Below are 139,865 nucleotides of genomic sequence, written 5' to 3' on the forward strand. Positions count from 1 at the left end.
TTGTTTATACTATAGTAGAAAAATATTTTGACAATGGATGTTTTAGGATTCTAGCCAATCATCCTCCACCAAGGGGTGGCTGATCCCTTGTCCAATTAGACTATGAAGAAAAAAGTCTATAAAAGGGTTTGTAAAATAATTAAAGAAATCAATCTTGCTGCACAATTCCTGCCTGCTGGATTTTCTCTCCTCCTCCCTACGGCTGCGGGACACGGTAATATTTTACGGCATTAATAGACCTGCACCGATGTGAGGCCTCTGTTAGCTGGGTTACTGGGGATGCTCCTGAAGGAGCTGTTTTGTCTCCAAAATAACAAGCTGAAACCATGTACCAGATGATCAGTACAGAAGCCGTTCTTGTACTTTTGAGAGAGATTTCTTTGATTGAAAGTGCGTAGAGGAAGGATGAGGACAGGAGGTGGCTATTAGAGAGATGTCACTGTATAAAGCAGTTTGCTTTTCTTCCTGGTCTCATTTCTCCTCTCCTGGAGCAGATGAGAAGATGAGTTGTGTTCACTGCAAGGATCTCCAGGGGAGACAGAAAAAACTCTGCAGCCATGAACTGCCCAGCACCTGCTGGGCCACACTTTGCCCTCAATTTCTTGCTGTAAAGCTGGACTAGTTCTGTTCAAGTCAGCAGACTTCCTCTGCGTTTATGTCATTGCAGTCAGATAAAAAATTGGCCCCTTAATTTGAATACAGTGGTGCACAGAGGTTTACTCTAATGTTTCAATTTAGCTGACCTATGCCCTGATAGAAGGGTGTGTTTAACAAATCCGGTATTGCCAGAAGGCTTGTGTTACTCCCAGAGACTGTGCTCTACACATGGACCAGCAGAAGAATTAAGGCAAAATCCTCCCCTTCCTTGCCATGAAACAAGAACTGGAGGACACCACACACGGGCAATGAGCTTTTGTAAGGAAGAATTTACTGCTCTTCTCTTCCACCAGGTGACCCTGTGTTCCAACACCGTGATGGAATACTACCGGTGTATCCTGGTGGTCATGGAGGGTGTTGGTGAGGGAGTGTCGGCACTGAACGTCATGGGCAGGTATCAGCATTTCCCTGGCCTCCCCCAGTGCCTTGGGGTGACCTTATGATGTGTATCCCATATCGCTGCCTATGCCCAGAAATGAATTCCTGTGCCTTTCTATGCCTCTAAACTGAGCCTGAGAGGGGGAAGGAAAAAAACTGAGCAAAACTTTTTCAAAGCAGTTTGCAGCTTGTTCAAGGTCACACACAGATAGCAATTTGTTTCCCAGCTGCAGCAGGGAAGGGAGGAAGCACCCGGCTTGCTGCGCCCAGGACAGCTTTTGTTTTGGCCAGTTGTTCAGCTGCTTTGTTCTCCGGAGAGAGACTGAGAGTTGAATTTTTCCTTCCCTGGAATTTCGGATTTTCTCCCTTTTCTACTGGACTGCTTGATTGCTTTAACATCAGAGCACATTGGGAGGACTTTACACCGGGCACAGAGGGCCTGGCCCTGGGCCAAGCCCCAGCTCTGAGGAGACCAACAGGAGGACTCTAACACTTCCCCAGGTTTTTTCTCCATAGCGAAAGATTTTATTATTTAGCATTATTTTCCTTTCCCGTGTGTTTGTTAAATAAATAGTTTTATCTCCTTCACTTTCCTTCGAGGAAAATTTATTTTTTCCCGACCCTGGTGGGGGAGGGGTGATTGTGCCTTCTCTCAGAGGATATATTTCTAAATTTGGCCAAACCGGAACACCCAGCACACTGCCATGCACAGGCTTTGCTGGCTGCAGCTCCCAAGGAGAAGTGTTGCTTAATGACCTTGTGTTCTGCCCAGCTGGACATGAGAACAGCAGTACTTGGAAAGCAGCTTGTGGTGAAAAGCACCCCTGCTTCCACCCCAGCATGACCCTGGGCCTTTTTCTAAAAGGAACAGGAATGGTATAATTTATTGGCCTGGTTTTTGGTGCTTGAGGTGGAACAAATTTCCCGAGGGCCTCTTCTCCTTTTTCCCGCAAGAGGTGGAGTTGTGCTGGGTTGTGAGCACCCTGCAGCATTGGTTTGGGACACAGGGAGCAGCTTGCCGAGAGTCAGGGTCTGGTTCTGTTAATGAGGGCACTTGCCAGTGGGGAAGTGGCTCACAGCGAGGGTGGTGAGGGCACGATCTTATGAAGGGAAAACAGCCCTTAATGGGGCAGGTCAGCTCTAGTTTTTCTCCTTCCCTCTGCTTCCCATTTTGAGCTTTAACGTTCTCAGGCTTAACCCAGAAGTTGTTCTTGCTGCAGCCAAATTCCATCCTGCTATGCTGCTGTGGACATCAGTTTAATGACAAGAGGGATGCAGCTCCCTCTCCCAGGCAGAGCCGTCTGGTCAGTGCCTGGGCAGCAGTTTTGTCAAGCAAATGCAAATGGGGACAGTCAGTGTAGAGAGCCGTGGGGTGAAGGACCAAGGGAGCTGTAGGAGGTGGGAGAGGGTGATCACCCACTCTGTAGGGCAGGTGGTGGCTTGTGACCTCCAAGGCTGGGGCAAGCCAGCTGACTTCTCAGGCCAGGGCAACAGCGCCATGAGAGAGAAGGGAGTTCTTTTTACTGAGACACTGTAGTCTTGTGTTCTTTGAGCCTTGGTGAGCACTGGTCCTTGTTGGCAAGGCTCCCCCAGAGCTCATGGATCACTGGGACTGTTACAGGAGTCCTTTCAAGCCTTCTTGGGTAAAGGAGGGGCTGAGGCAGCTGTGGGACAAGTGCTCTGCCTGGGGCACTTGGCAACCTCTGGGTGCTGCCTTTCAGGGTTTGCCCCTCCTTGACAAGACATGTTTGAGTGGGAAGACTTTGAAGGCAATTTATCACTGTAGGGCTGTTAAATGTCGATTTGACAGTGACAGATGTGTTACGCTCCATTTCACAACCTTCAGGGGTAAACGTTCTCCATTCTCAGTATCTCTGATTCCCTTGGGGTCATCTCTTTCCCCAGATGCATCGTTCCTAAGCTGAAAGTGTACCCCTACATCCTGTGCTATGATGAGTGCCATCTGAAGGAGCCGTACGAGAGGAAGTTCCTCATTGTGAATAACAGCCACATTCCTGGCTGCTACGGGCTTATTGCCCAGGTTTGGCATCGCATCCACCTCCTCCTCTCCAATATTATTGAGGAGATTATTGGGGGAAAAAAAGGGTTTGGTTTGCTGGTTTCTATTCAGTCTTAAAGATCTGCTGAGAACAAGATCCTACCTGAATGTAAACTTTAGGGTGCAGTTTAACCTCCTGAGGAAGCAGTTCATGTTCTAGTCTTCGGGATGTGGGAGATCTTAGAGGGTTGTGAAAAGCTGCTGCATCCACAGACACCAACGCCTGTGCTGGCAGCCTCCTTGCAGGACCCCCTGAGAATGCTAAACCTACAATTCTTGCATCTTGTTTGTGCCTTTCACCTTTTTCCTGGGGATTTTTAGAAGTGTGTGTGAGTTGCCATTGTGGTGGATGTTAAGGACTTTAAAGTTTCTTCAGAGGTCCCTCTGAAGTTGCATTTGATTCTGTCCCTTCTAGAAACGCAAGGAAGATACTCCTGTGTTCTACTCCAGCTCCGAGCCCTGTGGGATTGTCCAGCCTTTCAGCATAGCAGAGATTCCAGTTACAATCGAAGCCCAAAAATTGGGCGAGTATGACACCAGTGTCCTTATTGGCGTGTTCGGGGATGAAGGAAACTTGCTGGTGAGTGCAAGGGGAGACGTGTGCCTTTGTGCAACTCATCCTGGCAGGGTGCAAAGCGTACAGGGATTCTTCCAGAGAAAACAGGCACAGGCTGGTGTGGAGAAGGACAGAAGGGATTGGTGGCATACACAGCTCATGCCTTATAGGTGGTAATCTCAGTGTCTGACACAGCATATAGTTCATCTAAGCTGGAATCAAGGATAATTTTAGTTAATTAATCTTTAAAATGCCATTAACTTTGGAAACATCTGTTTAAAAATGTCATGTCATCTCTCTGAGCACAAAAGAGAATGTCAGAAGATTTCTGGAAACCTTGAGCTTTCTGTAAAAGAAAGGAAAGCTGGCATTTGGAAAGTAGTTGCAAGGATCCAAACATATTAAGACATATGGAAATGATGATGCCAAATCCCCTGGATGGCACCATCACACTGGGCCAGTGTGGCACTGCATGTAAGTCAGTCAACAGGAGGGCCAGGCAGTGCAGGCTGTGGCAGGGAGCCTGAAGTTTGACAAAACAGTTGCTTTTAACTATCACGCTCCTTACCTTAAAGAGGAGGGTTTCTCCCCACTAGAATAACCAGTTGTTTAACTGTCAGCCTGGTCTTAATTACAGATTTCTTGAAAAGCTTTTACCTTTGGGCCAATAATTTGTAGTTTGAAGCTTTCTCTTACCTTAATCCTTTTTAATTTGGAGGTGAATGTATAGGGATTCCTTGTGGAACAGGGGCATATGATAGCCCAGGAGAGTTTGGGCAACCCAGGACTGCTGCAGAAGCACCCCTGAAGGGGCCTCAGGCTGCAGATAGGCCAGAAAGACACCTGGCAGCAGGCAGCCTTGAACAGCCTTGGGAAAAGTTACATGCTGGTCGGCTCCCCTGCTGCTTAGAGGCTGTCCTGTGGAAATAGTGCGTGAAGCTTTGTAGATATAAGTGAGTGTAAGTAAACAATAAAGGAAGCACGATGCTCAAATAGTATTGGTGTTCGTATCGTGACTTTGGCCGGCTCCCCTGCACTCGGAACCACCCCCCCCCCCCCCCGCTAAAGGTGAATGTGTCTTTTTTTTTTCCCCCAAAAGCCCAGTATTTCAGCTGGAGAGTGGTAGTTGTCCCTAAAGAAATAACTTGAGCAGGATTGAGCTGTTTAAGCTTTTTAGCTTTCCCTGTTGTGGTTTGGTTTGGTTTTTTTTCAAATCTTTCTTGCCTGCTTTCTGGAACAGAGACAGGTGTTACGGAGCACTGGAACGCAGGCGGATATCTACCCAAGTCCAAGACTGATAGAATTTGTCATGATCCCAGCGCTACGTTGTAGTACACAAACCTTTCACCTCGTCAATGAGGGTTTTGTTGCTGCAGACTTCAGGATGGCGGTCGTACCCCCCCTACAGGGTCCCCAAGTGCAGGATCTCAAAGATTGAGTAATAGTTTTGGGCGCAGATTAATGCAAAATACAGTAACAGGATGAATCACCCCAGAACAAACATTTTGGAGGAAAACACCAGGTCCTGTCAGCATCTCCTGGAAAATGCTACATTGCCGTTATAAACATATTTTTCTTTGCAATGATGACATCAGAAGGGCAGATTATCAGACACTGTTTCTGGTCCACATTAAGACCTGGAAATGAAGACAGTCTCCAAGCTACTAACACCTCAAATTGTTCATTGAGAGCAATCTGATGACCAGGGAAATATAGCTACTCCCATACTGTTTTCCATCTTGTCTTCTCTTCTAGCCTCATTCCCTGCTTTTGTTGGTTCAAATTCACAAACGGGGGCTACCATTTCCATTGGCTCTACTGGACCATGGAATGTTACAGACCACCTGAGGAGGAGGGCCAGAGCCTCACATCTGTCAGTAGCTCCAAGGACGAAGAGGATTCCCAGAGCCCCTGTTTCAGCTGCAGCCACGGTCAATGGAGCTGCAGCCAGACGAGTCAGCTCACATGGTGGTGCAAGGCTTCTCCAGCGTTCGGCAGGTGAGGTCCCCACCAAGGGCTGAGCCTGGGGAACCATCAGATCCCCTCCCCTGGGCTTGTTCCACAGTCCCTTGACATTTGCCTGGGGGAATGAGCAGGGGCCTTCAAGAAACTGGCTTAAGGCCACACGTTTCCATGGCAGCACCAGTTGCTTTCCTTGCTGGCCACCATCAGGCCAGCTAAGGCTTTATCGTGATTTCACATCTACCAAAACCCAGTGCTGATCCCAAAATAGGGGTGGAAGGAAATACTGCTCTTTTGGGCAAACAGTGTTGCATGCTGAGTCAGCAAGGAAAGACAGAGAAATAAGTTACACTTAGACTAGGAGCCCAAGAAGAAAGTGAATTAAACAAGTGCCAAGTGGTTTATCTGGGGTATGCACAGAGTAAGACAAAAGTTGTGTGAGAAGGGAGGGAGGGTCTCCCAAGTGCCTTTTGTGGCTGTTGGGGTGCAGTGTTAGAGACAATTGAGAAGAATAAATAAGCTGGAAGAAAAGGGGGCAGTGACCATAACTCTGGGGCAGGAATAGGGCCCGTGGTGGGTGGTGAGCCAATTTGCTGGATGCCAGCAGCCGCTGGTGACAAGTGTCTCTTGCAGGCAGGCGGTGCAGGATTACGTGCTGTGTGAAGCCACCATTGGGGAAAGCACAACCGCAGAGCCAGTAACAGAAACAGTCCTTACTTGTGAGTTTATTGGTCCCTCTATAGAAGTATCAGCCAAAGAATTCCCTTTCCGAGTGGAGAAGGTAAGTCTCTGGATTGCAACCTGGCATTTAACAGCACAGCTGAGGAGGGTGTGTGCTTGTGTTAAAGCCCCTCTTTTTACCCTTCCTGAGGCACTTTGTAAAGTGAGTGAGGATGCTTTTAGAGATGAGACTGGTGTTTAACTTCCCCAAAGTAAAATTGCAGTAACAGCTGCACTGCCAAGGGGGATCGTGGCCACTTACAGAGAAATACCAGTTTCTCTGCTCACTATAAAGGGAGATTTTTGAAGATCCTCTAAGGCAGGGTGATGTCTAAACACTGATACTGTAGGGAAGCTGGGGAAAATGGGGATTCCTGTGAATTCCTCAGGCTTACAAGGAAAAACCCATCATCTCCTGTGTCTCTTTGCCTTCTCTGCTGTTGGCATGAATGCTTTATGGTATAGCTACATGGTATAGCTCTGTGCCCCCAAGCCTCACCTGCCTCAAAGGACCCCCAGACATCCTGCAGCTGCAGTGATGATAACACTGGGGCAGAGCAGGTGCCCTTTAGTCTCTGGATCCCAACTCCTGCATCATCTTTCCCTCTCCTGCAAGTTGTCTGAAAAAGAGATGTTTCATTATTTGGTTTCTGCAGTTTCAGGCCTCTCCTCTGGTACCCAGGCTTCCACAGATGTAATTAGAAGCTTTTCAGCTCTCCCTGATTCTGCCTGGCTTCTGCTCCATGCCACACACATTGATTTATCACATACTATAGCACAGCACCAGTTTGGTATCAGTACATCCAGAACTAGTTTCCCAAACTCTCTGGTTTCTTTAAACCATGCAGGAAGCCCAGCACAATGCATAGACAGGAAAGAAGAGCCTAGGCTGATCAGAGCTTTGAAGCCACAGACACCTTGTCCCTGTAGCAAGGGCAGCAGGACACATGTTGCAGATGAACTGCTTTTATGAGGCTGCTAGAGCCAATAAGGTTGTAAGAAATGACTGTACGTGAGTGAAGATCATCTAGTGCTGTTCTGCTCAATAGAGAGACAAAACTAGAGACAAATGCTCTGGATTCCCTTTCTGCTTTAGATCTTGTTCAAGCAGCTGCCTCCTCTCAGGGCCCTATTCCCTCATCTGTATGTGGGAGTGTTTCCCTGTCCCCCAGAGGATGCTGTGGTTTCTAAACATGAAAAGCATCTGCTATAAAGAAAAATCTCCTGGAAGGGTAGAAGCAAATAGAAAGGGTAATAGAGATGGATGCACTTCTGGGGCTGAAAAATGTGAAATGCAGCAGAAGCAGGAGGAGGTCTGTGGCCACTTGAGGTTGTTTTTCCTTGTCTCCCTCCCTTGCTGGACAGGAGGTGCTATGAGCATTCAGGGATTCTTTGTTGGCATAGCAAAGTCTCCAGAAGGCAGCTGGGGAGAAATACCACTCCTTCCACCCAGTGTTCTAAAGCTCTGGGCTACATGGTACAACAAAGTTATCAAGAGTTGCTCTGTTACATAACACAACTCCCGAATGTGAGATGGGGTTAGAGGCTGGTAACACCAGGGGGGTTCCCTTGGAGTCCCTAGGGATCACTTTCTCTGCCGCTCCTTCCTCGGCAGCGGGGGTCTCCTCATGCTCTTTCCCTGCCCCAGCGTGGGAGGCTGAGCCTGCTGGAGCGTGTCTATCTGCCCTAGAGTCTCTTTCAGCATCTGTGCATCCCTGCACAGCTCCTTTAGGTGCTGCTATCCCCTGAATCCGGGCAGACCGGGCTGCATTTGCCTGCTGCCAGTGTGAGGGGAAGAAAGAGCAAGAGTTCATTAGGGCTTGACCTGAAATGATGTTTTGGCATTTCTGCTTCTTCTCACAGCTTTGGCAGGTGAGCAGCATCTCTGTCCCTGCCGCCTGCTGGCCCTTGGAATGCACACATGAGCCCAGGTATCACTTCTGGTGAACCCAAGTGGCCGCGTCAGTTTGAAAGGGCAGCTGTTGTTTCACTGTTAGCTTTCTAGGCTGGTTACAGCTCCTCCTGCCTGTACTACAGCCTGTGCTTGAAGACACAGACCAGCCATGATGCCTGGAGGAAAGGCATCAAAAGCTTGACAAAGGCTGAAGGGAACACTCTGATTACCCCTTTTCCCAAGAGGGTTCTTTAGCTGAAGTTGCTAAACAGGACCAGACTTGACACCCCGGCATGGGTTTGTGATTGTTTTATTTCTCGAGCCCTCAGTCCTGCGTGGGACTCAGTAACCAGGTGCTGCAGAGGCTCCGGCAAGGCATCAAAGACGCCTGCCCCGCACCCAAGGGTGGCGCAAGATCTCCTCCAGCGCTGGCCTGTCCGCAGGGTGCTTGGACAAACACCAGCGGATCAGATGTTGGCACTCTGGGGAGAGAAGCCAGAAAGCGCCGGTCACTTGCAGAAGGCTCCTGCCCAGCTGCTCCCGGCACCCACAGGGCCCGGGCCGTGCTGCGTGTGCTCAGAGCTGTGCCAGCCTCCTGGCTGACTCTGCCCTTTGCGGGACAGTGGCACGGCAGGACACGCGCCACCTCCTTCAGCCAAGCAGGCCACACCGACCACGTCGTCACGGGCTGCCTCCTGCGGCCAGCTCTTGAGGGCAGATGGGCCTCCCGCGCAGCTGCGTGAGGGCCACGCTGGGCTGCGCGGTGCCATCTGCCAAAGCCTGCCTTCTTGAGGCCAGACACCAACCTGGAGAGACCTGCTGCCAGAAGAAGAGCTGCCCCGACACGATGTCACGGTCCTCCTGGAAGGGCATGTTCCCGCAGACCATGACATACAGCAGCACGCCCAGGGACCAGATGGTTGCCGAATGGCCGTGGTAGCAGCCAAGGCAGATCCACTCGGGTGGGCTGTACATGTGTGTTCCTAGGGGAGACAGGTGGCGCTGTCCAGGGCTTCCAGAGCCTGGTGCCAGCCTCCTGGCGGAAGCAGGGGCTGCACCGGTGGCCACAACTTCCCCCCGAGGCCACCAGGCGTTCCCCAGCCAATTGGCCAAAGCCAAGAAACCATTTTGCAAGGCAAACAAGGCCAGCGGAGCAGCCCAAGCCCTTGGGGGCCTGCCAAGCCGAACGGCTGGGGCCTGGCTTTGGCAGCCCCCCTCTGTGGGCAGGGCTGGCAGCTGGCTCCTGGGGCACAGCATCTGCCCCGTGCCAAAGGGCAGCCGGCAGCCGGCTGAATGCCGCACCCCACAGCCCAGGAGGTAATGGGGCCGTGCAGTGCCTGGCACTGGGAGCAGGGCCCGGCCTGTGGGCTCACCGGCAAATCGCGTAAAGGCCTGCTCCTGGAGGAAGGTGCCACAACCGAAGTCGATGAGCTTCAGGTCGCCGCTCTCCGGGTCCACGAGGAGATTCTCTGGCTTGATGTCCCGGTGCAGGACGCCGCAGGCGGTGCAGTGCCGCACGGCCTCCAGCACCTGGCAGAAAAGCCAGCGCGCCATCTCCTCGCACAGGAACCCCTGCTCTAGCAGGAAGGCCAGGAGATCCTGCGATGGCTCCGGACGCTCCATCACCAGCAGGAAGCTGTCAGGCAGCTCAAACCAGTCAAGGAGCTGGATGATGTTGTGGCAGCCAGAGCCCACCTTCTCCATGAGCACGATCTCCATGGGAACACGGGTGCCGTCGGGCTGTGAGGAGGAGACAGTGCCTCCAGCAGGCCTGATACTGCCCTGTGGCTCCGCTGCCTCGTGCCTGGGATGCCCCAGTGCCCCCTTGGGCAGCCTCCCTGGTGCTTGGGCTTCCTCCCGCCCAGGGGATGCTTGGGGGGGTGCCCCCCTGCCCGGCCCCATCACCAGTGTTTGGCATCCCCGGGCCCGCGATGCTCCGGCTCGCACGCTGAGCCCACGCCCGCTCCCCCCGCCCTGCGCCGCCTCCCGCCCTGGGGCCCCGGCCTTATCCCTGCCCGCCACGCCCCGCTCTGTCGCGGTGGCCCCGCTCACTCACCAGCTCGTACCACTGCAGGACGCTCTCCCGGGCCACGCGTTTGATGGCCACCTGCAAGCCCACGAGAGACGGGGCTGAGCTCAAGCCCTGCCCCGCCCCGCCCCTGGCCCTCCTCCCCCGCCCCGCCGTCCCGGCCACTTACCGGACTCCCGTCTGAGAGGCGGATGCCCGAGAAAACAGTGCCGAAGCTACCGCTGCCCAGCTGAGGGCCCAGCTGGTACAGCTCCTGCAGCTTCTTCTTTTGCCCTGCGACCGAGACCGAGCCATCAGCCTTGCGCCCAGGGCCCCCCCGGCCAAGTGCCCGCGAGTGAAGCGAGCCGAGCCACCGCCGGCCACGTTGCTCTGACCTGCTTCCTGCTGCGCGCCGGGCAGCGGCCACCGCCTTGCAGCCGTCGGGCAGGGGAGCGGCAGAGCTGGGGCAGGGGAGCGCGCAGAGGCGGCTGCAGGAGCCGGAGGGCAGCGGGGCAGGGCGGCACCGTCGCTGTCCCCGGCGTCGTGGGCTGGACTCTGCTGTTGAGGACTGCCGGGGCTACAGCCCGAGGACTCGCACAGGGGGGTGTCAGGAGCAGCTGCAAACCAGGGAGGGGTTTTTTGAAGCCGTGGCATCAGAAGCACTGGAAACAGCCAGAGACTCTGCTGCTCTCAAGGGCCCTGGCCTGGCCTGTGGATGCCCCTCAAGAGCCCCGAGGGAGCCTCAGACAGCTCCTCAGAAGATCTCACCTGCTACCAGAAAGGCCTTCCTGGTAGTCGGTGGCCGTCTTGGAGCAGCTTCCTGGAGATGGAGGAACCTCCTGGGTCTCTTGAGGGTCGTCTCTGCCACCAGGCACGGGCTGTTGCCAGCTGGCACAGCCAGCACAGCGTCCTGGGAGCTGTGGGCCGGCAACTGCTGGCTCCAGCTGACTTGCTGCTCCGCCACCTGCCACCTGCTCCTGAGAAGGCTCTCCTGGATCGGGCTGGGCTCCCACTTGGACTTCTGGGCTTTCCCTGGCCACATCAGTTGTCAGGGTTGCGCCCGTATTGTTGAAGTCCGTGAGTCCAAGGGAGCTGGGAGACCTGTCCACAGGCTCTGCACCTTCTGCAGGCTGAGAGACCCCTTTAGACAACCCTCTAAGACCATAAAAGGACTTCCAGTAAGGGGCAGAGGTGGGTAAATTAGTTCTAGGAAAGTAATGTTTATGTATTAGCCCGGAAGCACCTTGTAATGAATGTGTATGATCCTGACGGAATAAACACCCGGTGTAAAGTTTCATGACACACATCTGCTTAGAGGAGACATCCTCTGCATGTAAATATTAGTCGTTAATCAACAGTAATACCGGCTCCAGGGAGGATCAGTGAGTGGTGTCACCACAGCCTGGCCACTTCCTGCACCTGATCCAGCAGTACTGAGCCTGCTGGCTCGGGCAGTTTTCCATTCACTTGGCCGCTCACTCGGTCCGTACCTCACCAGTCCGGCTGTAAGGAGACTGTGTGGCTGTTGAATGGTTTGCAGTGTCAGCAAAACCCTCCCTGGTCCCCCATTATTCACAGAGTCCATCAGGTCGACCAGCCATGATTTCCCCCGTGGTAAATCTGTGCTGGCTCTTCCCAGTGCCCTTCCCTCGCAGTTGCTTGAAAGGGTGTCCAGGACCATTTGCTCCATCACCTTCCCAGGGATTCCAAAGGAGCTGATTAGCCTGTAGTTCTTCAGATCCTCTTCTGTGCCCATCTTTAAGACTGGTGTAACACTCTTTGCTGTTCTCAGGAACCTCCTTCAATGGCCAGGCTTTTTTGAAGATGACAGACAGCTCCTGTAGCTTCCTCTGGTCCTCAGACCTGGTGGATGCCTGGCTCAAGAGCTCCCTGACTATTCTCCCCCTCCCCTACTGCTTCCACAGCAATGTCTGTTCACTCCTTCTGGATAACTTGATTCTTCTTCCACAATTTTTTCTTCCACATTCCTCCTTTCTGAGATGAGGTTGATCACAAGTTCCCCGCTCAGTTGATCTCCTGTCAGCCAGGGCTGTGATTCTGCTTTTCACCTTGCTAAGTTACCTTATTCTAAACTAGGACCTCAACCCCTGACCTTCTCATCCTCAGCCAGTTCTTGAGTGTTTCCAGGATCAAGAATTCCTCCCACTGGGAGGGTGGCCGAGCACTGGTGCAGGTGCCCAGGGAGGTGGTGGAGTCTCCATCCCTGGAGAGATTCAAAAGCCGCCTGGACACCTCCTGGGCAGCCAGCTCTGGGTGGCCCTGATGGAGCAGGGGGCTGGGCAAGGTGACCTCCAGAGGTGCCTCCAGCCTCCCCCAGCCTGAGATTCTGTGACTCGGAGAAAAAACAGGTTGCAGTTTCCTAAGGACAAATGCAAAAGCTCCACATGTGGCAGGATTCTCCTGCCCTCACCAAAGTGGTTCATGTCACGTGTCTCCCATCTGCAGATTCCTCCCTGGAGTGAGGATGCCCCTCAAGGTCACTCCTTGAGGCTGACAGAAATATTTGCCCACGGTCATTGGTTTGGGTGAGAAGCATCAATCTTTAATTATTAATTGGTTTTGCTGGCTTGAATATAACTGCTTCCATGTTGCTTCAAATATAATGCACTCTACCGGAAGTTATAGTTCTCTGTACTGGGTAGTCAATAACTCTGATAAAGGTCTTTTTGTGTAGTCGTAATAAACACTTTATTTTTCTATAAATATATCCTTCATCCTATGGAACACAGTTGTATAAAGGTTCAATTACACCTATTATCCTACAATCCTACAATTACACCTGCAATCCTTTAAACATAAACTATGGACAAAATCCGAGGCTACGACTGCATGCAGCTGCACCCTGTCTCCTCTCTGACAAGCCTAGGAAGTAAGGAGGTCCTTGTGACTCAACGAGAGCATCTCCTGCCTGCTCCCTGCACAGCTCTCCAGGGGTTCCTGCCGGTCTCGGGCCAGCTGTGACTGCAGCAAGGACACCTGAAAGAGGCAGAAAGCCCAGCTCAGACAAGCCCACGTGGGCAGGAGCATCCGCAGCCCCACGGTACCGGCTGTGGGGGCAGACACAGCCTCCAACTCCAGCCCTCACCAACACTCTGCCCTTGGGGAAGGGGAAAGGAACAGGCTCCCACACTGCCCCTGAACGGAGCTCAGATGATCAACAAGTCCAGTTCATGGCTGGCAAACCCTTCCCTCATACAACCCTCAGCCACCACAGGTCTGGGAGAGAGAGTTCCGACAGGATTTAGGAACCCAGCTCTGATTCCCAAAGCACGCATTCTGGCCACTGACCCCTTTCTCCACAGGCTGTGCCTCAGCACGGGGGCTGCAGCTCCCCTGAGCTACTGGAGGACTCTTGTCTTTCAGAGGTTGATGCATTTTTCTGGTCAGACTGGGAGACAGGCAATGTAAAGTAGTCTGGGGGGAACACTCTCCAAAAAGTTCTGATTCTCCTCCCTTCATGTTCATCCTGCAGGTTGGATGGGAGAAAGGGTCACAGAAACCTGTCAGCAAACATGGGGCAAAAGGACCTCTGGACATCAAGGCAAGGAGATCTCTGCTCACAGACCCTCAATTGCACCAGACAGCACTGGGGGCAAAGAGCTCTCGCTGGGGGCTGTGCAGGAGAGGCCAGTGTGTGTCCGGGGACACGGGGCCAGGGAGGGAGGCAGCGGAGTGAAGGTGCCTTTGTGAAAGCCATGGGCTGCCACAACAGAGAGAACAAACAAAGGGGTGTGCCCACAGCAGGGACAGGGAGAGGCAAGGAAACAAGCAGAGGACTCCAAAGCACTGCCTGGGCACACGAGTCATGATCCAGAGGAGCCTGAGGCTCTGCAGAGGCAGTGAAAGCCCACTTTACCTCAAAAGTTCTCCTGAGCTCACGCTTCTCTGGCTTGTCTGCTGCTGCTGCTGCAACCTGGTCCCGCACACATTCCACACCCCTCCTGGAGTGCTCAGACAGCCGCTTGCCCTCTGCTCCAACAGCCTGCTGGGTATTCAGAGAGGAGATGATTCCCTTATTTCAAACACCACAAGAGCTGTCCCTCAGAAATCTCCATCTCGGGAAGCATCCTCGAAGCTCCAGCAGTGCAGCTGCTCTTCAGCCCTCGCTACAGAACTCTGCTCACTTCAGTCCATCACTCTGCTCACCTGCTCCATTCCTTTCCACACCAAATCCAACCCACACATGTTGCCTGCCCTTGCCTGGGCACGGGAGAAGCAATTCCCCATGCCCAGCTTTTGGCCTGGAGCTGATTTGAACAGCAGCTCCAGAGCTGCCTCAGTCGTTCCAGGCGTGCCAGCAAACAATCTGGCAGCCAATGGTCTCTGGCTGGAGCCAGGCAGACACACAAGGCTGCCTGCTGCAGCCCGGGCTGCTTTGCCCAAGCAGGCCTAGACTGACAGGGATCTAGAATCCCACCTCTTCATGGGAAACTTCATTGGAATCTTTGAGAGACGTTGCAGTGGACTGAAGATCAATGCCAGTGCCTACCTGGGGATGACTCTTTCCCTGCAGAAAGGCTGAGTGTTTCTTCAGAGCCTCTTTGGCAATTTTACACTTGGCCAGTGGAGCACACAGGACTTGAGCGTTTCCTCTGCCTTCCTTTAAAGCAGCAGCCCCATGCTCCAACTCCTCCTGTTTTCTTTCATTTTCAGCGTCCAATTGTTGCATTGTTTCCTTTCTTGGAATTTCAAGTGTTTTCATTTCATTCTTCTTTTTCAGATCCCTCATCTGCTCCTCGTACAATTCCCATTCACGCTGCCAAAACAGGGAGGTCACTCATTCCCTCTCTCAGTTTGCTTTTCATACCAGATCGGGACTCCTGCCACAGGCAGGCAAAGGCTGCCCCTCTCTCTCTGCCTCTTGGGATGCCTCAGACCTTTGCTGGGACCGCCCTTGACGCTGAGTCTTTCCCAGCTCACTCAGCCCATCCCAGCTCCCTTTCTGCCCTTCCCCGACCTCTTGCAGCTCCACTCGAGTGTTCCTTTGGGGAGCAGCTGCCAGAACTGCAGCCAGGATTCCAAGTCCACGCTAAGCAGGATTTAGGCGGTGCCATGAGGATGTGCTCTCCAGCAGGGAGAAAGGGAAGAGCAGACACCCCCAACATTTCATTCCCTGCAGCTGGGGTGACAGGAGTGGTTTTTGAGCTCTCCTGTGTAGAGTTTCCATGGCACCATCCCCGAGAGCCCCACTGCCCTCTCTTGGAGCAGCAATGGCCACATCAGTCTGTCATTCTCTGCTGCCACTCAGGACGAGTTCTCCCCTTGCAGGCACACGTCCTTATCTGCATCAGCACTTTGCTTTTCTCTCTTTTCTCCCCACTGGCTGCTCTCTGATGGCCAAGGCCAAACACCTTTCTATTAACAGCAAACTTGGCCTTCTCACCTCTCGTTCCAGGTCCAGGTATTTGAAATCTGGACGTGGGTTTGGACACGAGGAATTGCCCAGACCATGCAATGTCCATAGAGACAGTGTGGACATTGAGAACTACAGGGCACAAAACTCCAGCATGGAGGAAAACCAGCAGCCTCAGCACTAACTGGCTTTGGCATGACTACGACATCTTTTCCTCCTTATTCAGAAGAATGCAGTTTGAAAAGCTCAGCTGGAAAGAGGTGCTCCTTAGAACTATTAACACAAGGGCCAAACATAGCTAGGAAATGGCCCTTCATGGCATCTGCCGTTCTCACCAGCACATCCTTCCTTTCCTTCTCCAGGCTCTCCAGTTTCCTCTGCAGAGATGCCACCTCCTGACAAAGAGTCACACCCTCTTCCTTCAGGGCAATGGCCTCTTTCTCCAGGGCAGTTTCTCGAGAGGTCTTCTGGTGTTCTGCCCTCCACATCGCTGCAGCAGGAAGGAGAAGGAGAATGAGAACAGCAAAGCAAAGGCAAACTGATGTGCATCCTGCAGGGACAACAGCACTGTCTTCTTGGCCTGCCTGTGTTTGCCAGCCCCTAAGGCCGCAAGGGCTTCCAAAGATGACAGAAATGAAGAAGAAAAAAGCAGGAATCCAAGGGGCAAGGTTCAGAGGAATAGGAAAGTGTCTTTCCTCTTGGGCTTGTGCAGAGTGAGCAGTCCAAGAGAGACAAAGGAGCGGGGATGCCTGTGCAGCCCTGCTCCAGAGAGGCCAATAGCCTGGGGGCTCTGGCAGGGCCTGGAGTTGGGGGGAATCGAGCTGAGGCATCCAGCTACAGCTCCTCAGCACAGACACAGCACCTGAAAGGCACCACCTGTGCACGGGATCAGCCATAGCACAGCCAGATGGCACTGCCAGCCACGGCATCTTTCTCGAGAAAAAGCTTTCACTGGCACTGGATGGAGAAATCTCCTGCTGGTTGTTCTTCCCCTCTGCCATCTCTGGGCACTTTTCCTCTGCATGGGATCAGAGAGCCCTGCTGGCAAGACAGGATGGGGCAGTGGGTGCGAGAGGAGAAGCTCTACCTTGCTCACTTTCCTCCAACTCCTGCTGCAGCTCCTGGTTGCGAGCCTTCAGATGGTCTATCTGAGCCTGCACCTCCCTCAGCTCCAGCTCCAAAGTCTTACACTGCGTGGCCATGGCCTCTGCTCTTTCCTCAGAGCTCTGGAGCCTCACATGCAGCTCAGACCCCTCAGTTTCCAGCTCCTGCTTCTCCTGAGTAGGCTGGGGAGCCGCCTTCTCGATCACTGCTTCCAGCTCGGCCGGCATCTGGAAGATGGATGCACAGAGCCTCAGGGACAGGGCTGCTCCTGAGGCAGCAGAGCAGGCAGTAGAGCAAGCAACAAAGGAGAAATGATTTCAGGCAAAAAACATGCCCAAAACAGAAGGCACAGAGCCAAGGATTCCAGTGGAAACAAGTGTCCGGAAAATAGGGAAAGGGAGCCAATGGGCATCCTTGAGGCTGCAGCTCTGAACACCGGCTGAACTGGCTGCGCTGGAAGTGCCCTCCCCAGCCTGCCATAGCCACGTCTGTGTGCCCACATTGCTCGGTGCCCAGCACAGGCACCAACTCCATCTGGGACAACACTGCTAACAGAGGGATGGAGAAGCTCCAAAGGAGTCTGCTGCTGCTTCTCCTCCCACATTTCCTGCTGGGACCCGGGAGAGAACGGAGGAAAACATCGGCAGCAGACACCAGATCCAGCCTTGGCCTGTGGGTGCAGCAGCACCCCGGGGCAGAACACGGCAGCAGTGGATGCTGCTGGGAGGAGAAAGCAGTTGGGGCCTCCAAGCCAAAGGTGATGATGTGTGTCCCTGGAGAAGAGGACGCCAGGGCACAGATTACCTGGGCGTTGAGCTTCAGCACTTGTCCTGTGCGGTTTGCACAGAGCTGCTCGGCCTCGCGAAGAGCAGAACGAAATTGAGACACCTGATTGTTCAGTGCCTGGTTCTTTTCTTCCAGTGTTCTGAGGCACAGGTTCTTTTCCTCCAGAGACAGAAGCAGCCTAAAAGGGAAGCATGCAACTCATTACTACACGGTATCACATTTTAGGAACTCTTAGGACTCGCACCACCTCGGGGAAAACTGCTCTGTCTGATGAGGTTTGTCTAAACAACGTGGCTGTTTGTTTGTTCCCCCTGCAGTCACAGCCCAGCATGTGCCCACTCTGCTTTTATTCATGAAAGAATGGGGAGTTCCTGCCTACATGTCCTACCTTCTTCTTGAGATGGGAATGTGAATATAGACCTAACAAAGTCTTGCCATGAAGAGATTAGGGGAGAGGAAGAGTTTTCTTCTGACTACGCAGGCTCCAAGGGGGAAAGGTTTGGTCAACATGGAAGAGACATTTCCTTGCCCCATCTTGTATGTCCAGGTAGGAGGAGCAGCACCCTACAGCCAGAGGATCTCGGGGAAGTTCCCTAAGATTTACCAGCACCCATCCTACTTCCAGCTGGAGAAACAAAGGCCGATAGCAGAAGTGGCAACAGAGCCTTGGAGCACAACCTGATGGAAGATGCAGAAACCTGCAGGCAAGCAAGAGGGCCCTGCCCTTTCTTTGTCTTCTTCTCGAAAGAAGAATCCTGTGGCACTGAAGACCGGCAGGACTTGGTCAGCTGGAGGGGCCCCGCTAACCTTGGTCTTGTCTCTTGCATTCTTTGCACAGTCAGTATTGCCTGTGACTCTGGAGGCTGGCAGGGACCCTGCTTGAGCCCCCCCAGGCACCTGGGGGCATTTTCTGAGGAACGATGCAACAGAGACATTCTTGGTTCTTGGGTGCCTTTGAGGGGAATCTGGCCTAGGTCAGCAATCAGGGCCTTGAGATGGTTCTGCCAAGCAAAGGCATCAGGATGCCAGGCTGCTCCAGATCCCAAAGGCTTCAAGTTACAGGACCCAAGGCGGAGCTGCTGGATGTGTCCAGCTCCTTACACTGCAGCTTGGGCAGTGTTAGCACACCCACCTCACAACAGAACACACCCCTAGAGGGAAAGAGCTACTCCAAAAGCCTTTGTCTTCAGAAAAACTCTAACTGAAGGCTTGAAAGAAAAGAAAATGAAACACAACATCCAGATAACGAGACGCGTCTGCACGGAGAGTTCAGAACTCTGCCACATAGGAAATGCTGCCAGAGCCCCTGGCCAGTGCAAAGATGGCAAAGAGGGAATCCATTCCCACAAGGCAGAGTCCCACAGGCTTTCATTTACCTGGCTTTTTCCTTCTCTAGGGTGTTCAAGGAAGCCCAAAGTCCCGAATTTTGGCGTGCCACTTCTTCCCATTGACTCCTTTCCATCTCCAAGTTCTTCAGGTGCACTTGCAGCTCCTTGTTCTGATGTTCTGCCTCCTCCAGCATCTTCTGGAGCTGCTCAACCTGCAACAGCTTCTGCCTTGACTGCTTCTGGGCCTCCCTCACATCTTGCTGGGCTCTCTGAACAATCGTTGCCTGGGACTCTCTGGAGGCTGCCAGCTGAGATGTCAACTCTCCCACCTCCAGTCAAACAGAACAAAGCAGTCAGAGGCTACAGCCACAGCCTGTCACTGTCAGCCACAGCAGAGGCTGTGAGAAAAGGCAAAGGCCAACTTTCCATTTCTCCCTGTCCTCAGAGCACCAGATTCACAATGCATACGGACAACTTGTTTCAATCTCTACGTGGCCCACCAAGGGCACCTGAAAAAGCACCTCCCACACCAAGGCCAGCAAGAAGAGGCCAGCAGGAATCCGTGCTGATGGTTGCTGGCCAACAGCCCAGAGGACTAGCCCAGCTGTCCAGGGCAGCAGCTGAGATTCAGCAGAGCACCGAGGGTCCTTCAGAGCAGCTGCCAAGGAGCCCAGAGCACGAGGCAGCCCCAGGGACCACCCCAGCAGCTGCTGCTCTGCCATGGAAAAGCAAGAAGGGCACAGACCCCCTGCTGGATGCTGCGGTGCCACTGCTCTTTCACTCACCTGCTTTTGTAGAGCCTCCCTCTGCTCAAGGAGGAGATTCATTTCCTCTTTGATGCCTCGTAATTCTTCCTTGTGCCTCTTCTGCGCTGCCTGGATTCCCCTCCGAGCTTTCTGCAGCTCAGCTTGCAGCTTTGCCTGGATGGTCTGGCAACAAAATGCAGAGCAACTTCCTGCGACCTGCCCTCAGGCTCAGCTTTTCCCACTTGCTCTCTCAAAATCCCATTCCTTCAGCGACTTCTTTTGGCTTCTCTACCCAGCTCTGCTTCCATTGTAAGCCTTGCTTCCCGGGCCTGAGCTCTGGAGCTTGCCAGGCTCTGTGCTGCCAGGGCCTGAAGCAGCCCTTGCCTCCTGACTCCCAGCACCTGCCTTTTGTGCCTTTGCCACTGCCCTGCACTCTGTTCCCTGCCTGCTCAGACTTACCTGCCCCTTCTCTTGCTGCTCTTTCACCTCCTGCCTGAGCTGCTGCACCTGCTGGCAGGCTTGGCTTAGCTGTCCCCGAGTTTGGAGCAGTGTCTCTGATAAAGAATTCTTCTCCTTCTGCTTTTCCAGCAGGACCTGCACAGAAGGAAAGAGCAGAGGGCTTGACACTTCCCCTGCAAACTCTGTGTGGCAAGAGGCAAAGACTGATGGGCTCACGCGCTCTCAGAGCACTCGGCTGCTGCTCCCCTGGGCCACTGTCTGCCCTGGGGGGGACACAGCTTCCCAGAGAGTGACTTAGAACACAGCCCAGGAGACATCTCTGGGTTGCTGTTCAGAAATACTCCAGGCGAGTCTTTAAAAAGATTTGTCTCTTGTCAGCGTTCCCGCTGCGCCCTCCCTGTGCCCACAAAAGAAAAGTCCTACAAACTCAGTTTGGCTATGGACACCGACCAGTACACACCAAAAGAGGACCCTTAAGAGAACAGTGAAGATCCTCCGAGGTAAGTCTTAGGAAAACAGAGCACAAGAGCAGCACAAAAATCCCAACGGAAAGCTGATGTTTCTGCCGGGCTTCCTGTGAGAGGGCTCATTCCTGGGCCCAAAGATAGCCCTGTTCACCTTTCACCTCCCCAAATTCAATGTAGAAGACATGGAGGGCATGCTCCACACAGCCCCATAGCCTGCCATCTCCCACAGCTCCAGCCTTGCAAAAAATCACACCAATTCTCCTTGCACAATCATTACCTCTCGCTCGGCATTTTCAAATCTAGTTTGTTCCTCTTGTCTTTGAGCCTGCAGGGTGGCAACTTTCTGCCTCATCTCAAACAGCACCTTCTGGTGCTCCTGCTCTCTCTCTGCCTTCTCTTTTCCCCATTGCTGCAGCATCTCCTGTATGTCTGCATGGTACCTTTCCCGCTCAATTGCCTGAGGAGGGGAGGAAAAATCTTCAAGTTGAAGTCCCCAGGCAAGCTCCTCGCTGAAAAACGTGAAGCTTCATCCCTCCCACAAACCCCAACCTGAAAAGACAACAGCACTGGCTCTCTGCTCTCCAGAAACCGTGTCCTGTCAGGGAATTTAAAAGGAGGCTCAGCAGGTGCAAGGATCCCAGAACCATGGAATCATTTCTGTTGGGAAAGACCTGCACAAGCATTGAGTCCAACCATTCAGAAAAGGAGGTGTCACCTTCTGGCACCCTGATGCCCCAGTCACAAGGACTGAAGGACCGGGGCCTGTTCCATTTGCTTCCAGCCCAAAGCTAATCCCTCTGTCCACCGTGGGAGCACAGCAAGACAGGAACCGAGTTCCCACGCCTGCAGCCAGCAGCACTGTTGGCATCTGCTCCACGCTGGCATCTGCTCCGTGGCAGGTGGGACTCGGGGAAGATCCTGCCCTGGGCCGCCACGCTTTGGGTGGGCACTGCCCAAGCTGCTCTGGAACTCGCCTTACGCCCTCACGGAAGCCGTGGCTGCATTTACTGGCCCAGCACCATCCTGTGGGTCTTCACGCGCCTCCAAGTCCGAGCCGCCGCCTCTCCTGCCCGGCCCAGCAGCGGGAGGCCTCTGGCAGAGGACTGCTGCCCTTTCACACCCTCAGGCTCTGCTGGTGCTAAACCAGCCCCCAGGGCCAGCTTGGACAATTCAGAAGCGTATTGTCACCTACCAGGTCTTGCAGGAGCTTGTTTATTTCCACCTGCTGAGCAGTTCCCTGAAGCCTGAGGCTTTCGTGACACTGCTGCTCTACCTGCAAGAGCTGTTGTGCTGTGTCTTCCTGCTCCTGCTTCCTGAGAGCTCTCTCTGCTTCCAGCTCACGTTGGAGGCACTTCACTTCTCCTGCAAACACGACCAACAGCAAGATTCAGAGTCTTTACTGCCTTTACTGACTCAGGCCCTTTCAGTGTCAGCGTAGGAGGGCCCTGCCTCCAGCGCCACCGCTCCTCAGAAGCCCTGCAGACAGAGGAGGCTTTACAGCAGCTTCTCTAGGTGGGGCGGCACCACAAACAAAGCACACGAGGTTCTCACCTTGTAGCGCCTCCTTGGCCTGTGTGACTGTGAGCACTTGAGCCTCCAGATGGTTGCTGGTGATCTCCAGCTGGGATATCTGCTGCTGAGCAGCAAACAGGCTGGATTCCAGGCTCTCCTTCGCTGACCTACAGGTTGCAAATACGGAGAGACATGAGCTGCTCGCTCCTGACACTCCCGGGCAGTTATTCCAGGACAACGTGGCTCAAGATGCCCAGGCCTGAGAATGCAAAACGGGTCGCATGGAAACTTGTACAGAGAAGGCCCATTTGTGCCATTTCAGTAGCAAAGCAGGGCCCTCTGAGGGAGTGCCCAGGCCTTCCTTATGGCCTGGCACAGCACAGACAGCCCAGCCCAACGTGACCTCAACAGCCGAACCTTCAGCTGCTCTTCCTGACCTATGACCCTGGCTAGCTGTGCCCACACAGGCTGGGCCGAGGAGCAAAAGCCCAGCCTCTGCTCACAGCCCTTCTCTCATCAGCACTTCCAAGCTGCTCTGCAGGGGGACAGAACAGACTCTCGTCCTGGCTCACTCCTGACTTGTTAACTCTCTTCATCATGGACATAAAGGTACATAATTTTCCAGACACTCTGTATTTAAGAGACTTCAGAACTACTTTGCATGATACAGTAAAATCTCATGGTCATGGCAGCACTTGTAAAAATTCAGAACACCATGTTGTCTGAACAACAACTACCTGAATGCAGAGACTGCAGTTTAAGCTCCTGCACGGTCAAGGAATAGACTTGCCACCTTTCTTTTAGTGTTGCCAGCTAAGCAGGCAGTAGCCCAAGTCTTGTCCTTCTTTGGAGAGTGAGAGGGACCATCCAAAAGGACCTTGGCAGGTTTGACAGGTGGGTGCCCATCAACACAGCAAGAATCCCCAGGGGCTGTCAACAATTCCAAAGAGGTTTCCCTGCTGCTCTCTAAGCAGCTCTAGGTCCTGCCTCACACTTCTCAAGAGTGTGCTTGGAAGCAGAAGGCCCTCAGCATTTTCAGCAGGAGCCTCTGGCTTCCCCCTGAATGGCAGCATGCTACTGCCAACATCCCAAGGTCAGAGCCTGGAGTTCTGAAGATGAAGCTTCAGTTCTGAAGATCAGGATTGTGTCAAGCTACTTAGGAAGGAAAGAGGGATGTTCAATGCCCAGCACAAGGAACTAAACCCAAGAGAAACTTGAGGTTTCACTCAACAGCTGCATGGTTTAAGTACTACTCAATTCAGGGCCGGGTGGCTTGCTTTTGACTTCCCACACGAGTGTGCTTGGCGGCACAAACAGGAGCCCAAGGCTCACAACAGCTTTGCTGGCTTTAGATGTCAGAAAAATAACCTTCACATTGTGGCATATTTCTTTTTCTTGAGACTTCCATTTTCTGTCCATGCAAGGTAAAAGCATCCGGAAAGGGTCTCCTCCCTGCCTTTACCTGGTCTCTGCCAGCTGCTTGGAAAGGTCTTGTTGGTGACGCTCCATGGCTGCCAGTCGGCCCTCAAGGGCAGCCTTCTCCCGGCCCAGCAGCTCCTTCTCTCTGCACACCTGGGCCAGTGCGTGCCCTTGGCCAGAGGGCTCCTGGTGCAGCTGCTCCAGAGCCCTGCTCAATGACTCTTGCTCCTGGGAAACCTGGAAGCAGGACAAGGTACAGCTCGAGCCCTTCCTCAGGAGCCCTGTGCAGAGCCAGCCAGTGCCACCTCGCAGGCAGCCAGAGGACAGGGAGCTCCCGTGCTCTGGGCTCAAAGTTTCACAGCATCTGCCCTCTGCAGCTCCGATACCCTGGGCTGCCAAAAGCCTCTGGCACTGTTACCTTGGAAGTGCTGTGTCAGGCCCTGCTGGCTTGCCTGGCACCAGATTGCTCCTTCCCAACAAACATCCCTGCCCCAAATTCTGTGTTGTCACCCAAAAATACTGCATCTTCCACAACTGCCAATACACTTGACTCTAAGCACCAGCAGTGCAGCTGCTGTTCAGCCCTCGCTACAGAACTCTGCTCACTTCAGTCCATCACTGCTCACCCCCACGTGTTGCCTCCCCTTGCCTGGGCAAGGGAGAAGCAGATCCCCATGCCCGGCTTTTGGCCTGGAGCTGATCTGAACAGCAAGCTCCTGCACAGCCAGCCCAGGGACAGGGAGCAAACTCTCCTTCTCCCAAACTTCAGAGCATTCCACATGGGAGCAGAGCACAATGTGGGCAACGAAGCCCACGGGGAGAATGAGCCTTCAAGCACTGCTGAGGCCACGAAACTCCTCCAACTCTTCTTTCCTGACACCACGGGCTTGTGGCTGCTGGGCTGGCTGGCAGCAGAGAGCCAGCTGCTCCCACCTCCTGCTGGCTCTGCAGCGGGTGCAGCCACAGCAGCTCCAGCACGGTGCCCTCTGTCTGCTCTGGAGCAGAGGAGCTGCCAGCCCTGGGAGCAGCGCTCAGGGCTTGCCTGGCTTGGGGAAAACAGCTCAGCTCACAGCTGCTACTCTGCTTTCTGAGGGACATGTGCCTTGCCAAGGGTTGTGTTCCTCCCACCAAGGAAGATGATGTTCTCACCTGTCCAGAAGTCGACCTGCTGTGCTGGGAAGACGGGGGAGCATCCACTCTAATGGTATCCGAGAGGTAAACATTCCCAAAGATTCTCTGGACACTCCTCCCTTCAGGTTCCACCTGCAGGTTGGATGGGAGAAAGGGTCACAGAAACCTGTCAGCAAACATGGGGCAAAAGGACCTCTGGACATCAAGGCAAGGAGATCTCTGCTCACAGACCCTCAATTGCACCAGACAGCACTGGGGGCAAAGAGCTCTCGCTGGGGGCTGTGCAGGAGAGGCCAGTGTGTGTCCGGGGACACGGGGCCAGGGAGGGAGGCAGCGGAGTGAAGGTGCCTTTGTGAAAGCCATGGGCTGCCACAACAGAGAGAACAAACAAAGTGGTGTGCCCACAGCAGGGACAGGGAGAGGCAAGGAAACAAGCAGAGGACTCCAAAGCACTGCCTGGGCACACGAGTCATGATCCAGAGGAGCCTGAGGCTCTGCAGAGGCAGTGAAAGCCCACTTTACCTCAAAAGTTCTCCTGAGCTCACGCTTCTCTGGCTTGTCTGCTGCTGCTGCTGCAACCTGGTCCCGCACACATTCCACACCCCTCCTGGAGTGCTCAGACAGCCGCTTGCCCTCTGCTCCAACAGCCTGCTGGGTATTCAGAGAGGAGATGATTCCCTTATTTCAAACACCACAAGAGCTGTCCCTCAGAAATCTCCATCTCGGGAAGCATCCTCGAAGCTCCAGCAGTGCAGCTGCTCTTCAGCCCTCGCTACAGAACTCTGCTCACTTCAGTCCATCACTCTGCTCACCTGCTCCATTCCTTTCCACACCAAATCCAACCCACACATGTTGCCTGCCCTTGCCTGGGCACGGGAGAAGCAATTCCCCATGCCCAGCTTTTGGCCTGGAGCTGATTTGAACAGCAGCTCCAGAGCTGCCTCAGTCATTCCAGGCATGCCAGCAAACAATCTGGCAGCCAATGGTCTCTGGCTGGAGCCAGGCAGACACACAAGGCTGCCTGCTGCAGCCCAGGCTGCTTTGCCCAAGCAGGCCTAGACTGACAGGGATTTAGAATCCCACCTCTTCATGGGAAACTTCATTGGAATCTTTGAGAGACGTTGCAGTGGACTGAAGATCAGTGCCAGTGCCTACCTGGAGACAAAGCCTTTCCTTCAAGATGTCCAGGTCTTTCTTCAGAGCCCCTTTGGAAATTTCACTCTTGGTCAGTGCAACACTCAGGACTTGAGCGGTCTCTTGCCATTCCTTCAAAGCAGCAGCCCCATGCTCCAACTGTTCCTGCTTGGCTTCCCTCTCCACTTCCAGTTGTTGGGTGTTTTCCTTGACACTTCGCATCTCCGGTGTTTTCATTTCATTCTTCTTTTTCAGATCTCTCATCTGCTCCTCGTACAATTCCCGTTCACGCTGCCAAAACAGGGAGGTCACTCATTCCCTCTCTCAGTTTGCTTTTCATACCAGATCAGGACTCCTGCCACAGGCAGGCAAAGGCTGCCCCTCTCTCTCTGCCTCTCGGGATGCCTCAGACCTTTGCTGGGACCGCCCTTGACGCTGAGTCTTTCCCAGCTCACTCAGCCCATCCCAGCTCCCTTTCTGCCCTTCCCCGACCTCTTGCAGCTCCACTCGAGTGTTCCTTTGGGGAGCAGCTGCCAGAACTGCAGCCAGGATTCCAAGTCCACGCTAAGCAGGATTTAGGCGGTGCCATGAGGATGTGCTCTCCAGCAGGGAGAAAGGGAAGAGCAAACACCCCCAACATTTCATTCCCTGCAGCTGGGGTGACAGGAGTGGTTTTTGAGCTCTCCTGTGTAGAGTTTCCATGGCACCATCCCCGAGAGCCCCACTGCCCTCTCTTGGAGCAGCAATGGCCACATCAGTCTGTCATTCTCTGCTGCCACTCAGGACGAGTTCTCCCCTTGCAGGCACACGTCCTTATCTGCATCAGCACTTTGCTTTTCTCTCTTTTCTCCCCACTGGCTGCTCTCTGATGGCCAAGGCCAAACACCTTTCTATTAACAGCAAACTTGGCCTTCTCACCCCTCGTTCCAGGTCCAGGTATTTGAAATCTGGACGTGGGTTTGGACACGAGGAATTGCCCAGACCATGCAATGTCCATAGAGACAGTGTGGACATTGAGAACTACAGGGCACAAAACTCCAGCATGGAGGAAAACCAGCAGCCTCAGCACTAACTGGCTTTGACATGACTACGACATCTTTTCCTCCTTATTCAGAAGAATGCAGTTTGAAAAGCTCAGCTGGAAAGAGGTGCTCCTTAGAACTATTAACACAAGGGCCAAACATAGCTAGGAAATGGCCCTTCATGGCATCTGCCGTTCTCACCAGCACATCCTTCCTTTCCTTCTCCAGGCTCTCCAGTTTCCTCTGCAGAGATGCCACCTCCTGACAAAGAGTCACACCCTCTTCCTTCAGGGCAATGGCCTCTTTCTCCAGGGCAGTTTCTCGAGAGGTCTTCTGGTGTTCTGCCCTCCACATCGCTGCAGCAGGAAGGAGAAGGAGAATGAGAACAGCAAAGCAAAGGCAAACTGATGTGCATCCTGCAGGGACAACAGCACTGTCTTCTTGGCCTGCCTGTGTTTGCCAGCCCCTAAGGCCGCAAGGGCTTCCAAAGCTGACAGAAATGAAGGAGAAAAAAGCAGGACTCCAAGGGGCAAGGTTCAGAGGAATAGGAAAGTGTCTTTACTCTTGGGCTTGTGCAGAGTGAGCAGTCCAAGAGAGACAAAGGAGCGGGGATGCCTGTGCAGCCCTGCTCCAGAGAGGCCAATAGCCTGGGGGCTCTGGCAGGGCCTGGAGTTGGGGGGAATCGAGCTGAGGCATCCAGCTACAGCTCCTCAGCACAGACACAGCACCTGAAAGGCACCACCTGTGCACGGGATCAGCCATAGCACAGCCAGATGGCACTGCCAGCCACGGCATCTTCCTCGAGAAAAAGCTTTCACTGGCACTGGATGGAGAAATCTCCTGCTGGTTGTTCTTCCCCTCTGCCATCTCTGGGCACTGCCCTTTTCCTCTGTGTGGCATCAGAGATCCCTGCTGGGACAGGATGGGGCAGCGGGTGGGAGAGGTGAAGCTGTACCTGCTTGAATTTCTTCCAACTGTTTCAGCAGCTCCTGATTGCTGGCTCTGAGATTGTCCCTCTCAGCCTGCCCCATGCCCAGCTCCAGCTCCAAGGCCTGTATCTTCTTCCTTGCATCATTCTGGAAGAGGCAAGAGGAACAGAATCACCTGTCAGTGCCACTGCTGGCAGGAGACAAAGGGCTACAAACACTAAAGCAGAAATAGCCCAGGTGGGAGAGGGCAGCTGGACCGTACTGGTAGATGTGATCGTGATCCTCCTTCCTCCCCATGCTAGTGAGACAACCCCCCTACAAGAACTTCCACCCATCCTGGCCTTGGCACTCTGCTTGTCCAGCAGCCCAGCAGCAGGACAGGATTTCTGGGTGCATATTACCAGATCTTTCTGGGAATGCTCCAGGTGCTGCTGCAGGTCTTGCAGAGCTGCTGACACTCTGTCCACTGTGAGCTCTGCGGGGACATCCCCATCCTGAGAAGCACTTAGGCCCAAGACATGACCCTTTTCTGAAAAGAGAAGACATTCTCTTTCAAGATTTAATCCAACAGTCTCCAACAAACAAGGCCTCTTTCTACCTAGGAGGAGGTGCCTTTGTCATTGTCCTAGAGCTCGCCTTGCAGCAGGATGTGTGTCACAGGCTGACGTTATTTTGATGACCACTAATGTCAGCACTGCCCCAAAGACAACTGCATGGGCCCTGTGGCTTGACAGGACTTGGGCCCTTCTCCCTTCTGACTCTAATCACTTCTCTACAAACAAACATGGACTTGTGTCTCTGCAGGGAGACAAGACTTCCCAAGGCCTGAGTCAGCCTGAACTGACAGGGTGAGTGTGTCATACCAGGATGACCAGGAACCACCCCCTCGCTCCACCTGCTCTCCCAGCCTCCCACACTTGCCTGAGCTCCAGGTGACCAAGTCTCTGCTATCCCTGATCACGTGGTGGAGAACCAGGAGCAGTTTGTCCAGCTGGGATTGAGTTTCCTGGTGAGCACCACTGGCCTGCTGACACTTTGTGGCCAAGGCCTCTGCTCTGTTCTCAGAGCTCTGGAGCTTCCTACGCAGCTCAGACACCTCAGCCTCCAGCACCTGCACAGAGTCCCTCAAGCTCCGTTCTCCTGCTCGGGACTCCTCCAGCTCCTGCAGCAGCTGCTTCTCTCGAGTTGCCTGGGTAGCCTCCATCTCCAGCACTGCCTTCTGCAGGGCCCGCATCTGGAAGATGGATGCACAGAGCCTCAGGGACAGGGCTGCTCCTGAGGCAGCAGAGCAGGCAGTAGAGCAAGTAACAAAGGAGAAATGACTTCAGGCAAAAAAACATGCCCAAAACAGAAGGCACAGAGCCAAGGATTCCAATGGAAACAAGTGTCCTGAAAATAGGGAAAGGGAGCCAATGGGCATCCTTGAGGCTGCAGCTCTGAACACCGGCTGAACTGGCTGCGCTGGAAGTGCCCTCCCCAGCCTGCCATAGCCACGTCTGTGTGCCCACATTGCTCGGTGCCCAGCACAGGCACCAACTCCATCTGGGACAACACTGCTAACAGAGGGATGGAGAAGCTCCAAAGGAGTCTGCTGCTGCTTCTCCTCCCACATTTCCTGCTGGGACCCGGGAGAGAACGGAGGAAAACATCGGCAGCAGACACCAGATCCAGCCTTGGCCTGTGGGTGCAGCAGCACCCCGGGGCAGAACACGGCAGCAGTGGATGCTGCTGGGAGGGGAAAGCAGTTGGGGCCTCCAAGCCAAAGGTGATGATGTGTGTCCCTGGAGAAGAGGACGCCAGGGCACAGATTACCTGGGCGTTGAGCTTCAGCACTTGTCCTGTGCGGTTTGCACAGAGCTGCTCGGCCTCGCGAAGAGCAGAACGAAATTGAGACACCTGATTGTTCAGTGCCTGGTTCTTTTCTTCCAGTGTTCTGAGGCACAGGTTCTTTTCCTCCAGAGACAGAAGCAGCCTAAAAGGGAAGCATGCAACTCATTACTACACGGTATCACATTTTAGGAACTCTTAGGACTCGCACCACCTCGGGGAAAACTGCTCTGTCTGATGAGGTTTGTCTAAACAACGTGGCTGTTTGTTTGTTCCCCCTGCAGTCACAGCCCAGCATGTGCCCACTCTGCTTTTATTCATGAAAGAATGAGGAGTTCCTGCCTACATGTCCTACCTTCTTCTTGAGATGGGAATGTGAATATAGACCTAACAAAGTCTTGCCATGAAGAGATTAGGGGAGAGGAAGAGTTTTCTTCTGACTACCCAGGCTCCAAGGGGGAAAGGTTTGGTCAACATGGAAGAGACATTTCCTTGCCCCATCTTGTATGTCCAGGTAGGAGGAGCAGCACCCTACAGCCAGAGGATCTCGGGGAAGTTCCCTAAGATCTACCAGCACCCATCCTACTTCCAGCTGGAGAAACAAAGGCCGATAGCAGAAGTGGCAACAGAGCCTTGGAGCACAATCTGATGGAAGATGCAGAAACCTGCAGGCAAGCAAGAGGGCCCTGCCCTTTCTTTGTCTTCTTCTCGAAAGAAGAATCCTGTGGCAATGAAGACTGGCAGGACTTGGTCAGCTGGAGGGGCCCCGCTAACCTTGGTCTTGTCTCTTGCATTCTTTGCACAGTCAGTATTGCCTGTGACTCTGGAGGCTGGCAGGGACCCTGCTTGAGCCCCCCCAGGCACCTGGGGGCATTTTCTGAGGAACGATGCAACAGAGACATTCTTGGTTCTTGGGTGCCTTTGAGGGGAATCTGGCCTAGGTCAGCAATCAGGGCCTTGAGATGGTTCTGCCAAGCAAAGGCATCAGCATGCCAGGCTGGTCCAGATCCCAAAGGCTTCAAGTTACAGGACCCAAGGCGGAGCTGCTGGATGTGTCCAGCTCCTTACACTGCAGCTTGGGCAGTGTTAGCACACCCACCTCACAACAGAACACACCCCTAGAGGGAAAGAGCTACTCCAAAAGCCTTTGTCTTCAGAAAAACTCTAACTGAAGGCTTGAAAGAAAAGAAAATGAAACACAACATCCAGACAACCAGACGCGTCTGCACGGAGAGTTCAGAACTCTGCCACGTAGGAAATGCTGCCAGAGCCCCTGGCAGGTGCAAAGATGGCAAAGAGGGAATCCATTCCCACAAGGCAGAGTCCCACAGGCTTTCATTTACCTGGCTTTTTCCTTCTCTAGGGTGTTCAAGGAAGCCCAAAGTCCCGAATTTTGGCGTGCCACTTCTTCCCATTGACTCCTTTCCATCTCCAAGTTCTTCAGGTGCACTTGCAGCTCCTTGTTCTGATGTTCTGCCTCCTCCAGCATCTTCTGGAGCTGCTCAACCTGCAACAGCTTCTGCCTTGACTGCTTCTGGGCCTCCCTCACATCTTGCTGGGCTCTCTGAACAATCGTTGCCTGGGACTCTCTGGAGGCTGCCAGCTGAGATGTCAACTCTCCCACCTCCAGTCAAACAGAACAAAGCAGTCAGAGGCTACAGCCACAGCCTGTCACTGTCAGCCACAGCAGAGGCTGTGAGAAAAGGCAAAGGCCAACTTTCCATTTCTCCCTGTCCTCAGAGCACCAGATTCACAATGCATACGGACAACTTGTTTCAATCTCTACGTGGCCCACCAAGGGCACCTGAAAAAGCACCTCCCACACCAAGGCCAGCAAGAAGAGGCCAGCAGGAATCCGTGCTGATGGTTGCTGGCCAACAGCCCAGAGGACTAGCCCAGCTGTCCAGGGCAGCAGCTGAGATTCAGCAGAGCACCGAGGGTCCTTCAGAGCAGCTGCCAAGGAGCCCAGAGCACGAGGCAGCCCCAGGGACCACCCCAGCAGCTGCTGCTCTGCCATGGAAAAGCAAGAAGGGCACAGACCCCCTGCTGGATGCTGCGGTGCCACTGCTCTTTCACTCACCTGCTTTTGTAGAGCCTCCCTCTGCTCAAGGAGGAGATTCATTTCCTCTTTGATGCCTCGTAATTCTTCCTTGTGCCTCTTCTGCGCTGCCTGGATTCCCCTCCGAGCTTTCTGCAGCTCAGCTTGCAGCTTTGCCTGGATGGTCTGGCAACAAAATGCAGAGCAACTTCCTGCGACCTGCCCTCAGGCTCAGCTTTTCCCACTTGCTCTCTCAAAATCCCATTCCTTCAGCGACTTCTTTTGGCTTCTCTACCCAGCTCTGCTTCCATTGTAAGCCTTGCTTCCCGGGCCTGAGCTCTGGAGCTTGCCAGGCTCTGTGCTGCCAGGGCCTGAAGCAGCCCTTGCCTCCTGACTCCCAGCACCTGCCTTTTGTGCCTTTGCCACTGCCCTGCACTCTGTTCCCTGCCTGCTCAGACTTACCTGCCCCTTCTCTTGCTGCTCTTTCACCTCCTGCCTGAGCTGCTGCACCTGCTGGCAGGCTTGGCTTAGCTGTCCCCGAGTTTGGAGCAGTGTCTCTGATAAAGAATTCTTCTCCTTCTGCTTTTCCAGCAGGACCTGCACAGAAGGAAAGAGCAGAGGGCTTGACACTTCCCCTGCAAACTCTGTGTGGCAAGAGGCAAAGACTGATGGGCTCACGCGCTCTCAGAGCACTCGGCTGCTGCTCCCCTGGGCCACTGTCTGCCCTGGGGGGGACACAGCTTCCCAGAGAGTGACTTAGAACACAGCCCAGGAGACATCTCTGGGTTGCTGTTCAGAAATACTCCAGGCGAGTCTTTAAAAAGATTTGTCTCTTGTCAGCGTTCCCGCTGCGCCCTCCCTGTGCCCACAAAAGAAAAGTCCTACAAACTCAGTTTGGCTATGGACACCGACCAGTACACACCAAAAGAGGACCCTTAAGAGAACAGTGAAGATCCTCCGAGGTAAGTCTTAGGAAAACAGAGCACAAGAGCAGCACAAAAATCCCAACGGAAAGCTGATGTTTCTGCCGGGCTTCCTGTGAGAGGGCTCATTCCTGGGCCCAAAGATAGCCCTGTTCACCTTTCACCTCCCCAAATTCAATGTAGAAGACATGGAGGGCATGCTCCACACAGCCCCATAGCCTGCCATCTCCCACAGCTCCAGCCTTGCAAAAAATCACACCAATTCTCCTTGCACAATCATTACCTCTCGCTCGGCATTTTCAAATCTAGTTTGTTCCTCTTGTCTTTGAGCCTGCAGGGTGGCAACTTTCTGCCTCATCTCAAACAGCACCTTCTGGTGCTCCTGCTCTCTCTCTGCCTTCTCTTTTCCCCATTGCTGCAGCATCTCCTGTATGTCTGCATGGTACCTTTCCCGCTCAATTGCCTGAGGAGGGGAGGAAAAATCTTCAAGTTGAAGTCCCCAGGCAAGCTCCTCGCTGAAAAACGTGAAGCTTCATCCCTCCCACAAACCCCAACCTGAAAAGACAACAGCACTGGCTCTCTGCTCTCCAGAAACCGTGTCCTGTCAGGGAATTTAAAAGGAGGCTCAGCAGGTGCAAGGATCCCAGAACCATGGAATCATTTCTGTTGGGAAAGACCTGCACAAGCATTGAGTCCAACCATTCAGAAAAGGAGGTGTCACCTTCTGGCACCCTGATGCCCCAGTCACAAGGACTGAAGGACCGGGGCCTGTTCCATTTGCTTCCAGCCCAAAGCTAATCCCTCTGTCCACCGTGGGAGCACAGCAAGACAGGAACCGAGTTCCCACGCCTGCAGCCAGCAGCACTGTTGGCATCTGCTCCACGCTGGCATCTGCTCCGTGGCAGGTGGGACTCGGGGAAGATCCTGCCCTGGGCCGCCACGCTTTGGGTGGGCACTGCCCAAGCTGCTCTGGAACTCGCCTTACGCCCTCACGGAAGCCGTGGCTGCATTTACTGGCCCAGCACCATCCTGTGGGTCTTCACGCGCCTCCAAGTCCGAGCCGCCGCCTCTCCTGCCCGGCCCAGCAGCGGGAGGCCTCTGGCAGAGGACTGCTGCCCTTTCACACCCTCAGGCTCTGCTGGTGCTAAACCAGCCCCCAGGGCCAGCTTGGACAATTCAGAAGCGTATTGTCACCTACCAGGTCTTGCAGGAGCTTGTTTATTTCCACCTGCTGAGCAGTTCCCTGAAGCCTGAGGCTTTCGTGACACTGCTGCTCTACCTGCAAGAGCTGTTGTGCTGTGTCTTCCTGCTCCTGCTTCCTGAGAGCTCTCTCTGCTTCCAGCTCACGTTGGAGGCACTTCACTTCTCCTGCAAACACGACCAACAGCAAGATTCAGAGTCTTTACTGCCTTTACTGACTCAGGCCCTTTCAGTGTCAGCGTAGGAGGGCCCTGCCTCCAGCGCCACCGCTCCTCAGAAGCCCTGCAGACAGAGGAGGCTTTACAGCAGCTTCTCTAGGTGGGGCGGCACCACAAACAAAGCACACGAGGTTCTCACCTTGTAGCGCCTCCTTGGCCTGTGTGACTGTGAGCACTTGAGCCTCCAGATGGTTGCTGGTGATCTCCAGCTGGGATATCTGCTGCTGAGCAGCAAACAGGCTGGATTCCAGGCTCTCCTTCGCTGACCTACAGGTTGCAAATACGGAGAGACATGAGCTGCTCGCTCCTGACACTCCCGGGCAGTTATTCCAGGACAACGTGGCTCAAGATGCCCAGGCCTGAGAATGCAAAACGGGTCGCATGGAAACTTGTACAGAGAAGGCCCATTTGTGCCATTTCAGTAGCAAAGCAGGGCCCTCTGAGGGAGTGCCCAGGCCTTCCTTATGGCCTGGCACAGCACAGACAGCCCAGCCCAACGTGACCTCAACAGCCGAACCTTCAGCTGCTCTTCCTGACCTATGACCCTGGCTAGCTGTGCCCACACAGGCTGGGCCGAGGAGCAAAAGCCCAGCCTCTGCTCACAGCCCTTCTCTCATCAGCACTTCCAAGCTGCTCTGCAGGGGGACAGAACAGACTCTCGTCCTGGCTCACTCCTGACTTGTTAACTCTCTTCATCATGGACATAAAGGTACATAATTTTCCAGACACTCTGTATTTAAGAGACTTCAGAACTACTTTGCATGATACAGTAAAATCTCATGGTCATGGCAGCACTTGTAAAAATTCAGAACACCATGTTGTCTGAACAACAACTACCTGAATGCAGAGACTGCAGTTTAAGCTCCTGCACGGTCAAGGAATAGACTTGCCACCTTTCTTTTAGTGTTGCCAGCTAAGCAGGCAGTAGCCCAAGTCTTGTCCTTCTTTGGAGAGTGAGAGGGACCATCCAAAAGGACCTTGGCAGGTTTGACAGGTGGGTGCCCATCAACACAGCAAGAATCCCCAGGGGCTGTCAACAATTCCAAAGAGGTTTCCCTGCTGCTCTCTAAGCAGCTCTAGGTCCTGCCTCACACTTCTCAAGAGTGTGCTTGGAAGCAGAAGGCCCTCAGCATTTTCAGCAGGAGCCTCTGGCTTCCCCCTGAATGGCAGCATGCTACTGCCAACATCCCAAGGTCAGAGCCTGGAGTTCTGAAGATGAAGCTTCAGTTCTGAAGATCAGGATTGTGTCAAGCTACTTAGGAAGGAAAGAGGGATGTTCAATGCCCAGCACAAGGAACTAAACCCAAGAGAAACTTGAGGTTTCACTCAACAGCTGCATGGTTTAAGTACTACTCAATTCAGGGCCGGGTGGCTTGCTTTTGACTTCCCACACGAGTGTGCTTGGCGGCACAAACAGGAGCCCAAGGCTCACAACAGCTTTGCTGGCTTTAGATGTCAGAAAAATAACCTTCACATTGTGGCATATTTCTTTTTCTTGAGACTTCCATTTTCTGTCCATGCAAGGTAAAAGCATCCGGAAAGGGTCTCCTCCCTGCCTTTACCTGGTCTCTGCCAGCTGCTTGGAAAGGTCTTGTTGGTGACGCTCCATGGCTGCCAGTCGGCCCTCAAGGGCAGCCTTCTCCCGGCCCAGCAGCTCCTTCTCTCTGCACACCTGGGCCAGTGCGTGCCCTTGGCCAGAGGGCTCCTGGTGCAGCTGCTCCAGAGCCCTGCTCAATGACTCTTGCTCCTGGGAAACCTGGAAGCAGGACAAGGTACAGCTCGAGCCCTTCCTCAGGAGCCCTGTGCAGAGCCAGCCAGTGCCACCTCGCAGGCAGCCAGAGGACAGGGAGCTCCCGTGCTCTGGGCTCAAAGTTTCACAGCATCTGCCCTCTGCAGCTCCGATACCCTGGGCTGCCAAAAGCCTCTGGCACTGTTACCTTGGAAGTGCTGTGTCAGGCCCTGCTGGCTTGCCTGGCACCAGATTGCTCCTTCCCAACAAACATCCCTGCCCCAAATTCTGTGTTGTCACCCAAAAATACTGCATCTTCCACAACTGCCAATACACTTGACTCTAAGCACCAGCAGTGCAGCTGCTGTTCAGCCCTCGCTACAGAACTCTGCTCACTTCAGTCCATCACTGCTCACCCCCACGTGTTGCCTCCCCTTGCCTGGGCAAGGGAGAAGCAGATCCCCATGCCCGGCTTTTGGCCTGGAGCTGATCTGAACAGCAAGCTCCTGCACAGCCAGCCCAGGGACAGGGAGCAAACTCTCCTTCTCCCAAACTTCAGAGCATTCCACATGGGAGCAGAGCACAATGTGGGCAACGAAGCCCACGGGGAGAATGAGCCTTCAAGCACTGCTGAGGCCACGAAACTCCTCCAACTCTTCTTTCCTGACACCACGGGCTTGTGGCTGCTGGGCTGGCTGGCAGCAGAGAGCCAGCTGCTCCCACCTCCTGCTGGCTCTGCAGCGGGTGCAGCCACAGCAGCTCCAGCACGGTGCCCTCTGTCTGCTCTGGAGCAGAGGAGCTGCCAGCCCTGGGAGCAGCGCTCAGGGCTTGCCTGGCTTGGGGAAAACAGCTCAGCTCACAGCTGCTACTCTGCTTTCTGAGGGACATGTGCCTTGCCAAGGGTTGTGTTCCTCCCACCAAGGAAGATGATGTTCTCACCTGTCCAGAAGTCGACCTGCTGTGCTGGGAAGACGGGGGAGCATCCACTCTAATGGTATCCGAGAGGTAAACATTCCCAAAGATTCTCTGGACACTCCTCCCTTCAGGTTCCACCTGCAGGTTGGATGGGAGAAAGGGTCACAGAAACCTGTCAGCAAACATGGGGCAAAAGGACCTCTGGACATCAAGGCAAGGAGATCTCTGCTCACAGACCCTCAATTGCACCAGACAGCACTGGGGGCAAAGAGCTCTCGCTGGGGGCTGTGCAGGAGAGGCCAGTGTGTGTCCGGGGACACGGGGCCAGGGAGGGAGGCAGCGGAGTGAAGGTGCCTTTGTGAAAGCCATGGGCTGCCACAACAGAGAGAACAAACAAAGTGGTGTGCCCACAGCAGGGACAGGGAGAGGCAAGGAAACAAGCAGAGGACTCCAAAGCACTGCCTGGGCACACGAGTCATGATCCAGAGGAGCCTGAGGCTCTGCAGAGGCAGTGAAAGCCCACTTTACCTCAAAAGTTCTCCTGAGCTCACGCTTCTCTGGCTTGTCTGCTGCTGCTGCTGCAACCTGGTCCCGCACACATTCCACACCCCTCCTGGAGTGCTCAGACAGCCGCTTGCCCTCTGCTCCAACAGCCTGCTGGGTATTCAGAGAGGAGATGATTCCCTTATTTCAAACACCACAAGAGCTGTCCCTCAGAAATCTCCATCTCGGGAAGCATCCTCGAAGCTCCAGCAGTGCAGCTGCTCTTCAGCCCTCGCTACAGAACTCTGCTCACTTCAGTCCATCACTCTGCTCACCTGCTCCATTCCTTTCCACACCAAATCCAACCCACACATGTTGCCTGCCCTTGCCTGGGCACGGGAGAAGCAATTCCCCATGCCCAGCTTTTGGCCTGGAGCTGATTTGAACAGCAGCTCCAGAGCTGCCTCAGTCATTCCAGGCATGCCAGCAAACAATCTGGCAGCCAATGGTCTCTGGCTGGAGCCAGGCAGACACACAAGGCTGCCTGCTGCAGCCCAGGCTGCTTTGCCCAAGCAGGCCTAGACTGACAGGGATTTAGAATCCCACCTCTTCATGGGAAACTTCATTGGAATCTTTGAGAGACGTTGCAGTGGACTGAAGATCAGTGCCAGTGCCTACCTGGAGACAAAGCCTTTCCTTCAAGATGTCCAGGTCTTTCTTCAGAGCCCCTTTGGAAATTTCACTCTTGGTCAGTGCAACACTCAGGACTTGAGCGGTCTCTTGCCATTCCTTCAAAGCAGCAGCCCCATGCTCCAACTGTTCCTGCTTGGCTTCCCTCTCCACTTCCAGTTGTTGGGTGTTTTCCTTGACACTTCGCATCTCCGGTGTTTTCATTTCATTCTTCTTTTTCAGATCTCTCATCTGCTCCTCGTACAATTCCCGTTCACGCTGCCAAAACAGGGAGGTCACTCATTCCCTCTCTCAGTTTGCTTTTCATACCAGATCAGGACTCCTGCCACAGGCAGGCAAAGGCTGCCCCTCTCTCTCTGCCTCTCGGGATGCCTCAGACCTTTGCTGGGACCGCCCTTGACGCTGAGTCTTTCCCAGCTCACTCAGCCCATCCCAGCTCCCTTTCTGCCCTTCCCCGACCTCTTGCAGCTCCACTCGAGTGTTCCTTTGGGGAGCAGCTGCCAGAACTGCAGCCAGGATTCCAAGTCCACGCTAAGCAGGATTTAGGCGGTGCCATGAGGATGTGCTCTCCAGCAGGGAGAAAGGGAAGAGCAAACACCCCCAACATTTCATTCCCTGCAGCTGGGGTGACAGGAGTGGTTTTTGAGCTCTCCTGTGTAGAGTTTCCATGGCACCATCCCCGAGAGCCCCACTGCCCTCTCTTGGAGCAGCAATGGCCACATCAGTCTGTCATTCTCTGCTGCCACTCAGGACGAGTTCTCCCCTTGCAGGCACACGTCCTTATCTGCATCAGCACTTTGCTTTTCTCTCTTTTCTCCCCACTGGCTGCTCTCTGATGGCCAAGGCCAAACACCTTTCTATTAACAGCAAACTTGGCCTTCTCACCCCTCGTTCCAGGTCCAGGTATTTGAAATCTGGACGTGGGTTTGGACACGAGGAATTGCCCAGACCATGCAATGTCCATAGAGACAGTGTGGACATTGAGAACTACAGGGCACAAAACTCCAGCATGGAGGAAAACCAGCAGCCTCAGCACTAACTGGCTTTGACATGACTACGACATCTTTTCCTCCTTATTCAGAAGAATGCAGTTTGAAAAGCTCAGCTGGAAAGAGGTGCTCCTTAGAACTATTAACACAAGGGCCAAACATAGCTAGGAAATGGCCCTTCATGGCATCTGCCGTTCTCACCAGCACATCCTTCCTTTCCTTCTCCAGGCTCTCCAGTTTCCTCTGCAGAGATGCCACCTCCTGACAAAGAGTCACACCCTCTTCCTTCAGGGCAATGGCCTCTTTCTCCAGGGCAGTTTCTCGAGAGGTCTTCTGGTGTTCTGCCCTCCACATCGCTGCAGCAGGAAGGAGAAGGAGAATGAGAACAGCAAAGCAAAGGCAAACTGATGTGCATCCTGCAGGGACAACAGCACTGTCTTCTTGGCCTGCCTGTGTTTGCCAGCCCCTAAGGCCGCAAGGGCTTCCAAAGCTGACAGAAATGAAGGAGAAAAAAGCAGGACTCCAAGGGGCAAGGTTCAGAGGAATAGGAAAGTGTCTTTACTCTTGGGCTTGTGCAGAGTGAGCAGTCCAAGAGAGACAAAGGAGCGGGGATGCCTGTGCAGCCCTGCTCCAGAGAGGCCAATAGCCTGGGGGCTCTGGCAGGGCCTGGAGTTGGGGGGAATCGAGCTGAGGCATCCAGCTACAGCTCCTCAGCACAGACACAGCACCTGAAAGGCACCACCTGTGCACGGGATCAGCCATAGCACAGCCAGATGGCACTGCCAGCCACGGCATCTTCCTCGAGAAAAAGCTTTCACTGGCACTGGATGGAGAAATCTCCTGCTGGTTGTTCTTCCCCTCTGCCATCTCTGGGCACTGCCCTTTTCCTCTGTGTGGCATCAGAGATCCCTGCTGGGACAGGATGGGGCAGCGGGTGGGAGAGGTGAAGCTGTACCTGCTTGAATTTCTTCCAACTGTTTCAGCAGCTCCTGATTGCTGGCTCTGAGATTGTCCCTCTCAGCCTGCCCCATGCCCAGCTCCAGCTCCAAGGCCTGTATCTTCTTCCTTGCATCATTCTGGAAGAGGCAAGAGGAACAGAATCACCTGTCAGTGCCACTGCTGGCAGGAGACAAAGGGCTACAAACACTAAAGCAGAAATAGCCCAGGTGGGAGAGGGCAGCTGGACCGTACTGGTAGATGTGATCGTGATCCTCCTTCCTCCCCATGCTAGTGAGACAACCCCCCTACAAGAACTTCCACCCATCCTGGCCTTGGCACTCTGCTTGTCCAGCAGCCCAGCAGCAGGACAGGATTTCTGGGTGCATATTACCAGATCTTTCTGGGAATGCTCCAGGTGCTGCTGCAGGTCTTGCAGAGCTGCTGACACTCTGTCCACTGTGAGCTCTGCGGGGACATCCCCATCCTGAGAAGCACTTAGGCCCAAGACATGACCCTTTTCTGAAAAGAGAAGACATTCTCTTTCAAGATTTAATCCAACAGTCTCCAACAAACAAGGCCTCTTTCTACCTAGGAGGAGGTGCCTTTGTCATTGTCCTAGAGCTCGCCTTGCAGCAGGATGTGTGTCACAGGCTGACGTTATTTTGATGACCACTAATGTCAGCACTGCCCCAAAGACAACTGCATGGGCCCTGTGGCTTGACAGGACTTGGGCCCTTCTCCCTTCTGACTCTAATCACTTCTCTACAAACAAACATGGACTTGTGTCTCTGCAGGGAGACAAGACTTCCCAAGGCCTGAGTCAGCCTGAACTGACAGGGTGAGTGTGTCATACCAGGATGACCAGGAACCACCCCCTCGCTCCACCTGCTCTCCCAGCCTCCCACACTTGCCTGAGCTCCAGGTGACCAAGTCTCTGCTATCCCTGATCACGTGGTGGAGAACCAGGAGCAGTTTGTCCAGCTGGGATTGAGTTTCCTGGTGAGCACCACTGGCCTGCTGACACTTTGTGGCCAAGGCCTCTGCTCTGTTCTCAGAGCTCTGGAGCTTCCTACGCAGCTCAGACACCTCAGCCTCCAGCACCTGCACAGAGTCCCTCAAGCTCCGTTCTCCTGCTCGGGACTCCTCCAGCTCCTGCAGCAGCTGCTTCTCTCGAGTTGCCTGGGTAGCCTCCATCTCCAGCACTGCCTTCTGCAGGGCCCGCATCTGGAAGATGGATGCACAGAGCCTCAGGGACAGGGCTGCTCCTGAGGCAGCAGAGCAGGCAGTAGAGCAAGTAACAAAGGAGAAATGACTTCAGGCAAAAAAACATGCCCAAAACAGAAGGCACAGAGCCAAGGATTCCAATGGAAACAAGTGTCCTGAAAATAGGGAAAGGGAGCCAATGGGCATCCTTGAGGCTGCAGCTCTGAACACCGGCTGAACTGGCTGCGCTGGAAGTGCCCTCCCCAGCCTGCCATAGCCACGTCTGTGTGCCCACATTGCTCGGTGCCCAGCACAGGCACCAACTCCATCTGGGACAACACTGCTAACAGAGGGATGGAGAAGCTCCAAAGGAGTCTGCTGCTGCTTCTCCTCCCACATTTCCTGCTGGGACCCGGGAGAGAACGGAGGAAAACATCGGCAGCAGACACCAGATCCAGCCTTGGCCTGTGGGTGCAGCAGCACCCCGGGGCAGAACACGGCAGCAGTGGATGCTGCTGGGAGGGGAAAGCAGTTGGGGCCTCCAAGCCAAAGGTGATGATGTGTGTCCCTGGAGAAGAGGACGCCAGGGCACAGATTACCTGGGCGTTGAGCTTCAGCACTTGTCCTGTGCGGTTTGCACAGAGCTGCTCGGCCTCGCGAAGAGCAGAACGAAATTGAGACACCTGATTGTTCAGTGCCTGGTTCTTTTCTTCCAGTGTTCTGAGGCACAGGTTCTTTTCCTCCAGAGACAGAAGCAGCCTAAAAGGGAAGCATGCAACTCATTACTACACGGTATCACATTTTAGGAACTCTTAGGACTCGCACCACCTCGGGGAAAACTGCTCTGTCTGATGAGGTTTGTCTAAACAACGTGGCTGTTTGTTTGTTCCCCCTGCAGTCACAGCCCAGCATGTGCCCACTCTGCTTTTATTCATGAAAGAATGAGGAGTTCCTGCCTACATGTCCTACCTTCTTCTTGAGATGGGAATGTGAATATAGACCTAACAAAGTCTTGCCATGAAGAGATTAGGGGAGAGGAAGAGTTTTCTTCTGACTACCCAGGCTCCAAGGGGGAAAGGTTTGGTCAACATGGAAGAGACATTTCCTTGCCCCATCTTGTATGTCCAGGTAGGAGGAGCAGCACCCTACAGCCAGAGGATCTCGGGGAAGTTCCCTAAGATCTACCAGCACCCATCCTACTTCCAGCTGGAGAAACAAAGGCCGATAGCAGAAGTGGCAACAGAGCCTTGGAGCACAATCTGATGGAAGATGCAGAAACCTGCAGGCAAGCAAGAGGGCCCTGCCCTTTCTTTGTCTTCTTCTCGAAAGAAGAATCCTGTGGCAATGAAGACTGGCAGGACTTGGTCAGCTGGAGGGGCCCCGCTAACCTTGGTCTTGTCTCTTGCATTCTTTGCACAGTCAGTATTGCCTGTGACTCTGGAGGCTGGCAGGGACCCTGCTTGAGCCCCCCCAGGCACCTGGGGGCATTTTCTGAGGAACGATGCAACAGAGACATTCTTGGTTCTTGGGTGCCTTTGAGGGGAATCTGGCCTAGGTCAGCAATCAGGGCCTTGAGATGGTTCTGCCAAGCAAAGGCATCAGCATGCCAGGCTGGTCCAGATCCCAAAGGCTTCAAGTTACAGGACCCAAGGCGGAGCTGCTGGATGTGTCCAGCTCCTTACACTGCAGCTTGGGCAGTGTTAGCACACCCACCTCACAACAGAACACACCCCTAGAGGGAAAGAGCTACTCCAAAAGCCTTTGTCTTCAGAAAAACTCTAACTGAAGGCTTGAAAGAAAAGAAAATGAAACACAACATCCAGACAACCAGACGCGTCTGCACGGAGAGTTCAGAACTCTGCCACGTAGGAAATGCTGCCAGAGCCCCTGGCAGGTGCAAAGATGGCAAAGAGGGAATCCATTCCCACAAGGCAGAGTCCCACAGGCTTTCATTTACCTGGCTTTTTCCTTCTCTAGGGTGTTCAAGGAAGCCCAAAGTCCCGAATTTTGGCGTGCCACTTCTTCCCATTGACTCCTTTCCATCTCCAAGTTCTTCAGGTGCACTTGCAGCTCCTTGTTCTGATGTTCTGCCTCCTCCAGCATCTTCTGGAGCTGCTCAACCTGCAACAGCTTCTGCCTTGACTGCTTCTGGGCCTCCCTCACATCTTGCCGGGCTCTCTGAACAATCGTTGCCTGGGACTCTCTGGAGGCTGCCAGCTGAGATGTCAACTCTCCCACCTCCAGTCAAACAGAACAAAGCAGTCAGAGGCTACAGCCACAGCCTGTCACTGTCAGCCACAGCAGAGGCTGTGAGAAAAGGCAAAGGCCAACTTTCCATTTCTCCCTGTCCTCAGAGCACCAGATTCACAATGCATACGGACAACTTGTTTCAATCTCTACGTGGCCCACCAAGGGCACCTGAAAAAGCACCTCCCACACCAAGGCCAGCAAGAAGAGGCCAGCAGGAATCCGTGCTGATGGTTGCTGGCCAACAGCCCAGAGGACTAGCCCAGCTGTCCAGGGCAGCAGCTGAGATTCAGCAGAGCACCGAGGGTCCTTCAGAGCAGCTGCCAAGGAGCCCAGAGCACGAGGCAGCCCCAGGGACCACCCCAGCAGCTGCTGCTCTGCCATGGAAAAGCAAGAAGGGCACAGACCCCCTGCTGGATGCTGCGGTGCCACTGCTCTTTCACTCACCTGCTTTTGTAGAGCCTCCCTCTGCTCAAGGAGGAGATTCATTTCCTCTTTGATGCCTCGTAGTTCTTCCTCGTGCCTCTTCTGCGCTGCCTGGATCTCCCCCCGAGCTTCCTGCAGCTCAGCTTGCAGCTTTGCCTGGATGGTCTGGCAACAAAATGCAGAGCAACTTCCTGCGACCTGCCCTCAGGCTCAGCTTTTCCCACTTGCTCTCTCAAAATCCCATTCCTTCAGCGACTTCTTTTGGCTTCTCTACCCAGCTCTGCTTCTATTGTAAGCCTTGCTTCCCGGGCCTGAGCTCTGGAGTTTGCCAGGCTCTGTGCTGCCAGGGCCTGAAGCAGCCCTTGCCTCCTGACTCCCAGCACCTGCCTTTTGTGCCCTTGCCACTGCCCTGCACTCTGTTCCCTGCCTGCTCAGACTTACCTGCCCCTTCTCTTGCTGCTCTTTCACCTCCTGCCTGAGCTGCTGCACCTGCTGGCAGGCTTGGCTTAGCTGTCCCCGAGTTTGGAGCAGTGTCTCTGATAAAGAATTCTTCTCCTTCTGCTTTTCCAGCAGGACCTGCACAGAAGGAAAGAGCAGAGGGCTTGACACTTCCCCTGCAAACTCTGTGTGGCAAGAGGCAAAGACTGATGGGCTCACGCGCTCTCAGAGCACTCGGCTGCTGCTCCCCTGGGCCACTGTCTGCCCTGGGGGGGACACAGCTTCCCAGAGAGTGACTTAGAACACAGCCCAGGAGACATCTCTGGGTTGCTGTTCAGAAATACTCCAGGCGAGTCTTTAAAAAGATTTGTCTCTTGTCAGCGTTCCTGCTGCGCCCTCCCTGTGCCCACAAAAGAAAAGTCCTACAAACTCAGTTTGGCTATGGACACCGACCAGTACACACCAAAAGAGGACCCTTAAGAGAACAGTGAAGATCCTCCGAGGTAAGTCTTAGGAAAACAGAGCACAAGAGCAGCACAAAAATCCCAACGGAAAGCTGATGTTTCTGCCGGGCTTCCTGTGAGAGGGCTCATTCCTGGGCCCAAAGATAGCCCTGTTCACCTTTCACCTCCCCAAATTCAATGTAGAAGACATGGAGGGCATGCTCCACACAGCCCCATAGCCTGCCATCTCCCACAGCTCCAGCCTTGCAAAAAATCACACCAGTTCTCCTTGCACACTCCCTTACCAACAAAATGTCTATCAGGATCTATTCCAGTGCTGGACATTTTCAGGATGGTTGAGGAAAGCAATTTTGCTTGCTGAAGCAAGTGAAAATTCACAGGGTTTCTCCTTCTCGGACAAAACCCACATCAAAGTGTCCCCTCCTCCAGTGTGCAAAGCAGCTCTCTGCAACGAGGGCATGCCTGGCAGGGAAACGGCTCTTGTGGTGAGCAGTCCTTTAGTGACTGATGGCAGTCTGGCTGATGTGGCCAAAGCAGACTCTCTTTGTGCAGCAGTTCACACCGACAATACCATTTACTTGTCTTACACAAAGAAGGTGTCTCATGGCCCTTGCTGGTATTCAAGCCTGAAGACTACACTGTGGTTTTGAGCTTTTCTCTTCAAAAGCAAAACCTCTGCTGGGTATTTGCCAAACCTACCACATACTCCAGAACTGAGACTGTCTGACAGAGACCATCAGAAACAAACCCTTCTCTCACAGCTCTCCTGTAACACCCAATCCAAACCTCCCCCGGCACACTTGGGGCCGTTTCCTCTTGTCCTGTCCCTTGTTCCCTGGGAGCAAAGACCAACCCTCACCTGGCTGCACCTTCCTGTCACAGGGAGTTGGAGAGAGTGAGAAGGTGTCCCCTGAGCCTCCTTTTCTCCAGGCTCAGCCCCCCCAGCTCCCTCAGCCACTCCTTGTCACACCTGTGCTCCAGACCCTTCCCCAGCTCCGTTCCCTCTTTTAGAGGCTCTGGGGCTGCCCAAAGGAACAAATTTTGCAGAAGCATGTAACCCTTTGCTGATGAACATGCATATGCCTGGCTAATAAATGCGTGTGCCATCTTGAGCCAGGTGTGCACAGCAGTGTCCCTCTCTTCTACTGCCAGAAACAGCATCTGGCCTGATCTGGCTGGCACAACTCCCACTCCCACAGGTGCTGCCTAGGAATAAGGTGTCCAGAGCCACGGTAACATCATGCCCCTCTTGCTCCAGCAGCTCCCTCTGAAGCTGCAATTCCTCCAGTGCCTGCCTGTTGACTTCCAGCTCCCTCTGCAGTGATGGGTCTTCTCCCTCAAGTGCAGCCAAGTCCTCCACTGTACAAGAAGGGGCAAGACAAGTTTTCAACGGAAAACCAGCCTCATTTCCAAAACCAACCTCCATCCTGTGCTGCTGCTCCGCCTTTTCCGCCTGGGCTGACGCTTCCTTCAGCTGCTTGCTGTTCTTCTGGCGCAGACTCAAGGCTCCTGGCTCCGGGATTCCAGTGCATTGCTGCAGCTTTTCCTTGGACTTCTCAAGGTTTTCACAGTCACTGCAGAGACAAGGCTCAGTCAGAAGAAGGAAGAGGCCTGAAGAGCCATCGATCCCATTTTCAGCCCTCCACAATGGAGCTGGGGGCAGTGGGCTAAGGAAGACCTTGCTCTTTCCCTCCCAAGGAAATCCTCCAGAGGCAAAGGGAAAGGAAGGCAGGATTTTGCCTTCCTTCAGTGAGAAGCAGTGGCTGGACAGGGGCTCTCAAAGAACAGAATTCAGGGAAGCAGCACGGTGAGAGGAAGGAGTCTTCTATTCCAACATCGCTGTGCATCTCCCAGGCAGCCTTGGGAGTCACAGTAGAGCATGAAAAGCCCTGACAGGACGATGCTCAAGAGCCACACTGAGGCCTACACATGGTAGGGCAGGTGAGTTCTTTGCCCAGAACACCTCTGAACTCCCAGACCTGGACGCAGATTGCCTCTGGAACGCAGGAGGAGGAGGAAGAAACACTCACCTTCTGATTTCTTCCATCACAGAGTCTATGTGCTCCCGGTGGCTACTGAGCCTCTTGCATCGCTCCGCCATTTTCTCAAAACATCGCTGCAAGCGCCCACAATTCTCTGTGGCTTCCCAAACCAATTCCAAGGGATGCTGTGCAGCAGTGGATGTCGGAGTTGAGAGGCTGTTCCTGGAGGCTGCATGCTGGGAACGGTCAGCGCCGGTGATGGAACTGGCCATGCTGTCACTGCCGTCTAACAGCACCTGAAAGCCCACATCCAGCTGTTAGTCAGGTACTCTGTTCCTATTCCAAAGTACCACTGAGATGCCTCTTCTGATTCCACAAGAACCAGTGTCCATTTGTGGAGGACCAGTTTCAAATCCGAGCCAGCTCAGCACAGTTTACTCACCTCAGGGGCTCTGGAGAAACGTCCCTGGTGAGAAAGGCCTCGAGCTCCCTGGAAGAGCACAGGGAAGAGCACACTCAGACTGCATGGCTGCCCCTGAGGCAGTCGCCTCTAAATGCTTCCCAGCCTGGAATTCCAGCTCAGCTCCTTCCTCCCCTCCTTGGGAATATTTTCAGCCCAGTAGGTTGACAGCAGCACAAACAAACATGCTGGAAAGTGTCTCATCACTTCTTAGAACACCACAAGGGGAATTGCCCAGAGCCCCATCCAACCTGGTCTTGAACACTGCCAGGGATCCAGGGGCAGCCACAGCTTCTGTGGGCAACCTGTGCCAGGGCCTCAGCAGCCTCACAGGGAAGAATTCCCTCCCAATATCCCATTAGACCCTGTCCTTTCCCTGCAGGCCCCTGGCTTAAGTCTCTCTCCAGCTCTCTTCCAGCCCCTTCATGCATTGGAAGGTCACCCTGGAACCTTCTCCAGGCTGGACAACCCCAACTCTTGCATCCTTTTCCCTTGGCACAGGTGCTCCAGCCCTTGGAGCATCTTCCTATCATCCTCGTGGCCTCCTCTGCACCACTGGGGATCATCTTGGAGATGTCTGGGAGAAACCCATTCTTGTCTCTGGGAAGCGCTCAGGCTGCGCTGTGAATTGGGCTGAGGGGAAGGCAGTGAAAGCTGCTCCCTTGTTTGTGCCCACACCCTCCAGTGGGACAAGGACGGAGGAGGAGATGTGGGTGTGCTCTGGGATGGCCAGGAGCCCCCCCATTCCCTCCCAGGCCTGTCCCCATGGCCAGCACCAAAGCTGCTGCTAGCTCTGGAACAGCCAACTGTTAATCCCTTGCTATTCCCAAAGGGAACTGTTCCCAGTGGCACAGCCCAGGCCCACCCAGGCCCCTGCTGGGCTTGGCACAAAGAGGGCAGCAGCTCTCTCACTCACCCGCCGGGTCTCCATCTGCCCCTTGGCACGAGCAGTGACCAAATGTCAGTGTCCAAAGGCCGTTGGCCTTTGCAGGGTCTAAACCCCAATCTCCAAAGGCCGTTGGCCTTTGCAGGGTCTAAACCCCAATCTCCAAAGGCTTTTGGCCTTTGCAGGGTCTAAACCCCAATCTCCAAAGGTTGTTTGACTTCGCAGGGTCTAAACCCCAATCTCCAAAGGCCGTTGGCCTTTGCAGGGTCAAACCCCAATATCCAAGGGTCGTTGGCCTTTGCAGGGTCAAGAGCACAAGATCAAAGTGCTGTTGGCAGTTGCAAGGTCAAAGCCCCAATGTTCAGGAGCTGTTGACAGTTGCCAGGCTCCAAACCCCAACATTCCATGGGCTGTTGATGGTTGCCAGGCTCCAAACCCCAACATTCCATGAGCTGTTGATGGTTGCCAGGCTGCAAACCCCAACATTCCAGGGGCTGTTGGAGAGGCCCTCCCCTGGCTCTCCACCCATCCCAGCTCACTGCTGCCCGGCACCTGCACCAGCACCCCCACATCCCCACAGCCCAGCTGGGCAGCTGGGCAGGGACCTGGCTCATAACATGAGTTCAAAGTTGCTGGCCCAGACAGCATCAGTTTTAAGGCTCAGCATTCCTGAGACCCGCATGCTCTTTAGGGATGCGCTTAGTTCCTGAGTCACAGGAATTTGTCTGTCTCCCCTGACAAAGGGGAGGTGTAAGAAAAAGCCTCAAAAGGTTCTTGGTGCTTACAAATATTCATGGAAAGTAAAGCTCTGCATCTAGAACAGCCACATGAGGAGGAAAAATGGTGTTTCAGGGTCTTTTCAAATTCCTACAGAGAAATGCCAGGAGTTGCAGTGTTTAAGGCTCATAAAAGAGATTCAGAATCCCGAGACAGACACGAGTGCATTTTTTTCTCTGCTCTCTGTTTGGCAACATATCACTAGGTCTTCTAGGCAGAAGAAAAGTCTTGCTGCTTATTTCAAAGATTCCTCGTGTCTTGGGGTGACCTTATGATGTGTAGCCCATATCGCTGCCTATGCCCAGAAATTAATTTCTATGCCTCTAAACTGAGCACAACTTTTTCAAAGCAGTTTGCAGCTTGTTCAAGGTCACACACAGATAGCGGGGTTTTTTTCCAGCTGCGGCAGGGGAGGGAGGAGGCACCTGGCTTGCGGCTTCCCGGTCAGCTTTTGGCCAGTTGTTCAGCTTCTTTTTCTCCGGAGAGAGAGGTGAATTTTTTTTCCTTCCCTGGAATTTCGGACTTTCTCCCTTTTCCACTGGACTGCTACAATATTAGAACACATCAGGAGGACTTTCCACCGAGCGCAGAGGGCCTGGCCTTGGGCCAAGCCCCAGCTCTGAGGAGACCAACAGGAGGACTCTAACACTTTCCCAGGTTTTTTCTCCACAGCGAGAGATTTTATTGTTTAGCATTATTTTCCTTTTCCCGTGTGTTTGTTCAATAAATAGTTTTATCTCCTTCACTTTCCTTCAAGGAAAATTTATTTTTTCCCAAACCTGGTGGGGGAGGGGTGGTTGTGCCTTCTCTCAGAGGATATATTTCTAAATTTGGCCAAACCGGAACACCTCGCTAGGAACAGACCTTCCAGAACCAAATGCTTGGAAAAGCTTTGGTAGATATTTTACTCCTTCATCTTTGAGAACATTCATCTGTGTCCTAGGGAGAATTTTTGTGCCCCAGTTGACAGGAATTGGTTTCTGGCAGGGTACAAATCGTCTGGGGAAGAGAAGAGCGGCACCTGCCTTCTCCAGGGCCTCTCCAGACTCTCTCCAGAGACTGACGGCCCAGGGATGTCACTGCCAAGTTCAGCTTCAGAGACCGATGCAGCTTCGAGTCTCTGCTTCCAGAACAGCAGCTTTGGGCTCCTTGAGCACAGCTGCAAAGGAGCAGGACAGCTCCCGGTGAAGGTCTGAGCTCCTGGCTGGTCCTTGCACAGCTCTCAGTGTAGTTCTGCCAGTGCTGTTGGTCTCAGGCCACCTGTGACTGCAGCAAGGACACCTGAAAGAGGCAGAAAGCCCAGCTCAGACAAGCCCACGTGGGCAGGAGCATCCGCAGCCCCACGGTACCGGCTGTGGGGGCAGACACAGCCTCCAACTCCAGCCCTCACCAACACTCTGCCCTTGGGGAAGGGGAAAGGAACAGGCTCCCACACTGCCCCTGAAAGGAGCTCAGATGATCAACAAGTCCAGTTCATGGCTGGCAAACCCTTCCCTCATACAACCCTCAGCCACCACAGGTCGGGGAGAGAGAGTTCCGACAGGATTTAGGAACCCAGCTCTGATTCCCAAAGCACGCATTCGGGCCACTGACCCCTTTCTCCACGGGCTGTGCCTCAGCACGAGGGCCTCAGCTCCCCTGAGCTCCTGGAGGACTCTCCTACTTGAGCTGCTGGACAGCCAGCCCCGGCAGGAGGGGAATTTGGTGCTTGTGTTATAGCAGGTTGGCTTTCCCGGGCTGGTTACCTATATATCGATAATTAGTTGATGAATTGTTAAATAAAGTGCCTAATTAATGTACTATGAATTTAAATAGTTATAAGCTAATGAGTTAAGTGCGCGTGTGTACAGGAAGCAATGCATGGGTATAACCATTAGAGGCAGGTACAACAGGAACCTGATGGACTTTATAGAAGGATCCTTTTAGAACCATTACCCCATGAGACGATATCAGTACCCAAGACCCTGACTGGAAAAGGAGCTGACCAATGGAATGGATCCAATTAGAAATGATTGGTCAAGGATGCACCATGTTAAAAGGCAATCAGAACACCGGAAAGTGGCCAATCAGTGAGATTGAAAGCGCACCAGTCCTGGAGGTGACAGAGACAATAAAAACTGACCAAGTGCTCTGTACCAGGTTCTCTGGTGGAAACTTGTGGTCCAAGGGAGTACTCGATGTGTCACATTGTTCATTTTTCTGGCTTGTAGTGTAGGGTCTGAGCTTATCTTGGATCCTCGTTCTAAGTTGCTAATTAATAAACAAGTTAGCCTGCCAAAAGGTTTCCCACCTCGTTTATAACACCTGGGGTTTTTTGATGCCTTCTTGAGGCATTTTAGCACCCGAAGCCCCTTTCACACCGCCCCATTTTTTAATTATATGTTAAGTATAGCTTTAACTTCTTTATTCATATTTATTATGCTTCCACTTAATCTCACTTAATCCCGAGGGATTCTTAAAGGGGTTTTGGGGGTTTTCTTGGTTTTGCCACGTTTTTGTGCACAGTCCGCCTTTTCAACCCTCCATTCTTTAAATGTAACAAATATAGCCTTAAATTTTTCTATACTTATACAAATTTATTCCATTTTTGTCAGTTTTGTTAAGTTTTGAAAAGGTTTTGAGGCTTTGTTGGGTCATTTCCGGTACCCACCCAGCCAATGACTGAGGGGAGTTGGGCTGAGGCGGGAACAGCTCTCGCCCCGCCCCCTGTCCCGCCCAGCCAATGACTGAGGGGAGTTGGGCTGAGGCGGGAACAGCTCTCACCCCGCCCCCTGTCCCGCCCAGCCAATGACTGAGGGGAGTTGGGCTGAGGCGGGAACAGCTCTCGCCCCGCCCCCTGTCCCGCCCAGCCAATGACTGAGGGGAGTTGGGCTGAGGCGGGAACAGCTCTCGCCCCGCCCCCTGTCCCGCCCAGCCAATGACTGAGGGGAGTTGGGCTGAGGCGGGAACAGCTCTCGCCCCGCCCCCTGTCCCGCCCAGCCAATGACTGAGGGCGCTTTTCCCCGCCCGCCGGTTGGGCGGGAGCCGCTCCCCACTTGTCAGTCAATGAGGGGGGTCCGGCTGAGGCTGGAACTTCCCCCTCTCCCCCTCCCCGGCCGATCACTCCCGCCCCTCCCTGCCTCGCTGCCACTGGCCCCTTGTGACTCTGAATTTTCCCCACCTGCCCCAGTCTGGACTGGTTTATACTGCTTTATACTCCCCCCTCCCCAGGCAGAGGAGCTCCTGTGCCCCCCACCCCGCAGTGGGTAAAATTCACCTCATTAGAAGTTCGTGTCCACAAAGGAGACCGAGGAGTCCTGTAAAATTGCCTTGATTTGGAGAAAGGGAGAAAGTCCGTCAGGTGTGTGTCCAACGGGGTCTCTCCCAATTAGTTGGAGCAAGTAGCCTTCTTTTCTCCTCATTTCCTGGCCGCATTTTCTCCTCCTTCCCTTTCCCTGTTGGCTGCGGTACTTGGAAGGTACTTGGGACTTCCCGATCCACCTATCCGTGTCCCCCCTTAGTATGTGCCCCCTGTAAAACACACGATCCATGAGCATTACAATTAGCTAAATCAAATGATCTATTTTAGTAAGCTTTACTAATTGGCACGGACTGCTGCTCAGCCAAAGTCATGCTGAAGTCCTGAACTTTGGGAAGAAGAACAAAGACTTTATAGGATTATGAATATTAATATCTTTGCCTAGGGTGGATTAAAAGCTAATTAGAGCCCCCCAAACTCCCATCTCACCTCCCACAGACTCCCAGAATGTCTCCGGAGCCACCCCAAACCCCCCTGTTAGCCCCTAGAAACGCCCAAGGGACCCCCCCTGTTGGAAAACCAACCAGTTTAAAACCACTTTTTTTATATAACTTTAGCCAGGTTTCTTCACCTTTGCCCCGGAGAAGGGAACTGAAGCTTCTTTCCAGGGCATTGTTTCTCTAGGTGAGGCCTGAGATGGGCTTAGCATTTCAACAGACTGGGAGTAGCCCCAAAGAGATGAAGGCCATCGACGGAACATCAACAGAACATCAGCGGCCATCTATGAACATCTACCCCAGACTCTGCCTCTGGCAGAGTTGGAGACATCTCCTCCAGAAAAGACTGATAAGAAAATCAAGGAATGAAGATCTAATTAACATCAGAAGAGAAGAAATCTGGATTCCATAGGAGAGCAATTGCTAAGAACTACACTCACTTGGGACCAATGAACACTGACCCAATTTGTTTCTATGACTTTTGACTGTATAAAAGATCTGGAAAATCTAGTAGAAGCCATGTGTCATGGAATGATTCTCTCTGCACACCTGGGCTATGTGTGGATGAGATGATTTCTGGGGTACATCCTGGCCAGAACAATATCCTGGCCAGAATAAAGTAATGCCTTGACTCTCTAACATTAAAAATGTTGTGTGAGGGCTTTGTTTTTCCCACAGTTTTGGTGACACCCCCAGGCCACACATCCAAGGACGTGTTCTCCTTCCACCCGGGGGGGGGGGGGGGAGGCTCTGTGGGAGTCTTGGTGTTCTGGGGTCCCATCTAGCGTTCGGGGGGGTTCCCCTGATTTTGGGGTTTCCTCTGATTTCATGCTCCCCCAGTTACATTCTCCTCCCATGTGGGGGAGCTCGGGGGTCCCAGCTTCTTTGGCAGGGGCGTCACCCTGATATTGGGGTCTTACAGCATGATTTTGGGGTGTCCCCCAATTTTAAAGCCCCCTGATTTTGGGGTCCCCCACAGGACATGTTCTCCTTGCATCTGAGGGGGTGGGCAGGTCTTGGGGATCTCCCATCTTGGGAGGTCTGGGGGATCTGGGGGTCCCATCTACTCTTGTGGGGTGTTACAAACAACTTATTGAGAGTTGGCTTTTGCCATATGTTTATGGGTTATGAATTACATTATGAGTTATAATATTAAATATTATGATATTTTCCTTGGGAAATATTAAGACAATGGTATATGTTAAAATGTTTAATGTTGTTAAAATAGTCTGGTTGTAAAGTTGTTTTTTTATAAGGGCTGCATGAGTTTGTGTGCTGTAATGTCAGTTCTGTAAGTGGGACATGCTGTTGCGAGCCAAACTTCGAAGACACAGCCATAAATGTGTGATAAATACATACTATAATATTGGCTTTCCGCAAATGTTAAAATGGATGCTATATGTATAATGTTAAAGTATTTAAATAACAATGTTAAAGTATTTAATGTTAAAGTATCGTTGTTATAAAGATACAGTTTTGCAACAATAACTAATGCCTTTATTTCTGCCATTAACTAAACTTAGACATAACAGTGAAATAGCTGATACAGTTATGCTTGCGATAATTGAACTGTCTGCTTGGTTGGATAACATCCAATGAACGGATGATGAAGACCCCTGCTACTGACATGCCAGCTATCGGCAACTGCCGTCTGCAGAAACCATCGACCAAAGCCCACCCTGGAGGTGATAATAAAAACTGACTGAAACCACAGCCAGGAAATGTGCGTGCTCTAAAAAGGCAGATCCAAGGAGGAGCCATGCTAAACAGTTCCTGGAACATGTAAACTAGTTTGGGGGGGAAGTTTGAATAGGCATGATTGATTATGAATATGCATTAGGCTGATGCAATAGGACAGGTGTGTAAAGGGTGTCTCCGCAATAGCAGGTGCGCTCTTGGCTGAGTGCCAAAGCACCCAGCGCCGTGACTTTTGCTTTATTGTCTTTGTCCCCTATTGTCCTTTATTAAACTTTTAAATCCTAACAGCAGAGTGAACCTCGTTTTTCACAAAAGGAGTGGGATTCCATCCAACGAGGACCCCGACGAGCACAGCAACAGAACTGCGCCGGCTCCTAAAAGAGTGACGTGGGGTGAGACTATGCAAAACTGTACATCAGTGTGCATAAGGCTGATGCAGCCACAGGGGTATAAAAGGTAGCACCACCATTTTGTGATTGAGCCTCTGGCCCCTGGCCATGCTCCCAGCACAATCCCTTTTGCTTTGCTGAATTTTATAGTTCTCAATAAAATTTTTAATAACTCATTTCCATATTGGATCTGGGTTGTTTATAACATGGGGTTTCCCCCTGATTTGGGGGTCCTGTCCCCAGGCTGCACACCCGAGGACGTTTTCTCCTGAGCTGCTCCAGTTCCCGCTGGAGGGGGGAGGGAATCTGTGGGAGTGGTTGGGGTTTAGGGGTGGGGGGGAAGCCCCCCCCTCCCCCCCCACCAGCTACTCCATGGTCTTCCACCCTCCTCCCAAACCCTCCTCGTCTACGGGGGGGCACCAGCCCTCTACTGCCACATATAGGGGGGTGCCTGGGGAGGGTACTGGGAAGGGCTGGGAGGGGATCTAGGGGGAGATATGGGAGGAGTATGTGGGATACAGAGTCCTGGGGAGTCTAGGAGGGAGATATGGTCGGGTAGAGGGTCCGGGGAGGTCTGGGGGGAGTTTTGTGGGGCCCTGGGATGGCTTGGGGGGTATGGGCCCTACACTGACAGGTTGGGGGGGTATCTGCCAAGTTCTGGGGTGTCTTAAGGGGGCTCTGGAGGGGTCTGGGAGGAAGATATGGGGGGTACAGAGTCCTGGGGGTCTTTGGTGGGGAGATAGGGGGGGCAGCAGCCTTCCACTGACAGGTACGGGGCATCCTGGGGGGGTCCTGGGAGGCTCTTGGGAGGTCCTGAGGGCGCTGGGGAGGAAGATATGGGGGGTACAGAGTCCCGGAGGTCTCTGGGTGGTCCTCAGCAGGGGGACATGAGGTGAGTTACGGGATCCTGCGACAGCTCTCGGGGTCTCTGGGGGCACTTATTGGGCTGCCCCTCACCTGCCCCACCCCTGCCCCACCCCTTGCTCATTCCTGCCGCACCCTTCCCCTCATCCTTCCCACCCTGTCTCACCCCTGCCTGGCCCCTGCCCTGCTCTGCCCCTCACCTGCCCCACCCCTGCCACGCTCTCTCGCCTGTGCAGGTTCAGTGTCCGGGTGAACTGCACCGACCTGTTCCATGTGGATCGGCACCACTGGACCCCCCCTGCAGGGTTCGGGTGTGGGGGGTTCGGGAACCCCGGGAATGCGCCTTCCCCAGAGCCACCGGCATTGGGGACTCATGGTGGCCTGTGGTGAGATCCCCGGGACACCCCCAAATCCATAAGAACCCCCAGAAACCTGTGGCCTTTGGAGAGCAGCTGAGCTCTCCTTCGGGACTCTTAAGGCTTCTAGGTGCTTTTTCAGGGCTTTTTGGAGGCATTTTAGGACCAAAATTGCCTTTTCATCCTCCACATTCCAGAAATAATGCCATGTCCTGAATTTATTCAAATTCAGTCAATTTAGATCTATTTTAGTCACATTTATTAAAACTTTCCAATGTGGTTGAGGCATTTTGTGTCTTTTTGAGGTGTTTTAATGCCCAAATGATCTTTTAACCCTCCACTTTTGAAATACAACATAAATATCATCCTAAATTACTCATATTTATTCACATTTACTCCCATTTTCATCCGTTTTGTTTAAATTCCTGACAAGAATGAGAAGTTGTCTTTACAAACTGTGGGCCTGCTGTAGATAAAGCCACATACTGAGAGGTAAAAGAAGCAATAATGAATCGTGCCGCAACCGGGCCAGGAGACACTTCAGAGACAGAGTCAGAGAAGCGGGTATTTGCTTTATTCGGCGCGCCGGGTGTGTGGGGATCGCTCCTCCAAACACACACACCTGGTGCTCTCTACAACACAGTATTAAGGGTTAAATTATGAATATTCATCACATTCCTTGGGACAGGTGTGGTTACACAAATTATTTCTCGGAAGTCATTAGCATATGGGCCACGCATGCGCTGTGTGTCCTGGTGGTCGCGCTGAGGAAGGCCTCTCCTCTTCCTCGGGGGTCTTTCTGATGGAGGCCAGTAGTCATCCTCGCAGTGAACTTTTTCACCTTTCTCCCTGGGCATGCGTAGTCCTTTGAGGGATGATTCAGCAATCTCTGAGATGATCCTTGTCCCCTCTATCTTGACAAGATTAGGGTGAATTCGGCTTCTCAGGCTTTGTAATGAACATCTTCCGTCTGAACTAACATTGCTGTCTCCCAATAGTTAACTTGTGCTTACATGAGGTAGTTATTGACTGCCCCTTCTTCAATAAGAGGAACCAAAAATTCCATAGGAATTCCACTAATTGACAGGGAGTGTTACTCACTCAAGACTGCCTTAAATCCCTGGACTTAGAGAAAAAGAACAGAAACACAAGGCAAAAGAAAACAGGGGGGAGGGGGGGAGAGGGAAGGGGAGAGTACACATTGGAAGGGGGTATGTTACTAGGCAATTCGGGAAGTCTGTACCTCTCAAGTACCTCAGCCAACGGGGAAAGACAGAGGGAAATGTGGCCGGGAAATTAGGATAAAAAGAAGGCTGGATCCTCCAACAATTTGAGAGACCCCACAGGAAATGACCATGATCACTCCCTTTATGTGAATAGAGTAACAGGATTTCTCTGTCTCCTTTTTGGACATAAACCTCCAGTGGTTTTGGGTTAGTTTTCCTGACATTCCGAAGGGGTTTGGGGTCTTTTCTGGGTCCTTCTGAAGCGTCCCGTCCTGTCGTGACTCCGCCCAGCCAACCCCTGAGGGGACGTTTTGCTGAGGCGGGGACGGCTGGTGCACACCCACGCCCTCCCCTCGCACAGCCAACCCCTGTGGGGAGTTTTCCCCGAGCGCGGTTTCGGCAGGAGCCGCCCCTCCCTTCTCAAGCAAATCGGTGCGGAGGGGGGACCGTGCGACGGCAGCTGAAGCGCTTGGGAGCCTCCGAAACGGCGGGCGGGCCCCACCAGGCCGCCCAATGTTCCTCCCCTCTCCCTCTCTTGCCGCCATTCCCCCCCCGCCCCAGCCCGTCCCTCACGGCCACCGCACTCTGATTGGTCGTCGCCGTGAGGCGCGCTGCGCTCCCATTGGTTCAGCCCTTCCCGAGCCACGCGCTGATTGGCGTTAGCCGCCCCTGCTGCAGCGCTTCTTCTGTTGCCAAGGGCAGCCGCGCGCTGATTGGCCGGCGGGTGAAGAAAGGGGCGGGGCAGAGCGATCAGGGCAATCCCAAGCACAGACTCGGGCTGGGCGGAGAATGGATCGAGAGTCGCCCTGTGGAGAAGGACTTGGGGGTGTTGGTGCATAAAAAGCTCAACGTGCCCCAGCCCCTTGCACTGTCACCCAGAAACCCCCAATGTCCTGGACTGACCTCACAGCGTGGGCAGCAGGGGACAGGGGGATTCTGCCCCTCTGCCCTGCTTGGGTGAGATCCCACCTGCAGAGCTGCCTCCAGCCCTGGGGTCCAGCATCAGAAGGATGTGGAGCTGCTGGAGTGAGTTCAGAGAGGCTGCAGAGATGCTCCAAGGGCTGGAGCCCCTCTGCTCCGAGCCGGGCTGGGAGAGCTGCGGGTGTTCAGCCTGGAGAAGAGAAGGCTCCGGGGAGACCTTAGAGCCATTTCCAGTGCCTAAAGGGGCTCCAGGAGAGCGGGGAGTGGGCCTGGAATGCCAGGACAAGGGGAATGGCTTTCCATTCCAGAGGGCAGGGTTAGAAGAAGTTCTTCCCTGGGAGGGTGGGGAGGCCCTGGCACAGGGTGCCCAGAGAAGCTGTGGCTGCCCCATGCCTGGAAGTGTCCAAGGCCAGGTTGGAGGGGCCTTGGAGCAACCTGGTCTGGAGGCAGATGTCCCTGCCCACGGCCAGGGGTGGCATAGGATGAGCTTTGAGGTCCCTCCATCCCAGACCAGTCGGGGATTCTATGCTGAGGAGAAACATCACGCTAGGGATGGCGAATCCAGGGGGTGCCAAGCTGCCACGGCATCATGTCCATTGGGTGGTCCCTGACAAGGCCAAAGGGCAGCTCCTGAGGAGACCAGGTCATCCAGTTGGGCCAAGACTGCAAAAGTGGGATGCCATCACTCGGTGCTGAAGGCTCACTGCCAGGTGCCCTGACCCTTGAGCAGCTGTAGAAAGCGGAGGCTTATGTGCCTTCAAGGCAGGGTAGCCTGAGCACACGGCTTCTGTCTCTCCTGCCTGTGGGTCTCCCCTGTCTGGGCAAGGGATGCAAGCTGAGCTGAGGCTGGACGTGACATCAGTGCGTGACACATCCGTCAGCCTCAGGGACCATAGAAATGGGGGCTGGCTCCAGATGCATCTTCTCCAGAAGATGCATCGCTGCCATTCACTGTGACAGACAACATGGAGAATAGAAATTTTCGGTTGCAAAATAGAGCTTAAAGACTAACTAGCAAATTAGATAAAAGAATGTAAAAGTAGACACACAGGATGCTAAACAGAGCTGAAAGCAGTGGACAAACAGATAATAAGGAACCTAAGTGGGTTTTGTGACAAAGTTATGTAACAAGAAACACCAGTGCATGCCCTAAGAGAAGTTCAAGGCAAGGTCACTTCCAATTTTGGGGGCTCTCAGCGAATACGACCACCAGAGACCCCTTTAGACAACCCTCTAAGACCATAAAAGGACTTCCAGTAAGGGGCAGAGGTGGGTAAATTAGTTCTAGGAAAGTAATGTTTATGTATTAGCCCGGAAGCACCTTGTAATGAATGTGTATGATCCTGACGGAATAAACACCCGGTGTAAAGTTTCATGACACACATCTGCTTAGAGGAGACATCCTCTGCATGTAAATATTAGTCGTTAATCAACAGTAATACCGGCTCCAGGGAGGATCAGTGAGTGGTGTCACCACAGCCTGGCCACTTCCTGCACCTGATCCAGCAGTACTGAGCCCGCTGGCTCGGGCAGTTTTCCATTCACTTGGCCGCTCACTCGGTCCGTACCTCACCAGTCCGGCTGTAAGGAGACTGTGTGGCTGTTGAATGGTTTGCAGTGTCAGCAAAACCCTCCCTGGTCCCCCATTATTCACAGAGTCCATCAGGTCGGCCAGCCATGATTTCCCCTGTGGTAAATCTGTGCTGGCTCTTCCCAGTGCCCTTCCCTCGCAGTTGCTTGAAAGGGTGTCCAGGACCATTTGCTCCATCACCTTCCCAGGGATTCCAAAGGAGCTGATTAGCCTGTAGTTCTTCAGATCCTCTTCTGTGCCCATCTTTAAGACTGGTGTAACACTCTTTGCTGTTCTCAGGAACCTCCTTCAATGGCCAGGCTTTTTTGAAGATGACAGACAGCTCCTGTAGCTTCCTCTGGTCCTCAGACCTGGTGGATGCCTGGCTCAAGAGCTCCCTGACTATTCTCCCCCTCCCCTACTGCTTCCACAGCAATGTCTGTTCACTCCTTCTGGATAACTTGATTCTTCTTCCACAATTTTTTCTTCCACATTCCTGCTTTCTGAGATGAGGTTGATCACAAGTTCCCCGCTCAGTTGATCTCCTGTCAGCCAGGGCTGTGATTCTGCTTTTCACCTTGCTAAGTTACCTTATTCTAAACTAGGACCTCAACCCCTGACCTTCTCATCCTCAGCCAGTTCTTGAGTGTTTCCAGGATCAAGAATTCCTCCCACTGGGAGGGTGGCCGAGCACTGGTGCAGGTGCCCAGGGAGGTGGTGGAGTCTCCATCCCTGGAGAGATTCAAAAGCCGCCTGGACACCTCCTGGGCAGCCAGCTCTGGGTGGCCCTGATGGAGCAGGGGGCTGGGCAAGGTGACCTCCAGAGGTGCCTCCAGCCTCCCCCAGCCTGAGATTCTGTGACTCGGAGAAAAAACAGGTTTCCTAAGGACAAATGCAAAAGCTCCACATGTGGCAGGATTCTCCTGCCCTCACCAAAGTGGTTCATGTCACGTGTCTCCCATCTGCAGATTCCTCCCTGGAGTGAGGATGCCCCTCAAGGTCACTCCTTGAGGCTGACAGAAATATTTGCCCACGGTCATTGGTTTGGGTGAGAAGCATCAATCTTTAATTATTAATTGGTTTTGCTGGCTTGAATATAACTGCTTCCATGTTGCTTCAAATATAATGCACTCTACCGGAAGTTATAGTTCTCTGTACTGGGTAGTCAATAACTCTGATAAAGGTCTTTTTGTGTAGTCGTAATAAACACTTTATTTTTCTATAAATATATCCTTCATCCTATGGAACACAGTTGTATAAAGGTTCAATTACACCTATTATCCTACAATCCTACAATTACACCTGCAATCCTTTAAACATAAACTATGGACAAAATCTGAGGCTACGACTGCATGCAGCTGCACCCTGTCTCCTCTCTGACAAGCCTAGGAAGTAAGGAGGTCCTTGTGACTCAACGAGAGCATCTCCTGCCTGCTCCCTGCACAGCTCTCCAGGGGTTCCTGCCGGTCTCGGGCCAGCTGTGACTGCAGCAAGGACACCTGAAAGAGGCAGAAAGCCCAGCTCAGACAAGCCCACGTGGGCAGGAGCATCCGCAGCCCCACGGTACCGGCTGTGGGGGCAGACACAGCCTCCAACTCCAGCCCTCACCAACACTCTGCCCTTGGGGAAGGGGAAAGGAACAGGCTCCCACACTGCCCCTGAACGGAGCTCAGATGATCAACAAGTCCAGTTCATGGCTGGCAAACCCTTCCCTCATACAACCCTCAGCCACCACAGGTCTGGGAGAGAGAGTTCCGACAGGATTTAGGAACCCAGCTCTGATTCCCAAAGCACGCATTCTGGCCACTGACCCCTTTCTCCACAGGCTGTGCCTCAGCACGGGGGCTGCAGCTCCCCTGAGCTACTGGAGGACTCTTGTCTTTCAGAGGTTGATGCATTTTTCTGGTCAGACTGGGAGACAGGCAATGTAAAGTAGTCTGGGGGGAACACTCTCCAAAAAGTTCTGATTCTCCTCCCTTCATGTTCATCCTGCAGGTTGGATGGGAGAAAGGGTCACAGAAACCTGTCAGCAAACATGGGGCAAAAGGACCTCTGGACATCAAGGCAAGGAGATCTCTGCTCACAGACCCTCAATTGCACCAGACAGCACTGGGGGCAAAGAGCTCTCGCTGGGGGCTGTGCAGGAGAGGCCAGTGTGTGTCCGGGGACACGGGGCCAGGGAGGGAGGCAGCGGAGTGAAGGTGCCTTTGTGAAAGCCATGGGCTGCCACAACAGAGAGAACAAACAAAGGGGTGTGCCCACAGCAGGGACAGGGAGAGGCAAGGAAACAAGCAGAGGACTCCAAAGCACTGCCTGGGCACACGAGTCATGATCCAGAGGAGCCTGAGGCTCTGCAGAGGCAGTGAAAGCCCACTTTACCTCAAAAGTTCTCCTGAGCTCACGCTTCTCTGGCTTGTCTGCTGCTGCTGCTGCAACCTGGTCCCGCACACATTCCACACCCCTCCTGGAGTGCTCAGACAGCCGCTTGCCTTCTGCTCCAACAGCCTGCTGGGTGTTCAGAGAGGAGATGATTCCCTTATTTCAAACACCACAAGAGCTGTCCCTCAGAAATCTCCATCTCGGGAAGCATCCTCGAAGCTCCAGCAGTGCAGCTGCTCTTCAGCCCTCGCTACAGAACTCTGCTCACTTCAGTCCATCACTCTGCTCACCTGCTCCATTCCTTTCCACACCAAATCCAACCCACACGTGTTGCCTGCCCTTGCCTGGGCACAGGAGAAGCAATTCCCCATGCCCAGCTTTTGGCCTGGAGCTGATTTGAACAGCAGCTCCAGAGCTGCCTCAGTCGTTCCAGGCGTGCCAGCAAACAATCTGGCAGCCAATGGTCTCTGGCTGGAGCCAGGCAGACACACAAGGCTGCCTGCTGCAGCCCGGGCTGCTTTGCCCAAGCAGGCCTAGACTGACAGGGATTTAGAATCCCACCTCTTCATGGGAAACTTCATTGGAATCTTTGAGAGACGTTGCAGTGGACTGAAGATCAGTGCCAGTGCCTACCTGGGGATGACTCTTTCCCTGCAGAAAGGCTGAGTGTTTCTTCAGAGCCTCTTTGGCAATTTTACACTTGGCCAGTGGAGCACACAGGACTTGAGCATTTCCTCTGCCTTCCTTCAAAGCAGCAGCCCCATGCTCCAACTCCTCCTGTTTTCTTTCATTTTCAGCGTCCAATTGTTGCGTTGTTTCCTTTCTTGAAATTTCAAGTGTTTTCATTTCATTCTTCTTTTTCAGATCCCTCATCTGCTCCTCGTACAATTCCCGTTCACGCTGCCAAAACAGGGAGGTCACTCATTCCCTCTCTCGGTTTGCTTTTCATACCAGATCGGGACTCCTGCCACAGGCAGGCAAAGGCTGCCCCTCTCTCTCTGCCTCTCGGGATGCCTCAGACCTTTGCTGGGACCGCCCTTGACGCTGAGTCTTTCCCAGCTCACTCAGCCCATCCCAGCTCCCTTTCTGCCCTTCCCCGACCTCTTGCAGCTCCACTCGAGTGTTCCTTTGGGGAGCAGCTGCCAGAACTGCAGCCAGGATTCCAAGTCCACGCTAAGCAGGATTTAGGCAGTGCCATGAGGATGTGCTCTCCAGCAGGGAGAAAGGGAAGAGCAAACACCCCCAACATTTCATTCCCTGCAGCTGGGGTGACAGGAGTGGTTTTTGAGCTCTCCTGTGTAGAGTTTCCATGGCACCATCCCCGAGAGCCCCACTGCCCTCTCTTGGAGCAGCAATGGCCACATCAGTCTGTCATTCTCTGCTGCCACTCAGGACGAGTTCTCCCCTTGCAGGCACACGTCCTTATCTGCATCAGCACTTTGCTTTTCTCTCTTTTCTCCCCACTGGCTGCTCTCTGATGGCCAAGGCCAAACACCTTTCTATTAACAGCAAACTTGGCCTTCTCACCCCTCGTTCCAGGTCCAGGTATTTGAAATCTGGACGTGGGTTTGGACACGAGGAATTGCCCAGACCATGCAATGTCCATAGAGACAGTGTGGACATTGAGAACTAGAGGGCACAAAACTCCAGCATGGAGGAAAACCAGCAGCCTCAGCACTAACTGGCTTTGACATGACTACGACATCTTTTCCTCCTTATTCAGAAGAATGCAGTTTGAAAAGCTCAGCTGGAAAGAGGTGCTCCTTAGAACTATTAACACAAGGGCCAAACATAGCTAGGAAATGGCCCTTCATGGCATCTGCCGTTCTCACCAGCACATCCTTCCTTTCCTTCTCCAGGCTCTCCAGTTTCCTCTGCAGAGATGCCACCTCCTGACAAAGAGTCACACCCTCTTCCTTCAGGGCAATGGCCTCTTTCTCCAGGGCAGTTTCTCGAGAGGTCTTCTGGTGTTCTGCCCTCCACATCGCTGCGGCAGGAAGGAGAAGGAGAATGAGAACAGCAAAGCAAAGGCAAACTGATGTGCATCCTGCAGGGACAACAGCACTGTCTTCTTGGCCTGCCTGTGTTTGCCAGCCCCTAAGGCCACAAGGGCTTCCAAAGCTGACAGAAATGAAGGAAACTTCAAGGCAGAGAAAAAAGCAGGAATCCAAGGGGCAAGGTTCAGAGGAATAGGAAAGTGTCTTTACTCTTGGGCTTGTGCAGAGTGAGCAGTCCAAGAGAGACAAAGGAGCGGGGATGCCTGTGCAGCCCTGCTCCAGAGAGGCCAATAGCCTGGGGGCTCTGGCAGGGCCTGGAGTTGGGGGGAATCGAGCTGAGGCATCCAGCTACAGCTCCTCAGCACAGACACAGCACCTGAAAGGCACCACCTGTGCACGGGATCAGCCATAGCACAGCCAGATGGCACTGCCAGCCACAGCATCTTTCTCGAGAAAAAGCTTTCACTGGCACTGGATGGAGAAATCTCCTGCTGGTTGTTCTTCCCCTCTGCCATCTCTGGGCACTTTTCCTCTGCATGGGATCAGAGAGCCCTGCTGGCAAGACAGGATGGGGCAGTGGGTGCGAGAGGAGAAGCTCTACCTTGCTCACTTTCCTCCAACTCCTGCTGCAGCTCCTGGTTGCGAGCCTTCAGATGGTCTATCTGAGCCTGCACCTCCCTCAGCTCCAGCTCCAAAGTCTTACACTGCGTGGCCATGGCCTCTGCTCTTTCCTCAGAGCTCTGGAGCCTCACATGCAGCTCAGACCCCTCAGTTTCCAGCTCCTGCTTCTCCTGAGTAGGCTGGGGAGCCGCCTTCTCGATCACTGCTTCCAGCTCGGCCGGCATCTGGAAGATGGATGCACAGAGCCTCAGGGACAGGGCTGCTCCTGAGGCAGCAGAGCAGGCAGTAGAGCAAGCAACAAAGGAGAAATGATTTCAGGCAAAAAAACATGCCCAAAACAGAAGGCACAGAGCCAAGGATTCCAATGGAAACAAGTGTCCTGAAAATAGGGAAAGGGAGCCAATGGGCATCCTTGAGGCTGCAGCTCTGAACACCGGCTGAACTGGCTGCGCTGGAAGTGCCCTCCCCAGCCTGCCATAGCCACGTCTGTGTGCCCACATTGCTCGGTGCCCAGCACAGGCACCAACTCCATCTGGGACAACACTGCTAACAGAGGGATGGAGAAGCTCCAAAGGAGTCTGCTGCTGCTTCTCCTCCCACATTTCCTGCTGGGACCCGGGAGAGAACGGAGGAAAACATCGGCAGCAGACACCAGATCCAGCCTTGGCCTGTGGGTGCAGCAGCACCCCGGGGCAGAACACGGCAGCAGTGGATGCTGCTGGGAGGAGAAAGCAGTTGGGGCCTCCAAGCCAAAGGTGATGATGTGTGTCCCTGGAGAAGAGGACGCCAGGGCACAGATTACCTGGGTGTTGAGCTTCAGCACTTGTCCTGTGCGGTTTGCACAGAGCTGCTCGGCCTCGCGAAGAGCAGAACGAAATTGAGACACCTGATTGTTCAGTGCCTGGTTCTTTTCTTCCAGTGTTCTGAGGCACAGGTTCTTTTCCTCCAGAGACAGAAGCAGCCTAAAAGGGAAGCATGCAACTCATTACTACACGGTATCACATTTTAGGAACTCTTAGGACTCGCACCACCTCGGGGAAAACTGCTCTGTCTGATGAGGTTTGTCTAAACAACGTGGCTGTTTGTTTGTTCCCCCTGCAGTCACAGCCCAGCATGTGCCCACTCTGCTTTTATTCATGAAAGAATGGGGAGTTCCTGCCTACATGTCCTACCTTCTTCTTGAGATGGGAATGTGAATATAGACCTAACAAAGTCTTGCCATGAAGAGATTAGGGGAGAGGAAGAGTTTTCTTCTGACTACCCAGGCTCCAAGGGGGAAAGGTTTGGTCAACATGGAAGAGACATTTCCTTGCCCCATCTTGTATGTCCAGGTAGGAGGAGCAGCACCCTACAGCCAGAGGATCTCGGGGAAGTTCCCTAAGATTTACCAGCACCCATCCTACTTCCAGCTGGAGAAACAAAGGCCGATAGCAGAAGTGGCAACAGAGCCTTGGAGCACAACCTGATGGAAGATGCAGAAACCTGCAGGCAAGCAAGAGGGCCCTGCCCTTTCTTTGTCTTCTTCTCAAAAGAAGAATCCAGTGGCACTGAAGACCGGCAGGACTTGGTCAGCTGGAGGGGCCCCGCTAACCTTGGTCTTGTCTCTTGCATTCTTTGCACAGTCAGTATTGCCTGTGACTCTGGAGGCTGGCAGGGACCCTGCTTGAGCCCCCCCAGGCACCTGGGGGCATTTTCTGAGGAACGATGCAACAGAGACATTCTTGGTTCTTGGGTGCCTTTGAGGGGAATCTGGCCTAGGTCAGCAATCAGGGCCTTGAGATGGTTCTGCCAAGCAAAGGCATCAGGATGCCAGGCTGCTCCAGATCCCAAAGGCTTCAAGTTACAGGACCCAAGGCGGAGCTGCTGGATGTGTCCAGCTCCTTACACTGCAGCTTGGGCAGTGTTAGCACACCCACCTCACAACAGAACACACCCCTAGAGGGAAAGAGCTACTCCAAAAGCCTTTGTCTTCAGAAAAACTCTAACTGAAGGCTTGAAAGAAAAGAAAATGAAACACAACATCCAGATAACGAGACGCGTCTGCACGGAGAGTTCAGAACTCTGCCACGTAGGAAATGCTGCCAGAGCCCCTGGCAGGTGCAAAGATGGCAAAGAGGGAATCCATTCCCACAAGGCAGAGTCCCACAGGCTTTCATTTACCTGGCTTTTTCCTTCTCTAGGGTGTTCAAGGAAGCCCAAAGTCCCGAATTTTGGCGTGCCACTTCTTCCCATTGACTCCTTTCCATCTCCAAGTTCTTCAGGTGCACTTGCAGCTCCTTGTTCTGATGTTCTGCCTCCTCCAGCATCTTCTGGAGCTGCTCAACCTGCAACAGCTTCTGCCTTGACTGCTTCTGGGCCTCCCTCACATCTTGCCGGGCTCTCTGAACAATCGTTGCCTGGGACTCTCTGGAGGCTGCCAGCTGAGATGTCAACTCTCCCACCTCCAGTCAAACAGAACAAAGCAGTCAGAGGCTACAGCCACAGCCTGTCACTGTCAGCCACAGCAGAGGCTGTGAGAAAAGGCAAAGGCCAACTTTCCATTTCTCCCTGTCCTCAGAGCACCAGATTCACAATGCATACGGACAACTTGTTTCAATCTCTACGTGGCCCACCAAGGGCACCTGAAAAAGCACCTCCCACACCAAGGCCAGCAAGAAGAGGCCAGCAGGAATCCGTGCTGATGGTTGCTGGCCAACAGCCCAGAGGACTAGCCCAGCTGTCCAGGGCAGCAGCTGAGATTCAGCAGAGCACCGAGGGTCCTTCAGAGCAGCTGCCAAGGAGCCCAGAGCACGAGGCAGCCCCAGGGACCACCCCAGCAGCTGCTGCTCTGCCATGGAAAAGCAAGAAGGGCACAGACCCCCTGCTGGATGCTGCGGTGCCTCTGCTGTTTCACTCACCTGCTTTTGTAGAGCCTCCCTCTGCTCAAGGAGGAGATTCATTTCCTCTTTGATGCCTCGTAGTTCTTCCTTGTGCCTCTTCTGCGCTGCCTGGATTCCCCTCCGAGCTTTCTGCAGCTCAGCTTGCAGCTTTGCCTGGATGGTCTGGCAACAAAATGCAGAGCAACTTCCTGCGACCTGCCCTCAGGCTCAGCTTTTCCCACTTGCTCTCTCAAAATCCCATTCCTTCAGCGACTTCTTTTGGCTTCTCTACCCAGCTCTGCTTCCATTGTAAGCCTTGCTTCCCGGGCCTGAGCTCTGGAGCTTGCCAGGCTCTGTGCTGCCAGGGCCTGAAGCAGCCCTTGCCTCCTGACTCCCAGCACCTGCCTTTTGTGCCCTTGCCACTGCCCTGCACTCTGTTCCCTGCCTGCTCAGACTTACCTGCCCCTTCTCTTGCTGCTCTTTCACCTCCTGCCTGAGCTGCTGCACCTGCTGGCAGGCTTGGCTTAGCTGTCCCCGAGTTTGGAGCAGTGTCTCTGATAAAGAATTCTTCTCCTTCTGCTTTTCCAGCAGGACCTGCACAGAAGGAAAGAGCAGAGGGCTTGACACTTCCCCTGCAAACTCTGTGTGGCAAGAGGCAAAGACTGATGGGCTCACGCGCTCTCAGAGCACTCGGCTGCTGCTCCCCTGGGCCACTGTCTGCCCTGGGGGGGACACAGCTTCCCAGGAAGTGACTTAGAACACAGCCCAGGAGACATCTCTGGGTTGCTGTTCAGAAATACTCCAGGCGAGTCTTTAAAAAGATTTGTCTCTTGTCAGCGTTCCCGCTGCGCCCTCCCTGTGCCCACAAAAGAAAAGTCCTACAAACTCAGTTTGGCTATGGACACCGACCAGTACACACCAAAAGAGGACCCTTAAGAGAACAGTGAAGATCCTCCGAGGTAAGTCTTAGGAAAACAGAGCACAAGAGCAGCACAAAAATCCCAACGGAAAGCTGATGTTTCTGCCGGGCTTCCTGTGAGAGGGCTCATTCCTGGGCCCAAAGATAGCCCTGTTCACCTTTCACCTCCCCAAATTCAATGTAGAAGACATGGAGGGCATGCTCCACACAGCCCCATAGCCTGCCATCTCCCACAGCTCCAGCCTTGCAAAAAATCACACCAATTCTCCTTGCACAATCATTACCTCTCGCTCGGCATTTTCAAATCTAGTTTGTTCCTCTTGTCTTTGAGCCTGCAGGGTGGCAACTTTCTGCCTCATCTCAAACAGCACCTTCTGGTGCTCCTGCTCTCTCTCTGCTTTCTCTTTTCCCCATTGCTGCAGCATCTCCTGTATGTCTGCATGGTACCTTTCCCGCTCAATTGCCTGAGGAGGTTTGGAAAAATCTTCAAGTTGAAGTCCCCAGGCAAGCTCCTCGCTGAAAAACGTGAAGCTTCATCCCTCCCACAAACCCCAACCTGAAAAGACAACAGCACTGGCTCTCTGCTCTCCAGAAACCGTGTCCTGTCAGGGAATTTAAAAGGAGGCTCAGCAGGTGCAAGGATCCCAGAACCATGGAATCATTTCTGTTGGGAAAGACCTGCACAAGCATTGAGTCCAACCATTCAGAAAAGGAGGTGTCACCTTCTGGCACCCTGATGCCCCAGTCACAAGGACTGAAGGACCGGGGCCTGTTCCATTTGCTTCCAGCCCAAAGCTAATCCCTCTGTCCACCGTGGGAGCACAGCAAGACAGGAACCGAGTTCCCACGCCTGCAGCCAGCAGCACTGTTGGCATCTGCTCCACGCTGGCATCTGCTCCGTGGCAGGTGGGACTCGGGGAAGATCCTGCCCTGGGCCGCCACGCTTTGGGTGGGCACTGCCCAAGCTGCTCTGGAACTCGCCTTACGCCCTCACGGAAGCCGTGGCTGCATTTACTGGCCCAGCACCATCCTGTGGGTCTTCACGCGCCTCCAAGTCCGAGCCGCCGCCTCTCCTGCCCGGCCCAGCAGCGGGAGGCCTCTGGCAGAGGACTGCTGCCCTTTCACACCCTCAGGCTCTGCTGGTGCTAAACCAGCCCCCAGGGCCAGCTTGGACAATTCAGAAGCGTATTGTCACCTACCAGGTCTTGCAGGAGCTTGTTTATTTCCACCTGCTGAGCAGTTCCCTGAAGCCTGAGGCTTTCGTGACACTGCTGCTCTACCTGCAAGAGCTGTTGTGCTGTGTCTTCCTGCTCCTGCTTCCTGAGAGCTCTCTCTGCTTCCAGCTCACGTTGGAGGCACTTCACTTCTCCTGCAAACACGACCAACAGCAAGATTCAGAGTCTTTACTGCCTTTACTGACTCAGGCCCTTTCAGTGTCAGCGTAGGAGGGCCCTGCCTCCAGCGCCACCGCTCCTCAGAAGCCCTGCAGACAGAGGAGGCTTTACAGCAGCTTCTCTAGGTGGGGCGGCACCACAAACAAAGCACACGAGGTTCTCACCTTGTAGCGCCTCCTTGGCCTGTGTGACTGTGAGCACTTGAGCCTCCAGATGGTTGCTGGTGATCTCCAGCTGGGATATCTGCTGCTGAGCAGCAAACAGGCTGGATTCCAGGCTCTCCTTCGCTGACCTACAGGTTGCAAATACGGAGAGACATGAGCTGCTCGCTCCTGACACTCCCGGGCAGTTATTCCAGGACAACGTGGCTCAAGATGCCCAGGCCTGAGAATGCAAAACGGGTCGCATGGAAACTTGTACAGAGAAGGCCCATTTGTGCCATTTCAGTAGCAAAGCAGGGCCCTCTGAGGGAGTGCCCAGGCCTTCCTTATGGCCTGGCACAGCACAGACAGCCCAGCCCAACGTGACCTCAACAGCCGAACCTTCAGCTGCTCTTCCTGACCTATGACCCTGGCTAGCTGTGCCCACACAGGCTGGGCCGAGGAGCAAAAGCCCAGCCTCTGCTCACAGCCCTTCTCTCATCAGCACTTCCAAGCTGCTCTGCAGGGGGACAGAACAGACTCTCGTCCTGGCTCACTCCTGACTTGTTAACTCTCTTCATCATGGACATAAAGGTACATAATTTTCCAGACACTCTGTATTTAAGAGACTTCAGAACTACTTTGCATGATACAGTAAAATCTCATGGTCATGGCAGCACTTGTAAAAATTCAGAACACCATGTTGTCTGAACAACAACTACCTGAATGCAGAGACTGCAGTTTAAGCTCCTGCACGGTCAAGGAATAGACTTGCCACCTTTCTTTTAGTGTTGCCAGCTAAGCAGGCAGTAGCCCAAGTCTTGTCCTTCTTTGGAGAGTGAGAGGGACCATCCAAAAGGACCTTGGCAGGTTTGACAGGTGGGTGCCCATCAACACAGCAAGAATCCCCAGGGGCTGTCAACAATTCCAAAGAGGTTTCCCTGCTGCTCTCTAAGCAGCTCTAGGTCCTGCCTCACACTTCTCAAGAGTGTGCTTGGAAGCAGAAGGCCCTCAGCATTTTCAGCAGGAGCCTCTGGCTTCCCCCTGAATGGCAGCATGCTACTGCCAACATCCCAAGGTCAGAGCCTGGAGTTCTGAAGATGAAGCTTCAGTTCTGAAGATCAGGATTGTGTCAAGCTACTTAGGAAGGAAAGAGGGATGTTCAATGCCCAGCACAAGGAACTAAACCCAAGAGAAACTTGAGGTTTCACTCAACAGCTGCATGGTTTAAGTACTACTCAATTCAGGGCCGGGTGGCTTGCTTTTGACTTCCCACACGAGTGTGCTTGGCGGCACAAACAGGAGCCCAAGGCTCACAACAGCTTTGCTGGCTTTAGATGTCAGAAAAATAACCTTCACATTGTGGCATATTTCTTTTTCTTGAGACTTCCATTTTCTGTCCATGCAAGGTAAAAGCATCCGGAAAGGGTCTCCTCCCTGCCTTTACCTGGTCTCTGCCAGCTGCTTGGAAAGGTCTTGTTGGTGACGCTCCATGGCTGCCAGTCGGCCCTCAAGGGCAGCCTTCTCCCGGCCCAGCAGCTCCTTCTCTCTGCACACCTGGGCCAGTGCGTGCCCTTGGCCAGAGGGCTCCTGGTGCAGCTGCTCCAGAGCCCTGCTCAATGACTCTTGCTCCTGGGAAACCTGGAAGCAGGACAAGGTACAGCTCGAGCCCTTCCTCAGGAGCCCTGTGCAGAGCCAGCCAGTGCCACCTCGCAGGCAGCCAGAGGACAGGGAGCTCCCGTGCTCTGGGCTCAAAGTTTCACAGCATCTGCCCTCTGCAGCTCCGATACCCTGGGCTGCCAAAAGCCTCTGGCACTGTTACCTTGGAAGTGCTGTGTCAGGCCCTGCTGGCTTGCCTGGCACCAGATTGCTCCTTCCCAACAAACATCCCTGCCCCAAATTCTGTGTTGTCACCCAAAAATACTGCATCTTCCACAACTGCCAATACACTTGACTCTAAGCACCAGCAGTGCAGCTGCTGTTCAGCCCTCGCTACAGAACTCTGCTCACTTCAGTCCATCACTGCTCACCCCCACGTGTTGCCTCCCCTTGCCTGGGCAAGGGAGAAGCAGATCCCCATGCCCGGCTTTTGGCCTGGAGCTGATCTGAACAGCAAGCTCCTGCACAGCCAGCCCAGGGACAGGGAGCAAACTCTCCTTCTCCCAAACTTCAGAGCATTCCACATGGGAGCAGAGCACAATGTGGGCAACGAAGCCCACGGGGAGAATGAGCCTTCAAGCACTGCTGAGGCCACGAAACTCCTCCAACTCTTCTTTCCTGACACCACGGGCTTGTGGCTGCTGGGCTGGCTGGCAGCAGAGAGCCAGCTGCTCCCACCTCCTGCTGGCTCTGCAGCGGGTGCAGCCACAGCAGCTCCAGCACGGTGCCCTCTGTCTGCTCTGGAGCAGAGGAGCTGCCAGCCCTGGGAGCAGCGCTCAGGGCTTGCCTGGCTTGGGGAAAACAGCTCAGCTCACAGCTGCTACTCTGCTTTCTGAGGGACATGTGCCTTGCCAAGGGTTGTGTTCCTCCCACCAAGGAAGATGATGTTCTCACCTGTCCAGAAGTCGACCTGCTGTGCTGGGAAGACGGGGGAGCATCCACTCTAATGGTATCCGAGAGGTAAACATTCCCAAAGATTCTCTGGACACTCCTCCCTTCAGGTTCCACCTGCAGGTTGGATGGGAGAAAGGGTCACAGAAACCTGTCAGCAAACATGGGGCAAAAGGACCTCTGGACATCAAGGCAAGGAGATCTCTGCTCACAGACCCTCAATTGCACCAGACAGCACTGGGGGCAAAGAGCTCTCGCTGGGGGCTGTGCAGGAGAGGCCAGTGTGTGTCCGGGGACACGGGGCCAGGGAGGGAGGCAGCGGAGTGAAGGTGCCTTTGTGAAAGCCATGGGCTGCCACAACAGAGAGAACAAACAAAGTGGTGTGCCCACAGCAGGGACAGGGAGAGGCAAGGAAACAAGCAGAGGACTCCAAAGCACTGCCTGGGCACACGAGTCATGATCCAGAGGAGCCTGAGGCTCTGCAGAGGCAGTGAAAGCCCACTTTACCTCAAAAGTTCTCCTGAGCTCACGCTTCTCTGGCTTGTCTGCTGCTGCTGCTGCAACCTGGTCCCGCACACATTCCACACCCCTCCTGGAGTGCTCAGACAGCCGCTTGCCCTCTGCTCCAACAGCCTGCTGGGTATTCAGAGAGGAGATGATTCCCTTATTTCAAACACCACAAGAGCTGTCCCTCAGAAATCTCCATCTCGGGAAGCATCCTCGAAGCTCCAGCAGTGCAGCTGCTCTTCAGCCCTCGCTACAGAACTCTGCTCACTTCAGTCCATCACTCTGCTCACCTGCTCCATTCCTTTCCACACCAAATCCAACCCACACATGTTGCCTGCCCTTGCCTGGGCACGGGAGAAGCAATTCCCCATGCCCAGCTTTTGGCCTGGAGCTGATTTGAACAGCAGCTCCAGAGCTGCCTCAGTCATTCCAGGCATGCCAGCAAACAATCTGGCAGCCAATGGTCTCTGGCTGGAGCCAGGCAGACACACAAGGCTGCCTGCTGCAGCCCAGGCTGCTTTGCCCAAGCAGGCCTAGACTGACAGGGATTTAGAATCCCACCTCTTCATGGGAAACTTCATTGGAATCTTTGAGAGACGTTGCAGTGGACTGAAGATCAGTGCCAGTGCCTACCTGGAGACAAAGCCTTTCCTTCAAGATGTCCAGGTCTTTCTTCAGAGCCCCTTTGGAAATTTCACTCTTGGTCAGTGCAACACTCAGGACTTGAGCGGTCTCTTGCCATTCCTTCAAAGCAGCAGCCCCATGCTCCAACTGTTCCTGCTTGGCTTCCCTCTCCACTTCCAGTTGTTGGGTGTTTTCCTTGACACTTCGCATCTCCGGTGTTTTCATTTCATTCTTCTTTTTCAGATCTCTCATCTGCTCCTCGTACAATTCCCGTTCACGCTGCCAAAACAGGGAGGTCACTCATTCCCTCTCTCAGTTTGCTTTTCATACCAGATCAGGACTCCTGCCACAGGCAGGCAAAGGCTGCCCCTCTCTCTCTGCCTCTCGGGATGCCTCAGACCTTTGCTGGGACCGCCCTTGACGCTGAGTCTTTCCCAGCTCACTCAGCCCATCCCAGCTCCCTTTCTGCCCTTCCCCGACCTCTTGCAGCTCCACTCGAGTGTTCCTTTGGGGAGCAGCTGCCAGAACTGCAGCCAGGATTCCAAGTCCACGCTAAGCAGGATTTAGGCGGTGCCCATGAGGATGTGCTCTCCAGCAGGGAGAAAGGGAAGAGCAAACACCCCCAACATTTCATTCCCTGCAGCTGGGGTGACAGGAGTGGTTTTTGAGCTCTCCTGTGTAGAGTTTCCATGGCACCATCCCCGAGAGCCCCACTGCCCTCTCTTGGAGCAGCAATGGCCACATCAGTCTGTCATTCTCTGCTGCCACTCAGGACGAGTTCTCCCCTTGCAGGCACACGTCCTTATCTGCATCAGCACTTTGCTTTTCTCTCTTTTCTCCCCACTGGCTGCTCTCTGATGGCCAAGGCCAAACACCTTTCTATTAACAGCAAACTTGGCCTTCTCACCTCTCGTTCCAGGTCCAGGTATTTGAAATCTGGACGTGGGTTTGGACACGAGGAATTGCCCAGACCATGCAATGTCCATAGAGACAGTGTGGACATTGAGAACTACAGGGCACAAAACTCCAGCATGGAGGAAAACCAGCAGCCTCAGCACTAACTGGCTTTGACATGACTACGACATCTTTTCCTCCTTATTCAGAAGAATGCAGTTTGAAAAGCTCAGCTGGAAAGAGGTGCTCCTTAGAACTATTAACACAAGGGCCAAACATAGCTAGGAAATGGCCCTTCATGGCATCTGCCGTTCTCACCAGCACATCCTTCCTTTCCTTCTCCAGGCTCTCCAGTTTCCTCTGCAGAGATGCCACCTCCTGACAAAGAGTCACACCCTCTTCCTTCAGGGCAATGGCCTCTTTCTCCAGGGCAGTTTCTCGAGAGGTCTTCTGGTGTTCTGCCCTCCACATCGCTGCAGCAGGAAGGAGAAGGAGAATGAGAACAGCAAAGCAAAGGCAAACTGATGTGCATCCTGCAGGGACAACAGCACTGTCTTCTTGGCCTGCCTGTGTTTGCCAGCCCCTAAGGCCGCAAGGGCTTCCAAAGCTGACAGAAATGAAGGAGAAAAAAGCAGGACTCCAAGGGGCAAGGTTCAGAGGAATAGGAAAGTGTCTTTACTCTTGGGCTTGTGCAGAGTGAGCAGTCCAAGAGAGACAAAGGAGCGGGGATGCCTGTGCAGCCCTGCTCCAGAGAGGCCAATAGCCTGGGGGCTCTGGCAGGGCCTGGAGTTGGGGGGAATCGAGCTGAGGCATCCAGCTACAGCTCCTCAGCACAGACACAGCACCTGAAAGGCACCACCTGTGCACGGGATCAGCCATAGCACAGCCAGATGGCACTGCCAGCCACGGCATCTTCCTCGAGAAAAAGCTTTCACTGGCACTGGATGGAGAAATCTCCTGCTGGTTGTTCTTCCCCTCTGCCATCTCTGGGCACTGCCCTTTTCCTCTGTGTGGCATCAGAGATCCCTGCTGGGACAGGATGGGGCAGCGGGTGGGAGAGGTGAAGCTGTACCTGCTTGAATTTCTTCCAACTGTTTCAGCAGCTCCTGATTGCTGGCTCTGAGATTGTCCCTCTCAGCCTGCCCCATGCCCAGCTCCAGCTCCAAGGCCTGTATCTTCTTCCTTGCATCATTCTGGAAGAGGCAAGAGGAACAGAATCACCTGTCAGTGCCACTGCTGGCAGGAGACAAAGGGCTACAAACACTAAAGCAGAAATAGCCCAGGTGGGAGAGGGCAGCTGGACCGTACTGGTAGATGTGATCGTGATCCTCCTTCCTCCCCATGCTAGTGAGACAACCCCCCTACAAGAACTTCCACCCATCCTGGCCTTGGCACTCTGCTTGTCCAGCAGCCCAGCAGCAGGACAGGATTTCTGGGTGCATATTACCAGATCTTTCTGGGAATGCTCCAGGTGCTGCTGCAGGTCTTGCAGAGCTGCTGACACTCTGTCCACTGTGAGCTCTGCGGGGACATCCCCATCCTGAGAAGCACTTAGGCCCAAGACATGACCCTTTTCTGAAAAGAGAAGACATTCTCTTTCAAGATTTAATCCAACAGTCTCCAACAAACAAGGCCTCTTTCTACCTAGGAGGAGGTGCCTTTGTCATTGTCCTAGAGCTCGCCTTGCAGCAGGATGTGTGTCACAGGCTGACGTTATTTTGATGACCACTAATGTCAGCACTGCCCCAAAGACAACTGCATGGGCCCTGTGGCTTGACAGGACTTGGGCCCTTCTCCCTTCTGACTCTAATCACTTCTCTACAAACAAACATGGACTTGTGTCTCTGCAGGGAGACAAGACTTCCCAAGGCCTGAGTCAGCCTGAACTGACAGGGTGAGTGTGTCATACCAGGATGACCAGGAACCACCCCCTCGCTCCACCTGCTCTCCCAGCCTCCCACACTTGCCTGAGCTCCAGGTGACCAAGTCTCTGCTATCCCTGATCACGTGGTGGAGAACCAGGAGCAGTTTGTCCAGCTGGGATTGAGTTTCCTGGTGAGCACCACTGGCCTGCTGACACTTTGTGGCCAAGGCCTCTGCTCTGTTCTCAGAGCTCTGGAGCTTCCTACGCAGCTCAGACACCTCAGCCTCCAGCACCTGCACAGAGTCCCTCAAGCTCCGTTCTCCTGCTCGGGACTCCTCCAGCTCCTGCAGCAGCTGCTTCTCTCGAGTTGCCTGGGTAGCCTCCATCTCCAGCACTGCCTTCTGCAGGGCCCGCATCTGGAAGATGGATGCACAGAGCCTCAGGGACAGGGCTGCTCCTGAGGCAGCAGAGCAGGCAGTAGAGCAAGTAACAAAGGAGAAATGACTTCAGGCAAAAAAACATGCCCAAAACAGAAGGCACAGAGCCAAGGATTCCAATGGAAACAAGTGTCCTGAAAATAGGGAAAGGGAGCCAATGGGCATCCTTGAGGCTGCAGCTCTGAACACCGGCTGAACTGGCTGCGCTGGAAGTGCCCTCCCCAGCCTGCCATAGCCACGTCTGTGTGCCCACATTGCTCGGTGCCCAGCACAGGCACCAACTCCATCTGGGACAACACTGCTAACAGAGGGATGGAGAAGCTCCAAAGGAGTCTGCTGCTGCTTCTCCTCCCACATTTCCTGCTGGGACCCGGGAGAGAACGGAGGAAAACATCGGCAGCAGACACCAGATCCAGCCTTGGCCTGTGGGTGCAGCAGCACCCCGGGGCAGAACACGGCAGCAGTGGATGCTGCTGGGAGGGGAAAGCAGTTGGGGCCTCCAAGCCAAAGGTGATGATGTGTGTCCCTGGAGAAGAGGACGCCAGGGCACAGATTACCTGGGCGTTGAGCTTCAGCACTTGTCCTGTGCGGTTTGCACAGAGCTGCTCGGCCTCGCGAAGAGCAGAACGAAATTGAGACACCTGATTGTTCAGTGCCTGGTTCTTTTCTTCCAGTGTTCTGAGGCACAGGTTCTTTTCCTCCAGAGACAGAAGCAGCCTAAAAGGGAAGCATGCAACTCATTACTACACGGTATCACATTTTAGGAACTCTTAGGACTCGCACCACCTCGGGGAAAACTGCTCTGTCTGATGAGGTTTGTCTAAACAACGTGGCTGTTTGTTTGTTCCCCCTGCAGTCACAGCCCAGCATGTGCCCACTCTGCTTTTATTCATGAAAGAATGAGGAGTTCCTGCCTACATGTCCTACCTTCTTCTTGAGATGGGAATGTGAATATAGACCTAACAAAGTCTTGCCATGAAGAGATTAGGGGAGAGGAAGAGTTTTCTTCTGACTACCCAGGCTCCAAGGGGGAAAGGTTTGGTCAACATGGAAGAGACATTTCCTTGCCCCATCTTGTATGTCCAGGTAGGAGGAGCAGCACCCTACAGCCAGAGGATCTCGGGGAAGTTCCCTAAGATCTACCAGCACCCATCCTACTTCCAGCTGGAGAAACAAAGGCCGATAGCAGAAGTGGCAACAGAGCCTTGGAGCACAATCTGATGGAAGATGCAGAAACCTGCAGGCAAGCAAGAGGGCCCTGCCCTTTCTTTGTCTTCTTCTCGAAAGAAGAATCCTGTGGCAATGAAGACTGGCAGGACTTGGTCAGCTGGAGGGGCCCCGCTAACCTTGGTCTTGTCTCTTGCATTCTTTGCACAGTCAGTATTGCCTGTGACTCTGGAGGCTGGCAGGGACCCTGCTTGAGCCCCCCCAGGCACCTGGGGGCATTTTCTGAGGAACGATGCAACAGAGACATTCTTGGTTCTTGGGTGCCTTTGAGGGGAATCTGGCCTAGGTCAGCAATCAGGGCCTTGAGATGGTTCTGCCAAGCAAAGGCATCAGCATGCCAGGCTGGTCCAGATCCCAAAGGCTTCAAGTTACAGGACCCAAGGCGGAGCTGCTGGATGTGTCCAGCTCCTTACACTGCAGCTTGGGCAGTGTTAGCACACCCACCTCACAACAGAACACACCCCTAGAGGGAAAGAGCTACTCCAAAAGCCTTTGTCTTCAGAAAAACTCTAACTGAAGGCTTGAAAGAAAAGAAAATGAAACACAACATCCAGACAACCAGACGCGTCTGCACGGAGAGTTCAGAACTCTGCCACGTAGGAAATGCTGCCAGAGCCCCTGGCAGGTGCAAAGATGGCAAAGAGGGAATCCATTCCCACAAGGCAGAGTCCCACAGGCTTTCATTTACCTGGCTTTTTCCTTCTCTAGGGTGTTCAAGGAAGCCCAAAGTCCCGAATTTTGGCGTGCCACTTCTTCCCATTGACTCCTTTCCATCTCCAAGTTCTTCAGGTGCACTTGCAGCTCCTTGTTCTGATGTTCTGCCTCCTCCAGCATCTTCTGGAGCTGCTCAACCTGCAACAGCTTCTGCCTTGACTGCTTCTGGGCCTCCCTCACATCTTGCCGGGCTCTCTGAACAATCGTTGCCTGGGACTCTCTGGAGGCTGCCAGCTGAGATGTCAACTCTCCCACCTCCAGTCAAACAGAACAAAGCAGTCAGAGGCTACAGCCACAGCCTGTCACTGTCAGCCACAGCAGAGGCTGTGAGAAAAGGCAAAGGCCAACTTTCCATTTCTCCCTGTCCTCAGAGCACCAGATTCACAATGCATACGGACAACTTGTTTCAATCTCTACGTGGCCCACCAAGGGCACCTGAAAAAGCACCTCCCACACCAAGGCCAGCAAGAAGAGGCCAGCAGGAATCCGTGCTGATGGTTGCTGGCCAACAGCCCAGAGGACTAGCCCAGCTGTCCAGGGCAGCAGCTGAGATTCAGCAGAGCACCGAGGGTCCTTCAGAGCAGCTGCCAAGGAGCCCAGAGCACGAGGCAGCCCCAGGGACCACCCCAGCAGCTGCTGCTCTGCCATGGAAAAGCAAGAAGGGCACAGACCCCCTGCTGGATGCTGCGGTGCCACTGCTCTTTCACTCACCTGCTTTTGTAGAGCCTCCCTCTGCTCAAGGAGGAGATTCATTTCCTCTTTGATGCCTCGTAGTTCTTCCTCGTGCCTCTTCTGCGCTGCCTGGATCTCCCCCCGAGCTTCCTGCAGCTCAGCTTGCAGCTTTGCCTGGATGGTCTGGCAACAAAATGCAGAGCAACTTCCTGCGACCTGCCCTCAGGCTCAGCTTTTCCCACTTGCTCTCTCAAAATCCCATTCCTTCAGCGACTTCTTTTGGCTTCTCTACCCAGCTCTGCTTCTATTGTAAGCCTTGCTTCCCGGGCCTGAGCTCTGGAGTTTGCCAGGCTCTGTGCTGCCAGGGCCTGAAGCAGCCCTTGCCTCCTGACTCCCAGCACCTGCCTTTTGTGCCCTTGCCACTGCCCTGCACTCTGTTCCCTGCCTGCTCAGACTTACCTGCCCCTTCTCTTGCTGCTCTTTCACCTCCTGCCTGAGCTGCTGCACCTGCTGGCAGGCTTGGCTTAGCTGTCCCCGAGTTTGGAGCAGTGTCTCTGATAAAGAATTCTTCTCCTTCTGCTTTTCCAGCAGGACCTGCACAGAAGGAAAGAGCAGAGGGCTTGACACTTCCCCTGCAAACTCTGTGTGGCAAGAGGCAAAGACTGATGGGCTCACGCGCTCTCAGAGCACTCGGCTGCTGCTCCCCTGGGCCACTGTCTGCCCTGGGGGGGACACAGCTTCCCAGAGAGTGACTTAGAACACAGCCCAGGAGACATCTCTGGGTTGCTGTTCAGAAATACTCCAGGCGAGTCTTTAAAAAGATTTGTCTCTTGTCAGCGTTCCTGCTGCGCCCTCCCTGTGCCCACAAAAGAAAAGTCCTACAAACTCAGTTTGGCTATGGACACCGACCAGTACACACCAAAAGAGGACCCTTAAGAGAACAGTGAAGATCCTCCGAGGTAAGTCTTAGGAAAACAGAGCACAAGAGCAGCACAAAAATCCCAACGGAAAGCTGATGTTTCTGCCGGGCTTCCTGTGAGAGGGCTCATTCCTGGGCCCAAAGATAGCCCTGTTCACCTTTCACCTCCCCAAATTCAATGTAGAAGACATGGAGGGCATGCTCCACACAGCCCCATAGCCTGCCATCTCCCACAGCTCCAGCCTTGCAAAAAATCACACCAGTTCTCCTTGCACACTCCCTTACCAACAAAATGTCTATCAGGATCTATTCCAGTGCTGGACATTTTCAGGATGGTTGAGGAAAGCAATTTTGCTTGCTGAAGCAAGTGAAAATTCACAGGGTTTCTCCTTCTCGGACAAAACCCACATCAAAGTGTCCCCTCCTCCAGTGTGCAAAGCAGCTCTCTGCAACGAGGGCATGCCTGGCAGGGAAACGGCTCTTGTGGTGAGCAGTCCTTTAGTGACTGATGGCAGTCTGGCTGATGTGGCCAAAGCAGACTCTCTTTGTGCAGCAGTTCACACCGACAATACCATTTACTTGTCTTACACAAAGAAGGTGTCTCATGGCCCTTGCTGGTATTCAAGCCTGAAGACTACACTGTGGTTTTGAGCTTTTCTCTTCAAAAGCAAAACCTCTGCTGGGTATTTGCCAAACCTACCACATACTCCAGAACTGAGACTGTCTGACAGAGACCATCAGAAACAAACCCTTCTCTCACAGCTCTCCTGTAACACCCAATCCAAACCTCCCCCGGCACACTTGGGGCCGTTTCCTCTTGTCCTGTCCCTTGTTCCCTGGGAGCAAAGACCAACCCTCACCTGGCTGCACCTTCCTGTCACAGGGAGTTGGAGAGAGTGAGAAGGTGTCCCCTGAGCCTCCTTTTCTCCAGGCTCAGCCCCCCCAGCTCCCTCAGCCACTCCTTGTCACACCTGTGCTCCAGACCCTTCCCCAGCTCCGTTCCCTCTTTTAGAGGCTCTGGGGCTGCCCAAAGGAACAAATTTTGCAGAAGCATGTAACCCTTTGCTGATGAACATGCATATGCCTGGCTAATAAATGCGTGTGCCATCTTGAGCCAGGTGTGCACAGCAGTGTCCCTCTCTTCTACTGCCAGAAACAGCATCTGGCCTGATCTGGCTGGCACAACTCCCACTCCCACAGGTGCTGCCTAGGAATAAGGTGTCCAGAGCCACGGTAACATCATGCCCCTCTTGCTCCAGCAGCTCCCTCTGAAGCTGCAATTCCTCCAGTGCCTGCCTGTTGACTTCCAGCTCCCTCTGCAGTGATGGGTCTTCTCCCTCAAGTGCAGCCAAGTCCTCCACTGTACAAGAAGGGGCAAGACAAGTTTTCAACGGAAAACCAGCCTCATTTCCAAAACCAACCTCCATCCTGTGCTGCTGCTCCGCCTTTTCCGCCTGGGCTGACGCTTCCTTCAGCTGCTTGCTGTTCTTCTGGCGCAGACTCAAGGCTCCTGGCTCCGGGATTCCAGTGCATTGCTGCAGCTTTTCCTTGGACTTCTCAAGGTTTTCACAGTCACTGCAGAGACAAGGCTCAGTCAGAAGAAGGAAGAGGCCTGAAGAGCCATCGATCCCATTTTCAGCCCTCCACAATGGAGCTGGGGGCAGTGGGCTAAGGAAGACCTTGCTCTTTCCCTCCCAAGGAAATCCTCCAGAGGCAAAGGGAAAGGAAGGCAGGATTTTGCCTTCCTTCAGTGAGAAGCAGTGGCTGGACAGGGGCTCTCAAAGAACAGAATTCAGGGAAGCAGCACGGTGAGAGGAAGGAGTCTTCTATTCCAACATCGCTGTGCATCTCCCAGGCAGCCTTGGGAGTCACAGTAGAGCATGAAAAGCCCTGACAGGACGATGCTCAAGAGCCACACTGAGGCCTACACATGGTAGGGCAGGTGAGTTCTTTGCCCAGAACACCTCTGAACTCCCAGACCTGGACGCAGATTGCCTCTGGAACGCAGGAGGAGGAGGAAGAAACACTCACCTTCTGATTTCTTCCATCACAGAGTCTATGTGCTCCCGGTGGCTACTGAGCCTCTTGCATCGCTCCGCCATTTTCTCAAAACATCGCTGCAAGCGCCCACAATTCTCTGTGGCTTCCCAAACCAATTCCAAGGGATGCTGTGCAGCAGTGGATGTCGGAGTTGAGAGGCTGTTCCTGGAGGCTGCATGCTGGGAACGGTCAGCGCCGGTGATGGAACTGGCCATGCTGTCACTGCCGTCTAACAGCACCTGAAAGCCCACATCCAGCTGTTAGTCAGGTACTCTGTTCCTATTCCAAAGTACCACTGAGATGCCTCTTCTGATTCCACAAGAACCAGTGTCCATTTGTGGAGGACCAGTTTCAAATCCGAGCCAGCTCAGAACAGTTTACTCACCTCAGGGGCTCTGGAGAAACGTCCCTGGTGAGAAAGGCCTCGAGCTCCCTGGAAGAGCACAGGGAAGAGCACACTCAGACTGCATGGCTGCCCCTGAGGCAGTCGCCTCTAAATGCTTCCCAGCCTGGAATTCCAGCTCAGCTCCTTCCTCCCCTCCTTGGGAATATTTTCAGCCCAGTAGGTTGACAGCAGCACAAACAAACATGCTGGAAGGTGTCTCATCACTTCTTAGAACACCACAAGGGGAATTGCCCAGAGCCCCATCCAACCTGGTCTTGAACACTGCCAGGGATCCAGGGGCAGCCACAGCTTCTGTGGGCAACCTGTGCCAGGGCCTCAGCAGCCTCACAGGGAAGAATTCCCTCCCAATATCCCATTAGACCCTGTCCTTTCCCTGCAGGCCCCTGGCTTAAGTCTCTCTCCAGCTCTCTTCCAGCCCCTTCATGCATTGGAAGGTCACCCTGGAACCTTCTCCAGGCTGGACAACCCCAACTCTTGCATCCTTTTCCCTTGGCACAGGTGCTCCAGCCCTTGGAGCATCTTCCTATCATCCTCGTGGCCTCCTCTGCACCACTGGGGATCATCTTGGAGATGTCTGGGAGAAACCCATTCTTGTCTCTGGGAAGCGCTCAGGCTGCGCTGTGAATTGGGCTGAGGGGAAGGCAGTGAAAGCTGCTCCCTTGTTTGTGCCCACACCCTCCAGTGGGACAAGGACGGAGGAGGAGATGTGGGTGTGCTCTGGGATGGCCAGGAGCCCCCCCATTCCCTCCCAGGCCTGTCCCCATGGCCAGCACCAAAGCTGCTGCTAGCTCTGGAACAGCCAACTGTTAATCCCTTGCTATTCCCAAAGGGAACTGTTCCCAGTGGCACAGCCCAGGCCCACCCAGGCCCCTGCTGGGCTTGGCACAAAGAGGGCAGCAGCTCTCTCACTCACCCGCCGGGTCTCCATCTGCCCCTTGGCACGAGCAGTGACCAAATGTCAGTGTCCAAAGGCCGTTGGCCTTTGCAGGGTCTAAACCCCAATCTCCAAAGGCCGTTGGCCTTTGCAGGGTCTAAACCCCAATCTCCAAAGGCTTTTGGCCTTTGCAGGGTCTAAACCCCAATCTCCAAAGGTTGTTTGACTTCGCAGGGTCTAAACCCCAATCTCCAAAGGCCGTTGGCCTTTGCAGGGTCAAACCCCAATATCCAAGGGTCGTTGGCCTTTGCAGGGTCAAGAGCACAAGATCAAAGTGCTGTTGGCAGTTGCAAGGTCAAAGCCCCAATGTTCAGGAGCTGTTGACAGTTGCCAGGCTCCAAACCCCAACATTCCATGGGCTGTTGATGGTTGCCAGGCTCCAAACCCCAACATTCCATGAGCTGTTGATGGTTGCCAGGCTGCAAACCCCAACATTCCAGGGGCTGTTGGAGAGGCCCTCCCCTGGCTCTCCACCCATCCCAGCTCACTGCTGCCCGGCACCTGCACCAGCACCCCCACATCCCCACAGCCCAGCTGGGCAGCTGGGCAGGGACCTGGCTCATAACATGAGTTCAAAGTTGCTGGCCCAGACAGCATCAGTTTTAAGGCTCAGCATTCCTGAGACCCGCATGCTCTTTAGGGATGCGCTTAGTTCCTGAGTCACAGGAATTTGTCTGTCTCCCCTGACAAAGGGGAGGTGTAAGAAAAAGCCTCAAAAGGTTCTTGGTGCTTACAAATATTCATGGAAAGTAAAGCTCTGCATCTAGAACAGCCACATGAGGAGGAAAAATGGTGTTTCAGGGTCTTTTCAAATTCCTACAGAGAAATGCCAGGAGTTGCAGTGTTTAAGGCTCATAAAAGAGATTCAGAATCCCGAGACAGACACGAGTGCATTTTTTTCTCTGCTCTCTGTTTGGCAACATATCACTAGGTCTTCTAGGCAGAAGAAAAGTCTTGCTGCTTATTTCAAAGATTCCTCGTGTCTTGGGGTGACCTTATGATGTGTAGCCCATATCGCTGCCTATGCCCAGAAATTAATTTCTATGCCTCTAAACTGAGCACAACTTTTTCAAAGCAGTTTGCAGCTTGTTCAAGGTCACACACAGATAGCGGGGTTTTTTTCCAGCTGCGGCAGGGGAGGGAGGAGGCACCTGGCTTGCGGCTTCCCGGTCAGCTTTTGGCCAGTTGTTCAGCTTCTTTTTCTCCGGAGAGAGAGGTGAATTTTTTTTCCTTCCCTGGAATTTCGGACTTTCTCCCTTTTCCACTGGACTGCTACAATATTAGAACACATCAGGAGGACTTTCCACCGAGCGCAGAGGGCCTGGCCTTGGGCCAAGCCCCAGCTCTGAGGAGACCAACAGGAGGACTCTAACACTTTCCCAGGTTTTTTCTCCACAGCGAGAGATTTTATTGTTTAGCATTATTTTCCTTTTCCCGTGTGTTTGTTCAATAAATAGTTTTATCTCCTTCACTTTCCTTCAAGGAAAATTTATTTTTTCCCAAACCTGGTGGGGGAGGGGTGGTTGTGCCTTCTCTCAGAGGATATATTTCTAAATTTGGCCAAACCGGAACACCTCGCTAGGAACAGACCTTCCAGAACCAAATGCTTGGAAAAGCTTTGGTAGATATTTTACTCCTTCATCTTTGAGAACATTCATCTGTGTCCTAGGGAGAATTTTTGTGCCCCAGTTGACAGGAATTGGTTTCTGGCAGGGTACAAATCGTCTGGGGAAGAGAAGAGCGGCACCTGCCTTCTCCAGGGCCTCTCCAGACTCTCTCCAGAGACTGACGGCCCAGGGATGTCACTGCCAAGTTCAGCTTCAGAGACCGATGCAGCTTCGAGTCTCTGCTTCCAGAACAGCAGCTTTGGGCTCCTTGAGCACAGCTGCAAAGGAGCAGGACAGCTCCCGGTGAAGGTCTGAGCTCCTGGCTGGTCCTTGCACAGCTCTCAGTGTAGTTCTGCCAGTGCTGTTGGTCTCAGGCCACCTGTGACTGCAGCAAGGACACCTGAAAGAGGCAGAAAGCCCAGCTCAGACAAGCCCACGTGGGCAGGAGCATCCGCAGCCCCACGGTACCGGCTGTGGGGGCAGACACAGCCTCCAACTCCAGCCCTCACCAACACTCTGCCCTTGGGGAAGGGGAAAGGAACAGGCTCCCACACTGCCCCTGAAAGGAGCTCAGATGATCAACAAGTCCAGTTCATGGCTGGCAAACCCTTCCCTCATACAACCCTCAGCCACCACAGGTCGGGGAGAGAGAGTTCCGACAGGATTTAGGAACCCAGCTCTGATTCCCAAAGCACGCATTCGGGCCACTGACCCCTTTCTCCACGGGCTGTGCCTCAGCACGAGGGCCTCAGCTCCCCTGAGCTCCTGGAGGACTCTCCTACTTGAGCTGCTGGACAGCCAGCCCCGGCAGGAGGGGAATTTGGTGCTTGTGTTATAGCAGGTTGGCTTTCCCGGGCTGGTTACCTATATATCGATAATTAGTTGATGAATTGTTAAATAAAGTGCCTAATTAATGTACTATGAATTTAAATAGTTATAAGCTAATGAGTTAAGTGCGCGTGTGTACAGGAAGCAATGCATGGGTATAACCATTAGAGGCAGGTACAACAGGAACCTGATGGACTTTATAGAAGGATCCTTTTAGAACCATTACCCCATGAGACGATATCAGTACCCAAGACCCTGACTGGAAAAGGAGCTGACCAATGGAATGGATCCAATTAGAAATGATTGGTCAAGGATGCACCATGTTAAAAGGCAATCAGAACACCGGAAAGTGGCCAATCAGTGAGATTGAAAGCGCACCAGTCCTGGAGGTGACAGAGACAATAAAAACTGACCAAGTGCTCTGTACCAGGTTCTCTGGTGGAAACTTGTGGTCCAAGGGAGTACTCGATGTGTCACATTGTTCATTTTTCTGGCTTGTAGTGTAGGGTCTGAGCTTATCTTGGATCCTCGTTCTAAGTTGCTAATTAATAAACAAGTTAGCCTGCCAAAAGGTTTCCCACCTCGTTTATAACACCTGGGGTTTTTTGATGCCTTCTTGAGGCATTTTAGCACCCGAAGCCCCTTTCACACCGCCCCATTTTTTAATTATATGTTAAGTATAGCTTTAACTTCTTTATTCATATTTATTATGCTTCCACTTAATCTCACTTAATCCCGAGGGATTCTTAAAGGGGTTTTGGGGGTTTTCTTGGTTTTGCCACGTTTTTGTGCACAGTCCGCCTTTTCAACCCTCCATTCTTTAAATGTAACAAATATAGCCTTAAATTTTTCTATACTTATACAAATTTATTCCATTTTTGTCAGTTTTGTTAAGTTTTGAAAAGGTTTTGAGGCTTTGTTGGGTCATTTCCGGTACCCACCCAGCCAATGACTGAGGGGAGTTGGGCTGAGGCGGGAACAGCTCTCGCCCCGCCCCCTGTCCCGCCCAGCCAATGACTGAGGGGAGTTGGGCTGAGGCGGGAACAGCTCTCACCCCGCCCCCTGTCCCGCCCAGCCAATGACTGAGGGGAGTTGGGCTGAGGCGGGAACAGCTCTCGCCCCGCCCCCTGTCCCGCCCAGCCAATGACTGAGGGGAGTTGGGCTGAGGCGGGAACAGCTCTCGCCCCGCCCCCTGTCCCGCCCAGCCAATGACTGAGGGGAGTTGGGCTGAGGCGGGAACAGCTCTCGCCCCGCCCCCTGTCCCGCCCAGCCAATGACTGAGGGCGCTTTTCCCCGCCCGCCGGTTGGGCGGGAGCCGCTCCCCACTTGTCAGTCAATGAGGGGGGTCCGGCTGAGGCTGGAACTTCCCCCTCTCCCCCTCCCCGGCCGATCACTCCCGCCCCTCCCTGCCTCGCTGCCACTGGCCCCTTGTGACTCTGAATTTTCCCCACCTGCCCCAGTCTGGACTGGTTTATACTGCTTTATACTCCCCCCTCCCCAGGCAGAGGAGCTCCTGTGCCCCCCACCCCGCAGTGGGTAAAATTCACCTCATTAGAAGTTCGTGTCCACAAAGGAGACCGAGGAGTCCTGTAAAATTGCCTTGATTTGGAGAAAGGGAGAAAGTCCGTCAGGTGTGTGTCCAACGGGGTCTCTCCCAATTAGTTGGAGCAAGTAGCCTTCTTTTCTCCTCATTTCCTGGCCGCATTTTCTCCTCCTTCCCTTTCCCTGTTGGCTGCGGTACTTGGAAGGTACTTGGGACTTCCCGATCCACCTATCCGTGTCCCCCCTTAGTATGTGCCCCCTGTAAAACACACGATCCATGAGCATTACAATTAGCTAAATCAAATGATCTATTTTAGTAAGCTTTACTAATTGGCACGGACTGCTGCTCAGCCAAAGTCATGCTGAAGTCCTGAACTTTGGGAAGAAGAACAAAGACTTTATAGGATTATGAATATTAATATCTTTGCCTAGGGTGGATTAAAAGCTAATTAGAGCCCCCCAAACTCCCATCTCACCTCCCACAGACTCCCAGAATGTCTCCGGAGCCACCCCAAACCCCCCTGTTAGCCCCTAGAAACGCCCAAGGGACCCCCCCTGTTGGAAAACCAACCAGTTTAAAACCACTTTTTTTATATAACTTTAGCCAGGTTTCTTCACCTTTGCCCCGGAGAAGGGAACTGAAGCTTCTTTCCAGGGCATTGTTTCTCTAGGTGAGGCCTGAGATGGGCTTAGCATTTCAACAGACTGGGAGTAGCCCCAAAGAGATGAAGGCCATCGACGGAACATCAACAGAACATCAGCGGCCATCTATGAACATCTACCCCAGACTCTGCCTCTGGCAGAGTTGGAGACATCTCCTCCAGAAAAGACTGATAAGAAAATCAAGGAATGAAGATCTAATTAACATCAGAAGAGAAGAAATCTGGATTCCATAGGAGAGCAATTGCTAAGAACTACACTCACTTGGGACCAATGAACACTGACCCAATTTGTTTCTATGACTTTTGACTGTATAAAAGATCTGGAAAATCTAGTAGAAGCCATGTGTCATGGAATGATTCTCTCTGCACACCTGGGCTATGTGTGGATGAGATGATTTCTGGGGTACATCCTGGCCAGAACAATATCCTGGCCAGAATAAAGTAATGCCTTGACTCTCTAACATTAAAAATGTTGTGTGAGGGCTTTGTTTTTCCCACAGTTTTGGTGACACCCCCAGGCCACACATCCAAGGACGTGTTCTCCTTCCACCCGGGGGGGGGGGGGGGAGGCTCTGTGGGAGTCTTGGTGTTCTGGGGTCCCATCTAGCGTTCGGGGGGGTTCCCCTGATTTTGGGGTTTCCTCTGATTTCATGCTCCCCCAGTTACATTCTCCTCCCATGTGGGGGAGCTCGGGGGTCCCAGCTTCTTTGGCAGGGGCGTCACCCTGATATTGGGGTCTTACAGCATGATTTTGGGGTGTCCCCCAATTTTAAAGCCCCCTGATTTTGGGGTCCCCCACAGGACATGTTCTCCTTGCATCTGAGGGGGTGGGCAGGTCTTGGGGATCTCCCATCTTGGGAGGTCTGGGGGATCTGGGGGTCCCATCTACTCTTGTGGGGTGTTACAAACAACTTATTGAGAGTTGGCTTTTGCCATATGTTTATGGGTTATGAATTACATTATGAGTTATAATATTAAATATTATGATATTTTCCTTGGGAAATATTAAGACAATGGTATATGTTAAAATGTTTAATGTTGTTAAAATAGTCTGGTTGTAAAGTTGTTTTTTTATAAGGGCTGCATGAGTTTGTGTGCTGTAATGTCAGTTCTGTAAGTGGGACACGCTGTTGCGAGCCAAACTTCGAAGACACAGCCATAAATGTGTGATAAATACATACTATAATATTGGCTTTCCGCAAATGTTAAAATGGATGCTATATGTATAATGTTAAAGTATTTAAATAACAATGTTAAAGTATTTAATGTTAAAGTATCGTTGTTATAAAGATACAGTTTTGCAACAATAACTAATGCCTTTATTTCTGCCATTAACTAAACTTAGACATAACAGTGAAATAGCTGATACAGTTATGCTTGCGATAATTGAACTGTCTGCTTGGTTGGATAACATCCAATGAACGGATGATGAAGACCCCTGCTACTGACATGCCAGCTATCGGCAACTGCCGTCTGCAGAAACCATCGACCAAAGCCCACCCTGGAGGTGATAATAAAAACTGACTGAAACCACAGCCAGGAAATGTGCGTGCTCTAAAAAGGCAGATCCAAGGAGGAGCCATGCTAAACAGTTCCTGGAACATGTAAACTAGTTTGGGGGGGAAGTTTGAATAGGCATGATTGATTATGAATATGCATTAGGCTGATGCAATAGGACAGGTGTGTAAAGGGTGTCTCCGCAATAGCAGGTGCGCTCTTGGCTGAGTGCCAAAGCACCCAGCGCCGTGACTTTTGCTTTATTGTCTTTGTCCCCTATTGTCCTTTATTAAACTTTTAAATCCTAACAGCAGAGTGAACCTCGTTTTTCACAAAAGGAGTGGGATTCCATCCAACGAGGACCCCGACGAGCACAGCAACAGAACTGCGCCGGCTCCTAAAAGAGTGACGTGGGGTGAGACTATGCAAAACTGTACATCAGTGTGCATAAGGCTGATGCAGCCACAGGGGTATAAAAGGTAGCACCACCATTTTGTGATTGAGCCTCTGGCCCCTGGCCATGCTCCCAGCACAATCCCTTTTGCTTTGCTGAATTTTATAGTTCTCAATAAAATTTTTAATAACTCATTTCCATATTGGATCTGGGTTGTTTATAACATGGGGTTTCCCCCTGATTTGGGGGTCCTGTCCCCAGGCTGCACACCCGAGGACGTTTTCTCCTGAGCTGCTCCAGTTCCCGCTGGAGGGGGGAGGGAATCTGTGGGAGTGGTTGGGGTTTAGGGGTGGGGGGGAAGCCCCCCCCTCCCCCCCCACCAGCTACTCCATGGTCTTCCACCCTCCTCCCAAACCCTCCTCGTCTACGGGGGGGCACCAGCCCTCTACTGCCACATATAGGGGGGTGCCTGGGGAGGGTACTGGGAAGGGCTGGGAGGGGATCTAGGGGGAGATATGGGAGGAGTATGTGGGATACAGAGTCCTGGGGAGTCTAGGAGGGAGATATGGTCGGGTAGAGGGTCCGGGGAGGTCTGGGGGGAGTTTTGTGGGGCCCTGGGATGGCTTGGGGGGTATGGGCCCTACACTGACAGGTTGGGGGGGTATCTGCCAAGTTCTGGGGTGTCTTAAGGGGGCTCTGGAGGGGTCTGGGAGGAAGATATGGGGGGTACAGAGTCCTGGGGGTCTTTGGTGGGGAGATAGGGGGGGCAGCAGCCTTCCACTGACAGGTACGGGGCATCCTGGGGGGGTCCTGGGAGGCTCTTGGGAGGTCCTGAGGGCGCTGGGGAGGAAGATATGGGGGGTACAGAGTCCCGGAGGTCTCTGGGTGGTCCTCAGCAGGGGGACATGAGGTGAGTTACGGGATCCTGCGACAGCTCTCGGGGTCTCTGGGGGCACTTATTGGGCTGCCCCTCACCTGCCCCACCCCTGCCCCACCCCTTGCTCATTCCTGCCGCACCCTTCCCCTCATCCTTCCCACCCTGTCTCACCCCTGCCTGGCCCCTGCCCTGCTCTGCCCCTCACCTGCCCCACCCCTGCCACGCTCTCTCGCCTGTGCAGGTTCAGTGTCCGGGTGAACTGCACCGACCTGTTCCATGTGGATCGGCACCACTGGACCCCCCCTGCAGGGTTCGGGTGTGGGGGGTTCGGGAACCCCGGGAATGCGCCTTCCCCAGAGCCACCGGCATTGGGGACTCATGGTGGCCTGTGGTGAGATCCCCGGGACACCCCCAAATCCATAAGAACCCCCAGAAACCTGTGGCCTTTGGAGAGCAGCTGAGCTCTCCTTCGGGACTCTTAAGGCTTCTAGGTGCTTTTTCAGGGCTTTTTGGAGGCATTTTAGGACCAAAATTGCCTTTTCATCCTCCACATTCCAGAAATAATGCCATGTCCTGAATTTATTCAAATTCAGTCAATTTAGATCTATTTTAGTCACATTTATTAAAACTTTCCAATGTGGTTGAGGCATTTTGTGTCTTTTTGAGGTGTTTTAATGCCCAAATGATCTTTTAACCCTCCACTTTTGAAATACAACATAAATATCATCCTAAATTACTCATATTTATTCACATTTACTCCCATTTTCATCCGTTTTGTTTAAATTCCTGACAAGAATGAGAAGTTGTCTTTACAAACTGTGGGCCTGCTGTAGATAAAGCCACATACTGAGAGGTAAAAGAAGCAATAATGAATCGTGCCGCAACCGGGCCAGGAGACACTTCAGAGACAGAGTCAGAGAAGCGGGTATTTGCTTTATTCGGCGCGCCGGGTGTGTGGGGATCGCTCCTCCAAACACACACACCTGGTGCTCTCTACAACACAGTATTAAGGGTTAAATTATGAATATTCATCACATTCCTTGGGACAGGTGTGGTTACACAAATTATTTCTCGGAAGTCATTAGCATATGGGCCACGCATGCGCTGTGTGTCCTGGTGGTCGCGCTGAGGAAGGCCTCTCCTCTTCCTCGGGGGTCTTTCTGATGGAGGCCAGTAGTCATCCTCGCAGTGAACTTTTTCACCTTTCTCCCTGGGCATGCGTAGTCCTTTGAGGGATGATTCAGCAATCTCTGAGATGATCCTTGTCCCCTCTATCTTGACAAGATTAGGGTGAATTCGGCTTCTCAGGCTTTGTAATGAACATCTTCCGTCTGAACTAACATTGCTGTCTCCCAATAGTTAACTTGTGCTTACATGAGGTAGTTATTGACTGCCCCTTCTTCAATAAGAGGAACCAAAAATTCCATAGGAATTCCACTAATTGACAGGGAGTGTTACTCACTCAAGACTGCCTTAAATCCCTGGACTTAGAGAAAAAGAACAGAAACACAAGGCAAAAGAAAACAGGGGGGAGGGGGGGAGAGGGAAGGGGAGAGTACACATTGGAAGGGGGTATGTTACTAGGCAATTCGGGAAGTCTGTACCTCTCAAGTACCTCAGCCAACGGGGAAAGACAGAGGGAAATGTGGCCGGGAAATTAGGATAAAAAGAAGGCTGGATCCTCCAACAATTTGAGAGACCCCACAGGAAATGACCATGATCACTCCCTTTATGTGAATAGAGTAACAGGATTTCTCTGTCTCCTTTTTGGACATAAACCTCCAGTGGTTTTGGGTTAGTTTTCCTGACATTCCGAAGGGGTTTGGGGTCTTTTCTGGGTCCTTCTGAAGCGTCCCGTCCTGTCGTGACTCCGCCCAGCCAACCCCTGAGGGGACGTTTTGCTGAGGCGGGGACGGCTGGTGCACACCCACGCCCTCCCCTCGCACAGCCAACCCCTGTGGGGAGTTTTCCCCGAGCGCGGTTTCGGCAGGAGCCGCCCCTCCCTTCTCAAGCAAATCGGTGCGGAGGGGGGACCGTGCGACGGCAGCTGAAGCGCTTGGGAGCCTCCGAAACGGCGGGCGGGCCCCACCAGGCCGCCCAATGTTCCTCCCCTCTCCCTCTCTTGCCGCCATTCCCCCCCCGCCCCAGCCCGTCCCTCACGGCCACCGCACTCTGATTGGTCGTCGCCGTGAGGCGCGCTGCGCTCCCATTGGTTCAGCCCTTCCCGAGCCACGCGCTGATTGGCGTTAGCCGCCCCTGCTGCAGCGCTTCTTCTGTTGCCAAGGGCAGCCGCGCGCTGATTGGCCGGCGGGTGAAGAAAGGGGCGGGGCAGAGCGATCAGGGCAATCCCAAGCACAGACTCGGGCTGGGCGGAGAATGGATCGAGAGTCGCCCTGTGGAGAAGGACTTGGGGGTGTTGGTGCATAAAAAGCTCAACGTGCCCCAGCCCCTTGCACTGTCACCCAGAAACCCCCAATGTCCTGGACTGACCTCACAGCGTGGGCAGCAGGGGACAGGGGGATTCTGCCCCTCTGCCCTGCTTGGGTGAGATCCCACCTGCAGAGCTGCCTCCAGCCCTGGGGTCCAGCATCAGAAGGATGTGGAGCTGCTGGAGTGAGTTCAGAGAGGCTGCAGAGATGCTCCAAGGGCTGGAGCCCCTCTGCTCCGAGCCGGGCTGGGAGAGCTGCGGGTGTTCAGCCTGGAGAAGAGAAGGCTCCGGGGAGACCTTAGAGCCATTTCCAGTGCCTAAAGGGGCTCCAGGAGAGCGGGGAGTGGGCCTGGAATGCCAGGACAAGGGGAATGGCTTTCCATTCCAGAGGGCAGGGTTAGAAGAAGTTCTTCCCTGGGAGGGTGGGGAGGCCCTGGCACAGGGTGCCCAGAGAAGCTGTGGCTGCCCCATGCCTGGAAGTGTCCAAGGCCAGGTTGGAGGGGCCTTGGAGCAACCTGGTCTGGAGGCAGATGTCCCTGCCCACGGCCAGGGGTGGCATAGGATGAGCTTTGAGGTCCCTCCATCCCAGACCAGTCGGGGATTCTATGCTGAGGAGAAACATCACGCTAGGGATGGCGAATCCAGGGGGTGCCAAGCTGCCACGGCATCATGTCCATTGGGTGGTCCCTGACAAGGCCAAAGGGCAGCTCCTGAGGAGACCAGGTCATCCAGTTGGGCCAAGACTGCAAAAGTGGGATGCCATCACTCGGTGCTGAAGGCTCACTGCCAGGTGCCCTGACCCTTGAGCAGCTGTAGAAAGCGGAGGCTTATGTGCCTTCAAGGCAGGGTAGCCTGAGCACACGGCTTCTGTCTCTCCTGCCTGTGGGTCTCCCCTGTCTGGGCAAGGGATGCAAGCTGAGCTGAGGCTGGACGTGACATCAGTGCGTGACACATCCGTCAGCCTCAGGGACCATAGAAATGGGGGCTGGCTCCAGATGCATCTTCTCCAGAAGATGCATCGCTGCCATTCACTGTGACAGACAACATGGAGAATAGAAATTTTCGGTTGCAAAATAGAGCTTAAAGACTAACTAGCAAATTAGATAAAAGAATGTAAAAGTAGACACACAGGATGCTAAACAGAGCTGAAAGCAGTGGACAAACAGATAATAAGGAACCTAAGTGGGTTTTGTGACAAAGTTATGTAACAAGAAACACCAGTGCATGCCCTAAGAGAAGTTCAAGGCAAGGTCACTTCCAATTTTGGGGGCTCTCAGCGAATACGACCACCAGAGACCCCTTTAGACAACCCTCTAAGACCATAAAAGGACTTCCAGTAAGGGGCAGAGGTGGGTAAATTAGTTCTAGGAAAGTAATGTTTATGTATTAGCCCGGAAGCACCTTGTAATGAATGTGTATGATCCTGACGGAATAAACACCCGGTGTAAAGTTTCATGACACACATCTGCTTAGAGGAGACATCCTCTGCATGTAAATATTAGTCGTTAATCAACAGTAATACCGGCTCCAGGGAGGATCAGTGAGTGGTGTCACCACAGCCTGGCCACTTCCTGCACCTGATCCAGCAGTACTGAGCCCGCTGGCTCGGGCAGTTTTCCATTCACTTGGCCGCTCACTCGGTCCGTACCTCACCAGTCCGGCTGTAAGGAGACTGTGTGGCTGTTGAATGGTTTGCAGTGTCAGCAAAACCCTCCCTGGTCCCCCATTATTCACAGAGTCCATCAGGTCGGCCAGCCATGATTTCCCCTGTGGTAAATCTGTGCTGGCTCTTCCCAGTGCCCTTCCCTCGCAGTTGCTTGAAAGGGTGTCCAGGACCATTTGCTCCATCACCTTCCCAGGGATTCCAAAGGAGCTGATTAGCCTGTAGTTCTTCAGATCCTCTTCTGTGCCCATCTTTAAGACTGGTGTAACACTCTTTGCTGTTCTCAGGAACCTCCTTCAATGGCCAGGCTTTTTTGAAGATGACAGACAGCTCCTGTAGCTTCCTCTGGTCCTCAGACCTGGTGGATGCCTGGCTCAAGAGCTCCCTGACTATTCTCCCCCTCCCCTACTGCTTCCACAGCAATGTCTGTTCACTCCTTCTGGATAACTTGATTCTTCTTCCACAATTTTTTCTTCCACATTCCTGCTTTCTGAGATGAGGTTGATCACAAGTTCCCCGCTCAGTTGATCTCCTGTCAGCCAGGGCTGTGATTCTGCTTTTCACCTTGCTAAGTTACCTTATTCTAAACTAGGACCTCAACCCCTGACCTTCTCATCCTCAGCCAGTTCTTGAGTGTTTCCAGGATCAAGAATTCCTCCCACTGGGAGGGTGGCCGAGCACTGGTGCAGGTGCCCAGGGAGGTGGTGGAGTCTCCATCCCTGGAGAGATTCAAAAGCCGCCTGGACACCTCCTGGGCAGCCAGCTCTGGGTGGCCCTGATGGAGCAGGGGGCTGGGCAAGGTGACCTCCAGAGGTGCCTCCAGCCTCCCCCAGCCTGAGATTCTGTGACTCGGAGAAAAAACAGGTTTCCTAAGGACAAATGCAAAAGCTCCACATGTGGCAGGATTCTCCTGCCCTCACCAAAGTGGTTCATGTCACGTGTCTCCCATCTGCAGATTCCTCCCTGGAGTGAGGATGCCCCTCAAGGTCACTCCTTGAGGCTGACAGAAATATTTGCCCACGGTCATTGGTTTGGGTGAGAAGCATCAATCTTTAATTATTAATTGGTTTTGCTGGCTTGAATATAACTGCTTCCATGTTGCTTCAAATATAATGCACTCTACCGGAAGTTATAGTTCTCTGTACTGGGTAGTCAATAACTCTGATAAAGGTCTTTTTGTGTAGTCGTAATAAACACTTTATTTTTCTATAAATATATCCTTCATCCTATGGAACACAGTTGTATAAAGGTTCAATTACACCTATTATCCTACAATCCTACAATTACACCTGCAATCCTTTAAACATAAACTATGGACAAAATCTGAGGCTACGACTGCATGCAGCTGCACCCTGTCTCCTCTCTGACAAGCCTAGGAAGTAAGGAGGTCCTTGTGACTCAACGAGAGCATCTCCTGCCTGCTCCCTGCACAGCTCTCCAGGGGTTCCTGCCGGTCTCGGGCCAGCTGTGACTGCAGCAAGGACACCTGAAAGAGGCAGAAAGCCCAGCTCAGACAAGCCCACGTGGGCAGGAGCATCCGCAGCCCCACGGTACCGGCTGTGGGGGCAGACACAGCCTCCAACTCCAGCCCTCACCAACACTCTGCCCTTGGGGAAGGGGAAAGGAACAGGCTCCCACACTGCCCCTGAACGGAGCTCAGATGATCAACAAGTCCAGTTCATGGCTGGCAAACCCTTCCCTCATACAACCCTCAGCCACCACAGGTCTGGGAGAGAGAGTTCCGACAGGATTTAGGAACCCAGCTCTGATTCCCAAAGCACGCATTCTGGCCACTGACCCCTTTCTCCACAGGCTGTGCCTCAGCACGGGGGCTGCAGCTCCCCTGAGCTACTGGAGGACTCTTGTCTTTCAGAGGTTGATGCATTTTTCTGGTCAGACTGGGAGACAGGCAATGTAAAGTAGTCTGGGGGGAACACTCTCCAAAAAGTTCTGATTCTCCTCCCTTCATGTTCATCCTGCAGGTTGGATGGGAGAAAGGGTCACAGAAACCTGTCAGCAAACATGGGGCAAAAGGACCTCTGGACATCAAGGCAAGGAGATCTCTGCTCACAGACCCTCAATTGCACCAGACAGCACTGGGGGCAAAGAGCTCTCGCTGGGGGCTGTGCAGGAGAGGCCAGTGTGTGTCCGGGGACACGGGGCCAGGGAGGGAGGCAGCGGAGTGAAGGTGCCTTTGTGAAAGCCATGGGCTGCCACAACAGAGAGAACAAACAAAGGGGTGTGCCCACAGCAGGGACAGGGAGAGGCAAGGAAACAAGCAGAGGACTCCAAAGCACTGCCTGGGCACACGAGTCATGATCCAGAGGAGCCTGAGGCTCTGCAGAGGCAGTGAAAGCCCACTTTACCTCAAAAGTTCTCCTGAGCTCACGCTTCTCTGGCTTGTCTGCTGCTGCTGCTGCAACCTGGTCCCGCACACATTCCACACCCCTCCTGGAGTGCTCAGACAGCCGCTTGCCTTCTGCTACAACAGCCTGCTGGGTGTTCAGAGAGGAGATGATTCCCTTATTTCAAACACCACAAGAGCTGTCCCTCAGAAATCTCCATCTCGGGAAGCATCCTCGAAGCTCCAGCAGTGCAGCTGCTCTTCAGCCCTCGCTACAGAACTCTGCTCACTTCAGTCCATCACTCTGCTCACCTGCTCCATTCCTTTCCACACCAAATCCAACCCACACGTGTTGCCTGCCCTTGCCTGGGCACAGGAGAAGCAATTCCCCATGCCCAGCTTTTGGCCTGGAGCTGATTTGAACAGCAGCTCCAGAGCTGCCTCAGTCGTTCCAGGCGTGCCAGCAAACAATCTGGCAGCCAATGGTCTCTGGCTGGAGCCAGGCAGACACACAAGGCTGCCTGCTGCAGCCCGGGCTGCTTTGCCCAAGCAGGCCTAGACTGACAGGGATTTAGAATCCCACCTCTTCATGGGAAACTTCATTGGAATCTTTGAGAGACGTTGCAGTGGACTGAAGATCAGTGCCAGTGCCTACCTGGGGATGACTCTTTCCCTGCAGAAAGGCTGAGTGTTTCTTCAGAGCCTCTTTGGCAATTTTACACTTGGCCAGTGGAGCACACAGGACTTGAGCATTTCCTCTGCCTTCCTTCAAAGCAGCAGCCCCATGCTCCAACTCCTCCTGTTTTCTTTCATTTTCAGCGTCCAATTGTTGCGTTGTTTCCTTTCTTGAAATTTCAAGTGTTTTCATTTCATTCTTCTTTTTCAGATCCCTCATCTGCTCCTCGTACAATTCCCGTTCACGCTGCCAAAACAGGGAGGTCACTCATTCCCTCTCTCGGTTTGCTTTTCATACCAGATCGGGACTCCTGCCACAGGCAGGCAAAGGCTGCCCCTCTCTCTCTGCCTCTCGGGATGCCTCAGACCTTTGCTGGGACCGCCCTTGACGCTGAGTCTTTCCCAGCTCACTCAGCCCATCCCAGCTCCCTTTCTGCCCTTCCCCGACCTCTTGCAGCTCCACTCGAGTGTTCCTTTGGGGAGCAGCTGCCAGAACTGCAGCCAGGATTCCAAGTCCATGCTAAGCAGGATTTAGGCAGTGCCATGAGGATGTGCTCTCCAGCAGGGAGAAAGGGAAGAGCAAACACCCCCAACATTTCATTCCCTGCAGCTGGGGTGACAGGAGTGGTTTTTGAGCTCTCCTGTGTAGAGTTTCCATGGCACCATCCCCGAGAGCCCCACTGCCCTCTCTTGGAGCAGCAATGGCCACATCAGTCTGTCATTCTCTGCTGCCACTCAGGACGAGTTCTCCCCTTGCAGGCACACGTCCTTATCTGCATCAGCACTTTGCTTTTCTCTCTTTTCTCCCCACTGGCTGCTCTCTGATGGCCAAGGCCAAACACCTTTCTATTAACAGCAAACTTGGCCTTCTCACCCCTCGTTCCAGGTCCAGGTATTTGAAATCTGGACGTGGGTTTGGACACGAGGAATTGCCCAGACCATGCAATGTCCATAGAGACAGTGTGGACATTGAGAACTAGAGGGCACAAAACTCCAGCATGGAGGAAAACCAGCAGCCTCAGCACTAACTGGCTTTGACATGACTACGACATCTTTTCCTCCTTATTCAGAAGAATGCAGTTTGAAAAGCTCAGCTGGAAAGAGGTGCTCCTTAGAACTATTAACACAAGGGCCAAACATAGCTAGGAAATGGCCCTTCATGGCATCTGCCGTTCTCACCAGCACATCCTTCCTTTCCTTCTCCAGGCTCTCCAGTTTCCTCTGCAGAGATGCCACCTCCTGACAAAGAGTCACACCCTCTTCCTTCAGGGCAATGGCCTCTTTCTCCAGGGCAGTTTCTCGAGAGGTCTTCTGGTGTTCTGCCCTCCACATCGCTGCGGCAGGAAGGAGAAGGAGAATGAGAACAGCAAAGCAAAGGCAAACTGATGTGCATCCTGCAGGGACAACAGCACTGTCTTCTTGGCCTGCCTGTGTTTGCCAGCCCCTAAGGCCACAAGGGCTTCCAAAGCTGACAGAAATGAAGGAAACTTCAAGGCAGAGAAAAAAGCAGGAATCCAAGGGGCAAGGTTCAGAGGAATAGGAAAGTGTCTTTACTCTTGGGCTTGTGCAGAGTGAGCAGTCCAAGAGAGACAAAGGAGCGGGGATGCCTGTGCAGCCCTGCTCCAGAGAGGCCAATAGCCTGGGGGCTCTGGCAGGGCCTGGAGTTGGGGGGAATCGAGCTGAGGCATCCAGCTACAGCTCCTCAGCACAGACACAGCACCTGAAAGGCACCACCTGTGCACGGGATCAGCCATAGCACAGCCAGATGGCACTGCCAGCCACAGCATCTTTCTCGAGAAAAAGCTTTCACTGGCACTGGATGGAGAAATCTCCTGCTGGTTGTTCTTCCCCTCTGCCATCTCTGGGCACTTTTCCTCTGCATGGGATCAGAGAGCCCTGCTGGCAAGACAGGATGGGGCAGTGGGTGCGAGAGGAGAAGCTCTACCTTGCTCACTTTCCTCCAACTCCTGCTGCAGCTCCTGGTTGCGAGCCTTCAGATGGTCTATCTGAGCCTGCACCTCCCTCAGCTCCAGCTCCAAAGTCTTACACTGCGTGGCCATGGCCTCTGCTCTTTCCTCAGAGCTCTGGAGCCTCACATGCAGCTCAGACCCCTCAGTTTCCAGCTCCTGCTTCTCCTGAGTAGGCTGGGGAGCCGCCTTCTCGATCACTGCTTCCAGCTCGGCCGGCATCTGGAAGATGGATGCACAGAGCCTCAGGGACAGGGCTGCTCCTGAGGCAGCAGAGCAGGCAGTAGAGCAAGCAACAAAGGAGAAATGATTTCAGGCAAAAAAACATGCCCAAAACAGAAGGCACAGAGCCAAGGATTCCAATGGAAACAAGTGTCCTGAAAATAGGGAAAGGGAGCCAATGGGCATCCTTGAGGCTGCAGCTCTGAACACCGGCTGAACTGGCTGCGCTGGAAGTGCCCTCCCCAGCCTGCCATAGCCACGTCTGTGTGCCCACATTGCTCGGTGCCCAGCACAGGCACCAACTCCATCTGGGACAACACTGCTAACAGAGGGATGGAGAAGCTCCAAAGGAGTCTGCTGCTGCTTCTCCTCCCACATTTCCTGCTGGGACCCGGGAGAGAACGGAGGAAAACATCGGCAGCAGACACCAGATCCAGCCTTGGCCTGTGGGTGCAGCAGCACCCCGGGGCAGAACACGGCAGCAGTGGATGCTGCTGGGAGGAGAAAGCAGTTGGGGCCTCCAAGCCAAAGGTGATGATGTGTGTCCCTGGAGAAGAGGACGCCAGGGCACAGATTACCTGGGTGTTGAGCTTCAGCACTTGTCCTGTGCGGTTTGCACAGAGCTGCTCGGCCTCGCGAAGAGCAGAACGAAATTGAGACACCTGATTGTTCAGTGCCTGGTTCTTTTCTTCCAGTGTTCTGAGGCACAGGTTCTTTTCCTCCAGAGACAGAAGCAGCCTAAAAGGGAAGCATGCAACTCATTACTACACGGTATCACATTTTAGGAACTCTTAGGACTCGCACCACCTCGGGGAAAACTGCTCTGTCTGATGAGGTTTGTCTAAACAACGTGGCTGTTTGTTTGTTCCCCCTGCAGTCACAGCCCAGCATGTGCCCACTCTGCTTTTATTCATGAAAGAATGGGGAGTTCCTGCCTACATGTCCTACCTTCTTCTTGAGATGGGAATGTGAATATAGACCTAACAAAGTCTTGCCATGAAGAGATTAGGGGAGAGGAAGAGTTTTCTTCTGACTACCCAGGCTCCAAGGGGGAAAGGTTTGGTCAACATGGAAGAGACATTTCCTTGCCCCATCTTGTATGTCCAGGTAGGAGGAGCAGCACCCTACAGCCAGAGGATCTCGGGGAAGTTCCCTAAGATTTACCAGCACCCATCCTACTTCCAGCTGGAGAAACAAAGGCCGATAGCAGAAGTGGCAACAGAGCCTTGGAGCACAACCTGATGGAAGATGCAGAAACCTGCAGGCAAGCAAGAGGGCCCTGCCCTTTCTTTGTCTTCTGTCATACATGAAATCCCTATTTGTGCTTGGTCTTTGCATATTAAGTGCCTTAATTAATTTGAGCTTAATATTTTTAAATTGAATGTTAAAATCAATCCATCAGTCCAGGTACAATAATCAAGCTTTTATGGTCTTCCTGTGTTTACTGTATACCTTTACAAGTGTTTTAAGATGTGTGGAATGTATTTTTTTGTTTTACTTGTATCTTGGTTTCAAGGCAGATTTTAAAAAAACCCCAGTTGCAACAAACAGCCCAGCCCCCCATAAGCACATGACCCTTATCTCAACTAATATCACCCCTCTGACCAGGAGGAGCCATTGGTGGACAGAGGTGGTCTGTCAAGGGGAAAACACCAACCGCCTTGAACCAGGGGGGTGGACTGTGGGTGGGCTGTGGGCGGACTGTGGGCGGAGCAAAAGCTATAAAAGGAATCCAAAAGACACGCCCACTCTCTTCTCCCTTCCTCTCCAGCTTGCTAAGGCAGTGCTGGAGAAGCCTACCCCTTTCTAGGGGCTTTTAGAAATAGATTTCTTTTTGACCAGCCTAAACTGCAAGTTTATTTTTTTTCTCTACCTGAGGTTCAGAGCTGTCTTAAGCCTAAAGTTCCTGAATCCCTGCGCTCCTGGGGCATATCTCTCGAGCCATCTGGATCCCAAATTTTTATATTTTGTTAGTTTTTTTTGCAATTTTTCATTTTTTTTTCTGTTTTAATAAATTGTTTTAATTTCTACAAAGAGTTGTCTCATTCCTCACAACTCTTTTGGGGGCTCGTCCGGGATCCTATTTTTGCCCTAAAATCCAGGTATTTTGGTTAATTTTACTATTTTTGAATTTTTGCGATTTTTTGGATTTTTCTCCTTGGATTTTCTGGGCTCCCACAAGGATTACTGCAGCAGAGAAAGGACACCTCCGGTGGAGAAAGACTTGTGGTAAGGCTTGAACCCTTCTTAAAGGGAACTTAGTTAGGGACTTACCCTTTTTAAGGGCTATTAGTTTTTGGGGAACCTCCGAGTGGAATTCCTTTTGTGAGAGAGTGTGTGGGGGGGTTGGCCGCCCCCAGTGTGTGTGTGAGTGTGCTTGAAAGGGTTCATTTTTAAGGGCACCACGAGGGATCACCCCTTTAGAGACACAGAGGGGAAGATCGAGTGTGGTGATCAGCCTTTCTGGGGGGAGGTTTCCACGTTTTAGGGGTGTGCGCAGCCCCAAATTCATTTTTATTAGTGTCTCAGTCTCCTCGGGTCTAGAACTGAGGAGAAACCTCATTTTAAACCCCTCTCTTTTTCTTTTCGCCGCGTGGTCGGCCGCCATTTTGAAATTTCGGGCTGCCGCGTGGTCGGCGGCCATTTTGAAATTTCGGGTTTCCACGTGGTCGGCCGCCATTTTGAAATTTCGGGCCGCCACGTGGTCGGCCGCCATTTTGTGTCCTTTTAATTTGAACTGCACCCCTTTTGCTGTTCTAAGTGCATGTGTGAACTTGTTTTAGCTGCACTCTTGTGGTCAGTGCTATCTAGCACCTTTATACTTCCTGTTAGTTTGGAGTGTTTGGGTTATTGGATTGTAGTTGTAATTTGCTTTATCTGCTTTAATCATAAGACACTACTTTGATATTTTGAATTACTGTTTGTGTTATTCATTATAATCTTTTTCCTTTAATTCGATTATAAATATTTTAAATTTATCTCTCCTTTGCTAATAAAGACAACTCTTGTTTCTTAAATTCTAAGTATATATGTATAAAACTATCTAAATTTCAGTTATACTTTAACCAATTTAAATATTCACTAATTATTCTTTTTATAATTAAAATTAATATTTTCTTGCAACATATTTGTTTCTCACCAGCCTACCATATTTAATTTTCCCACAGATTCGCCATCATTCATTCCCTTATATATCTACTAACCCTGCTTGCTTTTCTCTATATTAGTTGTATTGTATTTTATGCTTATAACTTTATTATCATTTTTTTAATTGTGATAGTGTATTGAATTTAGGTTATTTTGTAACATTATTTCCTTATGCAATATTTTAATTGTTTTATATAATACAATACTTTGGTTTATTTAATTAATTAAAAAAAAAAAAAAAAAAAAAAAAAAAAAAAGGAAATTTTTTTTTCTTCTGCACTAGCTACTTGTTTGCTTCCCAGTAACAAAATGGGACAAGCAAATAGCAAAAAGAAAGACCTAATGAAGAAATACAAAATTTTCCCAGAGAGCCCGTTAGGGCAAATGCTCCTAAAGTGGGAAGAAAATCTTTTAACTAAAGAAAAAGACCAGTGTCAAATGATTAGGTACTGTGTTTTTAAGTGGCCAAAACATAGAATTAACAAAGATGGACTCAGATGGCCCAAGTATGGGTCTTCTGAAAAATGGCTTTGTGAGGCTTTGCATTCTTATGTACATTACAAAGCTCCAAAACATTCTGATGAATTAGACTATGCTAAAATTTGGTTAAATTATTGGCAAAAACAAAATGAAGACCAAAGCAAAAAATTAGAATTGGAAGAGGAAACTAAATCTAATTCAATTGGACTTAATAAAAATTCAAACCAAATTTTTTCCATTGCAGAAGAACACAAACAGAAAGAAAAACAAAAACCTAAATTAAATAAACCAAAGTGGGACCCCCTAGACTACCTTCCTCCAGTAACTCCTCCAGAAAGGAGGGTCCAAATTGAACAAGAAAGGGTCCTTCCTTCATCAAGCCACCCAATCGAAAGGGACTCAGAAAATGAGAATGAAAGTGAAAAAGAAAATTCTGTTCCTTCCTGCTCTCACAAAAAGACAACCAAACAAAGGATTTCTTCTAGCCAGGATGGCCCAGCATCTTGCACTAGAAAGAAATCATTTAAAACACCTGACTGTCCCACCTGCCTTAGCACTCCCCATGAGTCTAAAATTTTACCTCTTAGGGAGGTACCCATGGGAAATGCTCAAGGAGGAATTGGTTATGTAGTTGTACCTCTAGCTTCATCTGAGGTACGGGAATTTAAAAAAGAAATGAAAAGTCTGATGGCTGACCCCATTGGTCTAGCTGACCAATTTGATCAATTCCTCGGCCCTAATATTTATAATTGGGGAGAGATACAATCCATCCTTCACTCCTTATTCACCATTGAGGAAAGAAAATTGATTAGAGCTGCAGGAGTGACAGTCTGGGACAGAGAAAATAATTCTAATCAAGGCCCAATTGGAGAACAAAAATTACCACTGACAGACCCTGAATGGAACCCAAATTCAGAAGAGGGCAGGAGGAACATGAAGGACTACAGAAATTTAATTATAAAAGGGATTAGAGAAGCTGTTCCTCGAGTTAATAATATGAAAAAAGCATTTTGTGGGGAACAGGAAAAGGATGAGTCCCCAACAGCTTGGATGGCTCGGTTAAGGAATAACATTCAACTTTATTCTGTCATTGACTTAGACAGTGAGGGAGGCAAAACTATGCTAAAGGTACATTTTGTGCTTCACTCCTGGCCTGACATCAGGAAAAAATTGGAAAAATTGGAAAAATGGCCAGAGAGGGAACTAGATGAATTACTAGAGGAAGCCCAAAAAGTCTTTGTTAGGAGGGATGAAGAGAGGATGAAGGCTAAAAGCCGAATAATGAATAACAGTACTAATGCTCCAAACCACAACCCTCCTACACAAAGAACTTCCCAAAGGGGCATCCCACAACAGCAAACCCAAATCTGCTCTCAGCAACAGCCACAGGTTTGTGTTTGCAATAAACAATCTACCCCAATTGTTCAAAGACCTGAGAGATTAATTTGCACATACTGTAATAAACCAGGCCACGGGCAGTGGTACTGTTTTAAAAAGCAGAGAGATCAAGGAGTCCTTCAAATGGAGGGACAAATTTTGAACAACTGAAGGGGTCAGGGGCTTTATTCTCTGGGGCAAAAACATCTTAAAGAGCCCTTGATAAAATTAGAAGCTGGACCCCAGAGACAACAAGTGGAGTTTTTAGTGGACACAGGTGCTGAAAGAACCTGTGTCACTGAAACACCTCCAGGATGTTTTATTTCTCAAGATACATTAGATATATATGGTGCTAATGGTGAAAGCTTTGCTGTTCCTGTAATTAAAAATGTAACCCTTTCCATACAAGGACGTATCCATACAGGGGATGTGCTATACCTACCTCAAGCTGGGATCAGTCTTTTAGGACGTGACTTCCAAATACCTCTGAGGGTTGGGGTGGTACCGCAGGGTGGAAAAATGACCATTAAATTGTTTGTGTTATCTTTAGTAGATGAGCAACACATTGACCCGGTGGTGTGGGCCAAACCTGGCAACAGGGGAAAAATGGACATCACACCTCTAACAATTGAGTTGCTCCCAAATAGCCAGCCAGTACGTGTACCACAATATCCCCTCTCCAAGGACAAAAGAAAGGGCCTGAAGCCTGTTATCATGGACTTATTACAAGATGGAATTCTTGAGACCTGCAAATCCAGTTACAACACTCCAATTTTGGCTGTCCAGAAACCAGATAAGTCATTCCGGCTTGTACAAGATCTGCGTGAGGTCAATAAGAGAGTCCAAACCAGGTACCCACTGGTGCAGGACCCCTATACACTCCTGAGTCGGGTACCCCCAGCACATGCCTGGTTCTCTGTTATTGACCTTAAAGATGCTTTCTGGTCATGTCCTCTAGATTCTCATTGCAGAGACATCTTTGCATTTACCTGGGAGGATCCAGACACTGGACGGAAGCAGCAGCTGCGCTGGACTCGCCTGCCTCAAGGTTACACCGAGTCACCCACACTCTTTGGCCAAGCGCTAGAAGATTTGCTAAGTTCCTTTTCTCCACCCGAAGGGATTCAGGTAACTCAGTACGTAGACGACCTGCTCCTCTCTGGGGAACAGGAGTCTACGGTAAGAACTGCTACAATTCAGTTACTGAATTTTCTAGGGAGGAACGGGCTGAGGGTGTCAAAACCTAAATTACAATTTGTGCTACAGGAGGTGAAGTATTTGGGACATCTAATTGGCCATGGCACAAAAAAACTCAGTGCTGAAAGAGTAGAAGGAATCCTAAATCTACCACCTCCAACTTCAAAACGAGAAATCCGGCAATTATTAGGCCTATTTGGATACTGCAGACTGTGGATTGATCAGTATTCACAATCTGCCAAATTTTTATATGAAAAACTAATAGAAGAAGAACCTTTTAATTGGACTAATTCAGACACACAAAAATTACAAAATCTGAAAGAGAAATTAACAAAAGCACCTGTTTTAAGCCTTCCTTCACTAGAAAAACCCTTCGATCTATTTGTTAATGTGGAGAAGGGAATTGCCTATGGCGTCTTGACCCAGGAGTGGGGAGGAGTCAGGAAGCCAGTGGCTTTTCTTTCCAAATTACTGGATCCAGTGTCCAGAGGATGGCCCGTCTGCATCCAGTCCATCGCCGCAGCAGCTGTTCTGGTCTCGGAGAGTCAAAAACTCATTTTTGGTGGAGACTTGACAGTGCATACACCACACTCAATCAAAACCATTTTAGCTCACAGGGCTGCAGAGTGGTTAACTGACCCAAGAATAGTCAAATATGAAGCCATTCTCATGCACTCAGACCACCTGAGGTTAGTTGTGTGTACACACCAAAATCCAGCTCAATTTCTTTATGGGACCCCATCAGAAAAAGAAATTGAACACAATTGCATTGAGATAATTGATATCCAAACAAAAGTCAGAGAGGACCTGGTGGACTGTCCCCTCAATGAAGGGGAAATCCTCTTCATTGACGGGTCATCTCGAGTGGTGGATGGAAAGCGATGCTCTGGCTATTCAGTGGTCGATGGACACCAAATGTGTGTGCTAGAAAAGGGCAGATTGCCACCAACCTGGTCAGCTCAGGTCTGTGAGCTCTATGCCCTAGAAAAAGCACTCCACCGACTAGCAGGAAGCATCGGGACCATTTACACTGACTCCAGATACGCTTATGGCGTAGTCCACACCTTTGGAAAAATCTGGTCCGAAAGGGGGTTCCTAAACACCAAAGGGAAAGATATCCTACATAAGGAATTGATCCTAAAAATTCTAAAAGCACTGCAACTGCCTCAGGTGATCTCAGTGGTGCATATTCCAGGTCATCAATCGGGAACCACAAAAGAAGCTCGGGGGAACAACCTAGCAGACTTGGCAGCAAAAGAAGCAGCAGTGGAAGAAGAGGTAAAAGTGATGGAAGTAAACCAACTTCCAACTAACACCACCACATCTGACACTATTCCACAAACTAACATTTTACCCACGCCCATTTTTACTGATCAGGAAAAACAGAAATTAGTTTTAATTGGTGCCAATGAGGATTCTCAAGGCCGCTGGTATTTACCAGATAAACGCCAAATTTTAAACAAAAATTTAACCCGAGAAATTCTACAAAATATCCACCAAAGCAATCATTGGGGTTCAAAGGCTCTGGCGGATCACTATCTCAGAACCTTTGGATGCACTGGTGTTTATGAAATAGCCAACCAAATAACCCGGGACTGTGTAATCTGTCAAAAGGTTAACAAAAAGGTAATGAAAAAGAACACTGGCGGAGGAATTGAATTAGCAATCAGGCCTTTCCAAAACATTCAAATTGACTTTACAGAAATGCCTCCTGTCCAGAGGTGGAAATACCTATTGGTAATCGTTGATCACCTTACCCACTGGGTGGAAGCTATTCCAACTGTCAATGCAACAGCCCAGACAGTGAGTAAGGTGATCCTCGAGCAAATTATCCCCCGTTATGGGATAGTCCACCGCATAGATTCAGATCGAGGTACTCATTTTACCTCCCAAATTGTACAACAATTGGCTCAGCAATTAGGAACAAATTGGAGATTACACACCCCGTGGCATCCACAGAGCTCTGGGAGAGTGGAACGGATGAACCAAACAATCAAGAACACCCTCACAAAATTAATGCTGGAAACAAAATGGACCTGGGTAAAATGCCTTCCACTTGCTCTTCTTAGAATTAGGACACAGCCAAGATCTGATTTGGGTTGTTCACCATATGAGATGTTGTATGGATTACCCTACCTTGCTACACCACAAGAGTTGAATGTGAAAGAGTGTGGAAACTCCAATGTACAACAATATGTACAGATAATTGCCAAAAATCTAGAGTTGCTAAGGGAAAGAGGTTTTCTACCACAAACTCCCCCACTTGATTTTAATTTACATCACATCAATCCAGGTGACTGGGTGTTAATAAAATCCTGGAAAGAAAAGTCATTAACCCCATCCTGGGAAGGTCCATTTCAGGTCCAGCTAACCACTGAAACAGCTGTCCGGACATTTGAAAAGGGCTGGACGCATGTCAAGAGGGTGAAGGGTCCAGTAACACCACCAATTGAAGAGAAGAAACCTCCAGACAAACCATCAAACTAAACACCCTGTTTGAAAGCTCCACTCAGCATCCCTCACTCCAAGTTAATAAAATCCTGTACTCCCAGTTCTTCCCCAGTTATACCTCAGTAATAAGTGCTAGCTACAAGTTGTTAAACTAAGTTGAAAATATTTTGCTGTTAATTCTGTTCTTTGTTATTCCCTTTTACAGATTCTGCCTTCACACAACCTTATTGTCACATCAACTGTATAGTAAAGCTCCATTTGAAGCCAGCATTCTCTTCCAATAACAGTCCAATCAGACTCCAAAATTACGGGCACGATAACTCTAATCTTTGACAAGGCCAACCCTAAAATAACCATGAGTTTCCAGAAGCCTGAGGTCACTGAAGAACCATCTGAAGGTGAGATGCCTAAAGAAAGGACGAAAGAAGCAAAGATGACAAGCCCCACCAGCAGAGGCAACCCAAATGCTGACAGCTCCTCTCGGGTATGCCTAAAGGGGAAAGTGAGCAACATCCTGCTACTGAGTGTCATCTGTCTCTGGGTCCTCTGGCCTCCCTTTACACAAGCAGCCGACAGCCGCTGTAACAGATGTTACAAGACTGTGTACCAGGCAGAAAGAGGCTCATTTCAAATTCGACACTTTTTCCGAGCACATACTTATGTTAATCCATCTTGTTACAACATAACAAGGTTGAGTATCTGCTCAGAAAAAGGTCACAAGTACTGGATTGGCAAAAACATTGGCACCCAAATACATAAGCAGAAGGGAGAGTGCCCCTCCCAAGACGATTGGCTCTGTTTCAATTTTAGATACATAACCAAGACAGAAGATTTGTTAAAAAGAAAGACCTATGACACTGACCTGATCCAAGAGGTGGTCATAGAAGAAAAGGAAAAACAAAAAGAAAACAATCCTTTGATGTCAAGGAAAAACTTGTTTATTGACCTGGCAGAAAGGATTGGACAACAGCTAAATTTAACAAATTGCTGGGTGTGCGGAGGAACTTTAGAATCGGAGAGTTGGCCTTGGCGGGGAGTCAGTCTTGGACCCCCCGATTTACTCCGACTGAGTAATCTCTCCCCCACAACCAGACATGACAATGAAACCTGGCTGCTAAGCAATACTGTTATTGGAGAAGAATGCATCTGGAGGAAAGGAAGAAAATTTTTAAAAGAAGTTGGTGAGACAATATGCAAAAGGTACCTGGTAACTGATGGGCAAAAACATTGGTGGATACCTCAAGAACCAGATGTATTCTGGTCTGCAGAAAAGGTTAAAAACAAAAATTGCATTTTGAATCCTGTTAAAAAACTCTGGCAGTGCTGGGATCAAGGAAATCCATATTCTGTCCTGCCACAAATTTCCAAGTACTAGATTACAGCAGCAAGTATACAACCCCACTTCTGGGAAGCACCACAAGACCTCTACTGGATCTGTGGTAACCGAGCTTATTCCAACTTACCACCTCGCTGGAAAGGGAGCTGCACTCTTGGAGCCATTCAACCAAACTTCTTCCTACTTGCTGAAAACGCTAGAGCCCACCTTGGAATCTCCCTTTATGATGAACTTTTCCGTACTAAGAGACATGTAATAGGAGGGACCCAGAGATGGGGAGAAGAAGAGTGGCCACCTGAGAGGATCCTAGAGACTTATGGACCTGCAACATGGGCACAGGATGGGAGCTGGGGGTACCGAACTCCCATCTACATGCTAAACCGGATCATCAGACTGCAAGCACTAATTGAGGTAATCACTAATGAGACCTCTCTTGCTCTTGAACTACTTAACACACAGCAAGGGCAAACTCGAGCAGCCGTGTACCAAAATAGGCTGGCATTGGACTATTTACTAGCTGAAGAAGGTGGAGTATGTGGCAAGTTTAACACCTCAGACTGCTGCATCCATATTGATGATCACGGCGAAGCCATCACCAAGATTACCCAAAACATCAGGAAACTAGCCCATGTTCCAGTGCAGAAATGGCAGCCCTTGATCACTTCTGAATGGTGGGAAAATATTTTCCAAGGACAATGGTGGAAGAAAGCTTTAATTATTGTTGGACTTTCCCTTACAGGACTTATTTTTCTCCCTTGTTTAATCCCTTGTTTCATCCGTCTAATCACCACTGTCGTCCAAAGCATGCCACTGATCCAGGATCTTCAAGGACAACAGCAGCGTCCACCATTCGCTCAAAAGATTATGCATATCAATAATAGTAACAATAAGAAAACTAGAAAGGAGAGAAAAATTGCCCAGCAAGTGTGGGACAGTTTTAAAGAGCTTGAATCTATCCCTGAAGAGTTATCCACCTCCACTTAAATGCAAAGACCAAAGATGTGAGCATAAGAGAAAAAGGGGGGACTTGTCATACATGAAATCCCTATTTGTGCTTGGTCTTTGCATATTAAGTGCCTTAATTAATTTGAGCTTAATATTTTTAAATTGAATGTTAAAATCAATCCATCAGTCCAGGTACAATAATCAAGCTTTTATGGTCTTCCTGTGTTTACTGTATACCTTTACAAGTGTTTTAAGATGTGTGGAATGTATTTTTTTGTTTTACTTGTATCTTGGTTTCAAGGCAGATTTTAAAAAAACCCCAGTTGCAACAAACAGCCCAGCCCCCCATAAGCACATGACCCTTATCTCAACTAATATCACCCCTCTGACCAGGAGGAGCCATTGGTGGACAGAGGTGGTCTGTCAAGGGGAAAACACCAACCGCCTTGAACCAGGGGGGTGGACTGTGGGTGGGCTGTGGGCGGACTGTGGGCGGAGCAAAAGCTATAAAAGGAATCCAAAAGACACGCCCACTCTCTTCTCCCTTCCTCTCCAGCTTGCTAAGGCAGTGCTGGAGAAGCCTACCCCTTTCTAGGGGCTTTTAGAAATAGATTTCTTTTTGACCAGCCTAAACTGCAAGTTTATTTTTTTTCTCTACCTGAGGTTCAGAGCTGTCTTAAGCCTAAAGTTCCTGAATCCCTGCGCTCCTGGGGCATATCTCTCGAGCCATCTGGATCCCAAATTTTTATATTTTGTTAGTTTTTTTTGCAATTTTTCATTTTTTTTTCTGTTTTAATAAATTGTTTTAATTTCTACAAAGAGTTGTCTCATTCCTCACATCTTCTTCTCAAAAGAAGAATCCAGTGGCACTGAAGACCGGCAGGACTTGGTCAGCTGGAGGGGCCCCGCTAACCTTGGTCTTGTCTCTTGCATTCTTTGCACAGTCAGTATTGCCTGTGACTCTGGAGGCTGGCAGGGACCCTGCTTGAGCCCCCCCAGGCACCTGGGGGCATTTTCTGAGGAACGATGCAACAGAGACATTCTTGGTTCTTGGGTGCCTTTGAGGGGAATCTGGCCTAGGTCAGCAATCAGGGCCTTGAGATGGTTCTGCCAAGCAAAGGCATCAGGATGCCAGGCTGCTCCAGATCCCAAAGGCTTCAAGTTACAGGACCCAAGGCGGAGCTGCTGGATGTGTCCAGCTCCTTACACTGCAGCTTGGGCAGTGTTAGCACACCCACCTCACAACAGAACACACCCCTAGAGGGAAAGAGCTACTCCAAAAGCCTTTGTCTTCAGAAAAACTCTAACTGAAGGCTTGAAAGAAAAGAAAATGAAACACAACATCCAGATAACGAGACGCGTCTGCACGGAGAGTTCAGAACTCTGCCACGTAGGAAATGCTGCCAGAGCCCCTGGCAGGTGCAAAGATGGCAAAGAGGGAATCCATTCCCACAAGGCAGAGTCCCACAGGCTTTCATTTACCTGGCTTTTTCCTTCTCTAGGGTGTTCAAGGAAGCCCAAAGTCCCGAATTTTGGCGTGCCACTTCTTCCCATTGACTCCTTTCCATCTCCAAGTTCTTCAGGTGCACTTGCAGCTCCTTGTTCTGATGTTCTGCCTCCTCCAGCATCTTCTGGAGCTGCTCAACCTGCAACAGCTTCTGCCTTGACTGCTTCTGGGCCTCCCTCACATCTTGCCGGGCTCTCTGAACAATCGTTGCCTGGGACTCTCTGGAGGCTGCCAGCTGAGATGTCAACTCTCCCACCTCCAGTCAAACAGAACAAAGCAGTCAGAGGCTACAGCCACAGCCTGTCACTGTCAGCCACAGCAGAGGCTGTGAGAAAAGGCAAAGGCCAACTTTCCATTTCTCCCTGTCCTCAGAGCACCAGATTCACAATGCATACGGACAACTTGTTTCAATCTCTACGTGGCCCACCAAGGGCACCTGAAAAAGCACCTCCCACACCAAGGCCAGCAAGAAGAGGCCAGCAGGAATCCGTGCTGATGGTTGCTGGCCAACAGCCCAGAGGACTAGCCCAGCTGTCCAGGGCAGCAGCTGAGATTCAGCAGAGCACCGAGGGTCCTTCAGAGCAGCTGCCAAGGAGCCCAGAGCACGAGGCAGCCCCAGGGACCACCCCAGCAGCTGCTGCTCTGCCATGGAAAAGCAAGAAGGGCACAGACCCCCTGCTGGATGCTGCGGTGCCTCTGCTGTTTCACTCACCTGCTTTTGTAGAGCCTCCCTCTGCTCAAGGAGGAGATTCATTTCCTCTTTGATGCCTCGTAGTTCTTCCTTGTGCCTCTTCTGCGCTGCCTGGATTCCCCTCCGAGCTTTCTGCAGCTCAGCTTGCAGCTTTGCCTGGATGGTCTGGCAACAAAATGCAGAGCAACTTCCTGCGACCTGCCCTCAGGCTCAGCTTTTCCCACTTGCTCTCTCAAAATCCCATTCCTTCAGCGACTTCTTTTGGCTTCTCTACCCAGCTCTGCTTCCATTGTAAGCCTTGCTTCCCGGGCCTGAGCTCTGGAGCTTGCCAGGCTCTGTGCTGCCAGGGCCTGAAGCAGCCCTTGCCTCCTGACTCCCAGCACCTGCCTTTTGTGCCCTTGCCACTGCCCTGCACTCTGTTCCCTGCCTGCTCAGACTTACCTGCCCCTTCTCTTGCTGCTCTTTCACCTCCTGCCTGAGCTGCTGCACCTGCTGGCAGGCTTGGCTTAGCTGTCCCCGAGTTTGGAGCAGTGTCTCTGATAAAGAATTCTTCTCCTTCTGCTTTTCCAGCAGGACCTGCACAGAAGGAAAGAGCAGAGGGCTTGACACTTCCCCTGCAAACTCTGTGTGGCAAGAGGCAAAGACTGATGGGCTCACGCGCTCTCAGAGCACTCGGCTGCTGCTCCCCTGGGCCACTGTCTGCCCTGGGGGGGACACAGCTTCCCAGGAAGTGACTTAGAACACAGCCCAGGAGACATCTCTGGGTTGCTGTTCAGAAATACTCCAGGCGAGTCTTTAAAAAGATTTGTCTCTTGTCAGCGTTCCCGCTGCGCCCTCCCTGTGCCCACAAAAGAAAAGTCCTACAAACTCAGTTTGGCTATGGACACCGACCAGTACACACCAAAAGAGGACCCTTAAGAGAACAGTGAAGATCCTCCGAGGTAAGTCTTAGGAAAACAGAGCACAAGAGCAGCACAAAAATCCCAACGGAAAGCTGATGTTTCTGCCGGGCTTCCTGTGAGAGGGCTCATTCCTGGGCCCAAAGATAGCCCTGTTCACCTTTCACCTCCCCAAATTCAATGTAGAAGACATGGAGGGCATGCTCCACACAGCCCCATAGCCTGCCATCTCCCACAGCTCCAGCCTTGCAAAAAATCACACCAATTCTCCTTGCACAATCATTACCTCTCGCTCGGCATTTTCAAATCTAGTTTGTTCCTCTTGTCTTTGAGCCTGCAGGGTGGCAACTTTCTGCCTCATCTCAAACAGCACCTTCTGGTGCTCCTGCTCTCTCTCTGCCTTCTCTTTTCCCCATTGCTGCAGCATCTCCTGTATGTCTGCATGGTACCTTTCCCGCTCAATTGCCTGAGGAGGTTTGGAAAAATCTTCAAGTTGAAGTCCCCAGGCAAGCTCCTCGCTGAAAAACGTGAAGCTTCATCCCTCCCACAAACCCCAACCTGAAAAGACAACAGCACTGGCTCTCTGCTCTCCAGAAACCGTGTCCTGTCAGGGAATTTAAAAGGAGGCTCAGCAGGTGCAAGGATCCCAGAACCATGGAATCATTTCTGTTGGGAAAGACCTGCACAAGCATTGAGTCCAACCATTCAGAAAAGGAGGTGTCACCTTCTGGCACCCTGATGCCCCAGTCACAAGGACTGAAGGACCGGGGCCTGTTCCATTTGCTTCCAGCCCAAAGCTAATCCCTCTGTCCACCGTGGGAGCACAGCAAGACAGGAACCGAGTTCCCACGCCTGCAGCCAGCAGCACTGTTGGCATCTGCTCCACGCTGGCATCTGCTCCGTGGCAGGTGGGACTCGGGGAAGATCCTGCCCTGGGCCGCCACGCTTTGGGTGGGCACTGCCCAAGCTGCTCTGGAACTCGCCTTACGCCCTCACGGAAGCCGTGGCTGCATTTACTGGCCCAGCACCATCCTGTGGGTCTTCACGCGCCTCCAAGTCCGAGCCGCCGCCTCTCCTGCCCGGCCCAGCAGCGGGAGGCCTCTGGCAGAGGACTGCTGCCCTTTCACACCCTCAGGCTCTGCTGGTGCTAAACCAGCCCCCAGGGCCAGCTTGGACAATTCAGAAGCGTATTGTCACCTACCAGGTCTTGCAGGAGCTTGTTTATTTCCACCTGCTGAGCAGTTCCCTGAAGCCTGAGGCTTTCGTGACACTGCTGCTCTACCTGCAAGAGCTGTTGTGCTGTGTCTTCCTGCTCCTGCTTCCTGAGAGCTCTCTCTGCTTCCAGCTCACGTTGGAGGCACTTCACTTCTCCTGCAAACACGACCAACAGCAAGATTCAGAGTCTTTACTGCCTTTACTGACTCAGGCCCTTTCAGTGTCAGCGTAGGAGGGCCCTGCCTCCAGCGCCACCGCTCCTCAGAAGCCCTGCAGACAGAGGAGGCTTTACAGCAGCTTCTCTAGGTGGGGCGGCACCACAAACAAAGCACACGAGGTTCTCACCTTGTAGCGCCTCCTTGGCCTGTGTGACTGTGAGCACTTGAGCCTCCAGATGGTTGCTGGTGATCTCCAGCTGGGATATCTGCTGCTGAGCAGCAAACAGGCTGGATTCCAGGCTCTCCTTCGCTGACCTACAGGTTGCAAATACGGAGAGACATGAGCTGCTCGCTCCTGACACTCCCGGGCAGTTATTCCAGGACAACGTGGCTCAAGATGCCCAGGCCTGAGAATGCAAAACGGGTCGCATGGAAACTTGTACAGAGAAGGCCCATTTGTGCCATTTCAGTAGCAAAGCAGGGCCCTCTGAGGGAGTGCCCAGGCCTTCCTTATGGCCTGGCACAGCACAGACAGCCCAGCCCAACGTGACCTCAACAGCCGAACCTTCAGCTGCTCTTCCTGACCTATGACCCTGGCTAGCTGTGCCCACACAGGCTGGGCCGAGGAGCAAAAGCCCAGCCTCTGCTCACAGCCCTTCTCTCATCAGCACTTCCAAGCTGCTCTGCAGGGGGACAGAACAGACTCTCGTCCTGGCTCACTCCTGACTTGTTAACTCTCTTCATCATGGACATAAAGGTACATAATTTTCCAGACACTCTGTATTTAAGAGACTTCAGAACTACTTTGCATGATACAGTAAAATCTCATGGTCATGGCAGCACTTGTAAAAATTCAGAACACCATGTTGTCTGAACAACAACTACCTGAATGCAGAGACTGCAGTTTAAGCTCCTGCACGGTCAAGGAATAGACTTGCCACCTTTCTTTTAGTGTTGCCAGCTAAGCAGGCAGTAGCCCAAGTCTTGTCCTTCTTTGGAGAGTGAGAGGGACCATCCAAAAGGACCTTGGCAGGTTTGACAGGTGGGTGCCCATCAACACAGCAAGAATCCCCAGGGGCTGTCAACAATTCCAAAGAGGTTTCCCTGCTGCTCTCTAAGCAGCTCTAGGTCCTGCCTCACACTTCTCAAGAGTGTGCTTGGAAGCAGAAGGCCCTCAGCATTTTCAGCAGGAGCCTCTGGCTTCCCCCTGAATGGCAGCATGCTACTGCCAACATCCCAAGGTCAGAGCCTGGAGTTCTGAAGATGAAGCTTCAGTTCTGAAGATCAGGATTGTGTCAAGCTACTTAGGAAGGAAAGAGGGATGTTCAATGCCCAGCACAAGGAACTAAACCCAAGAGAAACTTGAGGTTTCACTCAACAGCTGCATGGTTTAAGTACTACTCAATTCAGGGCCGGGTGGCTTGCTTTTGACTTCCCACACGAGTGTGCTTGGCGGCACAAACAGGAGCCCAAGGCTCACAACAGCTTTGCTGGCTTTAGATGTCAGAAAAATAACCTTCACATTGTGGCATATTTCTTTTTCTTGAGACTTCCATTTTCTGTCCATGCAAGGTAAAAGCATCCGGAAAGGGTCTCCTCCCTGCCTTTACCTGGTCTCTGCCAGCTGCTTGGAAAGGTCTTGTTGGTGACGCTCCATGGCTGCCAGTCGGCCCTCAAGGGCAGCCTTCTCCCGGCCCAGCAGCTCCTTCTCTCTGCACACCTGGGCCAGTGCGTGCCCTTGGCCAGAGGGCTCCTGGTGCAGCTGCTCCAGAGCCCTGCTCAATGACTCTTGCTCCTGGGAAACCTGGAAGCAGGACAAGGTACAGCTCGAGCCCTTCCTCAGGAGCCCTGTGCAGAGCCAGCCAGTGCCACCTCGCAGGCAGCCAGAGGACAGGGAGCTCCCGTGCTCTGGGCTCAAAGTTTCACAGCATCTGCCCTCTGCAGCTCCGATACCCTGGGCTGCCAAAAGCCTCTGGCACTGTTACCTTGGAAGTGCTGTGTCAGGCCCTGCTGGCTTGCCTGGCACCAGATTGCTCCTTCCCAACAAACATCCCTGCCCCAAATTCTGTGTTGTCACCCAAAAATACTGCATCTTCCACAACTGCCAATACACTTGACTCTAAGCACCAGCAGTGCAGCTGCTGTTCAGCCCTCGCTACAGAACTCTGCTCACTTCAGTCCATCACTGCTCACCCCCACGTGTTGCCTCCCCTTGCCTGGGCAAGGGAGAAGCAGATCCCCATGCCCGGCTTTTGGCCTGGAGCTGATCTGAACAGCAAGCTCCTGCACAGCCAGCCCAGGGACAGGGAGCAAACTCTCCTTCTCCCAAACTTCAGAGCATTCCACATGGGAGCAGAGCACAATGTGGGCAACGAAGCCCACGGGGAGAATGAGCCTTCAAGCACTGCTGAGGCCACGAAACTCCTCCAACTCTTCTTTCCTGACACCACGGGCTTGTGGCTGCTGGGCTGGCTGGCAGCAGAGAGCCAGCTGCTCCCACCTCCTGCTGGCTCTGCAGCGGGTGCAGCCACAGCAGCTCCAGCACGGTGCCCTCTGTCTGCTCTGGAGCAGAGGAGCTGCCAGCCCTGGGAGCAGCGCTCAGGGCTTGCCTGGCTTGGGGAAAACAGCTCAGCTCACAGCTGCTACTCTGCTTTCTGAGGGACATGTGCCTTGCCAAGGGTTGTGTTCCTCCCACCAAGGAAGATGATGTTCTCACCTGTCCAGAAGTCGACCTGCTGTGCTGGGAAGACGGGGGAGCATCCACTCTAATGGTATCCGAGAGGTAAACATTCCCAAAGATTCTCTGGACACTCCTCCCTTCAGGTTCCACCTGCAGGTTGGATGGGAGAAAGGGTCACAGAAACCTGTCAGCAAACATGGGGCAAAAGGACCTCTGGACATCAAGGCAAGGAGATCTCTGCTCACAGACCCTCAATTGCACCAGACAGCACTGGGGGCAAAGAGCTCTCGCTGGGGGCTGTGCAGGAGAGGCCAGTGTGTGTCCGGGGACACGGGGCCAGGGAGGGAGGCAGCGGAGTGAAGGTGCCTTTGTGAAAGCCATGGGCTGCCACAACAGAGAGAACAAACAAAGTGGTGTGCCCACAGCAGGGACAGGGAGAGGCAAGGAAACAAGCAGAGGACTCCAAAGCACTGCCTGGGCACACGAGTCATGATCCAGAGGAGCCTGAGGCTCTGCAGAGGCAGTGAAAGCCCACTTTACCTCAAAAGTTCTCCTGAGCTCACGCTTCTCTGGCTTGTCTGCTGCTGCTGCTGCAACCTGGTCCCGCACACATTCCACACCCCTCCTGGAGTGCTCAGACAGCCGCTTGCCCTCTGCTCCAACAGCCTGCTGGGTATTCAGAGAGGAGATGATTCCCTTATTTCAAACACCACAAGAGCTGTCCCTCAGAAATCTCCATCTCGGGAAGCATCCTCGAAGCTCCAGCAGTGCAGCTGCTCTTCAGCCCTCGCTACAGAACTCTGCTCACTTCAGTCCATCACTCTGCTCACCTGCTCCATTCCTTTCCACACCAAATCCAACCCACACATGTTGCCTGCCCTTGCCTGGGCACGGGAGAAGCAATTCCCCATGCCCAGCTTTTGGCCTGGAGCTGATTTGAACAGCAGCTCCAGAGCTGCCTCAGTCATTCCAGGCATGCCAGCAAACAATCTGGCAGCCAATGGTCTCTGGCTGGAGCCAGGCAGACACACAAGGCTGCCTGCTGCAGCCCAGGCTGCTTTGCCCAAGCAGGCCTAGACTGACAGGGATTTAGAATCCCACCTCTTCATGGGAAACTTCATTGGAATCTTTGAGAGACGTTGCAGTGGACTGAAGATCAGTGCCAGTGCCTACCTGGAGACAAAGCCTTTCCTTCAAGATGTCCAGGTCTTTCTTCAGAGCCCCTTTGGAAATTTCACTCTTGGTCAGTGCAACACTCAGGACTTGAGCGGTCTCTTGCCATTCCTTCAAAGCAGCAGCCCCATGCTCCAACTGTTCCTGCTTGGCTTCCCTCTCCACTTCCAGTTGTTGGGTGTTTTCCTTGACACTTCGCATCTCCGGTGTTTTCATTTCATTCTTCTTTTTCAGATCTCTCATCTGCTCCTCGTACAATTCCCGTTCACGCTGCCAAAACAGGGAGGTCACTCATTCCCTCTCTCAGTTTGCTTTTCATACCAGATCAGGACTCCTGCCACAGGCAGGCAAAGGCTGCCCCTCTCTCTCTGCCTCTCGGGATGCCTCAGACCTTTGCTGGGACCGCCCTTGACGCTGAGTCTTTCCCAGCTCACTCAGCCCATCCCAGCTCCCTTTCTGCCCTTCCCCGACCTCTTGCAGCTCCACTCGAGTGTTCCTTTGGGGAGCAGCTGCCAGAACTGCAGCCAGGATTCCAAGTCCACGCTAAGCAGGATTTAGGCGGTGCCCATGAGGATGTGCTCTCCAGCAGGGAGAAAGGGAAGAGCAAACACCCCCAACATTTCATTCCCTGCAGCTGGGGTGACAGGAGTGGTTTTTGAGCTCTCCTGTGTAGAGTTTCCATGGCACCATCCCCGAGAGCCCCACTGCCCTCTCTTGGAGCAGCAATGGCCACATCAGTCTGTCATTCTCTGCTGCCACTCAGGACGAGTTCTCCCCTTGCAGGCACACGTCCTTATCTGCATCAGCACTTTGCTTTTCTCTCTTTTCTCCCCACTGGCTGCTCTCTGATGGCCAAGGCCAAACACCTTTCTATTAACAGCAAACTTGGCCTTCTCACCTCTCGTTCCAGGTCCAGGTATTTGAAATCTGGACGTGGGTTTGGACACGAGGAATTGCCCAGACCATGCAATGTCCATAGAGACAGTGTGGACATTGAGAACTACAGGGCACAAAACTCCAGCATGGAGGAAAACCAGCAGCCTCAGCACTAACTGGCTTTGACATGACTACGACATCTTTTCCTCCTTATTCAGAAGAATGCAGTTTGAAAAGCTCAGCTGGAAAGAGGTGCTCCTTAGAACTATTAACACAAGGGCCAAACATAGCTAGGAAATGGCCCTTCATGGCATCTGCCGTTCTCACCAGCACATCCTTCCTTTCCTTCTCCAGGCTCTCCAGTTTCCTCTGCAGAGATGCCACCTCCTGACAAAGAGTCACACCCTCTTCCTTCAGGGCAATGGCCTCTTTCTCCAGGGCAGTTTCTCGAGAGGTCTTCTGGTGTTCTGCCCTCCACATCGCTGCAGCAGGAAGGAGAAGGAGAATGAGAACAGCAAAGCAAAGGCAAACTGATGTGCATCCTGCAGGGACAACAGCACTGTCTTCTTGGCCTGCCTGTGTTTGCCAGCCCCTAAGGCCGCAAGGGCTTCCAAAGCTGACAGAAATGAAGGAGAAAAAAGCAGGACTCCAAGGGGCAAGGTTCAGAGGAATAGGAAAGTGTCTTTACTCTTGGGCTTGTGCAGAGTGAGCAGTCCAAGAGAGACAAAGGAGCGGGGATGCCTGTGCAGCCCTGCTCCAGAGAGGCCAATAGCCTGGGGGCTCTGGCAGGGCCTGGAGTTGGGGGGAATCGAGCTGAGGCATCCAGCTACAGCTCCTCAGCACAGACACAGCACCTGAAAGGCACCACCTGTGCACGGGATCAGCCATAGCACAGCCAGATGGCACTGCCAGCCACGGCATCTTCCTCGAGAAAAAGCTTTCACTGGCACTGGATGGAGAAATCTCCTGCTGGTTGTTCTTCCCCTCTGCCATCTCTGGGCACTGCCCTTTTCCTCTGTGTGGCATCAGAGATCCCTGCTGGGACAGGATGGGGCAGCGGGTGGGAGAGGTGAAGCTGTACCTGCTTGAATTTCTTCCAACTGTTTCAGCAGCTCCTGATTGCTGGCTCTGAGATTGTCCCTCTCAGCCTGCCCCATGCCCAGCTCCAGCTCCAAGGCCTGTATCTTCTTCCTTGCATCATTCTGGAAGAGGCAAGAGGAACAGAATCACCTGTCAGTGCCACTGCTGGCAGGAGACAAAGGGCTACAAACACTAAAGCAGAAATAGCCCAGGTGGGAGAGGGCAGCTGGACCGTACTGGTAGATGTGATCGTGATCCTCCTTCCTCCCCATGCTAGTGAGACAACCCCCCTACAAGAACTTCCACCCATCCTGGCCTTGGCACTCTGCTTGTCCAGCAGCCCAGCAGCAGGACAGGATTTCTGGGTGCATATTACCAGATCTTTCTGGGAATGCTCCAGGTGCTGCTGCAGGTCTTGCAGAGCTGCTGACACTCTGTCCACTGTGAGCTCTGCGGGGACATCCCCATCCTGAGAAGCACTTAGGCCCAAGACATGACCCTTTTCTGAAAAGAGAAGACATTCTCTTTCAAGATTTAATCCAACAGTCTCCAACAAACAAGGCCTCTTTCTACCTAGGAGGAGGTGCCTTTGTCATTGTCCTAGAGCTCGCCTTGCAGCAGGATGTGTGTCACAGGCTGACGTTATTTTGATGACCACTAATGTCAGCACTGCCCCAAAGACAACTGCATGGGCCCTGTGGCTTGACAGGACTTGGGCCCTTCTCCCTTCTGACTCTAATCACTTCTCTACAAACAAACATGGACTTGTGTCTCTGCAGGGAGACAAGACTTCCCAAGGCCTGAGTCAGCCTGAACTGACAGGGTGAGTGTGTCATACCAGGATGACCAGGAACCACCCCCTCGCTCCACCTGCTCTCCCAGCCTCCCACACTTGCCTGAGCTCCAGGTGACCAAGTCTCTGCTATCCCTGATCACGTGGTGGAGAACCAGGAGCAGTTTGTCCAGCTGGGATTGAGTTTCCTGGTGAGCACCACTGGCCTGCTGACACTTTGTGGCCAAGGCCTCTGCTCTGTTCTCAGAGCTCTGGAGCTTCCTACGCAGCTCAGACACCTCAGCCTCCAGCACCTGCACAGAGTCCCTCAAGCTCCGTTCTCCTGCTCGGGACTCCTCCAGCTCCTGCAGCAGCTGCTTCTCTCGAGTTGCCTGGGTAGCCTCCATCTCCAGCACTGCCTTCTGCAGGGCCCGCATCTGGAAGATGGATGCACAGAGCCTCAGGGACAGGGCTGCTCCTGAGGCAGCAGAGCAGGCAGTAGAGCAAGTAACAAAGGAGAAATGACTTCAGGCAAAAAAACATGCCCAAAACAGAAGGCACAGAGCCAAGGATTCCAATGGAAACAAGTGTCCTGAAAATAGGGAAAGGGAGCCAATGGGCATCCTTGAGGCTGCAGCTCTGAACACCGGCTGAACTGGCTGCGCTGGAAGTGCCCTCCCCAGCCTGCCATAGCCACGTCTGTGTGCCCACATTGCTCGGTGCCCAGCACAGGCACCAACTCCATCTGGGACAACACTGCTAACAGAGGGATGGAGAAGCTCCAAAGGAGTCTGCTGCTGCTTCTCCTCCCACATTTCCTGCTGGGACCCGGGAGAGAACGGAGGAAAACATCGGCAGCAGACACCAGATCCAGCCTTGGCCTGTGGGTGCAGCAGCACCCCGGGGCAGAACACGGCAGCAGTGGATGCTGCTGGGAGGGGAAAGCAGTTGGGGCCTCCAAGCCAAAGGTGATGATGTGTGTCCCTGGAGAAGAGGACGCCAGGGCACAGATTACCTGGGCGTTGAGCTTCAGCACTTGTCCTGTGCGGTTTGCACAGAGCTGCTCGGCCTCGCGAAGAGCAGAACGAAATTGAGACACCTGATTGTTCAGTGCCTGGTTCTTTTCTTCCAGTGTTCTGAGGCACAGGTTCTTTTCCTCCAGAGACAGAAGCAGCCTAAAAGGGAAGCATGCAACTCATTACTACACGGTATCACATTTTAGGAACTCTTAGGACTCGCACCACCTCGGGGAAAACTGCTCTGTCTGATGAGGTTTGTCTAAACAACGTGGCTGTTTGTTTGTTCCCCCTGCAGTCACAGCCCAGCATGTGCCCACTCTGCTTTTATTCATGAAAGAATGAGGAGTTCCTGCCTACATGTCCTACCTTCTTCTTGAGATGGGAATGTGAATATAGACCTAACAAAGTCTTGCCATGAAGAGATTAGGGGAGAGGAAGAGTTTTCTTCTGACTACCCAGGCTCCAAGGGGGAAAGGTTTGGTCAACATGGAAGAGACATTTCCTTGCCCCATCTTGTATGTCCAGGTAGGAGGAGCAGCACCCTACAGCCAGAGGATCTCGGGGAAGTTCCCTAAGATTTACCAGCACCCATCCTACTTCCAGCTGGAGAAACAAAGGCCGATAGCAGAAGTGGCAACAGAGCCTTGGAGCACAACCTGATGGAAGATGCAGAAACCTGCAGGCAAGCAAGAGGGCCCTGCCCTTTCTTTGTCTTCTTCTCGAAAGAAGAATCCTGTGGCAATGAAGACTGGCAGGACTTGGTCAGCTGGAGGGGCCCCGCTAACCTTGGTCTTGTCTCTTGCATTCTTTGCACAGTCAGTATTGCCTGTGACTCTGGAGGCTGGCAGGGACCCTGCTTGAGCCCCCCCAGGCACCTGGGGGCATTTTCTGAGGAACGATGCAACAGAGACATTCTTGGTTCTTGGGTGCCTTTGAGGGGAATCTGGCCTAGGTCAGCAATCAGGGCCTTGAGATGGTTCTGCCAAGCAAAGGCATCAGCATGCCAGGCTGGTCCAGATCCCAAAGGCTTCAAGTTACAGGACCCAAGGCGGAGCTGCTGGATGTGTCCAGCTCCTTACACTGCAGCTTGGGCAGTGTTAGCACACCCACCTCACAACAGAACACACCCCTAGAGGGAAAGAGCTACTCCAAAAGCCTTTGTCTTCAGAAAAACTCTAACTGAAGGCTTGAAAGAAAAGAAAATGAAACACAACATCCAGACAACCAGACGCGTCTGCACGGAGAGTTCAGAACTCTGCCACGTAGGAAATGCTGCCAGAGCCCCTGGCAGGTGCAAAGATGGCAAAGAGGGAATCCATTCCCACAAGGCAGAGTCCCACAGGCTTTCATTTACCTGGCTTTTTCCTTCTCTAGGGTGTTCAAGGAAGCCCAAAGTCCCGAATTTTGGCGTGCCACTTCTTCCCATTGACTCCTTTCCATCTCCAAGTTCTTCAGGTGCACTTGCAGCTCCTTGTTCTGATGTTCTGCCTCCTCCAGCATCTTCTGGAGCTGCTCAACCTGCAACAGCTTCTGCCTTGACTGCTTCTGGGCCTCCCTCACATCTTGCCGGGCTCTCTGAACAATCGTTGCCTGGGACTCTCTGGAGGCTGCCAGCTGAGATGTCAACTCTCCCACCTCCAGTCAAACAGAACAAAGCAGTCAGAGGCTACAGCCACAGCCTGTCACTGTCAGCCACAGCAGAGGCTGTGAGAAAAGGCAAAGGCCAACTTTCCATTTCTCCCTGTCCTCAGAGCACCAGATTCACAATGCATACGGACAACTTGTTTCAATCTCTACGTGGCCCACCAAGGGCACCTGAAAAAGCACCTCCCACACCAAGGCCAGCAAGAAGAGGCCAGCAGGAATCCGTGCTGATGGTTGCTGGCCAACAGCCCAGAGGACTAGCCCAGCTGTCCAGGGCAGCAGCTGAGATTCAGCAGAGCACCGAGGGTCCTTCAGAGCAGCTGCCAAGGAGCCCAGAGCACGAGGCAGCCCCAGGGACCACCCCAGCAGCTGCTGCTCTGCCATGGAAAAGCAAGAAGGGCACAGACCCCCTGCTGGATGCTGCGGTGCCTCTGCTGTTTCACTCACCTGCTTTTGTAGAGCCTCCCTCTGCTCAAGGAGGAGATTCATTTCCTCTTTGATGCCTCGTAGTTCTTCCTTGTGCCTCTTCTGCGCTGCCTGGATTCCCCTCCGAGCTTTCTGCAGCTCAGCTTGCAGCTTTGCCTGGATGGTCTGGCAACAAAATGCAGAGCAACTTCCTGCGACCTGCCCTCAGGCTCAGCTTTTCCCACTTGCTCTCTCAAAATCCCATTCCTTCAGCGACTTCTTTTGGCTTCTCTACCCAGCTCTGCTTCCATTGTAAGCCTTGCTTCCCGGGCCTGAGCTCTGGAGCTTGCCAGGCTCTGTGCTGCCAGGGCCTGAAGCAGCCCTTGCCTCCTGACTCCCAGCACCTGCCTTTTGTGCCCTTGCCACTGCCCTGCACTCTGTTCCCTGCCTGCTCAGACTTACCTGCCCCTTCTCTTGCTGCTCTTTCACCTCCTGCCTGAGCTGCTGCACCTGCTGGCAGGCTTGGCTTAGCTGTCCCCGAGTTTGGAGCAGTGTCTCTGATAAAGAATTCTTCTCCTTCTGCTTTTCCAGCAGGACCTGCACAGAAGGAAAGAGCAGAGGGCTTGACACTTCCCCTGCAAACTCTGTGTGGCAAGAGGCAAAGACTGATGGGCTCACGCGCTCTCAGAGCACTCGGCTGCTGCTCCCCTGGGCCACTGTCTGCCCTGGGGGGGACACAGCTTCCCAGAGAGTGACTTAGAACACAGCCCAGGAGACATCTCTGGGTTGCTGTTCAGAAATACTCCAGGCGAGTCTTTAAAAAGATTTGTCTCTTGTCAGCGTTCCTGCTGCGCCCTCCCTGTGCCCACAAAAGAAAAGTCCTACAAACTCAGTTTGGCTATGGACACCGACCAGTACACACCAAAAGAGGACCCTTAAGAGAACAGTGAAGATCCTCCGAGGTAAGTCTTAGGAAAACAGAGCACAAGAGCAGCACAAAAATCCCAACGGAAAGCTGATGTTTCTGCCGGGCTTCCTGTGAGAGGGCTCATTCCTGGGCCCAAAGATAGCCCTGTTCACCTTTCACCTCCCCAAATTCAATGTAGAAGACATGGAGGGCATGCTCCACACAGCCCCATAGCCTGCCATCTCCCACAGCTCCAGCCTTGCAAAAAATCACACCAGTTCTCCTTGCACACTCCCTTACCAACAAAATGTCTATCAGGATCTATTCCAGTGCTGGACATTTTCAGGATGGTTGAGGAAAGCAATTTTGCTTGCTGAAGCAAGTGAAAATTCACAGGGTTTCTCCTTCTCGGACAAAACCCACATCAAAGTGTCCCCTCCTCCAGTGTGCAAAGCAGCTCTCTGCAACGAGGGCATGCCTGGCAGGGAAACGGCTCTTGTGGTGAGCAGTCCTTTAGTGACTGATGGCAGTCTGGCTGATGTGGCCAAAGCAGACTCTCTTTGTGCAGCAGTTCACACCGACAATACCATTTACTTGTCTTACACAAAGAAGGTGTCTCATGGCCCTTGCTGGTATTCAAGCCTGAAGACTACACTGTGGTTTTGAGCTTTTCTCTTCAAAAGCAAAACCTCTGCTGGGTATTTGCCAAACCTACCACATACTCCAGAACTGAGACTGTCTGACAGAGACCATCAGAAACAAACCCTTCTCTCACAGCTCTCCTGTAACACCCAATCCAAACCTCCCCCGGCACACTTGGGGCCGTTTCCTCTTGTCCTGTCCCTTGTTCCCTGGGAGCAAAGACCAACCCTCACCTGGCTGCACCTTCCTGTCACAGGGAGTTGGAGAGAGCGAGAAGGTGTCCCCTGAGCCTCCTTTTCTCCAGGCTCAGCCCCCCCAGCTCCCTCAGCCACTCCTTGTCACACCTGTGCTCCAGACCCTTCCCCAGCTCCGTTCCCTCTTTTAGAGGCTCTGGGGCTGCCCAAAGGAACAAATTTTGCAGAAGCATGTAACCCTTTGCTGATGAACATGCATATGCCTGGCTAATAAATGCGTGTGCCATCTTGAGCCAGGTGTGCACAGCAGTGTCCCTCTCTTCTACTGCCAGAAACAGCATCTGGCCTGATCTGGCTGGCACAACTCCCACTCCCACAGGTGCTGCCTAGGAATAAGGTGTCCAGAGCCACGGTAACATCATGCCCCTCTTGCTCCAGCAGCTCCCTCTGAAGCTGCAATTCCTCCAGTGCCTGCCTGTTGACTTCCAGCTCCCTCTGCAGTGATGGGTCTTCTCCCTCAAGTGCAGCCAAGTCCTCCACTGTACAAGAAGGGGCAAGACAAGTTTTCAACGGAAAACCAGCCTCATTTCCAAAACCAACCTCCATCCTGTGCTGCTGCTCCGCCTTTTCCGCCTGGGCTGACGCTTCCTTCAGCTGCTTGCTGTTCTTCTGGCGCAGACTCAAGGCTCCTGGCTCCGGGATTCCAGTGCATTGCTGCAGCTTTTCCTTGGACTTCTCAAGGTTTTCACAGTCACTGCAGAGACAAGGCTCAGTCAGAAGAAGGAAGAGGCCTGAAGAGCCATCGATCCCATTTTCAGCCCTCCACAATGGAGCTGGGGGCAGTGGGCTAAGGAAGACCTTGCTCTTTCCCTCCCAAGGAAATCCTCCAGAGGCAAAGGGAAAGGAAGGCAGGATTTTGCCTTCCTTCAGTGAGAAGCAGTGGCTGGACAGGGGCTCTCAAAGAACAGAATTCAGGGAAGCAGCACGGTGAGAGGAAGGAGTCTTCTATTCCAACATCGCTGTGCATCTCCCAGGCAGCCTTGGGAGTCACAGTAGAGCATGAAAAGCCCTGACAGGACGATGCTCAAGAGCCACACTGAGGCCTACACATGGTAGGGCAGGTGAGTTCTTTGCCCAGAACACCTCTGAACTCCCAGACCTGGACGCAGATTGCCTCTGGAACGCAGGAGGAGGAGGAAGAAACACTCACCTTCTGATTTCTTCCATCACAGAGTCTATGTGCTCCCGGTGGCTACTGAGCCTCTTGCATCGCTCCGCCATTTTCTCAAAACATCGCTGCAAGCGCCCACAATTCTCTGTGGCTTCCCAAACCAATTCCAAGGGATGCTGTGCATCAGTGGATGTCAGAGTTGAGAGGCTGTTCCTGGAGGCTGCATGCTGGGAACGGTCAGCGCCGGTGATGGAACTGGCCATGCTGTCACTGCCGTCTAACAGCACCTGAAAGCCCACATCCAGCTGTTAGTCAGGTACTCTGTTCCTATTCCAAAGTACCACTGAGATGCCTCTTCTGATTCCACAAGAACCAGTGTCCATTTGTGGAGGACCAGTTTCAAATCCGAGCCAGCTCAGCACAGTTTACTCACCTCAGGGGCTCTGGAGAAACGTCCCTGGTGAGAAAGGCCTCGAGCTCCCTGGAAGAGCACAGGGAAGAGCACACTCAGACTGCATGGCTGCCCCTGAGGCAGTCGCCTCTAAATGCTTCCCAGCCTGGAATTCCAGCTCAGCTCCTTCCTCCCCTCCTTGGGAATATTTTCAGCCCAGTAGGTTGACAGCAGCACAAACAAACATGCTGGAAGGTGTCTCATCACTTCTTAGAACACCACAAGGGGAATTGCCCAGAGCCCCATCCAACCTGGTCTTGAACACTGCCAGGGATCCAGGGGCAGCCACAGCTTCTGTGGGCAACCTGTGCCAGGGCCTCAGCAGCCTCACAGGGAAGAATTCCCTCCCAATATCCCATTAGACCCTGTCCTTTCCCTGCAGGCCCCTGGCTTAAGTCTCTCTCCAGCTCTCTTCCAGCCCCTTCATGCATTGGAAGGTCACCCTGGAACCTTCTCCAGGCTGGACAACCCCAACTCTTGCATCCTTTTCCCTTGGCACAGGTGCTCCAGCCCTTGGAGCATCTTCCTATCATCCTCGTGGCCTCCTCTGCACCACTGGGGATCATCTTGGAGATGTCTGGGAGAAACCCATTCTTGTCTCTGGGAAGCGCTCAGGCTGCGCTGTGAATTGGGCTGAGGGGAAGGCAGTGAAAGCTGCTCCCTTGTTTGTGCCCACACCCTCCAGTGGGACAAGGACGGAGGAGGAGATGTGGGTGTGCTCTGGGATGGCCAGGAGCCCCCCCATTCCCTCCCAGGCCTGTCCCCATGGCCAGCACCAAAGCTGCTGCTAGCTCTGGAACAGCCAACTGTTAATCCCTTGCTATTCCCAAAGGGAACTGTTCCCAGTGGCACAGCCCAGGCCCACCCAGGCCCCTGCTGGGCTTGGCACAAAGAGGGCAGCAGCTCTCTCACTCACCCGCCGGGTCTCCATCTGCCCCTTGGCACGAGCAGTGACCAAATGTCAGTGTCCAAAGGCCGTTGGCCTTTGCAGGGTCTAAACCCCAATCTCCAAAGGCCGTTGGCCTTTGCAGGGTCTAAACCCCAATCTCCAAAGGCTTTTGGCCTTTGCAGGGTCTAAACCCCAATCTCCAAAGGTTGTTTGACTTCGCAGGGTCTAAACCCCAATCTCCAAAGGCCGTTGGCCTTTGCAGGGTCAAACCCCAATATCCAAGGGTCGTTGGCCTTTGCAGGGTCAAGAGCACAAGATCAAAGTGCTGTTGGCAGTTGCAAGGTCAAAGCCCCAATGTTCAGGAGCTGTTGACAGTTGCCAGGCTCCAAACCCCAACATTCCATGGGCTGTTGATGGTTGCCAGGCTCCAAACCCCAACATTCCATGAGCTGTTGATGGTTGCCAGGCTGCAAACCCCAACATTCCAGGGGCTGTTGGAGAGGCCCTCCCCTGGCTCTCCACCCATCCCAGCTCACTGCTGCCCGGCACCTGCACCAGCACCCCCACATCCCCACAGCCCAGCTGGGCAGCTGGGCAGGGACCTGGCTCATAACATGAGTTCAAAGTTGCTGGCCCAGACAGCATCAGTTTTAAGGCTCAGCATTCCTGAGACCCGCATGCTCTTTAGGGATGCGCTTAGTTCCTGAGTCACAGGAATTTGTCTGTCTCCCCTGACAAAGGGGAGGTGTAAGAAAAAGCCTCAAAAGGTTCTTGGTGCTTACAAATATTCATGGAAAGTAAAGCTCTGCATCTAGAACAGCCACATGAGGAGGAAAAATGGTGTTTCAGGGTCTTTTCAAATTCCTACAGAGAAATGCCAGGAGTTGCAGTGTTTAAGGCTCATAAAAGAGATTCAGAATCCCGAGACAGACACGAGTGCATTTTTTTCTCTGCTCTCTGTTTGGCAACATATCACTAGGTCTTCTAGGCAGAAGAAAAGTCTTGCTGCTTATTTCAAAGATTCCTCGTGTCTTGGGGTGACCTTATGATGTGTAGCCCATATCGCTGCCTATGCCCAGAAATTAATTTCTATGCCTCTAAACTGAGCACAACTTTTTCAAAGCAGTTTGCAGCTTGTTCAAGGTCACACACAGATAGCGGGGTTTTTTTCCAGCTGCGGCAGGGGAGGGAGGAGGCACCTGGCTTGCGGCTTCCCGGTCAGCTTTTGGCCAGTTGTTCAGCTTCTTTTTCTCCGGAGAGAGAGGTGAATTTTTTTTTCCTTCCCTGGAATTTCGGACTTTCTCCCTTTTCCACTGGACTGCTACAATATTAGAACACATCAGGAGGACTTTCCACCGAGCGCAGAGGGCCTGGCCTTGGGCCAAGCCCCAGCTCTGAGGAGACCAACAGGAGGACTCTAACACTTCCCCAGGTTTTTTCTCCACAGCGAGAGATTTTATTGTTTAGCATTATTTTCCTTTTCCCGTGTGTTTGTTCAATAAATAGTTTTATCTCCTTCACTTTCCTTCAAGGAAAATTTATTTTTTCCCAAACCTGGTGGGGGAGGGGTGGTTGTGCCTTCTCTCAGAGGATATATTTCTAAATTTGGCCAAACCGGAACACCTCGCTAGGAACAGACCTTCCAGAACCAAATGCTTGGAAAAGCTTTGGTAGATATTTTACTCCTTCATCTTTGAGAACATTCATCTGTGTCCTAGGGAGAATTTTTGTGCCCCAGTTGACAGGAATTGGTTTCTGGCAGGGTACAAATCGTCTGGGGAAGAGAAGAGCGGCACCTGCCTTCTCCAGGGCCTCTCCAGACTCTCTCCAGAGACTGACGGCCCAGGGATGTCACTGCCAAGTTCAGCTTCAGAGACCGATGCAGCTTCGAGTCTCTGCTTCCAGAACAGCAGCTTTGGGCTCCTTGAGCACAGCTGCAAAGGAGCAGGACAGCTCCCGGTGAAGGTCTGAGCTCCTGGCTGGTCCTTGCACAGCTCTCAGTGTAGTTCTGCCAGTGCTGTTGGTCTCAGGCCACCTGTGACTGCAGCAAGGACACCTGAAAGAGGCAGAAAGCCCAGCTCAGACAAGCCCACGTGGGCAGGAGCATCCGCAGCCCCACGGTACCGGCTGTGGGGGCAGACACAGCCTCCAACTCCAGCCCTCACCAACACTCTGCCCTTGGGGAAGGGGAAAGGAACAGGCTCCCACACTGCCCCTGAAAGGAGCTCAGATGATCAACAAGTCCAGTTCATGGCTGGCAAACCCTTCCCTCATACAACCCTCAGCCACCACAGGTCGGGGAGAGAGAGTTCCGACAGGATTTAGGAACCCAGCTCTGATTCCCAAAGCACGCATTCGGGCCACTGACCCCTTTCTCCACGGGCTGTGCCTCAGCACGAGGGCCTCAGCTCCCCTGAGCTCCTGGAGGACTCTCCTACTTGAGCTGCTGGACAGCCAGCCCCGGCAGGAGGGGAATTTGGTGCTTGTGTTATAGCAGGTTGGCTTTCCCGGGCTGGTTACCTATATATCGATAATTAGTTGATGAATTGTTAAATAAAGTGCCTAATTAATGTACTATGAATTTAAATAGTTATAAGCTAATGAGTTAAGTGCGCGTGTGTACAGGAAGCAATGCATGGGTATAACCATTAGAGGCAGGTACAACAGGAACCTGATGGACTTTATAGAAGGATCCTTTTAGAACCATTACCCCATGAGACGATATCAGTACCCAAGACCCTGACTGGAAAAGGAGCTGACCAATGGAATGGATCCAATTAGAAATGATTGGTCAAGGATGCACCATGTTAAAAGGCAATCAGAACACCGGAAAGTGGCCAATCAGTGAGATTGAAAGCGCACCAGTCCTGGAGGTGACAGAGACAATAAAAACTGACCAAGTGCTCTGTACCAGGTTCTCTGGTGGAAACTTGTGGTCCAAGGGAGTACTCGATGTGTCACATTGTTCATTTTTCTGGCTTGTAGTGTAGGGTCTGAGCTTATCTTGGATCCTCGTTCTAAGTTGCTAATTAATAAACAAGTTAGCCTGCCAAAAGGTTTCCCACCTCGTTTATAACACCTGGGGTTTTTTGATGCCTTCTTGAGGCATTTTAGCACCCGAAGCCCCTTTCACACCGCCCCATTTTTTAATTATATGTTAAGTATAGCTTTAACTTCTTTATTCATATTTATTATGCTTCCACTTAATCTCACTTAATCCCGAGGGATTCTTAAAGGGGTTTTGGGGGTTTTCTTGGTTTTGCCACGTTTTTGTGCACAGTCCGCCTTTTCAACCCTCCATTCTTTAAATGTAACAAATATAGCCTTAAATTTTTCTATACTTATACAAATTTATTCCATTTTTGTCAGTTTTGTTAAGTTTTGAAAAGGTTTTGAGGCTTTGTTGGGTCATTTCCGGTACCCACCCAGCCAATGACTGAGGGGAGTTGGGCTGAGGCGGGAACAGCTCTCGCCCCGCCCCCTGTCCCGCCCAGCCAATGACTGAGGGGAGTTGGGCTGAGGCAGGAACAGCTCTCGCCCCGCCCCCTGTCCCGCCCAGCCAATGACTGAGGGCGCTTTTCCCCGCCCGCCGGTTGGGCGGGAGCCGCTCCCCACTTGTCAGTCAATGAGGGGGGTCCGGCTGAGGCTGGAACTTCCCCCTCTCCCCCTCCCCGGCCGATCACTCCCGCCCCTCCCTGCCTCGCTGCCACTGGCCCCTTGTGACTCTGAATTTTCCCCACCTGCCCCAGTCTGGACTGGTTTATACTGCTTTATACTCCCCCCTCCCCAGGCAGAGGAGCTCCTGTGCCCCCCACCCCGCAGTGGGTAAAATTCACCTCATTAGAAGTTCGTGTCCACAAAGGAGACCGAGGAGTCCTGTAAAATTGCCTTGATTTGGAGAAAGGGAGAAAGTCCGTCAGGTGTGTGTCCAACGGGGTCTCTCCCAATTAGTTGGAGCAAGTAGCCTTCTTTTCTCCTCATTTCCTGGCCGCATTTTCTCCTCCTTCCCTTTCCCTGTTGGCTGCGGTACTTGGAAGGTACTTGGGACTTCCCGATCCACCTATCCGTGTCCCCCCTTAGTATGTGCCCCCTGTAAAACACACGATCCATGAGCATTACAATTAGCTAAATCAAATGATCTATTTTAGTAAGCTTTACTAATTGGCACGGACTGCTGCTCAGCCAAAGTCATGCTGAAGTCCTGAACTTTGGGAAGAAGAACAAAGACTTTATAGGATTATGAATATTAATATCTTTGCCTAGGGTGGATTAAAAGCTAATTAGAGCCCCCCAAACTCCCATCTCACCTCCCACAGACTCCCAGAATGTCTCCGGAGCCACCCCAAACCCCCCTGTTAGCCCCTAGAAACGCCCAAGGGACCCCCCCTGTTGGAAAACCAACCAGTTTAAAACCACTTTTTTTATATAACTTTAGCCAGGTTTCTTCACCTTTGCCCCGGAGAAGGGAACTGAAGCTTCTTTCCAGGGCATTGTTTCTCTAGGTGAGGCCTGAGATGGGCTTAGCATTTCAACAGACTGGGAGTAGCCCCAAAGAGATGAAGGCCATCGACGGAACATCAACAGAACATCAGCGGCCATCTATGAACATCTACCCCAGACTCTGCCTCTGGCAGAGTTGGAGACATCTCCTCCAGAAAAGACTGATAAGAAAATCAAGGAATGAAGATCTAATTAACATCAGAAGAGAAGAAATCTGGATTCCATAGGAGAGCAATTGCTAAGAACTACACTCACTTGGGACCAATGAACACTGACCCAATTTGTTTCTATGACTTTTGACTGTATAAAAGATCTGGAAAATCTAGTAGAAGCCATGTGTCATGGAATGATTCTCTCTGCACACCTGGGCTATGTGTGGATGAGATGATTTCTGGGGTACATCCTGGCCAGAACAATATCCTGGCCAGAATAAAGTAATGCCTTGACTCTCTAACATTAAAAATGTTGTGTGAGGGCTTTGTTTTTCCCACAGTTTTGGTGACACCCCCAGGCCACACATCCAAGGACGTGTTCTCCTTCCACCCGGGGGGGGGGGGGGGGGGGGGTAGGGGGGGAGGCTCTGTGGGAGTCTTGGTGTTCTGGGGTCCCATCTAGCGTTCGGGGGGGTTCCCCTGATTTTGGGGTTTCCTCTGATTTCATGCTCCCCCAGTTACATTCTCCTCCCATGTGGGGGAGCTCGGGGGTCCCAGCTTCTTTGGCAGGGGCGTCACCCTGATATTGGGGTCTTACAGCATGATTTTGGGGTGTCCCCCAATTTTAAAGCCCCCTGATTTTGGGGTCCCCCACAGGACATGTTCTCCTTGCATCTGAGGGGGTGGGCAGGTCTTGGGGATCTCCCATCTTGGGAGGTCTGGGGGATCTGGGGGTCCCATCTACTCTTGTGGGGTGTTACAAACAACTTATTGAGAGTTGGCTTTTGCCATATGTTTATGGGTTATGAATTACATTATGAGTTATAATATTAAATATTATGATATTTTCCTTGGGAAATATTAAGACAATGGTATATGTTAAAATGTTTAATGTTGTTAAAATAGTCTGGTTGTAAAGTTGTTTTTTTATAAGGGCTGCATGAGTTTGTGTGCTGTAATGTCAGTTCTGTAAGTGGGACACGCTGTTGCGAGCCAAACTTCGAAGACACAGCCATAAATGTGTGATAAATACATACTATAATATTGGCTTTCCGCAAATGTTAAAATGGATGCTATATGTATAATGTTAAAGTATTTAAATAACAATGTTAAAGTATTTAATGTTAAAGTATCGTTGTTATAAAGATACAGTTTTGCAACAATAACTAATGCCTTTATTTCTGCCATTAACTAAACTTAGACATAACAGTGAAATAGCTGATACAGTTATGCTTGCGATAATTGAACTGTCTGCTTGGTTGGATAACATCCAATGAACGGATGATGAAGACCCCTGCTACTGACATGCCAGCTATCGGCAACTGCCGTCTGCAGAAACCATCGACCAAAGCCCACCCTGGAGGTGATAATAAAAACTGACTGAAACCACAGCCAGGAAATGTGCGTGCTCTAAAAAGGCAGATCCAAGGAGGAGCCATGCTAAACAGTTCCTGGAACATGTAAACTAGTTTGGGGGGGAAGTTTGAATAGGCATGATTGATTATGAATATGCATTAGGCTGATGCAATAGGACAGGTGTGTAAAGGGTGTCTCCGCAATAGCAGGTGCGCTCTTGGCTGAGTGCCAAAGCACCCAGCGCCGTGACTTTTGCTTTATTGTCTTTGTCCCCTATTGTCCTTTATTAAACTTTTAAATCCTAACAGCAGAGTGAACCTCGTTTTTCACAAAAGGAGTGGGATTCCATCCAACGAGGACCCCGACGAGCACAGCAACAGAACTGCGCCGGCTCCTAAAAGAGTGACGTGGGGTGAGACTATGCAAAACTGTACATCAGTGTGCATAAGGCTGATGCAGCCACAGGGGTATAAAAGGTAGCACCACCATTTTGTGATTGAGCCTCTGGCCCCTGGCCATGCTCCCAGCACAATCCCTTTTGCTTTGCTGAATTTTATAGTTCTCAATAAAATTTTTAATAACTCATTTCCATATTGGATCTGGGTTGTTTATAACATGGGGTTTCCCCCTGATTTGGGGGTCCTGTCCCCAGGCTGCACACCCGAGGACGTTTTCTCCTGAGCTGCTCCAGTTCCCGCTGGAGGGGGGAGGGAATCTGTGGGAGTGGTTGGGGTTTAGGGGTGGGGGGGAAGCCCCCCCCTCCCCCCCCACCAGCTACTCCATGGTCTTCCACCCTCCTCCCAAACCCTCCTCGTCTACGGGGGGGCACCAGCCCTCTACTGCCACATATAGGGGGGTGCCTGGGGAGGGTACTGGGAAGGGCTGGGAGGGGATCTAGGGGGAGATATGGGAGGAGTATGTGGGATACAGAGTCCTGGGGAGTCTAGGAGGGAGATATGGTCGGGTAGAGGGTCCGGGGAGGTCTGGGGGGAGTTTTGTGGGGCCCTGGGATGGCTTGGGGGGTATGGGCCCTACACTGACAGGTTGGGGGGGTATCTGCCAAGTTCTGGGGTGTCTTAAGGGGGCTCTGGAGGGGTCTGGGAGGAAGATATGGGGGGTACAGAGTCCTGGGGGTCTTTGGTGGGGAGATAGGGGGGGCAGCAGCCTTCCACTGACAGGTACGGGGCATCCTGGGGGGGTCCTGGGAGGCTCTTGGGAGGTCCTGAGGGCGCTGGGGAGGAAGATATGGGGGGTACAGAGTCCCGGAGGTCTCTGGGTGGTCCTCAGCAGGGGGACATGAGGTGAGTTACGGGATCCTGCGACAGCTCTCGGGGTCTCTGGGGGCACTTATTGGGCTGCCCCTCACCTGCCCCACCCCTGCCCCACCCCTTGCTCATTCCTGCCGCACCCTTCCCCTCATCCTTCCCACCCTGTCTCACCCCTGCCTGGCCCCTGCCCTGCTCTGCCCCTCACCTGCCCCACCCCTGCCACGCTCTCTCGCCTGTGCAGGTTCAGTGTCCGGGTGAACTGCACCGACCTGTTCCATGTGGATCGGCACCACTGGACCCCCCCTGCAGGGTTCGGGTGTGGGGGGTTCGGGAACCCCGGGAATGCGCCTTCCCCAGAGCCACCGGCATTGGGGACTCATGGTGGCCTGTGGTGAGATCCCCGGGACACCCCCAAATCCATAAGAACCCCCAGAAACCTGTGGCCTTTGGAGAGCAGCTGAGCTCTCCTTCGGGACTCTTAAGGCTTCTAGGTGCTTTTTCAGGGCTTTTTGGAGGCATTTTAGGACCAAAATTGCCTTTTCATCCTCCACATTCCAGAAATAATGCCATGTCCTGAATTTATTCAAATTCAGTCAATTTAGATCTATTTTAGTCACATTTATTAAAACTTTCCAATGTGGTTGAGGCATTTTGTGTCTTTTTGAGGTGTTTTAATGCCCAAATGATCTTTTAACCCTCCACTTTTGAAATACAACATAAATATCATCCTAAATTACTCATATTTATTCACATTTACTCCCATTTTCATCCGTTTTGTTTAAATTCCTGACAAGAATGAGAAGTTGTCTTTACAAACTGTGGGCCTGCTGTAGATAAAGCCACATACTGAGAGGTAAAAGAAGCAATAATGAATCGTGCTGCAACTGGGCCAGGAGACACTTCAGAGACAGAGTCAGAGAAGCGGGTATTTGCTTTATTCGGCGCGCCGGGTGTGTGGGGATCGCTCCTCCAAACACACACACCTGGTGCTCTCTACAACACAGTATTAAGGGTTAAATTATGAATATTCATCACATTCCTTGGGACAGGTGTGGTTACACAAATTATTTCTCGGAAGTCATTAGCATATGGGCCACGCATGCGCTGTGTGTCCTGGTGGTCGCGCTGAGGAAGGCCTCTCCTCTTCCTCGGGGGTCTTTCTGATGGAGGCCAGTAGTCATCCTCGCAGTGAACTTTTTCACCTTTCTCCCTGGGCATGCGTAGTCCTTTGAGGGATGATTCAGCAATCTCTGAGATGATCCTTGTCCCCTCTATCTTGACAAGATTAGGGTGAATTCGGCTTCTCAGGCTTTGTAATGAACATCTTCCGTCTGAACTAACATTGCTGTCTCCCAATAGTTAACTTGTGCTTACATGAGGTAGTTATTGACTGCCCCTTCTTCAATAAGAGGAACCAAAAATTCCATAGGAATTCCACTAATTGACAGGGAGTGTTACTCACTCAAGACTGCCTTAAATCCCTGGACTTAGAGAAAAAGAACAGAAACACAAGGCAAAAGAAAACAGGGGGGAGGGGGGGAGAGGGAAGGGGAGAGTACACATTGGAAGGGGGTATGTTACTAGGCAATTCGGGAAGTCTGTACCTCTCAAGTACCTCAGCCAACGGGGAAAGACAGAGGGAAATGTGGCCGGGAAATTAGGATAAAAAGAAGGCTGGATCCTCCAACAATTTGAGAGACCCCACAGGAAATGACCATGATCACTCCCTTTATGTGAATAGAGTAACAGGATTTCTCTGTCTCCTTTTTGGACATAAACCTCCAGTGGTTTTGGGTTAGTTTTCCTGACATTCCGAAGGGGTTTGGGGTCTTTTCTGGGTCCTTCTGAAGCGTCCCGTCCTGTCGTGACTCCGCCCAGCCAACCCCTGAGGGGACGTTTTGCTGAGGCGGGGACGGCTGGTGCACACCCACGCCCTCCCCTCGCACAGCCAACCCCTGTGGGGAGTTTTCCCCGAGCGCGGTTTCGGCAGGAGCCGCCCCTCCCTTCTCAAGCAAATCGGTGCGGAGGGGGGACCGTGCGACGGCAGCTGAAGCGCTTGGGAGCCTCCGAAACGGCGGGCGGGCCCCACCAGGCCGCCCAATGTTCCTCCCCTCTCCCTCTCTTGCCGCTATTCCCCCCCCGCCCCAGCCCGTCCCTCACGGCCACCGCACTCTGATTGGTCGTCGCCGTGAGGCGCGCTGCGCTCCCATTGGTTCAGCCCTTCCCGAGCCACGCGCTGATTGGCGTTAGCCGCCCCTGCTGCCGCGCTTCTTCTGTTGCCAAGGGCAGCCGCGCGCTGATTGGCCGGCGGGTGAAGAAAGGGGCGGGGCAGAGCGATCAGGGCAATCCCAAGCACAGACTCGGGCTGGGCGGAGAATGGATCGAGAGTCGCCCTGTGGAGAAGGACTTGGGGGTGTTGGTGCATAAAAAGCTCAACGTGCCCCAGCCCCTTGCACTGTCACCCAGAAACTCCCAATGTCCTGGACTGACCTCACAGCGTGGGCAGCAGGGGACAGGGGGATTCTGCCCCTCTGCCCTGCTTGGGTGAGATCCCACCTGCAGAGCTGCCTCCAGCCCTGGGGTCCAGCATCAGAAGGATGTGGAGCTGCTGGAGTGAGTTCAGAGAGGCTGCAGAGATGCTCCAAGGGCTGGAGCCCCTCTGCTCCGAGCCGGGCTGGGAGAGCTGCGGGTGTTCAGCCTGGAGAAGAGAAGGCTCCGGGGAGACCTTAGAGCCATTTCCAGTGCCTAAAGGGGCTCCAGGAGAGCGGGGAGTGGGCCTGGAATGCCAGGACAAGGGGAATGGCTTTCCATTCCAGAGGGCAGGGTTAGAAGAAGTTCTTCCCTGGGAGGGTGGGGAGGCCCTGGCACAGGGTGCCCAGAGAAGCTGTGGCTGCCCCATGCCTGGAAGTGTCCAAGGCCAGGTTGGAGGGGCCTTGGAGCAACCTGGTCTGGAGGCAGATGTCCCTGCCCACGGCCAGGGGTGGCATAGGATGAGCTTTGAGGTCCCTCCATCCCAGACCAGTCGGGGATTCTATGCTGAGGAGAAACATCACGCTAGGGATGGCGAATCCAGGGGGTGCCAAGCTGCCACGGCATCATGTCCATTGGGTGGTCCCTGACAAGGCCAAAGGGCAGCTCCTGAGGAGACCAGGTCATCCAGTTGGGCCAAGACTGCAAAAGTGGGATGCCATCACTCGGTGCTGAAGGCTCACTGCCAGGTGCCCTGACCCTTGAGCAGCTGTA

The 139,865-nt window shown here is 52.6% G+C and overlaps 3 protein-coding genes across 3 annotated transcripts in view; all 3 read right to left on the minus strand.

Annotated features, from left to right (window-relative positions):
• Positions 1-8,604: 8,604 nt before the first annotated feature.
• Positions 8,605-12,678, minus strand: LOC138101665 (serine/threonine-protein kinase pim-1-like). Its single transcript, XM_068999438.1, has 6 exons — positions 12,666-12,678; positions 10,425-10,528; positions 10,293-10,333; positions 9,600-9,997; positions 9,033-9,209; positions 8,605-8,708 (listed from the first exon to the last, which is right to left on the minus strand). Exons 1-6 carry the CDS (start codon positions 12,676-12,678, stop codon positions 8,605-8,607), a joined length of 837 nt encoding a protein of 278 aa, XP_068855539.1.
• Positions 12,679-13,565: 887 nt separating this feature from the next.
• LOC138101659 (centrosome-associated protein CEP250-like) lies at positions 13,566-83,328 on the minus strand. Its single transcript, XM_068999433.1, has 33 exons — positions 83,314-83,328; positions 82,380-82,427; positions 81,986-82,233; positions 81,376-81,529; positions 70,994-71,187; positions 69,571-69,698; positions 69,212-69,381; positions 68,297-68,476; positions 67,553-67,687; positions 67,133-67,276; positions 66,396-66,676; positions 65,038-65,197; positions 64,283-64,459; positions 39,613-39,679; positions 38,859-39,013; positions 37,585-37,926; positions 35,414-35,607; positions 34,028-34,118; positions 31,553-31,681; positions 30,816-31,096; positions 29,458-29,617; positions 28,670-28,879; positions 27,672-27,759; positions 26,918-27,072; positions 25,644-25,985; positions 23,473-23,666; positions 22,087-22,177; positions 19,612-19,740; positions 18,875-19,155; positions 17,517-17,676; positions 16,696-16,939; positions 15,944-16,098; positions 13,566-13,721 (listed from the first exon to the last, which is right to left on the minus strand). Exons 1-33 carry the CDS (start codon positions 83,326-83,328, stop codon positions 13,566-13,568), a joined length of 5,658 nt encoding a protein of 1,885 aa, XP_068855534.1.
• Positions 83,329-96,652: 13,324 nt separating this feature from the next.
• The window catches only part of LOC138101666 (centrosome-associated protein CEP250-like), a 68,137-nt gene continuing 24,924 nt past the window's right edge, over positions 96,653-139,865 (minus strand). Inside the window, exons 17-34 of the mRNA XM_068999440.1 lie at positions 128,440-128,487; positions 128,046-128,293; positions 127,436-127,589; positions 125,135-125,278; positions 124,398-124,678; positions 123,040-123,199; positions 122,252-122,461; positions 121,254-121,341; positions 120,500-120,654; positions 119,225-119,566; positions 117,054-117,247; positions 115,668-115,758; positions 113,193-113,321; positions 112,456-112,736; positions 100,619-100,778; positions 99,797-100,040; positions 99,031-99,185; positions 96,653-96,808 (exon numbers count right to left, since the gene is read on the minus strand). Coding sequence (XP_068855541.1) covers positions 96,653-96,808; positions 99,031-99,185; positions 99,797-100,040; positions 100,619-100,778; positions 112,456-112,736; positions 113,193-113,321; positions 115,668-115,758; positions 117,054-117,247; positions 119,225-119,566; positions 120,500-120,654; positions 121,254-121,341; positions 122,252-122,461; positions 123,040-123,199; positions 124,398-124,678; positions 125,135-125,278; positions 127,436-127,589; positions 128,046-128,293; positions 128,440-128,487 — 3,240 coding nt within the window. The remainder of the gene's footprint in view (positions 96,809-99,030; positions 99,186-99,796; positions 100,041-100,618; positions 100,779-112,455; positions 112,737-113,192; positions 113,322-115,667; positions 115,759-117,053; positions 117,248-119,224; positions 119,567-120,499; positions 120,655-121,253; positions 121,342-122,251; positions 122,462-123,039; positions 123,200-124,397; positions 124,679-125,134; positions 125,279-127,435; positions 127,590-128,045; positions 128,294-128,439; positions 128,488-139,865) is intronic.

The sequence above is a fragment of the Aphelocoma coerulescens genome, unplaced genomic scaffold (genome assembly GCF_041296385.1).
Source record: "Aphelocoma coerulescens isolate FSJ_1873_10779 unplaced genomic scaffold, UR_Acoe_1.0 HiC_scaffold_39, whole genome shotgun sequence".
Classification (NCBI taxonomy): domain Eukaryota; kingdom Metazoa; phylum Chordata; class Aves; order Passeriformes; family Corvidae; genus Aphelocoma; species Aphelocoma coerulescens.

Excerpts from the sequence above, each read along its gene's own strand:
- LOC138101665 (XM_068999438.1), bottom strand. Across the intron at positions 9,998-10,292 it reads CGGGAGAGCGTCCTGCAGTG|GCCTGCTGGAGGCACTGTCT; the intron begins GTACGAGCTGGT and ends GGGCAGTATCAG. Across the intron at positions 9,210-9,599 it reads GGCCTTTACGCGATTTGCCG|GAACACACATGTACAGCCCA; the intron begins GTGAGCCCACAG and ends TGTCTCCCCTAG.
- LOC138101659 (XM_068999433.1), bottom strand. Across the intron at positions 69,382-69,570 it reads GGCCAAGGAGGCGCTACAAG|GAGAAGTGAAGTGCCTCCAA; the intron begins GTGAGAACCTCG and ends TCGTGTTTGCAG. Across the intron at positions 31,682-34,027 it reads GCAACCATCTGGAGGCTCAA|CTGCAAGCTGAGCTGCAGAA; the intron begins GTGCTCACAGTC and ends ATCCAGGCAAAG.